At 42.2% G+C, this 144,179-nt stretch overlaps 3 protein-coding genes and 1 long non-coding RNA gene across 6 annotated transcripts; 2 read left to right on the forward strand and 2 right to left on the reverse strand.

Moving 5' to 3' along the window:
• Positions 1-23,356: 23,356 nt before the first annotated feature.
• On the forward strand, positions 23,357-60,670 carry LOC146498602 (interferon-induced very large GTPase 1-like). The gene is made up of 8 exons (XM_085141531.1): positions 23,357-25,878; positions 25,986-26,024; positions 44,623-44,654; positions 44,742-47,264; positions 51,116-51,182; positions 51,338-51,433; positions 52,615-52,845; positions 53,577-60,670. The coding sequence occupies exons 1-8, from the start codon at positions 25,788-25,790 to the stop codon at positions 53,813-53,815; spliced, it is 3,318 nt and encodes a 1,105-aa protein (XP_084997657.1). The 5' UTR covers positions 23,357-25,787; the 3' UTR covers positions 53,816-60,670.
• Positions 60,671-63,595: 2,925 nt separating this feature from the next.
• LOC146498603 (uncharacterized) lies at positions 63,596-67,754 on the reverse strand. 2 transcript variants are annotated; one of them, XR_014870926.1, is made up of 6 exons: positions 67,107-67,754; positions 65,886-65,959; positions 65,560-65,678; positions 65,340-65,467; positions 65,159-65,253; positions 63,596-64,547 (listed from the first exon to the last, which is right to left on the reverse strand). It is a non-coding gene; the product is annotated as an uncharacterized LOC146498603 (long non-coding RNA). The 2 variants fall into 2 exon arrangements; XR_014870925.1 differs by having other exon boundaries at positions 65,886-67,751.
• A 32,024-nt stretch (positions 67,755-99,778) lies between these two features.
• On the reverse strand, positions 99,779-108,640 carry LOC146498604 (syncytin-2-like). Of its 2 annotated transcripts, XM_085141583.1 has the most exons (2): positions 107,560-108,640; positions 99,779-100,538 (listed from the first exon to the last, which is right to left on the reverse strand). In XM_085141583.1, the coding sequence occupies exons 1-2, from the start codon at positions 108,226-108,228 to the stop codon at positions 100,452-100,454; spliced, it is 756 nt and encodes a 251-aa protein (XP_084997709.1). In that variant the 5' UTR covers positions 108,229-108,640; the 3' UTR covers positions 99,779-100,451. The 2 variants fall into 2 exon arrangements, with proteins under 2 accessions (XP_084997709.1, XP_084997710.1); XM_085141584.1 differs by lacking the exon at positions 99,779-100,538 and having other exon boundaries at positions 107,356-108,640.
• Positions 108,641-114,944: 6,304 nt separating this feature from the next.
• LOC146498605 (interferon-induced protein 44-like) lies at positions 114,945-127,085 on the forward strand. The gene is made up of 9 exons (XM_085142147.1): positions 114,945-115,043; positions 115,424-115,438; positions 119,803-119,823; positions 119,931-119,970; positions 120,509-120,710; positions 120,833-120,988; positions 121,283-121,451; positions 125,987-126,087; positions 126,228-127,085. The coding sequence occupies exons 1-9, from the start codon at positions 115,040-115,042 to the stop codon at positions 126,387-126,389; spliced, it is 870 nt and encodes a 289-aa protein (XP_084998273.1). The 5' UTR covers positions 114,945-115,039; the 3' UTR covers positions 126,390-127,085.
• Positions 127,086-144,179: the final 17,094 nt, after the last annotated feature.

Genomic DNA, 144,179 nt, shown 5'->3' on the forward strand with positions numbered 1-144,179 from the left:
TTTCTCATTAGTAGAAACACTCGATAGACAGAAAAATACAAAACCTAAAAGAAAATTACTCTGAGATGAAGAAAAGGGAATTGTTTCACGCACACCGTGGGTCAAGAAGTAGTCAAACGACCAAACATCTCTGCAAAGAAATCTTTATGTTCATCCTGAGAAGGAGGGTGGAGCTTGGAGGAGGGAACTTAAAATCGGGACCTGACAAGACTGCCTTTTCTCTGCTCAGTTCCTAATTCTAGGTAGACTGCGGTATCCTTCCAAAAAGACCTTTTTAAAGAAATCATTAAAAACGTAAAATTAGACATTTACGCCTATGAAGTATACAGTGGTCCAGAATTGAATTCAAAATCCTGATGAGCTGTGTGGCTGGCAATGGCTGGACCCAAGTGCAGGACTCGGAGACAAAACATTGACTTATATGGCAGCTTTATTTGCTGGTGCGGCAAAACTGGGAATACAAAAAGAAAACACAAACTAACTAGACTGAAGATGCATAGCGTGGCATGACTTAACCTGGAGATAGATGGCGAGGAATACACACACAACAAACGTGGAGGACACAACAACTGGCAGGGAAAACACAGGGCTTAAATACATACTGAGGTGATTAGGGAATGTGAAACAGGAGGAGAGCACAGCTGGGACTCATCAGACATGACAAGACAAGGGGAGGAAAAACTCAACACATTGACATAGTACACAGACTTTCAAAGTAAAACAGGAAACCGAACAGATGTGGACTAAACTAGGGGATACAGTTGACAGAGAAGAAGAGACACACTGGCAGAAATGACTGTATACTAACAGAAGTAACACAGAAACCACAACCTAAGAACTAGAACACAAGACACTCCAACGAACTAGGGAGCTAGGAATACTAGCGACAGAAATCAAAACCAAGAGAATCAAAGCACATCATGAAATCAAGGATAACTAATACAAATAGAAAAACACTGAGTCCACAGACTCAGGACCGTGACAATACCAGGTATTAAATAATCAGGCCCCATCTTATCTGAATGACCTTTTAGTGCCATATCACACCATTACAGCACTTCCCTCTCACATTGCAGGCCTACTTGTTGTTCCTACAGTATTTAGAAGTACAATGGGAGGGAGAACCTTCAGTTTTCAGGCCGCTTTTCTATGAAACCAGCTTCCAGTTTGAATTCGGGAGACAGACACTATCTCTACTTTTAAGATTAGGTTTCAAACTTTCATTTTTGCTAAAGTATATAATTAGGGCTGGATCAGGTGACCCTGAATCCTCCCTTAATTATGCTATAATAGGTGTTGGCTACTGGGGGATTCCCGTGACGCATTGAGTTTTTCCTTTTTCTTGTTTGGCTCTTGACGAAGGCAGTCGCAGGTTTCTCCTCTGACTCTCCCTTATCTTCCCTGCTTGGCTTCTCAATGTCCTTGTCTAGTCTTGTGTGCTTTTTCTACTTTTGCCCTGGAACACAACAGATTGAGAGACCAGTGACGGACATTTAGATCAACTGAGAAATTGACGTGCTGTTGTTCACACTAAAGGAAAACCACCATCATTTCATGCAGCTACCATATCGGCGCCAGCTGTGGTCTCAAGGCTGGAGCTGAACATAACAAGTTCTTTTCACCCTGATGTTTAGACTATTCCAAACGCCTTTGAACATTTATCTCCAAGGCTGAAGTCAGACGGCGGGTCTAAATTCCAGCGCTGGATTGATAGCGCTTGGCTGGTTTGCCGTGGCTACTTCAGCTCACCTCTCACCCCCTTTCCCTACCCCAGATGCTTGTCATGTGGTTTATGGTGTTGTGATGTGAATATGTGTGTGCTCTCTGTGCAGAGGAGGGTTTTTTTTGTTTTCTGTTCTCATGCTGACCTCCCATAAGGAGACCAGCATGACTAGAGGTCTCTTTTGTTCCCTCCTTCACTTGCCTATTGTATTGTACATTTCATTGTGTTTTTTTCCAATTACTACCTGTCTCCAACCTGTCTTCCCACGTCAAGTCTTTGCTATGTATGCATACCTAACTGTCACAGTTCTGGGTCGGTTCGACCCAGCAGTCTGAGTTTATTATGTTTTGGTTTATTTTTGAATGATCGTTTTGTTACTCTTGTGCTTTGTTTATTATTATTATTATTATTATTAGAAATCTATGTGTCTGTTTATTCATGTTTTAGGAATTGTCCTTTGGTTGTGTCTGTATAGCATAGTTCAAGTTCCATGTGTCATTTTCTGTCTCAGTGTCGAGTCTGCGTCCTTGTGTAGTGTTTTCTTGTTTCCTGTTTTATTGTGAAGTTCTGCGTCTCATGTGAGTGTGTTCAGTTTTACCTCCCTTGTCTCGTCTCATTAATTACTCCCAGCTGTGTCCACCACCTGTGTGTAATCTCCCTGTGTTTCTCTGTGTGTATTTAAGTCGCGTCTTCTGTCATTGTAGTTGCTGGTCCGTCTGTGTATCCACCATGTCCCATTCGTGTGTTCTCCCTGCTGTCACCATCTTGTACCGTTGTCTACCTTGCTTTATGTTTGAGTTCCGGTTCGTATCCAGTAGTTTAGTTGTTTCCAGTATAGTTTAGTGTGATCTGTTTTCCGTTTTTCCACTTGTGCATTGTGCTCAATAAACCACCTTCACTCCTACACGGCTGCCTGCGATTTGATCCTCCTTTATTTTTCTACACAGCTCACTCCACTCGCCGTGACAAGTGACTCAAAGAGTCCCTCAACACGTCATTTACCAACGCCTGAAACACGGCACGTGTAATCGTGAGGCCGAACAGCATAACTAAATACTCAGAATGGCCAAAGTGAGTATTGAACGCCATCTTCCATTCATCCCCCTGTCTGATTCAGACCAGACAGTAAGCATTCCTGATGTCCAGTTTTGAAAAATTCGTGACCGCTGTAACAGCTCGAAAGCAGAAGACTTAAAGACAAAAAATATTCATTTTCTATGGTAATCTTGTTTAACCCACGATAGTCTATGCATGGCCTCAGAGATTTATCCTTCTTCTCGACAAAAAGACAGTCAGTCACTAACCGGGTGGATTATCCCCAGCGCCAGGGAGACCGTGATATAGCACTCCATGGACTCCCGTTCTAATTTAGACAGGCTGTTTAAGTGACTAGTTAGAAGTGGAGCCCTCTGAAACAATTCGATTTCACAATCATAGGGCTGTTGAGGTGGGAGCGAACGGGCTGAGTCCTTACTGAATGCCTCGGCCAGGTCATGATAAACTGACGGCACAGAGGAGAGATCAAGGGCGCTGCCCGCCTCATTACGTGGTGAGGGAGACGCAGTGGGGGTAGCGGAGCACAAACAGTTTTCGTGGCACCAGTGGCTCCAGCCAACAACACTCCCATTGGGCCAGTCAATCGGAGGATTGTGTAAACTCAGCCATGGGAAACTGAGAACAACCTGGGTCCCTGGGGCATCAAATAGGAAGAAGCGAATTCTTTCCCCGTGATTTCATGACAAAAAAGCTGAATGGGTTGGGTGAATGATGGGGGTCAGTTTGGTGCTATTTAAAGTGGACACCTGAACTAGTATCACTAGTCGTGTCAAAGGCATCTTTAATTCTTTAACTGGTGAGCAATCTAAAAAGCTCTGTTCCGCACTGGTATCAATGAGGGCCAAACACTGATGTGTATGGGTGAGGAGAATCTTAGTCCGGCACTTAAATTCGAGTAGAGCAGTATCTTTAACAAAGCCTGCCAGTATCCACCATGCTTACTGACAGGTGCGCCCTTTTGGCCACGCCAGGCATGCATAAGCAAAACGTCCCTTTTTCCCACAAAAAAGACACTTACTGACTTGAGGCCGTCTCCTCCAATCCACAGGTGAGATACGAGCTCGTCTGAGCTGCATTGGCTCCTCCTCTTCCTCGGCCACTGCCTCTTCTCCAGGCCATGGCCTCTCCAAGCCTCCGTCGTCCGTAGAATTCCCAGATGTTGATGCACTGTCACCATACTGTTGCATATGGTCTTCCATTTTAATGCCCATAGAAATTAAAGCATCAAGTGAAGCGAGCAGCTCTTTAGCAGACAGTTTGTGTTTCGGCTTCTTATTAAGGCTATTCAGAAAAGTACCGTGGAGCGAATTCTCCTTCCACCCCGTTTCCTAAGTCAGAATCCAAAAATCAATAAAGTCTGCCACGGTTCTCATACCTTGCCAAAGATTAAACATCCTGTGTGCTGCTGCTGCATCCTTGCTCGAGCCATTATCAAACACACTCCAAAACTTACAAAGAAAGTCAATATAGGATATTTCGGGTCCACTGAGGACTGCTTAAGCCCATTTCAGAGTGTGTCCCATTAACAGGTTTACCATAAAAGTGATCTTCGAGCTGTTGTGGCGTAGGCCTGGTCCTGTTGGCAAAAAATCAGAGCACATTAAGTTAAGAAACCCTCCCGGTCTTATCCAACTCACCCAAGAACTTCTCCGGGATGGGATGATAGGCAATAACATCCAGCTCCTTCCGACTAAGGTTTAGGGTGGAATCTTTACGAACACCAAAAATGGATTGAATGTACCACTCAAAACATGAGAAAGGACTTCAAAGTAAAAAGTCCAGTATAACTGAAGTTTTGGGTAGGTAAAAACAAAAACAAAAACATATCACTTAAATCACAGGGAGAGGTATTGCATCTGTTGCACAGGCCAGCAATGCCAGGGTATATTTTAGATAGTCTAGATCTTGAGAAGTGAAGTCTGTATACAGTCTTAAACTGAATAAGGTAGAGTATTGCACATTAGGATGAGGTATAAATTTTCTCAATTACTTTTGTCCTTGTAATTCAATTCAATTCAATTCAATTTAATTCAATTCAATTTTGTTTATATAGCGCCAAATCACAACAAAAGTCGCCTCAAGGCGCTTCATAGATACAGAGAAAAACCCAACAATCATATGACCCCCTATGAGCAAGCACTTTGGCGACAGTGGGAAGGAAAAACTCCCTTTTAACAGGAAGAAACCTCCGGCAGAACCAGGCTCAGGGAGGGGCGGCCATCTGCTGCGACCGGTTGGGGTGAGAGAAGGAAGACAGGATGAAAGACATGCTGTGGAAGAGAGACAGAGATTAATAACAGATACGATTCAATACAGAGAGGTCTGTTAACACATAGTGAATGAGAAAGGTGACTGGAAAGGAAAAACTCAATGCATCATGGGAATCCCCCGGCAGCCTACATCTATTGCAGCATAACTAAGGGAGGATTCAGGGTCACCTGGTCCAGCCCTAACTATATGCCTTAGCAAAAAGGAAAGTTTTAAGCCTAATCTTAAAAGTAGAGTAGTAGTAGTAAAAGTAGTAATCTTCCCCAAACTTAAAATCCAGTTCCTGTTCTCAACTGGAAGCTATTTTTTTGGTTGAGTAATTGCCTGATATTGTAATTAAAGTATATATTTTGATATAAGGGCCTTACTGTGAGGCTTCAGCTCAAATAAGTCTTTCCACCAATTCTTGGGGTGCTGACTTGGAAACTTTGGCAAAATAGAAAATGCACAAAAAGTCCAAAAAAAAAAGTCATTGAAACATAAAATAACTATTCTTGCCCATATACAGAAGGAGTTGTCCACCAGGGATGGGGGAAGGGGTGGTTGTTACAGATTGGGGCCAGAGACTGAGACTGACGCCCAAATTGATACCATATTTTTATAGAGGCAATGACATCAGGATTATCTGTAAATTGTAACAGGGAAACAGGAATGGGTGAAAAAAAATAGTTCTGAAATTGAGGAAGAGAGGCATGATTCAGCCTCAAGGCAACACCAAGTAGCCTGAGGTTCACTGAGCCAATACGTAAACTTTTGTTGGCTGCCCTGTAATAAAACATCAAGTTGGGCAGAGCAAGACCACCACTGTGCCTATAAAATTGTTACCAAAACCAAATTTTCTCAAGACTGCAAAAACATACTCCCATTCCACTCAATCAAATGCTTTTTCAGCATCCAATGAGATTACCACCTCCGGAACAGTGCTATGATTTTTCGAGTATATTATGTAAAGAAGGGACCATGTATTAAAAAAAGGAATGTCTTTCTTTAATAGAAAGACAAACTTGGGTCATTAAGTTTGAGAAAGCCCTGGACATAACAGATGCACCATCTGTTTAGAGGAAGTGGCAGATTTGTCTAATGCTGTTAATAACGCAGTTTAAATCACCCCCAATGATCAGGTGAGCTTCCTATCGTGGTCACCAGCCACAGACACGAGTATCAAGTGGACATGTCTCAGTTTGCTCGTTATGGCACATTCGATATTAAAGATCACCTTCCAAACCTTGAACAAGGACTACAGAGGTTCGCTACACTTTGCTAGTCATGGCAGGAATGGTCATCACAGTTTGCTGCGTTACTTCTGGTCATGCACATAAGTCTACAGGAATGCTATTGTCTCTAAGTGTAAGTGGTGGTGTGGCAATTATGTTAACATTCACAGGTCTTAATGACATGGTTGACAGAATCAAACGCTTGTTCCAAATGTTTAGCATCACCCCAGCCTGCACTTATGAGTTACAGCCTATTGAGTGAAAATGCTGTTGAACAAATAGATGCTAATCAGGGGGCAATCATGGCTCAAGAGCTGGCAGTTTGTCTTGTAATCGGAAGGTTGCCAGTTCGAGCCCCGGCTCGGACAGTCTCGGTCGTTGTGCCCTTGGGCAAGACACTTCACCTGTTGCCTACTGGTGGTGGTCAGAGGGCCCGGTCGCGCCAGTGTTCGGCAGCCTCGCCTCTGTCAGTGCGCCCCAGGGCGGCTGTGGCTACAATGTAGCTGCCATCACCAGTGTGTGGATGTGTGTGTGGATGGGTGGATGAATGAACGTGTAAAGCGCTTTGGAGTACTTAGGGACTATGTAAAGCGCTATACAAATACAAGCCACTTACCATTTTCCATAATAAAACCAACAAATACAGACAACCCGCTACGAGTGTTCCCACACCAGCTTTAAATTAACCTGTACATGAGTTAAACTCACAAACATCTACCGAGCAGACATCTACTGATGGAAACTATAACAAGTAAAGTCACGCCATCCAGAGTTTATTATTCAAATGAGACAGCTGCTACTGAAAATAACCATTGTCCTTCCTATTATTATTCGGAAAAAGATACCTCTGCATCTTCTGTGAGAGAAACTCAGATAACATCAGATTCTGTTCCTCAGAATGATTCAAAGACTGTCTCCTGTTCAACTAAGAAAACAGAGGAACTCTCACATAAACTGCTGAAATGTAATAAACAGGAAAAGCAAAACATAAGTAGCAGATTGTATACATAAGTCATCAGATGGATCGACCAGCTGAAAGTTTACAGTGTCATCCAGATAACACTTTAATGAATGAGGCCATATCTCATTTCATATGAAACATTGAGTCAGCACCATCTTATGTTTGTACTGTTTGTCTAAAAGCTTCTTTTCCTAATCAGGTGAAAATCTGCAAAAGAACAAATTACTCAAAACACCAAACTGTAGCTCAAGAGTGTCTAACTAGTAAATTTATTCATATGTGTGATGAAGCATGTGATGATCACTGCAGCTTTCCTGTTAAGAGAAGAAAGGAGTATATCTGTCACACGTGTCAAAGTTCCCTCAAAAGTGGACGCATGCCAAAGCTTGCTGTTGTCAATGGTTTAGAACTGCAAGATATTCCAGCTGAATTGTGTGATCTGAACATTCCGGAGAGACATCTAATTGCCAAATGCATACCATTTGCTAAGATTATTTCACGTCCAAAGGACAGACAAAAATTCATATCTGGTAATGGTGTGTGTCTCCCATCTAATATCCAACAAACTGTTGAATGCTTACCTAGGCGGAGAAACTAATCACAGGTGATGAGGGTCAAAGGGAACTGTTTTGTGCGTTTATGAATTGGCTGTTTGGTCTCTCCAATGTAGAGATCTTAGCTTTCCTCACCTGTCTGTCTGTCCTGCACTCTCTCTTTTTTCTTTCTCTCTGATTGTGTAATAAAAGTATGAACACGTATTTATAAGTTACACTTTTGTTTGAACCCTGCAGACTGAGGGGCTCACTGCTGCATATCATCTGTGACGCCTTGCACCCCTAGATCCCTCTGGACCCCTGGAGGCTAAAAAGCATGCTGAGGACTACACCCTGCTGTCGCTGCCAGAGCAGAGTCAACGCTTTGCGCAGCTACAGCCTGTTTTCAACTCTGCCAGAGGTCTCCGAACCTGCTGGTTCTATTCTATGCCTGCCAGAGGTCCCTGTACTTACTGGTTCTCTGTCTGTCACTGCTGGAGGGCCCGAGGTGCCTGTTCAGCAGCCTGTCTCCCCTGGAGGGTCCAAGGGGTCCGTTCAGCCATCGCCTTCCATCTTCACTGGAGGGTCAGAGGAGCCACTCCAGCTTTCCGTGTTCGCTGAAGGGTGCAAGGAGCCGCTTCAGCCGACTCTTCTTGCTGGAGGGTCAGAGGAACCGCTTCAGCAGACTTTGATCTCCGCTGGAGGGTCCGAGGAACAGCTATCTGTCGTCTCCGCTGGAGGGCTTGAGGGGATATTGAGGCTGTTGTCGCCTCAATATCGGCGGCCACTTTCCAGGCCGCTGGCTGGACATCATCACTGTCGTGGGCGGCCTCCTGAACTGTGTCGTCGCGGCCGTCTGCACGGTCAGCCCCCAGAACTGCCTCCCCACCGCCCACCCGTGGTTGGTGTCACGTAAAGGAATGTTATTTTTTCTGTCACTATGTTATTATTCACATGCACAATCATTATTTCATCATTACTTCATTAGTCTATCACCTATCATTATCATTATTCGGTTATCATCCTTATTATCATGTATCAATTACCACATTCTAGATTCAGTGTAAGTCAAATAAGGACACTCAACTTTTGGTGGCCTGGTCCAACAATCTTACACAACAGAACACTCGTCTTACACAGTTGTTCTGTTCTATGACCATAAATGGGGAACATCTGGTTTCGAGTCCGGGAAGGGTTGTTGTTGTTCTGATATGATCATGTCCAGGAATTGTTCTGACGTCATAAAGACTATAAAGCTTTCTGTTTTGGAGATGAGCGAAGAGACCGGCCTCCCACGCGCTGTAATACGTGTGTTTAATAAATCACTTTTTGGACACTCCCTGGGACTCTGTCTGCGCTTACTTTTCCTTCCAAATCAAAAGAACCTCGACATTTTGGTGCCGAAACCCGGTTTGGGGGGAAAGAAGACGCGCTGCGGGGGAGCGGAGCTCCTGGGGAGTGCCAAAAGACGGGGGGTACCTGGGGGGGACCCACTGGGTGACAAAAACCGCGGTATAAAAGGTCAGTACCACCTGTTGAATAATTTTTATCCAAAGGTACTAAATGGGAAGTTAAAACTAAATTGAATGTTCACTCTGGGCCTTCTGCTGGGTTCTGTCCGTAGTGATTTTATTTAATTAGGATAATTAGTGGTAAAAGTTTGATAAAATTCTCTCAAAAGTTATTGTTGTTTATTTTAGGGGGTTTTCTGTGTTTTTTGTGAGGTTTTTTGTGGTGATAAAGCTAAGAGGCTTGGTTTGTGAGAGTGAGAGTTAAGTGAGAGTGTGGAGTTAGATGCCAAGCACTCTCTAAGATTAGGGAATTCGGACGCATTGGGTGGTAGAAACGCGGTTTCGGGCGTCAGGTAAATGAAAACTGAGGGGCTGAGAGTCCCCAGGGACGCTTTTAAACAGTGTATAAATTAACCTAGACCGGGGTGAGACTCCGTAGAGCGCAGTGTCCAGCGTGTAGCGGCGACAGGTGATCGCAGACGTGCGATTCATCACTGGTGGCGTCCAGGTAGCTCGGGTGGCCTCCCGCGGGACTTCGGACACCCGTTAAAGGCCAGGTAATCAAGGATTGCCTTTTACTGTGCTGTTTGGCTGAAGGGTGAGACCCGGCCGTGACTATTAACGTGGGTGACAGTGAGCTTTAAGTAAAGCTGAACGCGTGAGGTTGATCCCTTGACGCAGGACGTGGAGCGACCTGTTAACTTGCGGGGAGCGGTTTTAAATTAATTAGGGCTTAGGAATCTGACCGTGGCCGGTGAGGGCGTTCCCGACGCGGGTTACTGATCATCAAGGCTGGTTCTGTGGACCAAGGTGAAGCCTGGGCTTAGAGCTTTCAAATTAGTCAAAAACTTAGGAATACTGGCATCTATACGGGCCCGTGTATGTAAATAGTGTGTAAATACCGGTGTAGAAGCGCTCATATTGTTTAAAAGCTTGCATGTATAGGCTTGCTGTTGTGTGTGGTGGAAAAAAAGAGAAAAGCGTCTCTGCCTCTCTGTCTCAAGCAGCTGCAAAGGAGGGGGCTTGGTGAACCCTGCAGTGTGTGTGTGTGAGTGTGAGGAGAAAGAGACAAAGGGGGGCAGCGCATGTGCCCATCGAGGATTAAAGGAAAAAAAAAATGTTTTCCTCTATCTGTTTAATTAGGTGTACCGATACAGAAGTGATAAGGAACTGGTGAATAATTTGTCTTGGCATCTGGCGTCGTTTCTCATGTTGATACAGGCCTGTGTATATAAAATGTATATAAAATAAAGTGTAAATCTGCTGTGTAAATTGCTTCTATTGATTATAACTGCTGTGAAAGTGATTTGATACAGAAGCTGAGTGTATGAGGATTAAACAAATAGTGTATGTTTGTGGTGTGTAGAAATCAAACTGTGACGTCAATTGGGGGGTTTGGTTTTATATTTTTTAGAGGAAGAGAAACTGCGGTATCGAGTCTGTGGCGCAGTTTGAAAATTTGCGAGGTGCACAAGAATGGATGGCACCCGCTCTGTGTGCCGTCTAGGACGTTGTCCAGAATAAGCAGAGAAAGACGTGTCTCACAGAGAGTTTGAACGGTACTGCGACAAGCAGGAAGTGAGTGTGAGCCAGCCTTGAGGGGCGGGTTCACAGGCGGACTGAACGAGGAGTAAAATGTGTGTGTCTCTGTGAAAGAAAAAGGTGGGGGCTGAGTGACCAGCCTGTGCATGTGTGTGTGAATTCCTGGATGACAAAAGAAGGAGAAGTAGTTCAGTTGATTTTCTGTGAAATAATAAGAGTCAAGAAATCTTAGTGAGTAAATTAGTGTTAAGGTAAAGATAAATAAATTGACAGAATTAACAGTGACTTTAAAGGTGATCAAGTACTCAAGGATGAATGGAGAATTTGATGGCTGACTGTATGAGTGAGTAAACAGGTTAATGTGTGCGTGTGAAAATATAAAAAGAAAGAAAAGGGACTAAAATAAACAAAGAAAATAAAAGTGTGGAAGTGTGAGTGAGAAATTGTCTCCAACTGGGGAAGCAGTGATGCTAGAGGTCACCTTCTTCCCCTGCTGGACACAAAATGAAAACATAATTTGGAGTGTTGTGGACGAAAATAATTAATAAAAACATCAAGAAGATTTTTTGTGTTCGCGGTTAGGAACAACTAAAAATTCACATTTGGGGTTTGAAGTCAGTAGTCAAAACAAAATAAGTAGAGATGTGTTGTTTTAGGAAATTCACATGAAAACATCTGCAGTCACAATGAGTAATGAAAGTCTCTCAGTCTGTCGTTTACAGGTGGGGAACGGACCTGGATCAATTCTCCATGGGCGGCAGTCGGAAGAAAATTATAGGTTAAAATTATTAGAAATAAAAATGGAAACACCCAGCCAGAGTTTTTGGCTGAATTGTTTTGCAGTCTCCCATCCTCATCCTGAACAAGCAAACTCCAAGGAAGCTAATCTCTCCCTGAAGACACAGAGTGCACTTCCAGAAGCATGAGCATGAACATCAACAATGGACAGAAGTCCAAGAGACAATACCAGAGTTCTGAGCAGAGAGGTCCAGCAGCGCTGTGGGCAAACGGCATCAGAAAGAGAAGATCCACCATCTAGATTGGATGGGTGGAGATGCGTTTCCAGCAAGCTGCAACCTCACTGTGTGTGAAGGACCTTTGAGAAGACTGTCTGAGTTTGACATTTGCCATGTTTGGAGCAAGATGGCAATGAGAGAGACAGTGGGACAAGGAGATACAGGGGACAAAGCTGAAGAGAACTGACTGCTATTGGACTGAAAAGTGGGAGAAAAGAGCGGAGAGAAAAGGAGCACGTGATGACTGAGGCTGCTGCTTTAGTTTGGGGAATTAAATTGGGTTAAGGAATCCGGGGAGACAAACGACTGCCTGGAAGTGGAGGATTGACACAGTGTCCAGACCACGAAAAAAGGGGGAGGAAGATAAGCACTGAGGTATGCAAGAGTACTGTTAGAAAAATGAAGAGACAACACCACACCTTCACATGATATGCACTAGAGATAACACAAAATCATACATGAAGTGAAACACATTAAAAGAGGGCATTGGTAGAAGGGGTTAACAACACAGTGTGGTTGCCGATGGTAACCTGCAAACATTGGGGTTTAGCTGTGCCTGACTATGACAGAGTTTTTCATTTGGATGTTTCTGAAACAAACTAAGGAGTGAACGGAGTGTTTTTGTTTCAGAAAAAAGGGGGGAGGTACATAAAAGGATACATAGAAATGGAAAATGTATTAACCCGACTAACATACACACACGCGCGCACACACACACACACGCGATCAGCTCACTAGGATCAAACACAATTTTAAGAAGGTAATACTGTTACCAGCATCCTGTCTGGTTTATTGAGTGGGTTGAGAACTGATACATAGATTGAATTAGTATTATTTTGTGAACAGAATCCTGCACCCAGAGTTTAAATGAGTGAAACTAGCAGATTTTTGGTTTTGTTTTGTTTTGTTTTTGTGTCTGGAGTATGGGGAAAGTTTTACCATTGCACCAAGTTTAGAGTTGGTATTTTTTCACTTATAAGAGTGACAAGTCCTAAGACCGGGCTTCTGTATTTTTATTCACTTTTGTTTTTCAGTTTTATCTTTTACTTTTTCATTTTATTTTTATTTTTATTTTTATTTTGAACAGTGCACTGAGTTTGTTTGTGAATTTCTTTTCTTTAAGCAGATCTGCACGTTGGGAATTAAAAGCGCTACACGTCGTCCAGGAGATTGTTGCAAGTGAGTTTCTCCACATTAAAATGGGCTCTGGAGAAAGCCACTTATTTGGGACAATTAGAAAATGAGAGTCCCGGCCTAAAGAGGATTCAGCGAGGTAATCCGATCTAAAGTTCTTCTTTTTCTTTTTGAAATGACGTCATTTTGCTGAGCGTGGAGATCAAATGCGACGATGGTTTCCACTATCAGCAAAGAAAGAATGAATGGATGAATGAGTGGAAATAAAACAAACTGACTGACTGGTAAAAGCTGACAAAAGCTGATAAGACTTGACCACGACTCAAAGTTAACCTCCACCTAGACAGGACGAAAGGGTGGATGAATTTATGTGTGTTTCTTTTACAGGAGCAGAAAGATGACAGCAACATCCGAGGTTGCGGGAGCTGTGGCCTGCCGATTTAACTTTTAACTGCCACTTTCTGTGTTTGTAAATTTACCAGGGGTGTGTCATTCATGGGTTTGTGTTGTGTGTTGCTCACAGAGGTAACTGTGAGAAAGTGTATACACCTGCGCAGCGCTAACATTTGCATTTTTCTACAGCATTACAGTTCTTCATGTGGTTTGATCATGTGATTTACCACAGGACAATTGATTGACATTTGGTTTCCTACTACAGGATTTCTGGGCTTATGTGTGAAGAAACTGTGTTTATAGGTTATGACGCCTGATCACCGGGATGGTCAATGTGTGTTGCTAATGTTTGTTTTGCTTTTGTTAAGGGTGCATGTGGAGGAGTCGGTAGAAAACAGACAAGTGACATGAGGAAACAAATAAGAGATGTAGTGTTTATGGAATAGTTCAACATGGAGCTCACTAGCTGGCCACTTTTTGAGCTCCTAGTGATAAATGGGTGGAGTGACATTGCTTAAGGAAAGTCACTGAGTAAATTGTGGAGTAAATTGGGATGATTCATGATTGGAGACAAATTATGGTAATAATAGTGAGTTAATGATTGGAGAAAACCTGCACATGATACTTGTCTGTTGTGCTGAATACTTTATTGCTCTTATGATCTATAGTTGGTTGTAAATAAGAAGTTTGATTTAACAGATTTGTTTTGCAGGATACAGGCTCCAGGTTGAGCGGGGAGTTAAACAGGCTTAACATGTAACTGCTGACTAAGGTTTTTACACAAGGTTACAGGTTGGCAGGAGATTGTTTTAGAGAGAAGGTGCAACATTTTCGTACCTGTCTCATTGGGGAGTTGAAGCATGGAGGAAGCCATGTGCAAGAGGAGGTGAGTATCATAAAGTGTAAAGGTCACTCCTCGGGGACTGGCATGGTGGCCAGAGGAAATCAGGAAGCCGATCGAGCTGCGAAAGAGGCAGCCGGCTATAAAGCACTACGGCAGATTGTGCAAATAAGCGTGGAGGAAGAAGTAGGAGTCAACATGTTGGAGGAGGCCAGGAAGGCCCAAGAGGAGGCGGCCCCGGAAGAGAAGGGGGTCTGGAAGAATCGAGGAGCATGGGAAGAAGGAGGTCTCTGGCGGGGACCTGACGGACGACCGGTGTTGACCGCTAACCTAGCGGAACAGAAGATTGCAGAAGCACATGGGCTTGGCCATGTGGGTGTGGCCCAGATGGAGAGACATCTGTGCCATGGGTGGCATCCCTTTTTGAGGGATATGATTAAGGAAAAAGCTAGGACGTGCCTGATCTGTGGGAGGCACAATCCAAAGCCAGTGATTAAACCAGAGGCAGGTAGGTTCCCCGTTCCAGAAAGACCAGGGGAAGAGAGTGTCCCAGGGGAAAGTGGAAAGAATGAATCTAAACCTGAAAAATAAAATTGCTAAAATTTCTGCTCAGACGGGGCTAAATTGGGTTGCAGCCCTGCCAATTGCATTGATGATAATAAGATGTTGTGTTAATCAATCCACAGGTTTCACGCCATATGAGCTGTTGACAGGACGACAGTTTCCAGGTCCTTGGACAACAGTCCCGGCGGAAGAAAGTATAAAAAGTAATAGAAAACATGCTGAATGTTGGAAAGAATTAAAAGCTCTTGTGTCTAGTTTCACACAACAGGTTGGAGTAGGAGTGAATGCGGTGGATCGTGCCGTCCCTGACGCCAAAGCAGTGTGGCTGAAGGTCATTAAGCGAAAGTGGAGAGATCCAAGGTGGACGGGGCCATTTGAGGTGACTGCTCGTACTACCAGTGCGGTTCGGTTGAAGGGAAAGGGTGAGACCTGGTTCCATTGGTCTCAATGCGCAGTGGCGGACGAGAGCTTACTCGAGATAAGCTCCACCCAAAGTAACACGAGGGGGAACATAGAGGCAGAATAATCCTCTCCCCCTGTGCAGCGGTTCTCCCCAGCAGTCTACCTGGGGGGACGAAGAAAGAAGAGGAGCGTCACGCGCCGAGCATCAATTCATTCCAGGCTCATGATAGGCTAGGGCTCTAGTTTAAAGTAATTGATAGTTTAAAGGAGTCGTAATAGTTTTGTACGTTAATCGCATATTTTTATACTCATAAGTTTACACTCATAATTTTATACTCTTATTACGAAGTTTAAAGTAAGAGTAAAAGAGCCTGGGGACAGTGATCATGAAATTGTGGGAAAATTGGAAATTAATGGGAATGTTGGGGTTGATAAGTGTTGTAACGTGTTTGTTTGTTCATTGGCAGACAGGTGAATTGCCCAGACGCAGAGGTCTATCCGCTCCAAAGTCCAAACCGATCGAGTCGTCGAGAAAATTCAAGCGTGAGGTTGGCTCAGGTGGGAACGATGGGTGTCTCAAAGCCAGTGGGGGAGTCGAGTTTGGGTATGTTAATGGGTCCACGACAGCATTCACATTCGATTTGTGTGAGGTAGTTAGATGCCCAGGAGACGGTAGCAGCTGGAGAACATATGATGTGTGGATTTGTTATCACCCTATGGTGTGTTACCCTAAGTCTGTGTGGGGCCCATCACAGGAAGGAGACATTTACAGTTATATAACGGATCAGTGGTGTTCTTGGCAGGATGTGGTTGCTTGGACAGGAGTAGGATGGCAGCCAACAGTTCCACAGGCCCTTGAAGGGATAGCCATTCAGAAAGATTATTCTGTTACACATAACCCTGTCACTCTCTCCCTAGGACCGTGGACTAGACTTCTGGAGGCAAACTATGACGGAGGGGCGTTCTATTTAGTAATAGGGGTAGATAAACCAGGGACTGATCCAACGGGGATAATTCGGGTGAATTTATTCAATCCAAGATCTAAACCGGTAGGGAATGACACTGTAATGAATCTCACAGAGCAAATGGATCCCTTAGAGACAGTTACTTACCAGGACTCAGAAGAGAAATGGTTTGTTGCCACAGATTACACTAGATTAAAACCTCAAGAGTTAATAGAGCGTGCCACAGGTTTTGGTGATAGGAATCTTTGGTTAGATTGGGTGGCTCAAAATGCTAAAGAGCAGGCAGTGGTTGATTGTGTTGCTTGTGCTACAGCTAGGCCTCGTCTGTTCACTGAACCCGCTCCTCTGTATCCAGAGGATGAGTGGGGTTATGATTGTATGCTGAGATTAACTAGAGAGGCAGTGAACACAGGTAACTGCACCACTTTGTTAGGTTTATATCCGCCAATTGATAAACGTACACAGCCAGGTTCATTCACACCTAAAAAAGATAATTATACATGTTTTGAGTTCTCTACAGACAGTGTGAGATATACGTTAGGAAGAATTGATCCAAGCTGGTGTCAGAGGACAATCCCCGGTAGGACTACCAATAATGTAAGTGACCCAAGTACTATTATAGGCACCTGGGCAAGGGGTGGGCTATGTTATTATTGTGGGCAGTACACCCTTTTGGTGCAGGTTCCACTGGGGAGTGTGGGAACATGTGCTTTGGTGCGCCTAGGAGCACCTTTGATGCTGATAGGAAATAGAGTAGAGACAGTTCCACAGCTAGACACTGGTGTGTTGACAGCCAGACGTAGGAGAAGTGTTAGAGGTGTGCACAAATATGACCCAAGATGGGACTCACCAACCTGGATTGACTCAATAGGAGTTCCCAGGGGAGTTCCAGATGAGTATAAGTTAGTTAATCAGATAGCGGCCGGTTTTGAAAGTGTGTTTCTATGGATAACTCCAAATAAAAATGTTGATCGCATTAACTATGTTCATTATAATGTGTTGAGACTTTCTAATCTCACTAGGGACGCGGTAGAAGGCCTTGCGGAACAATTGGGACCGACGTCGTTAATGGGAATCCAAAATCGCATGGCCCTTGACATGTTGTTGGCTGAGAAGGGTGGTGTGTGTGCCATGTTTGGGGACATGTGCTGTACTTTTATACCAAACAATACGGCCCAAGACGGTACGGTTACTAGAGCGCTTGAGAGTCTGAAAATGTTATGTAAAACTATGCATGACCAATCAGGTGTGAACACTGGACTGGGAGACTGGTTTACGTCTGTCTTTGGGCAATGGAAGAGTGTTGTTATGTCTGCCATGTTTTCTTTTGTTGTTTTTCTTGCTATATTAATGATCGGATGTTGTCTCATCCCTCTGGTCCGGCGAGTTTTGGTAAAGATGCTGGAGAGAGCCCTGAGCTCTGGCTCGAAGGGTTGAGCGGCACGTGAGTCTATGATGCCCTTGAAGGAGATTGTAAGCTGGAAGGATGAGTGAGACAAATCCTGGTGTAAGTTGGTCTCGCAAGCGAGCCCAAGAGGAGGAGTTGTCACGTAAAGGAATGTTATTTTTTCTGTCACTATGTTATTATTCACATGCACAATCATTATTTCATCATTACTTCATTAGTCTATCACCTATCATTATCATTATTCGGTTATCATCCTTATTATCATGTATCAATTACCACATTCTAGATTCAGTGTAAGTCAAATAAGGACACTCAACTTTTGGTGGCCTGGTCCAACAATCTTACACAACAGAACACTCGTCTTACACAGTTGTTCTGTTCTATGACCATAAATGGGGAACATCTGGTTTCGAGTCCGGGAAGGGTTGTTGTTGTTCTGATATGATCATGTCCAGGAATTGTTCTGACGTCATAAAGACTATAAAGCTTTCTGTTTTGGAGATGAGCGAAGAGACCGGCCTCCCACGCGCTGTAATACGTGTGTTTAATAAATCACTTTTTGGACACTCCCTGGGACTCTGTCTGCGCTTACTTTTCCTTCCAAATCAAAAGAACCTCGACATTGGTCATCTGTTTTTGTTTTGGGCTGTCTGGAGCCGGTCCTTGGAGGATCGGTTCTGTCATGATGTCATGATGTTATAATATAACATGATTTTTTTCACCCAATAAAGGAATATTTAATATATCAGTCTACTCTTCATTTTATCAAAAACAGTTATCCTAGCTCATAAATTTTCTTTTGACACATGTATGTAAGCAATCGGACAGATTTAGTAATGCCAACATATTAAAAGAACAATATTTGCCTCTTATGTATAATACATCGCTGTAAAAGATGCTTGTGTTTGAGTGAAGATATAAAGTGATAGGAAATATAAATAAATGCAGTTTGAATCTTTCCTGAAGCTCAGTATTTGAAACAGAGTTCAAGCTCACTACTGTAATAAATAATAATTAATATAATAATAAATAATATATCTGCCATATTATATTTACATTACCAAAGTGAGATGGCACTAGTCTCATGTGCAACATTAACTAATTGTTATTTACTAGCTAATCTTAAAATTACAGTTGGATAGAGAAATGAACGCCAATCATGTTTTTACAGTCCCGTTGTCTCATCCTCAGATACTCGACAAATCAAAACATCTCATATAAAAACAAACCAACAAAAAACATTTTTTACCTTCATTTCTGTCAAACAATGCTGTATGAAATGTTTCTCCAGGTTAGTATCATGGTTGCTAGGCAACCTGAGCAGCGTGACGAAGGCTAGAATATCCCATTTCACAAGCATTGCACTTCCGGCCCTCTCTCACTCTCACGTACCCAGAGTACCTGGCCCACATAGACCGCGAAAGCCGCGTACTCCGAAGTGTGTGGCCCCTGAATTGGGACAGAGCTAATGTGTCTGCTCATGAGTCTGCCTGTAAAGTTCAGTCAGTGTACTTCCTTTCTTACTTTGGTAGTCTTTGGTCTATGTGCGTAATCTTCTATTTGCTCTCCCCCATCTCATCTGTGTAACCAGTGTCAGGCGTGTCTCCAAGCTTTTTTTCCCCTTGGTCCTGTTCACCTCTTGTATTTAGTGTCTGCCTCTTCTGTTTTCTCCCTCATACCTCTGTGTGTTCTGGTCACCTGGTCACATTTTGTACTCCTCAGTTTAGTTTAGGTTTTTCAGTGTCCAGCAAGAAAGCTGTTTGGCCCTGTGCTGAGCTCGGCGGACCACATTCACACAGTGGAGTTTCTGTGTCAGGAGTGGTTTGTCCTCACCACTGAAGAATACAAGGAGGAGCTAGCTCTCCATTTACAGTGCATGATTTCTGGAATTCACTGGTTATTCGTTACTCTACACCAGGGGTCGGAAACATTTCTACCTTTCTGATGATGTGTCTAAAGTTTCCTCAGAAAACAATGTGCTTTTCTCCAGAAGTTTGGTAATGAACTAATCATTTGATGGAGGTGTGTTGAAACAGGGTGCTATCTAAAACCTGCAGGACACTGGCCCTTGAGGCCTGGAGTTCGACACCCCTGCTCTATATTAACAGTTACACACTATATAGAACAACTTTATAAAATTATATTTGTTCACAAATGTTGGCAACTATCAGCAAATAGTTATCAGCTATTTTGAAACAAAAAAAGACACTTTTATCCATAACAGCAAATGAACTGTACAACAGAAAATGCAAATGCTATTTATGGCCTCCTCAAATTAATGATAAGAAAAATAAACTGGGCCAACATGGCATGTTGTTTGTTAATACAGGGATACACATGTTAATGTGATCTCTGGTCTCCCACTCAGAGACACAGGTCTACGTGTCCAGCATTCAGACGGCTACCTGAGGACTCTCTTCGTGTGAGAGAAAATCTGCTCACACAGAAATGTAGAGCCAAGTACTATCAATAATGCCTCTGCAATGTTCTGAAGACAGTTAAACTTGTCAGGTAGTGACATCCAGCAGGTGAAAATGCAGCTCCATGAACACACACAGCTGTGGATTCCAGCAGCGTTTGTAGTTCTGCAAACTTTGACCCCCACAGAGTCGAGCTTTTCAGTTCAATCAGCTGCATTTCAATTTCCTCTGTGTACAGCCAGTTAATGCGAGAGAAGTCCAGCTGCTCATTAAAGCTTTCTGGTTTGATTAGAAAAGAAAACATTGGGCCATACACCTGAAAGGCCCAAAAATGCATAGTGAATTCTGTCTCGAATCTACAGAGGTATCCATGTATTTCTGGGGTGCTGATGCTGCGCTGAGCGGACAGCTCCTGAAGCATATGAAGTGTCAGAATGTGGAAATTTCAACATTGCTTGAAAAAACTGCCAGCTAGCAACGTCCCTCTCACCGGTAGGCTAAGTGATTTTTAGCCAATTACAAGTTGAATCTGGTAGTTGGGGTAGTCAGCTAAGATACCATCATTAAGAAGCGGCACAACTAATGTGTCTATGCGAGCTAATTTGTGATGTGCACCAGTGGCCCAGCCATTTATTTTTTTTAATGCACCTTCTCAGATTAATTCACTGCGTGTCGTGCCCAGGGCTGGACTGGGACAAAAAAATCGGCCCGGGCATTTTCACTAGAGACCGGCCCCCCAGGTATTATAGGAAAAGCCATAAAGCCTTTGAATGAAAACAAACACTGTTGTGACAGTGCAGCCTGTTCTCACTCCCGAGGCATAGCATGCCAACGTTTTGTCACGTCCCGCGGCGTTCCTGAGGAACGCAAAAGGAGACCTTCGGCGTTCTTATGGTACGCGGCGGGTAATGGCTGAAATCCAGTGCAATGACGCTCCTGCGGTAATAGACATTCCAGCCCTGTATTCCAGCCCTAACGATAACCTTTTTCCTGATCTTAACCAGGACTTTAATGATGTTAAATAGCGTGTTTCTAAGCGATTTGAAGAAAAAGAGCAAACATGTGTAGATTGAGTCCATACGGTTCTCATATTTCCTCATTTTTCGGAGGTCGTCATTTAGGAACGTGGTGGGTAGCCGAAAACGTAATATGTTGACGATTTGTCACCTAGCGTAAAATGTTACGCTTTGGGAGTGAGAACATGTTGGACAGTGATGTACACTGTCTTGTTGGTATATGTATGATTTCTATACATTTTACATCAGGTGAAAACTTTGGATGTAAGATTCAGATAATTATTTATTAAAAACAAGACATTTTAAATGAGAATAAGAAAGAAAAGTATTTCTTTCTGCCCCCTTTCCCTGTTAATGCCTTACCTGGCAAAACTTTGCTAGACCCGCCCCTGCAGAGTTACCAGCTGTCAGCTACAAAGGATCCTGGTGTAATATGTATCTCAGAAACAGTTTATAACTTCAACTCATTCATGTCACCTAAAAGGTAAACCTGTTTCTCCATCACCTGTTCAGCTCTGATGATTCAGTAAGGACATCTCCTGGTTTCATCTTCATGTTTCCCTCTCACCACATATCCAAACCGATATCATGACCAGCAGCTTTACAGCTGTGGCTCCAGCAAACATCAGCTGATACTAGAAATTAATGTTAAATAAATTCTAAGAACAGCTGATCAAGCTTAAACGTGCTGCTGTTGTTTAGCACGACTTCCGCTGGTTTCCTCTTTCTGGTGCAAAGTGGGCGATGGTAAAAATGGTAAATGGCCTGTATTTATATAGCGCCTTACTAGTCCCTAAGTACCCCAAAGCGCTTTACATATCCAGTCATCCACCCATTCACACACTGGTGATGGCAGCTACATTGTAGCCACAGCCACCCTGGGACGCACTGACAGAGGCGAGGCTGCCGGACACTTGCGCCACCGGGCCCTCTGACCACCACCAGTAGGCAACGGGTGAAGTGTCTCGCCCAAGGACACAACGACCGAGACTGTCCGAGCCGGGGCTCGAACCAGCAACCTTCTGATTACAAGGCGAACTCCCATCTCTTGAGCCACGATCGCCCACAAACAAACAACTCTTGATAAACAAACAAGAGACAGGACTTGTGTCAGAAAAGCCGATCAGCTGATCATTGATCCGTTTCATGATTGAAGTAGCAACAAGAGACGGAGGGGAGTGAATGAGAGAAGAAAAAACAGCTGACAGCGTAAAGACGCAGAATAACTCCAGCTTTGTGTCTTTTTCCATTCTAGCTGATGTACGGGATAAACTGCGTTCCTTTTCACCTCAATACAAAACACGTAATATTTTCTCTGAATACACGACGATTCCGTTTTATACGGGACGGTTGGAAACTCTACTAACTAACCTTAGTAAAATAAAGTTCACAATCAGTAACATCATAGCACCCACCCAGCTGTATAGAATGGAAATATCGCCTCCGATGTCCGAGGAGGAATAAATGCAGCCTGGTTAAAATGGGAACAGGTTTAAAAGGCTAGAACATTAACAGCATTATATTAAAAAAAGTTTTATAATATGGTTAAAAAGGTAAAATGTTAAATACATTAAAAACAGTTCATTTACAAACAAAAAAAAATCAAATAAAAAACAAAGAACACAAACACAAAAATCAAGTAAGTACTGAGGACCAGATGGCCTCAGGAGGTTGGACCATCGTCCGCTACAGGAAAAGGCAGAAGCTGTCCTGTAACCAGCAGGGTGGGTTTCTTTCCTTCTGAAGGAAACCCATTTTTTTGATGATGATGATGAGGCTGGATGGATGGCGGTCCACTAGGGGATACGCCTGTGTCATCCTGGGCGGTCTAACATCCAGCAGCACCAGTGGGTCACCGGGGGGATGGACCATGCACATCCTCCTGCCTTCGAAAGAGGGGGGTGGAGTCACTCTTTATTCCCTAAGACCCTAAAATAATCAGGTCCAACATAAACCGTTCTGATTGCTGTTTAAGAAACAATCACTCCACTGTCAGCAGTAGAAGACTCAGTACTGGAAAAAACGCACAAATGATGCCAAAAACAAACTGATTCTGACTCACCCATAGTCCTCTGGTAGCAGTTAAAATGTTAAACAGTGCCCTATGACACACAGGAAGAGAGTGAGGAGATAACGGTAAGTCCACTCAGTCATACACACACACACACACACACACTCTTTCACACACTCTCGCTCACGCACACACTCGCACAAACAATTACACTCACAAACACTCTTACTCACACACACACTGAAAGTGAAAGTAAACAGTGCTGCTGAGAAGTACATGGTTTCCTGTAAATCATGTGGTAGACGTGTGTGGGGGTGGAGTCGTGTTACTTTATTTAAGGAGACACTTTGAGTGACTTTGAACAGAAGAAGATCAGCGGTCAGGAAACTGCAAAAGTAGAAGAGCATAGCTTCTGAAGGCTGCAGGTAAATCTTTCTGTCCTCACCATAAACTGCTGTGCTGGCTGTATAGGGACATGCATGCTTTCAGATCATTTCTATCTGCAGAGATCTGTTGATTTAAAGCTATTGTGTTACTGATTAGCTCTTTAGAGGGCCGTAAAACAGTTATCAGTCCTCACCAAAAGGTGTCGTGTCATGTTTTTTTTTTTTAAGAGAGAAGACAAAAAAACTGACAGTATCTTTTTTCTTCAATTTATTAAACAGTTAAAGAGAACAAGAGCGAGAGTGCTCTCTCATGCTCTGTTTGTGTCTAGGTTTTTTGTTACCGGTCTACTTTCAACACTCTATTCTATAAACACACATTTGTGCAGTAAAAGGCATAAATGTCTGATAAAATATCATGAAGTAATTGTGAAACATAAAATAATGAGGTATATATAGAAAAGATTAAAAAAAAATTCTAACAGGCTCTACAACACCCATCAGTATGACTGGTTTGTGGTTTTAATACTTCCTAAATCATATATCTATATTTTCTATCTTCTACCACTGATGAACTAGATGGGGAATTTGAGTGTACCTGCACAAACCTGTTCATTCTGTTTACCACTTTAAATTCTGCTTCTGATTTAGGAAACGCACACACAGACATTAATTGTTGACAGTCGCAGTTCAAAAGCTGTCTGCTCAATTTAACCAAACATCGTTGCATTATTTTGCACAAAATAGGCAAACAAGTCTCATGTTTAATCAGCTCAGATAGCTGTGCTGCTGATGCTTGTCTTCACCTCAGAATTTAAAATGAATAGACGGAAAGGGAAATGAGGTCACCAATTTTATTAATGAACCACCCTGAATTAATACATTTCCACCAGGCTGCTAAGCACTCCTTATTTCAGAAACAAGAACAGAATCTCATTCAAAAAATAAGCATCATTTTAGTAATTCAGAAATAAACATGGATCTCTCTATAGCCATCTCATTGTTTTGTTTTGAGTTTCATTGTATTTTGATACTACTGATATTTGTGTCCTAGTTTTATTTTCACATATCTAGCACAGTTCTGCGATACCTAGGTTGCTGTTTTTGTCCATTGTTTTGTTTATCCTTTTCTGTATTCTCCCCTGTTCTAAGTCTCCTTGCTTCATATCTCTGTTGTTCTTGTTGTCAAGTTCATGGCATGTTTGCGTCTCGTCATGTTTCCTGTTTATGTTGAAAGTCTTGTTTCCATGTCCTTTGTGCTTAATTTACACTTCCACTGTGGTATCATAATGTTCATACTAGTCAGCTTTTTCCTCAGGTGTCTCCACTTCCCCTTATCACCTCGTAAGTATTTAAGTCCTCTGTCTTCCTCTGTTCAGTTTCGTGTCGTCTGTGTTCCATCCCACTTTTCAAGTTAAATATTCTTCAGGATTCTGTGCAGTTCATGTTTCCTATTCGTGCTGTTTAATTCTTCTAGTTCTTTCATGCACCCACGCGAAGGCTCCGTGCTGGTCATGTTCATGTTGGTTTATTCATGCCATGTGGTTCATAGTTTTTCATGCACCTGCACAGAGTCCTGTTCACAGTAGTCATAGTAACTCCATTTAGCCATTTCTAGTGTTTTTCCAGTTTAGGTTTTACTTTAACCATAGCCTCTGTTCCTGTTATGTTTTGCCTTCACACCTGTTATCAGCCCAAATAAAGGATCTCCTTTAGTTAAAACTCAGTCCTGTCTCCTCGCCTCTCTCTGCTCCTGGGTCCTCAACATCCCCGCGTCCTAAAGGACACAGGCCTTTATGACGCGGGGACTCACCCCGTCAGGTCCAGCAGATTTGCCTGAGGTGAGTCTTCTCATTTGTCCTGAACCTGGTCACGAGTGAAAGTGACAAGTGGGGAGGGGTTTCAGGACTTTTACAGGAGGCATGTGGTGAAAGAGGGAGAGAGAGTGGTGTGGCTGTGGATTGCAGGCTGACTACGGGTAAGTCCGCTATGGCTTCCTCTGACCAGCTCTTAATAAATCTAGTGGTCACAGGCTCCCTTTTCACAATAGGCACATAGCTGGGGGTGAGGTGAGGTTATGGTCTGACCTACCCAGTGGGGGGAGGTAGGAGAGACTGTATGCGTCCTTGACATTAGCACATGGTAAGTACTCTCCAATCATGTGACTACTTACTGGGCCATCCCCTGTTCGTAAATTTGCAAAGGGTAATAAACTGTTCAGTAAATGTTGTTGCCTCTCAGATGGGAGCAGGAACAGGTACAGGCACTTGTCAGGCACCCACCGCTCCCACCGTGAGTACGGGTGTGGAGGCAGGCTGCGTCCTGGCTGGGTCACCCTTGGGATTGGTACAGGTGGTGGAGGAGTCCAAACGTCAGCCAGTGTTTTCTTTACTTCCATGTGAACCCTTTGTAAAGATGAGGAGCAGATGGAGATGGAGCTGTATAGCGCCACAATGGCAGAAGGTGGAGGACAGCCTGAAATCAAACCTCAGATCCCACCTTTGGAATCTTACAAAGGTAATTTAAAGTAACATATCAATGATCCACGAATGAAATGTTGTTATTAACAAAACATTGATTATTTACCAGACATTGATCCTTTGTTTTCTTTTTCTTTCTTCAAGAAGTTGCAGTAAATGAGAACAAGGAAAACTCCAACCAAGGTAAGATAGTCTTACCTGATTAGCTGTAAAATATATTTACATAATTATGTGGAAACAATCTGATATATAGTTGTACATATTGTGTCTGCTGGATAATCTGAATTGTTGTTGTTGTTTTTTTAATTTGAGTACTGATGCAAAGGTTTGGACACATTGGTTGATCAACTTTATTACTATTTTTACTGACTTTTAAAAAAAACATCAAATAAAATCTACACTGTACACTGGTACAGCACATGCGAGTGGAATTCTTGTGTGCAAGCTTCACAAGCAATAGAGGTGTGCAAAATACAATAAGATAATAACAAGCAAAATATAAGAATGGGTAAATCTGAGAATTATAAGAATAAATATATGTATAAATATAAAAGTGTGTGCATTACTGAATATGTATACTGTGTGTGTGTGTGTGTACATGTACATGTACATGTACATAAAATAAAAATAAAATATACAAACGTCAGCAGTTGGAAATGTGCAAAACAAGTGGTATTTATATACAGTGTGGAGTGCATAATGTTGAAGTTCCGGTAAGTGAAGGTGAGGTGTCTATGAAGTGTTCAGCAGTCTGATGGCCTGGTGGAAAAAGCTTCTCTCAGTCTGTTGGTTCAGGACAGGATACTACAGAACCTCCTTCCTGATGGAAGTAGTCTGAACAGTTTATGGCTGGGGTGACTGGAGTCCTTGATGATCCTTACCACTTTCCTCAGGCACCACTTTCTGTAGATGTCCTGGAGGGAGGGAAGCTCACCTCCAATTATCCTTTTAGCACACCACACCACTTTCTGGAGAGCTTTGCGGTTGTAAACGGTGTTGTTGCCATACCAGTTGGCGATGCATCCAGTGAGGATATGCTCAACGGCACAGTGGTAGAAGGTCCTGAGGATGCGGGTGCTAATGCCAGATTTTTTCAGTCTCCTGAGAAAGAAGAGGCACTGCTGCGCTTTGTTCACTGTTTTGTTTATGTGTACTGACTATGTGAGATCCTCCGCCAGTGGTACACCAAGGAAGTGGAAGCTGCTCACTCTCTCCACAGCAGCGCCATTGATGGTGATGGGGGTGTGTACTTCTCTGCACCTCTGGAAGTCCACTATCAACTCCTTTGTCTTTGCGACGTTGAGGGTAAGATGGTTGTCGTTGGGTCAGGGCACTGACCTCCTCCTGTAAGCCATCTCATCACCTTTGGTGATAAGACCCACCACTGTAGTGTCATCTGCAAACTTCACAAAGATGTTGGAGTTGCTAGTGGCCGTGCAGTTGTAGGTGTAGAGTGAGTACAGGAGAGGGCTCAGTACACACCCCTGTGGAGCACCAGTGTTCAATGTGATGGGCGATGAGGTGATGCTGCCCAGTCTGAGCACTTGGCGTCTGTCAGACAGGAAGTGAAAGATGCAGCTGCAGAGGGAGCTGCTCAGTCCTAGATCCTGCAGTTTCCTGTCCAACTTCGAGGGAACGATGGTATCGAATGCTCTACAAACAGCATTCTCACATACGTGTCTCTCTTCTCCAGGTGCAAGAGGTCAGTATGTAGTGTCAGGGCTATGGCATCATTAGTGGACCTGTTGTGGCGGTATGCAAATTGTAGAGGGTCCAGTGAGTCTGGTAGTGCAGAGCAGATGAAGTCCCCGACCAACTGCTCGAAGCATTTGCTCACGATGGGGGCCAGGGCTACCGGTCGTCAGTCGTTTAGTGATGAGATGGTGGAGGATTTGGGTACAGGGACGATGGTGGCCATTTTGAAGCAGGGTGGGACTGCAGACAGAGAGAGGGAAAGGTAGAAGACGTGTGTAAAAACTTCAGCCAGCTGTGCTGCGCATGACTTGACGACGCGGCCGGGGATCCAGTCTGGATGGGTAGCTTGCGTGTGTTCACCTTCCTGAAGCACTTCCGCTCATCCTCCTCAGACACAGTGTGCACACTGACGTCATCCATGGTGCGCACACTGTTCGGTCCCGAGCAGTAGCTTTGGGTGCGTTCACTTTCTTGAAGCACTTTCACACATCCTCCTCAGACACATTGTGCAGACTGATGACATTGGCACACTGTCCGGTCTCGTCGTGTTCACTGTGTCGGATCTAGCATAGAATACAATTAGATCCTGGCACAGAGAGGCCGTTGTCTGCAGTGTGCTGGTTTTTCCTCTAAAGTCTGCGATTGTGTTTAGTCCCTGCCACATACTCCGAGGATTGTCCAATTGATCTTCCACCCTGTCTCTGTACTCATGTCTGGCTGGTTTGATCATCTTCCGGAGTTGGTAATGTGCATGTTTGTAGTCCGATGTGTTCGTGGAGGCAAAAGGAGTATTTCCTGCTGCCAGTGCCATGCGAACATCACTGTGATCCACGGTTTTTGATCTGGGTAGACTTGGGTAGACTGTTTGGGAAGGGACGGCATCTTCCACGCATTTTCTGATAAATCCGCAGACTGAGTCTGTGTACTCATTGATGTCATCAGCAGCCATGTGAAACATTTCCCAGTCCACATGATCAAATTAGTCCCGCAACATGGACTCTGATTGGTCCCTCTAACGGTGCACCACCCTCAGGGATGGAGCCTCCTGTTTTAGCTTTTCAATTCAATTCAATTCAATTCAATTTTATTTATATAGCGCCAAATCACAACAAATGTCGCCTCAAGGCGCTTCATAGATACAGAGAAAAGCCCAACAATCATATGACCCCCTATGAGCAAGCACTTTGGCGACAGTGGGAAGGAAAAACTCCCTTTTAACAGGAAGAAACCTCCGGCAGAACCAGGCTCAGGGAGGGGCGGCCATCTGCTGCGACCGGTTGGGGTGAGAGAAGGAAGACAGGATAAAAGACATGCTGTGGAAGAGAGACAGAGGTTAATAACAGATATGATTCAATACAGAGAGGTCTATTAACACATAGTGAGTGAGAAAGGTGACTGGAAAGGAAAAACTCAATGCATCATGGGTATCCCCCGGCAGCCCACATCTATTGCAGCATAACTAAGGGAGGATTCAGGGTCACCTGGTCCAGCCCTAACTATATGCTTTAGCAAAAAGGAAAGTTTTAAGCCTAATCTTAAAAGTAGCGATAGTGTCTGTCTCCCGAATCCAAACTGGAAGCTGGTTCCACAGAAGAGGGGCCTGAAAACTGAAGGCTCTCCCTCCCATTCTACTTTTAAATACTCTAGGAACAACAAGTAGGCCTGCAGAGCGGGAGCGAAGTGCTCTAATAGGGTAATATGGTACTACAAGGTCATTAAGATAAGATGGGGCCTGATTATTTAAGACCTTGTATGTGAGGAGCAGGATTTTGAATTCAATTCTGGATTTAACAGGAAGCCAATGAAGGGAAGCCAAAACAGGAGAAATCTGCTCTCTCTTTCTAGTCCCTGTCAGTACTCTTGCTGCAGCATTTTGGATTAACTGAAGGCTTTTCAGTGAGTTTTTTGGACATCTTGATAATAATGAGTTGCAGTAGTCCAGCCTGGAAGTAATAAATGCATGAACTAGTTTTTCAGCGTCACTCTGAGACAGGATATTTCTAATTTTAGAGATGTTGCGCAAATGGAAGAATGCAGTCTTACATATTTGTTTAATATGTGCGTTGAAGGACATATCCTGGTCAAAAATGACTCCAAGGTTCCTCACAGTGTTACTGGAGGCCAAGGTAATGCCATCCAGAGTAAGAATCTGGTTAGATACCATATTTCTAAGCTTTTCAGCGCCGAGTACAATGACCTCAGTTTTATCTGAGTTAAGAAGCAGACAGTTAGTGGCCATCCAAGTCTTTATGTCTTTAAGACATTCCTGCAGTTTAACTAATTGGTGTGTGTTATCTGGCTTCATGGACAGATAGAGCTGGGTGTCATCTGCATAGCAGTGAAAATGTATGCTATGTCTTCTAATGATGCTGCCTAGGGGAAGCATGTATAATGTAAACAGAATTGGTCCTAGCACTGAACCCTGTGGAACTCCATAATTAACCTCAGTGTGTGAAGAGGACTCTCCATTTACATGCATAAATTGGAGTCTATTAGATAGATATGATACAAACCACTGCAGTGCAATACCTGTAATACCTACAGCATGTTCTAATCGCTCTAATAGAATATTATGGTCAACAGTATCGAATGCTGCACTAAGGTCAAGAAGGACAAGCACAGAGATGAGTCCACTGTCAGAGGCCATAAGAAGATCATTTGTAACCTTCACTAAAGCTGTTTCTGTGCTGTGATGAGCTCTGAAACCTGACTGAAACTCTTCAAATAAACCATTCCTCTGCAGATGATCTGTTAGCTGTTTGACAACTACTCTTTCAAGGATTTTTGATATGAAAGGAAGGTTGGAGATTGGCCTATAATTAGCTAAGACTGCTGGGTCTAGAGATGGCTTTTTGAGTAAAGGTTTAACTGCAGCCACCTTGAAGGCCTGTGGTACATAGCCGATTATTAGAGATAGGTTGATCATATATAAGATCGAAGAATTAATCAATGGCAGGACCTCTTTGAGCAGTTTTGTAGGAATGGGGTCTAAAAGACACGTTGATGGTTTGGAGGAAGTAATTATTGAAGTTAACTCAGAAAGATCGATTGGAGAAAAAGAGTCTAACTTAACATCAATGGTACTAAGAGTAGCTGTAGATAATATTACATCTGTGGGATGATTATTGGTAATTTTTTCTCTAATGATAAAAATTTTATTTGTGAAGAAGTTCATGAAGTCATCACTATTTAACGTTAAATGGATGGTTGGCTCAAAAGAGCTCTGACTTTTTGTCAGCCTGGCTACAGTGCTGAAGAGAAACCTGTGGTTGTTCTTATTTTCTTCAATCAGTGATGAGTAGTAAGCTGTTCTGGCTTTGCGGAGGGCTTTCTTATAAAGCAACAAACTGTTTCTCCAGGCTAAATGATGATCCTCTAAATTTGTGACACGCCATTTCCTCTCCAGATTACGAGTCATCTGCTTTAGGGTACGTGTTTGAGAATTATACCACGGGGTCAGGTACTTCTGATTAGAGACCTTAGTTTTCACTGGAGCTACAGTATCCAGAGTCGTACGTAGTGAGGAGGTGAAATTATTAACAAGATAATCGACCTCTGTTGGGGTAGCGTTCAGATAGCTGCTCTGCTCTATGTTGGTACAGGGCATTGACGATGATAACAGTGGCTGGATTATATTCTTAAACTTAGTTACAGCGCTTTCAGAAAGACATCTACTTTGATAAAGTCCACTCTCCACTGCTGCGTAATCAATTATTGTAAATGTAAATGTTATCAAGAAATGATCAGACAGGAGAGGGTTTTCAGGAAACACTGTTAAATGTTCAGTTTCTATGCCATATGTTAAAACAAGATCTAGAGTGTGATTAAAGTGGTGGGTGGGTTCTTTTACATTTTGAGAGAAACCAATTGAGTCTAACAACAGATTAAATGCCATGTTGAGGCTGTCATTTTTAGCATCTACATGGATGTTAAAATCACCCACAATAATTATTTTATCTGAGCTCAGAACTAAATTAGATATAAAGTCTGAGAAATCAGACAGAAACTCTGTGTAAGGCCCAGGTGGACGATAGATGATAACAAGTATGACTGGTTTCTGAGTTTCACAGCTGGGGTGGACAATGTTAAGCATCAGGCTTTCAAATGAATTAAAAGTCTGTCTGGGTCTTTCATTAATTAATAGACTGGTGTGAAAAATTGCTGCCACACCGCCAATTATCTATGAAGCCCACATCGTTTCTGGGACACCACTCAGACAGCCAGCAATTTAAGGAGAACATGCGGCTAAACATGTCACTCCTGGTCTGATTGGGGAGGGGACCAGAGAAAACTACAGAGTCCGACATTGTTTTGGCAAAGTTGCACACCGATTCAATATTGATTTTAGTGACCTCCGATTGGCGTAACCGGGTGTCGTTACTGCCGACGTGAATTATGATTTTACTGAATTTACGTTTACCCTTAGCCAGCAGTTTTAAATTTCCTTCAATGTCGCCTGCTCTGGCCCCTGGAAGACAATTGACTATTGTTGCCGGTGTCTCTAGCTTCACATGTCTGAGAACAGAATCACCAATTACCAGAGTTTGACCCCCAGCGGGTGTGTCACCGAGTGGGGAAAAACGGTTAGACAAATGAACGGGTTGGTGATGTACCTGGGGCTTCTGTTTAGGACTACGCTTCCTCCTCACCGTTACCCAGCCGTCTTTCCCCAGCTGCTTGGGATCTGCCGGGGAACAGCTAGCGGGGCCTACGCTATCTTCGGCTGCACCAGCTACAGGGGCCTGGCTAGCTAAGGGTGAGAGAAGGGTGCAAAGCCGAGTCTCCAGTTCAGTAATCCTGGCCTCCAGAGCTGCAAATATGCTACATTTGTTACAGATATCATTACTGCTAAAGGAGGCCGAGGAGTAACTAAACATCTGACACAATGAGCAAGAAAGTGCAGAAGGGACAGGTGAAGTAGCCATGGTGCTAACGGGTCGGCTACGAGCTAAGCTAGCGAAACAGTACAGAGACAGTGAGTGAATACTATAAATTAGGTAGTGAGTACACAGAAAGTGTGCTTCGGATGAAGCACGTGAAGATTATACTGTGAAAAAAGAATGTATTTAAAAGTTGTTAATTAAACTGCTAAGCAAATAAGCTACTCAGAAACACCACTGTGTTTGAGCAGGAACAGGAAGCGATACTATACCACAGAGCGAGCGAACACCAAGTGACAGCGCCACGACCGTGTAGGCGGACAGAAGCAGATGATCTGATTGGCCGAATGGGGCACGGGAGAGGGCTTTGTACATATCCTGGAAGGAGGTGTAACAGTGATCAAGTAGCTGGTCTCCACGAGTCTTGAAATTAATGTGTTGGTGGAGTTTTGGTGAAACTTTCTTCAGGTTTCCTTTGTTAAAAGTCTCTGGTCGTGATAAACGCCGCCTCTGGGTGCGCAGTTTCCTCACTGCTAATCATGCTGTACAGTTCCCTGAAGTCTCAGTCAGTGTCGGCTTGTGGGGAAATGTAAATAGCCATAATGATCACTGCTTTAAGTTCCCTTAGTAGCCAGAATGGCCAGCACTTAATCATCAGGTACTCCAGGGCCGGTGAGCAGAAGGATTTGACCGGGTGCACATTCGTATAATCAAACCAGCTGTTGTTGATTGTGAGACACACACCACCGCCTCTGCTTTTCCCAGTTAGCTCATGTGACCTGTCCGCACGGTGCACGGAGAACACTGGCGGAGTCTGGTACCTTGTCCGATGGTATGGCCAGGTTTCTGTGAGGCAGATCATGCAGCAGTCCCACATCTCTCGCTGGAATGAGATCCGTGCCTGAAGCTCGCACAGCTTGTTCTCCAGAGACTGCACATTAGCCAGTAATAAACTGGGGAGCGATGGTCTCTTAGTGTGCTGTCTCATTTGAACCAGAATGCTGGATCTTCTCCCTCTGGGTCGGCGTTTGCAGCCTCCATGTCCAGTAAGGTTTGGCGGTCGTACACAAGGAGACATGCTACTCGTGATAAAATAGAGAAAAAGTAAAATTAAAACACAAAAAAAGCTGTTGCTTGGGGGAGCTCGCGATGAGGCTGCCATACCCTTTGCCATACTCTGCGCCATCTTGGGGCCCATTATAAACAATCCCCTTTCACTCAACTGCAGAGAGTGTCAAGTGAAGGCTGTGTGCAGGCAGGAGTGGTAGTAAGGAGGACCAAAAGTGCAGAGACTCAGAGGCAAAATGTAAACTCAAAAACCAGCTTTAATGCTGAACACAAAAGTAACAAAACTGAAAATTACAAAATAAACTCACGGAGGCAGACAGAATACACAGTATGAGATGAGTGTAGATCGCGACAGGGACAGAGGAAAACACAGCACTTAAATACACAGAGAGAGCAGTCACAGAATGAGAGACGGAAGAGAAACCCAGCTGGGGTAAATCAGGGCTAATGAAACAAAGTAAAACCAGACACATTAACATAAGACCTTCAAAGTAAGACAGGAAACACAGACTGAACTTACAGACAGACACAGGCTGTGTCCCAAGCCACCGACCGCACGATTCGTAGTACGCATTTTGAGACCTATTACGTCACAGCGACGCGACGTTGGCTATCCCAATCCAAAGTGTACTCCAAATGCGCTCTCCAAATGCGCCGTCGATTTTCCCAAATTTGAAGTGTGGTCCGGTGTACACTTCTCGGTCCCAAATATCCAACAATACTTAGCACGGCAGTGGGTGTGGATAATTTTGCCGAAAAAAAGCGGCGGATGGCTGGAGCGGAGCGGCCGAAGAGCAAACTTTCAAAAGTAAGTACTGAATATTATGTCACTTATTTATGTGTGAATGTTTAATAATGAAGAACATTAAAACATTACTGTTGGCCACATGTCAGCAAAGTTATGTGACATTAGTGATGTTTGTACTAGCCTTCACTTCAAAATAGACGCCGTTCAATAGTTGACCTTAATCTTACAGAGAATGTGATGATTTTGTGGATAATTAAAGTCAGTCATATATCCACAAACACAACAAGCTGAAAGTCAGTGATGCTGCTCGGTTTGCAGTCCTGAATATCACGGCACAAGCAGGATTCACTGCACTGTTAATGTTAGCTATGTTATATTGCTGCCTCTGTTCGGTGGTGTCGAGCCAAACGGACTTTAACGTGTGTTTGAACGAGCTGACGGTTCACTCGTTAAGCTGAAAAAAAAGATGATTTAATCTTCCTGGGGCTTTGTTTGTTTTCTGCTCTGCAATAACTGTATCTAATTCCTTATCAGTAATCTGTGAGATCAGTAATTTGTTTTGGGTATCCTATGGAGTGCAGGTCGAGCGGATCAAGGAAATTTTTAATTGTCTCAAGGTCTGCAGCAGCCGGTTGTGAGTACAGTCTCGTGTAGTATTTTTTTAAACACATTTTCTATCTCATTGGGCATATAATGTAGTTTGTTACTGTCTAAGTTTCTTACTTTGTTAATAATCATTGATGCCTGCTTTTTACGCAGTCTTCTTGCAAGTATTTTTTTTGCTTTGGGCCCTGATTCGTAATATGTTTTATGCATAAATCTAGCCTTTTTTTCTACTTCTTCTTTTAATAATTCATCAATTTGGTTTCTAATATCTGATATTTCTTCTAGAATTAGTGAATTTTTAGATTGTTTGTGCTCCTTCTCAAGACGTTTTAGTTTTTCTGTTAAATTTTTATATAAAGCCAGTCACCTAACCCTAACCCTTTTTTTGTGCTGCTGTTAGAGCTATTAGTTTTCCCCGTAAAACTGTCTTTAGTGCATTCCAAAGTATGATTGGGCTCACATCTCCAGTATCATTGTCTTCTATATACGTTTTAATGTCCTCTTTGATTTTCTTAACATATTTGTCCCTATTTAGAATTAAGTCTCCGTGCTGCATATATAGACTAATCAAACTGTGATCCGAAACATCGGCCACACCAATTTTGCATTCTGTAACATTATGAATTTCTTCAATACTAGTTAGAAAATAATCAATTCTCGAATATTTAGTGTGCGGGGCAGAGTAATGAGTATAGTCCCTAGTTTGAGGGTTGCGTGTTCTCCATACATCTATCAATCCCACCTCCTGTAATATTGTGTTCATAAAATTTGTCAGGCGATTTTTACATGTTGGAACACTGGTTGTATCGATGTTCCGATTTAACACAGCATTGTAGTCCCCTTCACATACCACCAGACCTTCAGATTCTTGTGTCACTAGAATGCATAAATCTTTGAAATCACTGTTCTTACTTCCTGATGGGGCATAGATATTAACCAGGGTGACTAGTTTATTTTCCAATTTCCCTTTAATTAATAGGTCTCTACCTTCCTTATCAGACACCTCTCTGTGACATTCAAATTGGACAGAATTTGCTATTAAAGTAGCTACTCCTCTTTTCTGACTTTGTCTATAGGAATTATAATAAGTGTTTTTATAACCAAATCTTTTCCATTTTTCATGTTCCTGTGGAGGGAGGTGGGTCTCCTGCAAGAATATTACCGATATTTGTGAAGGACTGCTAGGAAAGTTTAACATAACTAACTGTCTGTCCTGAATCAGTCTTATTAGGTAATGTTAAAATAATGTTATCATTCCAGTGTTTTCAGTGTGGGAGAAAGTACTCAGGGCCTTCAAGTTACACACCATGAAAGGCAGCAACAAGTTTAATATTCAGAAACCTAAAGTATGTATCAGCAGCAGAATGGAGCTAAAAATAAATGTTTGTTTCAGTTCTATGAAGCTTTGAGTATTTTGGATTAGTAGCACTGCTGTGTTTGTTGCATCATATTGCTGTAATTGTTTATATGCTTTATATATTCTGAGCTAAGTTGATCTATAGTGTTACATCATATTCTATAAGGATGTTATGTGTTTGTATACTTTCTGCCCAGTTTGACCAATTTAGCAGAAGTCAGCCTGTTTAAGGCTCTGATATCTATTCTGTATGACTTAAAGCACCGGGAACGAGTCCGACTTATTGCCGGCAATGCGAACCAAGCTCTTGCAACGGTTGTATAGGGATCGAATGGCCCGTAGCAATGGGCCAGACACCCCATACTCCCGCAACACCTCCCACAGGACACCCCGAGGGACACGGTCGAATGCCTTCTCCAAGTCCACAATACACATGTAGACTGGTTGGGCAAACTTCCATGCACCCTCAAGTATCCTCGAGAGGATGAAGAGCTGGTCCAGTGTTCCACGACCAGGACGAAAACCGCATTGTTCCTCCTGTATCCGAGGTTCGACTAGCTCTCCTTTCCAGCACCCTGGCATAGACTTTCCCGGCGAGGCTGAGGAGTGTGATCCCCCTGTAGTTGGAACACACCCTCCGGTCCCCCTTCTTAAAGATGGGGACCACCACCCCGGTCTCCCAGTCCACGGGTACTGCCCCTGATCTCCACGCAACATTGCAGAGGCGTGTCAACCAGGACAGCCCTACAACGTCCAGAGCCTTCAGGAACTCGGGGCAGACCTCATCAACACCAGGGGCTCTGCCACCAAGGAGTTGTTTAACTGCCTCAGTGACCTCGCCCCCGGAAATTGGCGGGTCATTCCCCTCATCCCCAGACTCTGCTTCCTCCTCGGAAGATGTGTCAGTGGGATTAAGGAGGTCCTCGAAGTATTCCTTCCACCGCCTGATAATTTTCTCAGTCGACGTCAGCAGCGGTCCGCCAGCACTATACACAGTGCAGGTAGAGCACCGCTTTCCCCTCCTGAGACGCCTGACGGTTTGCCAGAACCTCTTTGAGGCAGTCCGAAAGTCTTTTTCCATGGCCTCTCCGAACTCCTCCCACACCCAAGTTTTTGCTTCAGCCACTGCCCGAGCCGCATTCCGCTTGGCCTGTCGATACCTGTCGGCTGCCTCCGGAGTCCCACAGGCTAACCAAGCCCGATAGGACTCCTTCTTCAGCCTGGTTGCTCCCTTCACCTCTGGTGTCCACCATTTGGTTCGGGGATTACCACCACGGCAGGCACCAACCACCTTGCGGCCACAGCTCAATGCAGCAGCTTCGGCAATGGAGGCGCTGAACATGGTCCATTCGGACTCAATGTCCCCTGCCTCCTTCGGAATGCTGTTGAAGCTCTGCCGGAGGTGTGCGTTGAAGATCTCGCGGACTGGGGCCTCTGCTAGTCGTTTCCAGCACACCCTCACTACCAAGTGCACCAAGTCTATCCAGCGTCCTCCCCCGCCACCTGATCCAACTCACCACCAGGTGGTGATCAGTTGACAGCTCAGTCCCTCTCTTTACCCGAATGTCCAGAACATATGGTCGCAGGTCTAGTGATACGATTACAAAATCGATCATCGACCTACGGCCTAGAGCGTCCTGGTGCCACGTGCACTTATGGACACTCTTATGTTCGAACAAGGTGTTTGTTATGGCCAAACTGTGATTAGCACAGAAGTCCAATAACAAAGCACCGCTCGGGTTCAGATCAGGGAGGCCGTTCCTCCCAGTCACGCCCCTCCAGGTCTCGCTGTCGTTACCCACGTGAGCATTGAAGTCTCCCAGCAGGACAACAGAGTCTCCAGGTGGAGCTTTACTTTTCACTTTAACTAATAATAACTTAATGAATTTCTTTGCTAATGAAATTTTAACCATTGGAGAAAAAATGATATAAAATCATACCACAAATGTAACATTATCTACAGCTACTTTCAGTACCATTGATATTACTTTAGTCTTTTTCTGCAATTGATCTTTTTCCGAGTCAATTTCAGTAATTACTTCGTCCAAACAAAACTTGTCTTTTAGACTCCATTCCTACCAAATTCCTCAAAGATGTCCTGCCATTAATTAATGCTTCAATCTCAAATATGATCAGCCTATCTACCATAACTGGCTAAGGGGGGCGGTTGCGGGGCCAGCAGCTTAAGCAGAGAAGCCCAGACTTCCCTCTCCATAGCCATCTCCTCTACCTTGGCTGGGGGAACACCAAGGCGTTCCCAGGCCAGCTGAGAGATATAATCTCTCCAGCATGTCCTGGGTCTGCCGGTCTGCTGGATGAGTGGTTCCGGTGGGACATGCCCGGAACCACTCATCCAGCATGCACCCAGCACGCATCCTTGTCAAATGCCCGAACCACCTCCACCTGCTCATTTTAATGTGGAGGAGCAGTGGCTCTACTCTGACCCACCTCTCAAATGGCTAAACTTCTCACCCTATCTCTAAGGGAGAGGCCAGCCACCCTTTTGGAGGAAGCTCATTTCCGCCCCTGGAATTCGAGATCTTGTTCTTTCGGTCACTACCCACAGCTCATGCACATAGGTGAGGGTAGGGATGTAGATGGAATGGTAAATTGAGAGCTTCGCTTTTACCCTCAGTCCTCTCTTCCCCACAACGGACTGGAACGGAACTCCGGCTCCTTTCTACCATCATTCGTGAGCAAGACTCCGAGATACTTCCATCCATTCGCTTCCGCTTATCCTTTGCAGGGCGCTGGAGCCTATCCCAGCTGTCATAGGGCGAGAGGCAGGGTACACCCTGGACAGGTCGCCAGTCTGTTGCAGGGCTAACACACAGTGACAGACAACCATTCGCACTCACATCCATTCGCACATTCACACCTAGTGACAGTTTGGATTATCCAATTAACCTATCCCCACAAGCTGCATGTCTTTGGATGGTGGGAGGAAGCCGGAGTACCCGGAGGGAACCCACGCAAACACGGGGAGAACATGCAAACTCCACACAGAAAGACCCCAGCCTGATGTTGGAATTGAACTCAGGACCTTCTTGCTGTGCGGCAACAGTGCTAACCACCGTGCCACCGTGCTGCCTCCCCTACGAGATACTTAAACCCCTCAATTTGGGCAGGAATTTGCCGCCTTGCACACAATGCTCCCATCCCCTACAGAGAACAGGCTCAACATGTAAAAGTAGCAATGTCCTTTATGTTCCACATTCTGTCAGATTTTTCCATGGGCTCACAAGCAGCAGAAAAAATAAGCACTTCTTTAGGTTTCGAATGATCCTTCCTAATCACTGGTTCAGTTTTGAAGTTGCACTGTAATAAGATTCAAAGATTCAAAGTGTTTATTTTCATGTGTACAGAATAAATAGCATTTCTCTGTGCAATTAAATTCTTCCTTTGCTGTCCATACACAAATGACAAGTTAGGTAGGGTTAAAGGAACAAGATAAATAAGGGTAAAAATAAGACATGATATTAAAATAAATAAGGGTAAAATGAGTATAAAAAATAGTTATGAATGAATGAATGAATGAATGAAAGCCTTTATTTGTCACACACAGGTTGCCCTGCTGCGAAATGGGGACCCCCCCCCCCCCCCCCCCCCCCCCCGACCTTACACACAAGACACAAACATTACATGGGGTTACAAGTCGGAGATTGGTAGCGTTACAGAAAAACACCGAAATGTCCACACAACGGGAAGGTACAAGAGGGAAAAAAGAGACCTCCACTCATGCTGTGCTTCCATGGTAGGACAGCACGAGAACAGGAAACAAAAAAAACTCCTCTGCACAAAAAAGCACATGAATGTCACAACATTAATAAGACATAACAAGCCACAGGGTTGGGTTGGGGATGAGGAGTAATCCCAGGCAACACAGCAGCAATCCTTCCACAGCGCCGTCTCTTTTACAGCGCGGGCCCAGACCCGCCTCGTGTTCCCAGGGGACAACAAGCATCGAAGGCGTTGGAAAAGGGGGAGGGAGATGAGTGAGTGCCTATCAGTGTAAGTGTGTGTGTGTGCGTGTCCATAGTTCAGCTGAGACAGTGTCCTTCACCCTATCAGGCTAAGTAAACAGTCCTCCAGCCAATCCAGGTGTCCTTGCATGGGATGGGGAGAATAGTCATATCACAGTCGTTATCAGGGAGTGTTTGTCTGGCTTCAGCCTTGGGCCTATACAGCTGGCGCCGTGGTGGTGTCTGCATTTTGATCCCGAATTTGTTGATTTTCTTTCCAAACGAGCAGCTCACGAGAATTTTCAAGCTGATCTTAACACTCTGATGCTGGTCTCTCGATCTCCCGTTGGAGAGCCGCGAGCCTCCCCATGATGGTATCAAACTTCTGATCCGTGGTGTTGTCATTCTTTTGATTCTGAGACCTCACAACTGCAGTGATCCGTTCTGTGATGTGATCTAACTTTCGCTCAAGGGTCTCATTTTGAGCAGGGCCCTCTCTGATGTATCCCACCATACGCTCAATGGAGTTGTTTTGAGCCTTCACAGCAGCTGTAAGCATCTCCAAGGTGTTAACCATGCTGCGTTCATTGTGAGAGGTCGCGCCTCGTCCCGTCGCTTCGATTCCAGCGGGCAGCCTTGGGGGGGTTTGAACAGCCGGTTCCGCTCTCTTATTTCTCTGATAAGTCAGGGCCATGCCAGCTCCGATTAGCAAGAACCCCGTTATCATGGTTCCAAATAGGTAAATATCTTCAGCGTCCTCGATCGACAGTCCCGCCAGGCACACGAGCCTCCATTTCTGCCACCCGTCCATCGTGTAACCGGCAGGGAAAGTCCCTCCGGGGCACTCGGGCTCTCCCGAGCCCAGACTTCTCGTTGAGAAGGAGGGTGTCAATAGCATTCAGAGACCAGTTGATCAAATCCATAATTCTCTTTTAGGTTTTAGAGAACGACAGTGAGAGACTGTTCCAGGGAAAGTAATGAACATGAGACAGACAAGGACACAGAGGCTAAGCAGGGAAGATAAGGGTAAGGAGGAGAGGAGAAAAGTGCGACCGCCTTCGCTGAGAGCCAAGAGAGTCCTTAACCGACGGACGTGCCGGAGTGTCAAAATCACATGACCAATTTAAGACGACACAACTACAAGATGCAGTGACCCAGAGTCTCCCTTTCAACTTGGGTCGAAAGTGCGGACTACAAACTATATACCAGTTTTTATATTGTTTCGATATGCCACATAAAACCAGATTTATGATAAAAGATACACGTGATGTTTTTTCTGAACAAAACAGTGGTGTTTACAGCGGGAAGAACGGTAAGAATGGTAAAAATGGCGTTTTCTACAGACAGTGCTAGCAAACACACTCCGCTTGCCAGTGAAAAAAGAAAAAGAAATAAACAACCCTTCCTTATTGTTTTTAAAATTTACCATATCAGCCGTTCAAAAAAATGCTATGAAAACATGTGGCACTTGGTTGTTCAGAGCGAAAGGGAAGTTTCCGATACCCGCAATGGAAAGCCGGCGAGCAAATGAAAGAGAGAGAGTGCGTTTTCATATGTGAGACATTAGTGACGTTTAGCGTGTTTGGAGGCTATAGTTAGTGTGTTGTGTAATTATTGTATTGTATTGTGTGTCAGTTATACTAGTGAATGTCACATTTGCTCCAAAAAAGCCATCAAAGGCAGATTGCGGTGTAAACACTGTCCCCACATGGAAAACTGGACTGATACACCTCCTGCTGTCAGACCTGCAGGGTTTTGGCCTGTGGTGTTCTCCTCTGTCTTATAATGAACACAAACTATTTTTTTGGAATGGCACAAATAATTTGTGTGCCTTCTTATTTGATGCAGAACACCTGATTGTTCTGTAAATAGATTTAAATGGTTATACAAAAAATGCCTGAGGCCTTGGCTGCATTTTTAGGTAAATAGTACCATATAACTTTGTTTGCAAAACTTGTGCATAATTTTTTAGAAATGTACAATTTCTGTTTGCATTTCTAGTTATGTAAATGATTCTTTAAACATGTTTGTGGGTTTTACAGCAAAAAATAAAAAAATTTTTTACTCAGATTTTGAATTTTTTGTCTGAATTTAGAACTGTGTTAATATAGTATGCCAAAATGAAAAGAAAAATGACTCAAATATCAGATATTTGAGGTTGTGCTGAAAACAATGATACCAAACAAGGCAAGATAAACAGTTTTTAAAGGTGAAATATAGAGGTAAAATCAAAAGTAGTCAAAAACAGCCAATTATACCCTGGACCCCAGAGGGTTAAAGATAAATAAATGAGTATAAAATATGTAAATGAAGACAAGGGAGGTATGCAGTTGTCAATGTAAAAGGATGTACAAAGGAGCTTAATGTGCAAAAGAACTTATGCATATTGCATTTGAGGTAGGTCAGCTGGTCAGGAGTCTGATAGCAGCTGGGAAGAAGGAATTGTTGAGCCTGGATGTTCTGGATTTCACACTTCTAAACCTTCATCCCGAGGGCAGAAGTGTGAGCCTTCTTGACCAGCTGTGTGGTGTTCAGTGTCCAGGTGAGGTCCTCACTGATGTGAACGCCCAGGTACCTAAAGCTGCTCACCCTCTCCACTTCACTCTCCCGGATAAACAGTGGCTGGTGAGGCCTCCTCTTCTTTTTCCTCATGTCCACTATCATCTCCTTTTTTTTTATTTGTGTTGAGGGTGAGGTTGTTGTCCTCACACCATGACACCAGACCGGCCACCTCTCTCCTTTAAGCTGTTTTGTCCCCTCCAGTGATGTGACCAATCACTGCAGTGTCATCCGCGAACTTCCGTATGATGTTGTCTTTGTTGGAGGTGACACAGTTGTGAGTGTACAAAGTTTAGAGGATGGGGCTGAGGGCGCAAGCCTTTGGAACTCCAGTGTTTGTGGTAATGCTGGCTGAGGTCCTGTTGCCGATCCTGACAGATTGAGGCCTGCGAGTCAAAAAGTTCTGTAGGGTGGGGTGCGGGCCGAATGACAGTTTGTGGATGAGTTTGTGAGGGATGACTGTGTTGAAGGCAGAGCTATAATCAAAGAGAACCCTAATGTAGGATTCATAATTTTCCAGGTGGGAGAGTGAATAGTGAAGTGCAGCAGCGATGGCGTCTGACACGGACCTGTTGGGCCGGTAGGCATACTGCAGGAGTCCAAAGTGTCTAGAATATTGCTCTTAATGTAGGCCAGCACCACTCTCTTAAAACACTTTGCAATGACTGGAGTGAGTGCAACTGTTCTGTAGTCATTAAGGCAGGTTGCTGGGCTTTTCTTGTGGGGAGGGATGATAGTTGTGGTTTTCAAGCATGTGGGAACAATGCTCTGACTAAGGGAAAGGTTAAAGATGGAGGTGAAAACATCAGCCAGCTCGTTAGTGCATGCTCTAAGGGCCTGTCCAGGGATGTTGTCTGGTCCTGCTGCCTTGGGGGGTTGATCTCCCTCAGGACCTTGTGCACTTGGTCTATTGAGACCGCTGGCGGGTCAGGTAATCTGGGGGTACTGGAAGGTGTTGGAGGTCTGGAGGTTCTGGGAGGTGCGGGGGGTCTCAAAGCGGGTGTAAAACTGGTTGAGATTATCCGGCAGACTGCCTGCGGAGCTGATGGTGTTGGTGGTGGCCCTATATTCTGTGATGTACTGCAGGCCTGGCAACAAACGCCTGGGGTCAGCAGAAGAATAGAAGCCATCCAGCTTCTCTCTGAACTGCCTCTTAGCCGCTATAATGGCTTTCCTCAGTCCGTACGTCGCAGTTTTGTACTCCGTCTCATTGCCTGATCTGAATGCAAGCGAGTGAGTAAGCAGCATGTGTCGTACCTGACTGTTGATCCAGGGCTTCTGGTCGGGGGACTTTCTGATTTGTCTGGTGAGCACAATGTTTCCAATGCAGGTGCTGATGTACCCAGTCACAGATTCAGCATAGTCCTTTATTTTGACAGAACAGTTCTCCTTAGTGGCTGCAGTTTGAAACACATCCCAATCTGTTTGAGCAAAACAGTCCTGCAGGATGCTCTCAGTCTCTGGGGTCCAGAGTTTAACAGGTCTGGTGAGAGGGTTTGATTGTTTCAATTTCTGTCTGTAAGCCAGGTACATGAACAGAAAGATGTGGTGAGAATGTCCAAAGTGGGGGCGTTGTGCAGCCCTATATGAACCGTGTATGTTGCTATAAACATCATCCAGGGTGTTCTTGTCGTGGGTAGGAATGGTCACATGTTTGTGATATTTGGAGAGTACAGTCCGGAAGTTGCACTTATTGAAGTCACCAGCGACAATAAAGGCAGCGTCAAAACTACTTTTCTCTAATGCACTGATAACTTCGTGGACTTTGCCGAGCGCTGCTGCGGAGTCAGCTCGCGGCAGGATGTAAACAATGGCCAAAGATAGACTGAGTTATTAATTTCACCTGTTGTTGTTCCTGTTCCGCCAGTCACATTATCTGTCTTTCTGCTTCACTTTTATCTTGCAGGTCCCTCAGATGATGACATGAGTGGAAAGAGGGTAGGGAAGTCCACAAGCTCTTAAAGGCTATTTCTATGTTATCACTTGTTAAAACACTGTGTATTTATTTGTTTTTTTTTCCTGCAGTCAGTGGAGTTTCTAGATGAAATCACCAATAAGGGACCATGTCAAAGGCAACCTGAGGCTCTGTTTGCTAGACTTCACCTTCAGGATAAACTTCAACAGAAGCTATCACCAAAAGATTTTCTTCACCTTTGTCCATCTGTGACACAGCACCATGTCGCATCTGAGAAAAATCTGGCTTACATGTTTATCCACAGGCTGATGATGTTGGACTACAGAGCCAGATATATTTCTGTGAGACCAGACAGTCCTGACGGGACAAACCCAAAGTCTAGTCCAGTGACTGACATCAGTGACTGGGACACTTTTTTGAGCACCATTGTAGACACTCATCAAAAAGAACAGACACGTGTGCATCCAATGGATGTTCAGATGGCAGTATTTCACTGTTCAGACAGCTTCCTTAAACAGATGATTGTTACAAAGCTCTCTCAGTGTCAGTATGCCTTACCTTTGCTTGTTCCTGACCCAGTCACAAAGGAGATTGAGTGTCCTCTATGGACTTTCAGACAAATAACAAAAACCTGGATGGTGAGTCAGATCAAAGATGGCGCATGCATCATCACCATGAAGAGTAGTCCAGTCTGCAAAGCCCAGACACCGTTGGTGTCATTTTTCCGCCTGGGTTCTCTGTCAGTGTCTAAATCTCAGCTGATTAATGCTTTGATCAACGACAGTCACAACACTTTCTTCCACAGAAACTGCCCAGGAAGCACAAGGTCTCGCCATCTGATGGATGGTGTGGCAGAGATTGCCTGGTACTGCCCTGCTGGAAAACCCACTGATGCCTTCAGTGACTGCATTGCATTTTGTAATCTTCATGGTGATTCTCTGCAGGTTAAAAAACAGTGTGGCATATTGATTGAAAAGTCCTCAATCAACATTTTTCTTGTTGAATCTTTCCAAAAAGATGAAGAAAGCAGATCACTTATTTTAGAACTCTTAGAGTCTCATAAGCCTCTTATTTGTATCATTGAAGATTACAGCTGTGATATTGTAAGAGCAAAAAAGATGAAATACAAAATGGGTCTGAAAGGTAGAACTCAGCCAGATGTATCCGAACAACTGAAAAAAATTATTAGAGAAGTTTTATCTTCTGCAGATGGACCCAGCTCGCAACCATTGTTCCAACTTGAATCTATGGATTCAGTCTCTGGAATTACAGTAGATGAACATGGGGCAGCCTGTAAGAGAGGCAGATCTTTTGCTTTGGAAATAATGGAGCTGATTACAAAGGAGAACACTGATATCTCAAAGATCAATCATCTCAGAGGAGACTCTGAAAAGGAGAAAAGTGAAAATCAGCAGAAAACAATGGAAAAAAGTCAGAAACATTGTGATGCTTCTTGCAGTAAACTGATGGAGCTGTTCATTCAAACCCATTCACCCACAGAAAGAGAGTATTTCCTGAAATGGACTAAGATCTTGTTGGATGACCACTCCACAGAGAATTTTTCTTCTGTTCTTCATAGTCTAGATGAAAATTATTTGGAGGTATTACCTATAGGGAATAAACATGACAAATCAGATCTTTCATTCAAGAACCAAATTGAGATGGAAGACATATCCAAAAAACAGCATTCTGAATCCTTCAGGTTGGAGCACATGTTCAGAGAAATGGGACATATCTGTGACTGTTGTGAATACCCTGACTTGACTGCAGAGCTGATGATATCAGGACACCCAGTGAAGCTTAAAGATGGAGATGCAGGTCACCTGCCTTTAAAAGGGATTTCCAGTCTCTTAGAGAATGTCATCCAGAAACTGGGGGACAAGAGAGTTTTTGTGTTGTCTGTTTTTGGACTAGAAAGCCCAGGGAGGGGTGGAAGACCATCCATGCTGAACACCATGTTGGGACTGCAGTCTGCAGTTGGTGCTGCTGGCAGATGCACAAAGGGTGCCTTCATGCAGCTGCTCAAAGTCTCAGAGGTGATGAAGAAAGACTTTGGGCCTGACTATGTTCTAGTGGTTCACACTGAAGGACTGCAGGCTCTTGAATTAGAAGATAGCACAACTCCCCACCACGGCAATAAACTGGCAACATTTCTTGTTGGTCTGGGAAACATGATGTTGATTAACATAATTGGAGATGATCTATTGATGATACAAATCATTCTTCTTGTTCAGGCTTTGATGAGGATGAAGAAAGTTCAACTTTCTCCCAAATGTCTGTTTGTTCACCAAAATGTTACAGATGTACCAGCAGAGAACAACATGAATGAAATAAAACTCCTACAGAAAAAACTGGACCAAATAACCAAACTCGTCAAAGCGGAGGTTTTTGATGCAGAGTGCTTCACTGATGTCCCTCAATTTGATAAACAGATAGACGTGAAATATTGTCAGCACCTGTGGGAGGGCACCCCGCCCATGGCTCCTCCAAATCCAGGTTACAGTGAGAGCCTCCAAGAAGTGAAGAACACCATCTGTAAAGCTTCTCAGTCTGCTCATATCACTCTGTCACAGCTTATAATTAAAATCAAGGATGTGTGGAATGCCCTTCTGAATGAATCTGACAAGGCAGAGGTAAGTTATTCTTTCTATAGAAAGCAGCAAAAACTAATAAGAAATGTGGTCAAGTATTGATTAGTAACTAAAACTACAAAAGGTGTGACTAACTACGAAATGTTTATCTTGCCAAGTTGTGCTTTGCTAATGGATAATTATTGATTGCTGGCCTATATTACTGCTTGCTTTGGTGATCCATTTGTAATGTTCTCAACTTTTTCACAATTGGAATTAAAAAGGAATCGAAATGCTGCTCTTACTGGTTTATTTTCCAAACACAGGTCATCTAAACCATTTTTGGGGGATACACCCATAAATATACACCCTATATAAAATTCTTATTGTGAAACCAGCTTCCAGCTGGTTTCACAATAAGCATAAAATTAAAGCATATAGTAAGGGCTGGATCTGGTGACCCTGAGTCCTACCTTAGTTATGCTGAAATAGGTCTAGGCTGCTGGGGGATTCCCATGATCCACTGAGTGTTTATTCTTCACTCACTATGTGTTTACATGATATCCTGATGACACCCAGTTTGTGCTCCAGCGGATGATGAGAGTCAAAACTTAATGTGGTGGTTTATGTGTATGAGTTGGTTTACGGTACATATCCGCTTTTAAATGTCCCTCATTACTGATGGAAATCTCACAGTCTAATAAGCCTAACCTTTCAAAGCCACTTTTCATACCCTCCTAGGTGAATTTGAATAGTTGATCCACCGAGTTACTGTGGTCAGTGAATTCTAATAGGTACTGAGATTTGATTTTCACCCAGGTGTCATCCACATACCTGAACCAACGACTTGGTGGTGTTCCAGGGTAGGATAGCAAAGCCCTCTTTTCCACTTCTTCCATGTACAAATTGGCCACAATGGGTAAAACTGGGGAACGCATGGCACACCCATGTTTCTCCCTGTAGTACTGACCCTTGTATGGGAAAGAAGAAGAATTAAGACAGTTCCAAAAGCAAACTAACTTGTTCTGTGCTGAGAGTGGTCCTGTTACTGAGGATGGGGTCATCCTGTAATTTCGTACAAACTACCTCCAACGCTTTAGTGACTGGAACACAAGTGAAGAGAGATTTAACATCGATATCATCAATCTAGTGTGCTGAGTTACAGTGTGCAGCATTGTGCTAAACTTCCTTGGACATTGGCTGCTTTGTTTCTCATCTTATGTCCAGTACTTGTACCTAACCATTTTCAGAAAAGGTAAAAAAAATCCAGCAAAGACATTCAGCTCATCTATCTACCGTTCACTTAACACAAAGAAAATTATCATCAGAGTTTGAGCCGTCATGCAATAACATCTTGAATCATCTGATTGGCAGCATCTTCATGTTTTAGCATGACAATGATCCAAAAATACGCTGCCAGCACAGTAAAGGCATGCCTTGACAGAAACACACAGTGGAACACAATCAGTCATAGAGAACCAGGATCAGCAACAGAAGCCATCAAGGAGCCATCTGAGGGATGGGGGGTTTGGGGGTGAAAGGAGGAAGACAGGACAAAGAAATGCTGTGGGAAAGAGCCAGAGATTAATAACAAATAATAATTAAATGAAGAGACTTGTATAAACACATTATGAGTAAAGAAGAAATACTCAATGCATCATGGGAATCTGTCAGCAGCTTACTCCTATTGCAGCATAACCAAAGGAGGATTCAGGGTCACCTGATCCAGCCCTAACAGGGTATCACTCACATGGTTAAAGTCTGGTGAGCTGCATGTCACCAAAGTTGACCTTGTGTTTAAATGGTATGCTGTGTGAATTAAAAATTAAAATACGCAGTGTCAAGTTTTACCGTGAAAACTGTGCTAAGTTTTGAATACATATACATCTGTTTTTCTTTTTAACATATTTGTCTGCTTAATAACATAAATAATGATTAATAGTTCTGTGTAGGACGTAAAATCCCAATTCCTTGAATCTGGGGAAAGTAAAAACATTTGTAAATCTCTTTAACCCCTATCTTATTCACAACAGAAAACAAAAAATTTTCAATCAGAGAAAAATAATAACCTTAAGTACTATATGAGTGCATTTCAAAGTTGATGGTAGTGTGTATGCAATATGTCACCAGCAGGAAAACTATTTAATGATGCTTTAACCCTTTAAGACCGGTCAGAGTGGGCACACTCCATTTTTCGTAAGTATATTTTAATCCCTGTAGAACTGCAACCACATGAGCCAGCAGAACATTTTTTTTCTGCATATGAAACCAGAGGAGCTGTACTTACCATCAGCTTGTTCTAAGTAACGGTTTCCTTCCACATATATAGCTTTGCAAAAATTGCATAAAAGGAATTGAAGTAACAAAAACACAATATTCCAGAGAAAAAAAAGCTTTGACGATCCGATCAGCTGTTCATAGCAGTTCTTATGTTGGAAAAGATGTCAACACGAACTATTGCATGTCCACCATTACCTGCCTGAAACCGGAAGTGATGTCATTTTAGCAGAAAATTGAGTTTTTGGTTTGATTTTTAACTTCAAGACCTTAGAAGCCTATACTGGTGTTTTAAAAGTCATGTTTGAATTTATGCTTTTCTTTATAGTTTCTGGGATGCTTAGAACTCAAATTACACTGTTGGAAATAGCTTATTTTGATGCACATGCTGGTTTTTTTTGCAAATTTGCATTATAATACATATTTTTGTTTTTCCTGCAGTATATAAACATTGGTATATTTTAAAAATTAAACTATGAAGACACTCAAAATAAATTTCCTGTGGTTGAAAACTATTTTGGGCAACTTCTTTGTATTTACAGTTTTGAGGGATAAATCTTTTAAATTTCTCTAACTAGAAATATATGTAAAAATCAAAAATGATATTCAAGTTTTTTGTAGCTTATTGCACATTTTTGCAATTCATGTAGTTACCATGGACTTAATGCATACATATTATCAAAATTTGGGCTATAACGGTTGTATTGATGTATAGCAACTTGAAATGCTCCCAAAAATGGCATTACAGTATGTAAATATATATAGATAAGCTCTGGCGGACTTGGTTCTGCTGTAGGTCTTAAAGGTTTAATTAATGTCCTTTTAGTTTGCCTTATACAATCCCTTCTGATGTTAGGTTAGTTTTAATTTTGTAACACATAAAGTAAGCCAGACCAGTGCAGGCCAGCTTGAGTTACCTATCAGAGCTCAGCAGGTTATGTCCAATAATGTTGTTAAAACCTGCAGTCAGCTGAGACTGAAGAAGTCACTTGGATGAGTGATAAAACCTTTCTCCCACTGACAATGCTATGTCCAAATGAGCAGAATCAACCTTTTGGGATTTTCTTACCTGGATGACTGAGCATGCATCAAGTCATTGTTAAAAACCATTACCATATTTTCATTAGCAAAGTCAGAAACATTTTAAACCATATTCAATAAAGTGCACACAGCAGGTCCTACAGAAGGAGAAAAAAGGAAAAAAAAATTGAAAAAAATGTACTTTTGAAAATATTGAAAATTGAAGGGATTTCAGTACATGTAAATACAAATTTTATATTGAAAGTTTACTGGTATTATCTATATAACAGTTTCCTTATATCTTCGAACAAATTAGTTTATGTCCAGCTGCCCTAAATAACATTCAAATCCTTTATCACAAACTTTGATCTTAATGTAACAACTTTTACATCCAAAGTTTTGTTATCAGAAATGTTTGAAACTAAAACTGACCTACAGTTCGGACTCCTGAGTAAGAAGGAGCAGCAAAGTTTAGCATCATGACTCTCAAACACAATCAAACTTTACCCATAAAATGATGGAATGAAAACACTCCACTAAACTATCAGCACTGTTACAAGTTGCTTCTGTTTGTTTCTGAATTCATGTTCACATTTTCATGTTTTTTTTAAATGCAGATGCCAGAAGAAGTGATTGAAGTCCTCAAAAACTTAAGGCCTATGGTAACACGAGATTGTTTTCAGTGTATGTACAGCTACACTTATTCGAGGAGTTCAAAAACAAACATTTTTTGTTCTATTTATGCTTATTTTTGTATTTTTATTTTTTTACAAATACTTTTATTATGTGTATGTCATTTATTATGTGAAATTTTGTGACTGTGCGTGTTTTCTTTGTAGATGCTGAAGATTCGTTGAAGAAGAAGTCAGTTAACCGGAATGAAGTAACAAAGCTGTGCAGTAATTTTGTGGAACAACTACAACAAGCATACAAAGGTGAGTTTGAAGCTAACATTAACATGTTAGTACAAATATAAAGAAAGTATTATTGTTACTATTAAACTATCAAATTACTATTAAAGTTTTACTTTTGAAATGTTGAGCACATGCACATGATAGCACCGTGTTTCACTTACATTGTGAGAAGATTTCCTGTTAAACTGCTTCTGTGAGAAAAACTTCAACAGATCAGAGGCGTCATCATTTGTAGCATAAAAATTGATCTTATGTTAAAAAATTTAAATAAAAATACGAGATGCAGTCACGATTTAATGAAAAGAAAGTTATCTAATTTGGCTTATTTGCAAAAGTATCTAATAAACCTCTCTGATAGCCAATGAACAGCCTAACCCTAAGCCTTCAGTTAGTAGTAGCTAGTAGGTAGAGTGTTCGCCCTATGACTGGAAGGTTGGGGTCAAAACCACTGAACGGCTGCCCTGGGGTACCCTTGAGCAAGGTACCATATCTACACACTGCTCCCCAGCCACTGGCTTAGTAGCTGCCCCCTGCTTCACTGACTGAATGAGTTAAATGCATAAGAGTACAAAGTTTCCCACGTGAGGGACTTTAAGGGTTTAAAAATAACAATAAAATAAAAAGGGCAAGTTAACAAACTCTGAGCCAAAGATGGAAGGGGAAGACGGCACTATTATTTGCACATGTGAGGGTAACAAGGTAAAGTAGACACAGCGTCATAGTTAGCACTGCTGTCTCATAGCAAAAAGGTTCCACTCCACCATCTGGCTGGGGCCTTTGTGTGTGGAGTTTGCATGGCCCCCCATTCTCAAACCTGATAAATCTTGGCCAAACAGAAGGAATGATGATGCAAATGATAATAATCAAGGACACAAGTGGGAAATTAAAATGAAACTCAAAGCAGAGGAAATATTACTCAATTGCGGTGAAAAACAACAATTAAACCAGCAAATGGAGACACAGGAATTAGATTAATATAGGGGTATTGGACAGAGAAGGAGGAAGCCGGAAACACATAGAGAAGGTGCTCTTAAACATTGACAAAGAAAATATACAAATACAAATGTTGAAAAAAGAGCAAAGTATCTGATGCAGAATATTTTATTTTAAAAGCCTCAAAGTCCCTGCAATGTCCAGGGTCAGAGGTCAGGTTAAACATTGATGAATTATCAGAAATCATCAACTTCTATTTATTTTTTTAGGAAAAAATCAGAAATCATCCTCATCACGTTCATGGTTTCGACCCACAGTCCGGGTCTACACTGTTTGTACTGGTCGGACCTTTGGCGTTGATGCATCCATACTGGAAGTGAACCACACATCAATGGACGTTCAGAAAACTAGCTTGGAGGAATGTGACATCATCATGGTCTTCTGTCCAATCACGTCTCGTATTGTGTCAGATGTGGCAGCAGCACTGACAAGAGAGGAAGGTAATAATGTGATTTTAGATTAGGTTAGATTAGATTAGATTAGATGAAACTAATCATCTAAACTATTAATCCCTTGGCTGGGTTTCTCTGGGAAATTAAGTTTCCAGTAGCACAGCACCGACAGAAGTTGCAGAATGTGTGCAGAAATATAGCATATATACATATACACATATAAATACAGGGACATATATAAATACAGAGTATGTAAAATGGATAAATAGGAATAGAAATATCACAGAATTGCAAATTTTAACTCTTGTGAGTCTATTGCACTACTGAATATAAAAAAAGAAATAAAGAAAAAAATATATTGCACAGTGAAAAGGACACTACAGCTTAGTTGTTCCGACCGTCTTTTGTCCCTTTGTTTCCTCTCCCTCTAACCTCCAGCGAGGAGTTAAACAGTATGATGGCATAGTTTCTTGTGGGAACCATGTTCATAGTGGACAGTGAAAGATTTACTTCTGTCTGCCAAATTGACTTCTGCTGCTACAGATGTTCTTCTTTTTGTTCCTTAGTCTTTGAGGGTGCATGTCTTCGTCAGTCTGGAAGCCCGCCTCCTTTTTAGGATATTGTTATTGCTGCTTAATGAAGTTCTGATCATAAAATTAGGCTGTAAAATGAACTCAACATGTAATACATGTCTGTGTTAAGTGGAATTATGTTTTCAACTCCAAGTTCTAAGAAATAAAACCACAAACCTTACTTTTTAAATCTTTTTTGTCCTTTAGTGTCATCGAGTAATAAGCCCGTCATTCTGGTGGTGATGCATCACACCCGAGATGTCAAGTACTCAACTGGAAAAAGAAACAGGGCTGAACTGGGTCCAAATGTCAAACTGCAGGTTGATGTTCTCTTCCATGACACTCAGCAGGGATTACTGGACTGTGACAAAAACAAACAGTCTGTTGAAGAAATACGCAAGGAGCTATATGAACACAGTAAATATGGATGGTTGAAATTGTCCTAATTTTGTAGTTTTGAATGATTTGGAGAACATCCAACACCAAGAAAAAAAGCATAAACATATAAAATCAAATTATCAGCATTTATTAATCACAAAGAAAGACAGATTGATTAAAAACTGCTTACGTACTGTGTGTTATAAATCATGCTGGTTAAAGATGTTCATAAACGTAAATGTTTATCATGGAGGGTCATCCTATAAACATGTGATGGTCAGTCTGCTTGTTTAACTGATTAAAAATAATAATGTTATAGATTTGTTAGACTCTTAGCTTCATTGTGTTTTAATATGTTTTTAAAGACAGAGTTTTCAAAGTTTATTTTTATTTTTACTACTTTTTTTTCTTGCTGTTTACTGGCGGTTGATAAAAGGGGAAGTGTTGCATTACTGTCATAAGATTGTGTGGAGTGGACCAGACTGATGGTGGTGGTTGTATATGCAGGGCCTCTGCACTCAGTGAAGCAGTTCTTTTTAGTATTTTTTAAAATTGTTTACTAGTTTGTGATTATGACATAAGATGGCAGAAAGTAGTAAACATCTCTTTGGCGCTTATTAGCTATGTTTTCGATTATCATGACTTCATGACAGTGATCGTGAGACGACCTAGATCTCCGTAGACTAGTGTTCCAGCATGAAAGTGACGGAGGTGGTGCAGAGACAGAAAACAGAGGCATGGCTTTAGAGGTGGCGTATGCACTAGGCAAGCATGTGACCCACATAGGCTTCCAATACCAAGGTTCTTTGTGGCAAACGTACCATCACTTCCTGACAAAATGGTGGTTAACACATACCATTTCATTCTGAAATGCAGTAAATTTTGAACCACCTGTATTTTTCAACTAGCATTTTTCAAAGTTTACCTTAAAAATTCCACAGAGATTTATCTGTTTATAGTTCAGATATTTGCTTGTAACTGCATTTTTTTGCGTGCAGAATTGTTAAGTTTGTTGCAGAGCATGGCTCGAGGTTTTGGAGAAATTTTTGTCTCTCGCTTTGGAAACTCTGCTATTGTTATTTATCTTCAAGTGCAGAACTCTGTCTGGAGTTCTGCACTTGAAGATAAATAACAATTAAAAGCTAAAGCACCAGTGAGATAGAGTGTTGACCCTTTATATATGTGTACTTTTATGGAGGTAACATTATTTTACTGGTATGTGGGCTGTTTATCGAATAACATGAAAGGTCAATGTAAGGCTCCAGTTAACTGAAATGATGTCATAAGCAAATTAGTAATAATGTAATATAACGTGAGTTAAGATTGTCTGTATATTTTTTCACTCGAAATTAACAGTTCACCTTTTAAAAACTGTTTATCTTGCCTTGTTTGGTATCGTTGTTTTCAGCACAACCTCAAATATCTGAAATTTGAGTTATTTTTTTCATTTTGGCATACTATATTAGCACAATTGATCTAAATTCAGACAAAAAATTCAAAATCCGAGTAGAAAAAATTTATATTTTTTACTGTAAAACCCACAAACATGTTTAAAGAATCATGTACATTTCTAAAAATTATGCACAAGTTTACACTGCAATCTGCTTGATGGCTTTTTTGGAGCAACTGTGACATTCAGCAGTATAACTGGCACACAATACAAAACAATGACTACAGTACACACTAACTATAGCCTCCAAACATGCTAAACGTCACTAATGTCTCACATATGAAAACTCGTTCTTTCGCTCACCCACTTTCTCTCGTAGGTGTCACTCCTAAAACTGCCCCTCTTCCTAAACAACCAAGTGCCACATGTTGCCGTTTTTTCTTTTTCTTTTTTCACTCGCAAGTGGAGAGTGCTTGTTAGCGCTGTCCTTAGAAAACGCAGTTTTTACAGTTTCTTCCTGCTGTAAACACCACTGTTTTGTTCAGAAAAAAACATTGCGTGTATTTAAGATTTTCATGATTCCAATTCCATTTTCGATTCTGTTTAATGATTCGAATCTTTATCAATGCTCTTATCGATTCTTTTTAACAAAGGAGAACACTAAGGTCGATTAGCTTAGAACTTTGTTTTATATCTTCTCTTTGAACAAGATAGAAATTTAGGAGTAACATAGCCTTACAAACCCAACAGTGAGATCTTAAGAGATCCAGCCTACGGCTCTTCAATGGGGGGTCACAGGGTCCCCAGGAAAAAACATTTTAAATGTAAAATAATAAAATAAATATTCTTCTGTAGCAATAACAAAGTATAACATAAATTATTCTGTAGCAATTACACAAGAATATCCAGTAATGTCCCTGCCTACAATTAAACACATTCACTTACTGAAAATCATCTGCTGTGGCAAATGGGTGCAAGCCTTTGAAATTCGTCTATCCTGGCCTGAAAGGAGACGCTACGGTAGACTGCAGCGAGAACTGCCAGCATCTGAGCCAGACTCTGTCTCATCATGGTCACCTAAACGCACAGTAATTGCAGGTTTTGTAATAAGGCAGATCGCGCTAACGTAATATGCACTGTTGTTGATTATTTACCTGCCGCATTAACAGGAGAAGACATGCAAACGTTACCGCTGCTGCTTGGTTGAGATTCACGAGTCCAGAATGGAATTAAAAACACGACATTCATTTAAGGTCATCGCGTGTTTCGTGAGCAAATGCTTTTGCATATTTGTAGTGTTTCCTCCCTTAAATGAAATATCTACTTTGCAAGTATTGCAAGTTGCCCTGTTGTCATCCATTCTCGTAAAGTATAACCAAACTTTTGAGCGTTTGAGCCGCTTAGGCGCCATGCTTCCTGCCAGGTAAATGAAGCTCCGCAATGTGGTGACGTCATTCGGCGCGACTGGAATCGATAAGGGAATCGTTTGCAAAAATGGCAAACAATTCCAAGGAATTGAAACAGTGGGAACCGGGTTTCAACAAGAACCTGGTTTCGATACCCATCCCTACTTTCGACCCAAGTTGAAATGGAGACTCTGGTTCGCTGCATCTTGTTGCTGTGTCGTCTTAAATTGGTCATGTGATTTTGATGTGCCGGTGCGTCCGTCAACCTCAGTGGGTTAAACAAGCTAATGTATTGCAGGGATAGGAGCAATGTTCCCTCTAATTTTTCATGTGTCTGAGCGAACACACAAACTCCCTGAGCGATCGCTTAGACCACTGTGAGCAACAGCAGATGTGTGCTCTGTGGTCACGCCAGCATCAAATCCATCCAAGTTACATGGTTTAGTAAAATAATCAAATTAGCATTTACATTTATGTTAGATTACTTTTAATTAACTGCTTTAGCCCACTTACAATGAAAATTTAAAAAAAAATCCTGTTTATGACCTGTGTAGTATGTTAACACTATTGAAAGTAAAAATAAATTGAACTCCAATTTTGAAAACACAAAATAAAGCTCTGACTTGTATTATGAGTCTGTGGTCTGGGAGAGAGTCCTGTAACTCTGTCTGCAAAATACAGTATATAATGACCAATGTTGGGCAATTAATTATAAAGTTACTTTATAGTTTTGCAAACAAAGTTTTTTGCAGCTGTTTACCTAAAAATGCACCCAAGGCGTTTTTTTAAACAAACATTTCAAACTATTTACAGAACAATCAGGTGTTCTGCATCAAATCTGATGCCACACAAATTATTTGTGCCACTCCAAAAAATAATTTCTGTCCACTATGAGATGAAGGAGAACAACAGCCTGATACCTCCTGGCCTGACAACAGGAGATGTATCTCTCCTGTAACACCTGTAACATTCAACAGTTGCCTCATTGTTCTGACACACACAACCAGTGCTGGACTGGGACAAAAAATCGGGCATTTTGACTAGAGACCGGCCCACCAAAAATGTGACGTCATTCAGGGGTAAAACCGCAAAGGATTCTGGGAACTTGTGGCAAGCGGTACTAGCGCATGCAAGCTTTCAATTGAACTCAGTTACACAGCGATAAAAAGAAACACAAAAAATGGCAAGAAGCTGTTGTATTATTAACTGCAATAGCCGGTGTTGTGCCAAAAAGTGATTGTCTGCCAAAAACTGATTTCCGGTATTTGCCAAAAACTGATTGCTCGTATTTAAATTGCTATAATGACTTTTATATAACCTTTATTTATGCCGTTAAAAAAATCGAATTAACATTAAAAATGTATTTTGTAAGAAGTAGTTGGACAGCAGAAATGGCTCAAATATTACAATAGTTCTGTAAAAATATTTAAAGTCGGGATAAAGGACCGGATTGGTTATAATGTAAGTACAATAACACAGAGTTGTAAAGATACTTGAAAAAACAGATAATTTTTTAATTCCATATATAGCCCCTTCGTAAACACTGTTCACCGAAGTCTATTTACCAACATACGTAAAGATATTACACATAAAAAATACACGCAAACATTGGAAATCAGTTTTTGGCAGGCAATCACTTTTTGGCACAACACCTGTTGCATGACAGCCACGGGAAAAGAGATCGGTTGTTATCGGATTACATCGTGGAAGAGAAATTGTTTAAGCCATGTTTCCGAAGTAACAAAGAGCCGACGGATGGCCTGGATATACCAAATATAACGTCCCAGAACACTCCAGCTCACATGTTAGTCTGCTCCCACAAAGGTAAGTGTTTTGTAGTAGTTAATACGTCATTTTTCTTAACATAATTGGTGATATAGGTTACAAGCAAGTCTGGCGCTGAACAGAAATTGTTGCGCTATGCTCCTTTGTTTATTGTGCATAAATAGTGAATTGTCCTGACACAATATTGCGTTTCGCTTCTGTTATTACCATGGTACATTGACAAAAACATATACTTTTATTCATAGGATAAAACAGTTGTTTTGTATCACTAATTGCCCAGTACAATTACAGCATACAATATTATTGTCACTGCTACATTTCTGTGATGAACCAGAAATTATTTCCACTACTAATTAATTACCGTTGAGCTCAAAGGTCCTATTAATAACCGGTTAACGAATGTCTATTTATGAAGACGATTTGTGAGACTGGTAAACTTATGATACGTACGATGGTCTTTCGTTCTACACGGTGCATTTCAAGGTCCTGTACCCATCCGTCGGTAAACTGTACCTGGGCTTGTTGCAGTGACCTGAAGTTACTAAACTTCATGAGTGTATGCACTCACTCCAAGAACCGTATAATTATAAATATGAGCGTGGTGAAAGTTGGGCAGCACGCTAATGTATTTTGTCCCTCTGTGTGCTCGTAAGGGTCTAACCCTTTCACTTGTTTGATTTTTTTCCTTGTATCTTTTTTTTGCCTTTTCGTCGAGTCTGTCTTTGTACTTACCGGCATTGTTCTCCTTCGTTTTGTACATTCCTTTTTTGGGGGGGAAAGAAAAACCAAGAAGGTATTGGAACCGGAGAATGAACGTTTTGCGGTGCTGCAAATGCTTGCATTTGACGCAAGCATTGGATTGTTTTGCCACGAGTTCCCGGCATGCAATGCGCAAAAGTCATGTGGTCTGTCAATCGCTATAGGAAAAACCATAAAGCCTTTGCATGAAAATAACTGCTTTGATGTACACTGCCTTGTTGGTATATATGTATCAATCTAATAAACTTAAACCTACACCATTCTCCCTATTCTGGATTTTAAACAGTACATAGCGGAAACAAAAAGACTGCTTGGTAGAGTTAACCTCCTGAACTATCTACAACACATGGTAGAAACCTGAAATTAACCCTTTAAGACCTACCATAGAACTAAGCCCGCCAGAGCTTATATTATATTTTTACATGATGTAGTGCCATTTTGGGAGCATTTCAAGTTGATATACATCAATACAACCATTATAGCCCAAATTTTAATAATATGTCTGCATTAAGTGCATAGTGATTACATAAATTGCAAAAAAATGCAATAAACTACAAAAAAATTGAAAATCGTTTTTGTTTTTTTAACATATATTTCTAGTTAGAGAAATTTAAGAGGCTTATCCCTCAAAACTGTAAATACAAAAAAGTTGCACAAACTAGTTTCCCACCACAGGAAATTTATTTTGAGTGTCTTCATAGTTTTATTTTTGAAATACACCAATTTTCATATACTGCAGGAAAAACGAAAATAGATATTATAGTGCAAATTTGCAAAAAAGCAGCATATGCATCAAAATAAACTATTTCCAGCAGTGCAATATGAGTCCTAAGCATCCCAGAAACGACACAGAAAGTCATAAAATCAAACATAACTTTTAAAAACACCAGTAAAGGCTCATGAGGCCCTGATGGTAAAAAACTACATTTCCGCAAAATGACGTCACTTCCGGTTTCGGGCAGGTCATGGCGGACATGCGATAGTTCACGCTGATGGACGTAGGAAGTGTTATGAACAGCTGATCGGATCGGCAAAGCGTGTTTCTGGAATATTATGTTTTTGTTGCTGCAAGCGCTTTTTATGCAGTTTTTGCAAAGCTATATGTGGAAGGAAACTGTGACCTAGGACAAGCTGATGGCATAAGATGTAAGTACAACTCCTCCAGTTTCATATGCAAAAAAAATGATTGCGCTAGCTTACGTGGTTGCAGTGCTACCGGAATTTAAAAATAGTTATGCAAAATGGAGCGTGTCCGCTACGACCGGCTTTAAAGGGTTAAGACCAAGAACACTAGAGGTGAGACATGATCATTAATTAATATTAAAATTAATAAATGACAGATTTAGGGATATTTTCATAAACTATTTATTTACCAAAACAATACAAAACAGCATGGTAGCACAATATATTTTTTAACACAGCAACCTTTAAATGTGAAAAGAGACAGAGAAAGAAAGGTGAGAAAGAAGAATAAGAATAACACTTAATTGAGTTTTTGATGGCATTTTACACACAGTACTAATACAGTATCTAGAAAATATGGGAAAATACTGGCATCATATGCAGTACTTACTTCTGAAGAATTTATATGGGACCCTGAAAAACAGGACACAAGTGAAAGGCCTCCACCACTTGCTGATGTTGCTAAATCTGTGGAAGCTATGCCATAGCTACCACCAAACAATTCAGTTATTTTTTACACATTTGGCAGCGTCTGCCTGAAGGGCTTGTTTCTTTTTGGCCCTAATTTGTTCTGCACCTCCTTTCCTTTTTTTGTTCTCCATTTTCTTTAGTTCGTCTATAAGATTGCTAAACAAGGGGGCGGGTGCATCCGACCTCCTCGGCTGTAATTGGTCCAGCCCAGAGTCGATCGTGACCAATTGGCCAATCCAACACCTTTCATTATTTATACCCTTCCCAAAAAAAAAAAAAAAAAAAAAATCGATCGGCCCATAAAAACAAAATATCGCCAGCGGCCTACCGGGCAAATGCCCGGTATGCCCGATGGCCAGTCCAGCTATGCACACAACAAAACTACTGACTACACCACACACTAACTACACAAGATGCGCTAAATGTCTCAAATCTCTCACATCTCAAAACACCGCCGTCACTCCTAAAACTTCACCCTCCCTACACAAATAAATGCCATGTTGCCATATCATTTTTTGATTGGTCGACATGGTACATTTTTCGACCAATAGGAAAGGGTGGGGGTTTTTGTGTTTTGTTTTTTGCTCACAGGTGGAGCAAAAACTTATAAAACGCAGTTTTTACTGTTTCTTCGTGCAGTAAATATAAACAACGATAGTATTCAGGAAGAAAACCAAACATTGCATATTTTTTTATCATAACCGTGGTTTTACGTGGCCTATCAACACAATTTAAAAACTGGTATAAAGTCCACACTTTTTCCGTCAATTGTTCCGTCTGTCCTGCTCACATCTCCAATGGTTGTACACGTTGTCATTAACGTGGCTTCAGTCCACATCAGCCACGCCGCTTTGCTAGCTGAAACACCGGTGTCGGCACATGAGGATACTGTCATAGCCTCCTGTCAACAAGGTTGATTAGCTGCATATATACGAATGTGAATCGCGTGATTGGCTGGACTATGGGTTAAGGTGGCATCGTTCTAATCCCATTCGGGAGCAGCCAGTCACTTACTAACTAACACTGCAAAACAGAATTAGTAAAGTTTTAATTTTAATTTCAATTCAGGTTAGATTTTTTTTTGTGCGCAACACAAATTTTCTGTGCGCAGAGACCTTGCCAGCAGTGCGCAATTGTCCACACGCGCAGTTTAGAGGGAACATTGGATAGGAGTGGCCTGTTGAAACATTTCTTCTGCCAGTGTGACAGAGGGTAACATTACCAGGACATTAGTTATGGGATTTCTGGCTCTTTCGGCTCGGCTCGCTAAAAAGAGCCGGCTCTTTCGGCTCCCAACCGGCTCTTTGGGTTGTTTTGTTGCTTTAATTAATTTATTATTATTTACAACAATATAGAATTATGCACACACGGAATTACTGATGTAAAAAAGTAATTTTATTGATATAATATTTATATATAATTATATATGGTCTCCCCTAGAGACAAAGCATGTACAATCTCCAAAACACATTTCTAGCGTTAACTGAACTTCCAAAACAGAGCTACCTAGATCACTTAAATTACACAATTGAAAGCATATGTGTATTGTTTGTGTATTTATACACAAGCACTCATATTTATTCAAATAATTTAAAAAAATGTTCATTTACCTGTTACTACCACACACCAAATCCGGTCGTTGGTACTTGCTGGCTTGTGTAGCCACTAGGTAACAAAACCTCAACACTGCACCCTAGCATCCTGGAGCACTTCTGTTGTGTTTTGTACATGTCTTGGAGTTTTTACGTGTTTTGGAGTTTTTACGTGTTTTGGAGTTTTTACGTGTTTTGGAGTTTGTACATCCTTCTGAGTTTTTACGTGCTTCGGAGTTTTTACGTGTTTTGGAGTTTTTACGTGTTTTGGAGTTTGTATGTGCTTTGGAGTTTGTACGTGCTATGGAGTTTTTACGTGTTTTGGAGTTTTTATGTGTTTTGGAGTTTGTAGTTCTTTGTCTCTAGGGGCCACCGTAAATATACTTTTATTTATTCACTCCACATAAAATGTAATAAATAAATCATATAATACAAAAACCAACTATTTACAATTGAAATTTTAACTATTTAAATGTTCAGCTTTTTCTTTTTAAACAAATTTAAAGTGAAACAACACAAAGCACTGCAAACCACAACACAATTAAAAATAAATTGAAATATGAGAAAAAAAAAGAAGATGCACATTCTCTGTCATATGTGCCTGCATGAATATGCTTTCTGAATCCTTTATTATTGTGCCGATTCGCGATGTTGAGAACCGAAACAAAATACCAGAGGCCCAGAAGGATGCAATCAAACAGATGAGTTTATTGAACACACGCGTGGGAAGATGTACACTGCAAAACATCAGCTGTAGATCTCCGCCCAATTAGACACTTCCGGTTGCTTTTGATTCATCAGGGTTAACGCCCCCTCATGCGTCAAGCAGATACAACACATGCATAAGTTTCAAAACCACAAATGTTCTGTTGACAACTTTTGACACATTTGAAAAGAACATTTTCTCCGTCTCCACGCCAGGTGCTTCCTGTAGATCTTCTTACTCTCACTTATCTCTGGAACATCAGACGCACGTCCTACAACAAACTATCACTTACACTGCAAAAACCCACCTCCTTAATACTAGATAAATACACTTATTTTTGGTGAAGTTTTGCTTAAAACAAGTGAAATTATCTGCCAGTGGGGTAAGTGTTTTTTTCTTATTAAGATTTCTTGAAATAAGAACAATATCCAGATTTAAATAAAGCTAAAAATAAGTATTTTACACTTATTCCAGGCAACAAATCAGAACATTGAAACTTAAAATAAGCTTTAACCACTTATTCTAGGGAACAATTAGATAGTTAAATCTTAAAATAAGCCTTACACACTTATTCCAAGCAACCAATCATGGCAATTGAAACCTAAAATAAGATTTAACCACTTGTTCTAAGCAAAATGTTGAAGAAATTAAATCTGAAAATAGGCATAAAACACTTATTCTAAGGAACAAATCAAGGCAAATAATCTAAAAACTAGTACATTAAATCATTTTAAAGATCTTAAAATAAGTTAAAAAATAATAGATTGTAGTCTAAATCTTCTTAAATTCAGTGAAATAATCTGCCAGTGCAGTAAGATAATTACACTTGATAAGAATTCTCAAAATAAGAAAGATAAAGCCAAATTAAAGCAGGCAAAGTATACTGTGTACATGACCTTTATTGGAAACAAACTCTCCAAACAGTAACAAATATTTCAGTGAATCATAGTACACAAAAATTTAAAGACACATTGTAAGTGTAACATTGTTATTTTGTGTTCCTTTTAGAAGTGCTAAACCAGTTAGCTACTCAACATATAAAATGTAATAAAAAGAGCATTTGCAATTTTAAACACAATTTGCAGAACAGATGTGTTTAAAGAAAAAAGTACTTTGTATTACATTAATAAGAATAAAAAAAAAGAATTCAAGTGTAAATTGCAACTTCAACGCTATCAGGCCCAAACCTTCCAACACAGACCTAAGTTACATCTTGCTCAAACAGCTCTACGTTTCAATAAACATTCCTACAGCCTGCCATGACTTTTTTGTATGAGCCTGTGGTGTCTTGCTCATGGATTTTGTCCTTTAACACTTCAGTCTAAATGACAGACAGAAGCGTTGCCACACATTTAGGATAGGTGAGATGCAGGGTGTAGTAGTATGCCATAAGATACAGCAAACCTTCTCCAAGGTCATCTGTGGTCAAATGTGGTGATGAGAGTGGTTCCAACTGCAATAAGACAGCGGGACCCTTCAAAGAGCAGAACGGGGCTGACGCTGGATCTTCTGTTGGCAAAAGAAAAACAAAGACAAAAATTGTACAATGTACGGAGAAACTCCAAAGCTATCAGGGTAGTTCAAGTATGTATTAGACTTAGACTTCACTTTATTGATCCCTTTGGGGTGCACCCTTCGGGTGATACATGAATGATGACAACCATAGATCAGATGTGCTACAGACCATATTAATGTTATTTTTCTTTAGATTGACAAATACTGTATAGAAAAAAAATAAAAATTATATATATATATATATATATATATATATATATATATATTTATTCATGCCATTGAAAAATGTAATAAATTCTGCCTCATCACCGTTAGGATTATGTCTTTACACACTTTAGGAAATGACAAAGATACGGCACCTGTGATAGTTAAATATGTAATTATTTCCATTTTGTTTTTAATTTCTTTATGATTTTCTTTATTATTTTTGTTGAAATTTTTTTTATCTCAGTGTTTGTGCCATTTCAGATTTCTGCACACCTTTTCCAAATATAAACTACATTGTTGGAGGACTTGGCATGGATAAAAAGGCCATATGCCAAATAAACTGTTAAAGTGAAGGCTTTATGGGCATTATTTGATAACAAATATGAAGAAACACAGACCTGAAGGACATCAATCAGTGCTTCACTGGCATGTCCCATCTTCTTGGGTGGTGCAACTTGTGATGGGAAGAAAGTTGGTAGTGTCCTGAACAGGGCTATGAACAGAACAGGAAAGAAAGAACTAAATCAAATTTCAGTTCAATATTCAATATTATTGCCATAATTGTAATCTTTCACTTACAACTGTTGTCACCAGAACTGCTCCTTGGTGGCAAAAGCATGTTTGATCCACCACTTGAATCTGCATCATAATCTTCTCCCTGGTCACATGGTGAGATGTCCATGAGACGCCTTTTCTTTAGTCTCATCCTAAATAAGAAGACGAAAATAGTTATATTACAGGAGTCCTAAACAAAATGTGTCGTGCTAAGTGTTTTTAAATCAAAAGCGGCAAAACTTGCCTCTTTGTGAACTTGAGCCCACAACTGTTTCCTCCTCATAAAATTTTCAGGCCCTGGAAGCAGGTCCCTTAAATCGTCCCTACTGAGGGTGTGGAGCAAGACCTCATCTATGTCTGCAGCTGTAAATAAAAGTCAGTAACTTTCAGAAATGTAAAAGTTGTACAACAATTCCAAATTGTCATTTTGTCAAATACATTTAAATGTAATTTAAATATTTTATTGATCTGACAACATAAAACTGATTCTATGTACGATCACTGTCAGTGTGTGCAACACAAAATTCATTTAGACATTAATTTGCATAAATATGCATATGCTTGGCCTACCATTTAGAACCGAAAGGCTGCAATCATCCAAACCCTCCATGATTTACTGGTGTAGCTTTTGTCAGAACTTTTCCCTGAGGAAAGAAAAACATATGTTTGGGTCAAAAAGAAAAACTGAGTCAAGACACCACCTGCCATGGATCCAAAGTCTATGCAATCAGACACATGGATAAGGTGCAAAAGACAGACCAAGTAGAGCCTGTGTTAATTCAATGGTTAAGTCTTATAAAATTGCTTACTTAAAATTTATGACAAGGCTATTCCAAACTAGTTTTCAAACTAAAACTAATAGTGCCCAACTGCTTGTCAAATCATTCAACAAATGACCACAGCTCAGATTAGGCCACTTCATCCATAAGAAAAAATGTTACCTCGGTTCAGCAAGGTTAAAGTGACCTGATTGATATTAATAGTTTACAACATAAATAATTGGAAGCAAGTTCACATCTTCTCCAACTTACAAGTTTATATGATTAATCATAATCTGTCGGAAATGAGGCTTAAAGTAAATCTATAGGTAAAGATGTCTTTCATAAATGTGCATTATTTTTATTCCCTTGTGTTATCTTTAATTTCATTACCCAAACTGGACTTGCAAAAAATAGTAAAATAATAAAATTTGAATAAACTCATGTTGGTTAAATGTAATTTTGGTCATAAAACAGTTAACTCTTGATGACTTAAGTAAATCCTCATTTAAGTTAAATATAGATCTGTCCAACACCCCTTTTTCATAACAAAAAACAGCATTGTAAAGTTATGAGCCCGATTGCGAGATTTGTCTCAAACCAGTATCGGTCCTCCCAAGTTGCACACACAAACACACCAAGCACAGTGCAGACAGAGAGCACGCGGCTTAAGAAGGAAAAAAAAACACCGCAGCTTTTTATTTTCCGTGGGTGGGAAACACAAAACGGACTTTTGCAAAGGCGGATATCAACTGTAGTTCTTTTGTCATATAGCTATGTTAAGTATATTGAACACGAAGCTAAATTTACCTAACTAGCACCATTAATAATTTTAAACTATCACTGCATGCTAACAATTCAGCATACTGAATGAACTAAGCTAGCTAGCTGGCTGGCAGTTTTGGCTAACTACCCATTGGTAGTGAACTGATAATACTGCCTCGGTAAAACTTAATATTTGACCACGACTGATGTTACTACAGTAAGTCAAAGCTAAAAGAACCCGAAATGTTTGTAAGCAAAAGTTAATTACCTCAACAGAATCCAGTCCGAACCTGCTCCCTCGTGTCCTCCGATTCAAACAGTGAGATAATGGACAGAGCCACTTGAGGGCAGCCAGGGGGAGGTAGTGTTACACATTTTCGTCTGTGTAAAGCTTGTAAAACGTGAACATAACATGCATAATGAACCTGCATTCGAAAAACTAATTTTAACAAATAACCCATCAATTACTATGACTGTTGTAGTCGTCTTTACAATTACATTACTACACAAGTTAAATGCAGACTTGGTATAAACCACCCCTTCAAACTTGGTATTGACCTCTACTACTCTGCCCGCCAAGAACTTCTTTCAGGTCTTTTCCCCAAACAAGATGGCGTGTTGGAGGTGTGGGATTTGTTTTGTTTTTGTTGCCTTAACAGTAAAGTCTCTTTTGAGCCATATTAATACAATTCATAGCAGTAGTCCAGACTTTTGTGTGATATGTGGGATGGTTGTACGGAGGAATACAGGAACCTAATCTAGTGCTAATACATTATTTAACTTTTTAATATGAACTAGACTATGGAACACCAAAGTGTTAAAACGTGTCATTTAATTTTTATTTTACATTGTGTATTTTTATAATATTTTATTAAATATTTATTTCACTACGATTCTTTTTTGTAATAATAGAAACATTTTGAGACACTTTAATTTTAAGCACCTGTTTAGGCAGCAGGCAATGAGCGTTCAGGTCCCACCCCGATTGCCTGAATAAGAAATTCAGTTGTTAAATGACCTCAAATAAATACACCATTATGAAAAACCCCATTATGAAACAAAAACAGACTTTGGGAAAAAGAGATTTTGGAATATAAATTCATCGAATTTAATAAAATGTCTCAAAAAATGTTCTATAATTCATAAAAAAAAATTTAATGCTACTTTAGCTTCAAGTGACAACAGATTAAAACAATCCCCTGGACAAATGCTTATATTGATCAAGATTTTGCCATTCTTTTATCAAATTTATTTTGGATTTAATTGAAATTGTTAAAATACTTTTTGCCCCAGTTGTGTCTTTACAAACTGTGTCCAAACTAAAAAAAATGATAGAAGATTACATGCTGCATCTTCCCTCTCAGATTATTGCCCTGGGACCTGTAATTTGTCATACGTGTATGAAATAGAGTCTAAACGCAGTTTTTTTAAAAAAAACAATGGTCAGCCAAATTAAACTTTAAGAATGTGTGCAAGTCTCTTGTAAACCACAATCAGCTGCTGGAGTGTTGTCAAAGTGAAGCAGGAACTGAGCATCCGATATTTGTAAATGAGAAAGGACTAGGTCCTGTATCAGAGGTTGCTAATATGGAGTTTTTGGTGATTGAAGATGCTATACATTATGCCGTTAGAGTAAAGTGGCTTATTTTACATGGTAACAAATACATCTGTGACACGTCTCAGGTCTAAATATACCTTCCAATGATTGACTTTCTTATTTCAAGGAAAAAGGTGAATGTTTCTTATTTTAAGATAATTTTTTGTTTTACACTCTATCTAAAAGCTATTTTTGCTTGAAATAAAGGTGAAATGGTTCATTTTTAGATTTACAGACTAAATAAGAAAAAAAAGGAATATATACTTAAAACAAGTCTAATCATCTAACACATGAGACTGGAAACTAGTTTGTAATGTTCAAAACAAGATGGACAAGATAATCTGGCTAAATTTAAGACAATAAATCTTGTTAAGCTACAAGAAATTTGCAGTGTATGCAGGCACAAAATGCAGTTACAAGCAAAATATGTCTGAACTCTTATCTAGACATGCGTCGACCTACGTGTGTGTGTGTGTGTGTGTCTCGACCTCAAATGCACTCTGTCTCACCTCGCCAACTAAATTCATGATCTCTTACCAGACAGAAGCCACTCTCATATGTGTAATAACCTAACTGAAACCATATATGTAATATATTGAATAAATGCTTTAATCAAATGCCACTACTCGAAGCTTAATAAAAAGGATATAAATAAATAAAAGATAATAATGAATAACATGGCATATGTGTTTTGTAAGCGTGTAGGCAATCCTTCCATAGCTCTAAGTCACTTACACAATCGATCGTCTGGACATAGCGCTGGACGAAGCTTATGACCTTCAATTAACTGACTGAGCTTCAACTCTTTAATAAGCACAAACTGCAACCCGCCAGGGAAAGGGGGCCCAGGCCCATCCGGACCGGGGCCCAAAACAGCAGCGCCGGCCGGCACCACAGAGCCCGGAACAGCCCACCTGACCCCACCACAGAGAAAACTGCACCCACCCCATCATCCACTCATCTTCCAGACTACACAAGACAATAGACACCCAGGCTGAGATCTTCCTCCACCTCTCCTGTATCTCCCCCTCCTGTAGAGTGAGTTCCTGAAGAGAGGAGAGCTCCTGCAAGGTGTAACAACCTTCCCCACCAGTTGAAGAGCCCCCCAGGTGGCTCAATGCAATGGCGGCACCCTGCACCAGGGCCGGGCCCCCATACACCCACCTGCCCACAACCCCAGCAACATACCAACCAGGACCCAAGCCCCCGAGGCCCGGCCAGGGCCCCAGCCCAGAGCCCCCAGAACCTCACGCCCGTCTCAGACCCACCCAGGGGCAGCCAGGCTACCAGGTCAGTAACCCACGTCCATCAGCACAGATCCTCCCCTAGCCCCGCTACACGCAACCACGAGGAAACCGTCACCCAAGAGCCAACAGAGCCCTTAATAGGCCATGACCGCTACCCCGGGTTGGGCCCCCCAAGGAAGATGCTCCTGGGGAACCCCCCGACGCCCTAAGCCTGCCCCTACCCCCACACCAATCACAACAGCGAAGGTGGGACCAAACTATGACTACCCCCACCCTCACTAGGTGATGGAGCTAATCAAAGGAGCCCAGAGCAATTGATCTGATGTGGTGGCAGAGGCTGAATCGAGACTAATGTAATCTAATAGATAATTTCTATATTGGTTAGAATTAAGATTATTTTTATTTTTCCAGTTCATGAGGACTGTTTTCTTGGCTATGCATAGGACAGTGAAAACCATATGGGCTATATTCTTTTCTGTAGTGACATTATCTAAGCTGACCAACAAACACACTAAAGGGGAAGTTGGAATGTTACATTTCAGACACTTTGATAAGTCTTCACATATCTCGCGCCAAAACTTCTGAACTGGTGGACAGAACCAAAGAGCGTAGATATAATTGTCCGGTGTATTGGTTTGACAGTGTGAGCAGTTGTTGGTAGACGTATAACCCATCTTGAACATCCGATGACCTGTATAGTGTACTCTATGTAGTATTTTGTATTGAATTAATTGAAGACTGGGATTTCTAATTAGATGAAAGGTTTTTAAGCAAATCTGAGACCAGAAGTTTTGGTCTAAGTGAACTGATAAATCCGCTTCCCATTTTGCAATAGGAAGTGATATTGATTCATCTGTTTTAGAAAGCATCCTGTATATTTTGGAAAGTAATTTGGGGGTTTTAAGAGTAAGAAATTGTACCACACTTGGTGGTGTTTGTAGTTCAACTTGACCCAGTTTAAATTTCTTTTTTACTATGGATTTAATTTGTTGATATTCTAAAAATCTTTTCTTGTTGATTCCATATTGTGTAACTAGCCTGTCAAATGAAATAAATTCTCTTCCTTCTAGTATATGTTCTAAATATTTGATTCCTTTACCACTCCAATCTGGAAAGTTTATCATATTATTGTTTTGTAATAAGTCAGGGTTGTTCCAGATAGGTGTACATTTGCATGGGATTAATGAAGACTTCATGCTGTTGGATGTTTGAGCTGATAAATGGTAGATCTGAAATCTCTAGATTATTGCAAAGTGCTTGTTCTACATCTAGCCAAGGTTCATCTAAGAGGGTAGGTTTTAGCCATCCTGAGATAAACTGAAGCCTGTTGGCTAAGAAGTAGTGCTGAAATAAAATAAATAAATATTATAAATAAATAATTTATTTTTGGTAAGATCATCATTTTTATAGCGGCAACCCTTCCCATGAGTGATATGGGTAAACATTTCCATCTAGCCAGATCACCTTCCACCTTCTTTAAAAGTGTGATATGGTTTAATTTAGTTAGATCTGCAAGCTTGGGAGAAATATTAATACCTAAATATTCTATATTTCCCCATTGCAGTGGTGTAGAAGAGGAATTATGGAATGAGCAATTAATCGGAAGGACTGTAGATTTTGACCAGTTAAGTTGAGTAATCTGATATTCTTGCAAAAGAGTTTATCAATTCAATCACCCCAGAGATATTGGTTTGTGAATTTTGGAGAAAGAGTAACACATCATCCGCATAAAGACTGATTTTATGTTCCACGTTCTTGCATTTTATGCCCTTAATTACTGAATTCTGTCTAATTGCTGCTGCTAGTGGTTCAATAAAAATTGCAAACAGTGAAGGGGAGAGTGGGCATCCCTGTCTGGTGCCCCTCAGGAGACAGAAGCTGGAGGATGTCTGGTCATTTGTTCTGACACAAGCTGTTGGGGAATTATATAATATTTTTAACCAGTTAATGAACGAGGATCCAAAACCAAATTTGTGTAAAGTTGCAAATAGAAATTTCCAGTTAACTCTGTCAAATGCTTTTTCTGCATCTAAAGAAAATATTGTAGTTTCAAGGTTTTTACTGTATGAGTAGTCAATCAAATTAAGTAATCTACGTGTATTTGTTGATGAGCGCCTACCTTTTATGAAACCAGTTTGGTCAGGATAAATTAAGAGGGGGGTTATTTTCTCCAGTCTCTTTGAGAGAGCTTTGCAGATTATTTTAAGGTCTACATTTATAAGGGATATTGGATGATAGCTTGAGGGATATACAGGGTCTTTGCCTGGTTTTAGCAGGAGATTAATGTTTGCAGAGTTCATATTTCATGGAAGTCTGCCCTTTTCTTTGATTTCTAACAACGTTATGTAAAAAACTGGTGCCAGAATCGTCCAGAATTCTTTGTAGATTTCTGCAGGAAAGCCGTCTGGACCTGGAGCCTTATTATTGGGCATACTTATCAGGGCTTCCTGGAGTTCATCTGATGTCAGTGGCGAATCCAGTGCCATTGCTTGAGTGTCTAATAATTTTGGAAGAGTTATGTTGTCCAAAAACTGATCAATTTCCTTTTTAGATGGGTTTATTTGTGGTGAATAAAACGTTTTATAGAAATCCCTGAAAATGGGGTTTATTTGTCACTTCTAGTGATTTGATGTTTTTTTCTAATTCCTGAATATTTTTGTTTTCTTCTTTCTTTTTATGTGATGAGAAAGAAATTATTTTACCTCTCATTACAGCTTTCCCTGCTTCCCATAGAACAGAAGCTGATGTTCCGGAGGGTCATTATAGTCTAAATATGAAGTCCACTCTTTTTTAAAATATTTAATAAAGTCTTCATCTTTAAGCAGTGATGTATTAAACCTCCAGTTTTTACTTGGCGTAGTATTATTCTTGTGCATTAGTGTTAAAGATACAGGAGCATGATCGCTAACAGCTATAGGGTGAATCTCAGTGTCTGAAATGTCACTCAGCAGTGAGCTGCTGACCAAAAAATAATCCAGACGAGAGTAAGAGTGATGGACATGTGAGAAAAAAGAATATTCCTTACTGATGGGGTGAAGGGAGCGCCAATGCATCGCAAAGACCAAAGTCCCTCATATAGTGTTTGATTATATTAGTGTTTGATTATATCCATTTCTTCATTTAGTCCAAGGTTGAGGTCGCCTCCAAGAACAAGTGTGCCATCTAAGTGTTCAGAGAGTGCACTGAAAAAAAACGTGAAACAGTGAGGGATCATCAACATTTGGACCATATACACTTACAATACATAGCTTTTTATCAAGTATAGATAGTTTAATGATTAAGAATCTGCCCTCTGGATCTATAACTGTATCGAGTACTGTGAAATTAATATTTTTATGTATTAAAATTGCTACTCCCCTTTGTCTAGAATTATAACAAGCTGAGAACACATTAGGAAACTCAGGTGTTTTAAGTTCATTCAAACCTCTAAGAGGTCTGTGGGTCTCTTGTAAAAGGACAACATCTGCCTGTAGTTTTTTGAGTTGGTTAAATATTTTTAACCTCTTTTCTCTGGAGCCAGCTCCATTTAAGCGCCTTGAAGCGACATTTGTTGTGATTTGGCGCTATATTAATAAAATTGAATTGAATTGAATTGAATTTATATTCCATGTAACAAACCTTAGTGCACCCATAGATGTCTGTGTATAACTAGGGGTGTACTCTGTGTGTGTCGCTTAGACAGGAGAGAGTGTGGAAACATCACTTGTTTGTAAATAAAGAGAAAGAGAGAAAAAAAATGTGTGGCGAGATGCTCCCTGAGTCTGACTATGTATGTGCATATTTACTAATATGAGTACGCTTGGCTTAAGTGTGTGTATCCTATATGACTGTGTGCGCTGTCTGACTGATGTAAATGTGCTGCCGTTGAGCGCATGACTGTGCGTGATCGTGCGGTGCGTATGTGTCGAAATAAAGGATGTTGTTTTTGGATGAGTGTGGAAGCAGGTGACCGAAGCAGTGAAAGAAATAAAGAAAGAAACCAAGGACAAGGTAGAGCAGCATAAAAACAAGAGGGGGAAAAGAGAGAAAAAAACAAAGATTAAAAAAACCCACAAACCGGAAACATTCCAATTAAACCACTGACAGAGAGTGACGGTGTTAATTCTACTATCATATCACACTTAAGATGCGATTTGATACCGGTAAGTTAAACAGATGTTAATGAAAGTTAGTGTGAGTGGATAGATGTAGCGGATTCTTATCTGGTGTGAAGTTGATACAGCCACGGAGTGGTGTCGGGGTCGCGGTAAAGCTGTCCGTCCACGTACAGCCGGTCCACAGCGATGACATCGCAGGAACCTTCTGGATGAAGCCACGTCGGATTGGGAAGAGGACCCTGCGTCGCTCCAGGATCTCTTTGGGGAACTGGCCGTTCACGCTGAGGTCCGTTCCTTTTAATTCCCTGCCGCGGCTTTTCACATGTTCCTTTTGTTTGAAGTGGCCGAATTTGGCCAAAATAGGACGTGGTCTCCCGGTCTCAGCCCGCATGGGGCCGAGGCGATGTACCCTATCGAAGTCGATGTTCTTCACCGTGTCCTCCGGCAGCTCAGGTGGGTTTTGATGAAGCTTTTTACTGTAGTCTCCGCGTCCTCTCCAGCGGCTTCTGGAATACCAGAAAATACCAGATTATCACGCATGCTACGAGCTTGTAGATCAATAACTGTTTCTTTTATTTTTTTATTTTCTCTATTTAGCTGAGTAACATTGTCTGTGAGACATTTCACCGACTCCCTTAGCGTGGCATTTTCAGCAGCGAGCGTTTCCACCTGCTGCTGGCTGAACTCCAGGGATTCTCGCAAGGATTTAAATACCCGGTGAAGAATCTCCACCAAGGACAGCCTTGCATCGAAACTGGACAATCGTTGGTCGATTGACTCTAGGATGTCTGCAATATCTTTGCCGGCTGGAAATGCTGTGCCGGGGGAATCTGCCTGGCAAAGTCTTTTCGACGACGGAGTCTCAGATTTGGCCGGGGAAGCTGCACTCTGGGCCTTCTTCAGCACGAGATCCTGGAAGCACTGATCAATGTAATCTTGGAGAGCCTCTAAACTCTCCCCGTTGTTCTCCAGGGTGTTGGAGATGATTTAGACAAATGTTGTTAGTTATAAGACAATTGATAAGTGTATTTGGTAATACTGAAGCTTAAAGGAATTTGTTCAAATCTAAACTACCATTCGCTTTAATTTTCCGCCAAAATCTCCGGCGTCTGATGTCAGTTACAACATGAGTCGCTTACCTTGTCCGTCACTTCCATCACTTACCTCCTCTGGCCTAGACCCGGTTTTTAGAGTACGCTTGGGGAGTGTGATTTTTTGTACAGTGTCTCTCTATGTCTGTCTCCACGTTGGGTGAGTGTGGAGTAAGTGCATATGAGATAGTGATGGGATTTCCGGCTCTTTTTAGAGATCCGGCTCTTTCGGCTCGGCTCACTAAAAAGAGCCGGCTCTTTCGGCTCCGAACCGGCTCTTCAGGTTGTTTTGTTGCTTTAATTATTTAATCATTAACAATAATATAAAATTATGCAGAAAAGGAATTAATAATGTAAAAAAAGTGGTTTTATTTATATATGTTTATATATGGCCCCTAGAGACAAAGCATGTACAAACTCTAAAGCATATACAAACTCCAAAAAGCACATACAAACTCCAAAACACATTTCTAGCGTTAACTGAACTTCCAAAACAGAGCTACCCAGATCACTTAAATTACACAATTGAAAGCATGTGTGTATTGTGTGTGTATTTATAGACAAGCACTCATATTTATTCAAATAATTTAAAAAAAAAATTAATTTATCTGTTACTACCACACACCAAATCCGGTTGTTGATACTTCCTGGCTTGTGTAGCCACTAGGTAACAAAAGCTCAACACTGCGCCCTAGCATCCTGGAGCACTTCTGTTGTCTTTTGTACATGATTCTGAGTTTGTACGTGCTTCTGAGTTTTTACGTGTTTTGTAGTTTGTACCTGCTTCTGAGTTTTTATGTGTTTTGGAGTTTGTACGTGCTTCTGAGTTTTTACGTGTTTTGGAGTTTGTACGTGCTTAGGAGTTTGTACGTGTTTTGGAGTTTGTACGTGCTTAGGAGTTTTTACGTGTTTTGTAGTTTGTACCTGCTTCTGAGTTTTTATGTGTTTTGGAGTTTGTACGTGCTTCTGAGTTTTTACGTGTTTTGGAGTTTGTACGTGTTTTGGAGTTTGTACATGCTTCTGAGTTTGTACGTGCTTTTTCTCTAAGGGCCACCATAAATATACTTTATTTATTCACTCCACGTAAAATGTAATAATAAAATCATATAATACAAAGAACAACTATTCACATTTCAAATTTTAACTATTTAAATTTTCAGCTTTTTCCTTTTAAATAAATTTAATGTGAAACAACACAAAACACTGCAAACCACAACACAATTAAATATAAATTAAAATATTAAAACAAAAAGAAGATGCACATTCTCTGTCATATGGGCCTGCAAGATTTCTGAATCCTTTATCATCTGCAATTGAAAATAGTGGATGATTACTATACCTTTCTAATGTGACGTTGTTGTCCCTCGCTCTCTTTCTCTCTGGCTCTGTTCCTGTGCTACTGCCAGTGTAACTAACGCCCCTCTGCCCAGCGCAAAGTTCAGGCCGAGCATGCGGAGTTTAGCGGAAAAAAGGGCGAGAGAGAGGGTGAGAGAAAGAAAAAAAAAAACCTCACGGCTCCCAATAAGGAGCCGGCTCGCGTCGTTCACTTCAAAGAGCCGGCTCTAAGAGCCATTTCGTTCGCGAACGACCCATCACTAATATGAGAGCATGAGGGTGGGAATGGATGTTTGTATCTGTGTGTGCCTGTATGTCTGTGTCTATATGTCAGGTTGGGTATCAGATGTCACCTCTCTGGGGACATCTCAGGCCCTCCAAGGTATGGAGGACTATCTCCCCCCACCACTTCCCCTGCCAGTGGCAGACGCCCTCAGACATCGGTGTGTTGGTGGTTCTTGGTGTCCGGGGATGGGCGCCCAGGTACACACCGGCTCACTCCTTGGCGGCTGCTTATCGGGACCTGGAGCCTGGGGCTCGCAAGGGCCACTTCAGGGGTGGGGTGCCCTCTCGGCCTGGGGCTCGGTCACTCTGGCACAGCTGGCTGCCGGCAGAGCTCACGGGCACGTCACTGCAACCCCCCCTGGCTTCTGCTCCCTGAGTGACCCCTCATCTGGGGCTCTCCTCAGCTCTTTCTGGGATAGTGGCACGGCTGCCCCTCTGTTGGTCTTCCTTGGTCTCTTGTGTTCTGGGGGCCTCTGGATGTCTGGAGTCTTGATCTCCTCCATACCTGCTTCATGCCCTGGAGGACGGGGCTGTGGCCCCCCACACCCTCTAGCAGATCATTACATGAAGGAACCTTTTAAAAACAAGCGCGTCCATGCTCACAGGTGTACACACGGGTGCTCACACACACAAACTACACCATTTTTGGCTCCTACCTCAAAACACACTGTGTGCTGTCGATCTTACGTGCTGCACAATAATGTTTAATGTTTAGTATTTACTGTTATATTCACATATATCATCGTGATGTTGTTTATTGTATTACTCTCGTTTTCTTCAGCTTGTTTTCTTTTTTCTTTCTCAACAGGTGATCCAGGTGATTGATATATGTATTTTTTTGTCTGCTTATTTAGTTGGTTTTAGTTTTTTGCCCTTTATCCCCGTCCCTCTTCTCCGCAGTTTTTTCCCCCTCTTCCTTTCTCCCTTTTCTTTTCCTCATTCAAGTCTGTCCCGTATCTAGCAAGTGAAAATAAAAAATAAATAAAAGAAACAATAAAAGGTGAATCAAATAGACCATCACGGCAAGGCTGGGATGGTCAATTTGGTAAAGTAAATCCGTTGGGCATCTTTCTTCGCCTTTAGACAATAATTCTGATGGCAAAAGAACCAAACGGGACAGGCAAAAAAATAAAATAAAATAAGTACAAGGTGTGTATAAAATGATTACAGTTGCACCTGAAATGAAAGATTATTATGCGATCATGATAACACATGTAATACAGACTTTAATGTAATGTCAGCAGCTTCAATAAATGCTTTAATGAAATGCTTGTTATGTGGTTTAATGCAATGATCATGACTTAATGCAAAGTTAATTAATGCAATGATAATACTGATAATAAGTATAAGTAGCAGTAAAATATTTCATTATCTCATATCATCCACAACTCAAAATAGTTGTGGATGATAACTATACCTTTCTAATGTGACGCTGTTGTCCCTGGCTCTCTTTCTCTCTCTCCCTCCCGCTCTGTTCCTGTGCTACTGCAAATGTAACTGCCGCCCCTCCCCCCTCTGCCCAGCGCAAAGCACAAGGCTCGCGTGCAGAGTGAAGCAAAAAAAAGTGCGAGAGAGAGGGTGAGAGTAAGAAAAAATTAATCACCCCACAGCTCCCAATAAGGAGCCGGCTCGCATCATTCACTTCAAAGATCCGGCTCTAAGAACCATTTTGTTCGTGAACAACACATCACTACAGGACATAGCCACAGCCACTATAAATATGCTGACAGGATGATGTAGCTTCTTGTAAGAGTTATCTAACTGTTGTGCATCCTGTCTGTAAGCTCAGAAAATAAATTTTAAAAAATGACTACCTTCAGCTTCAAGCAAATGTAAGCTTAACGCTATAGCATGAAGCTAATGCAATGGTGAGGTTGTTAAATTTGAAAATATGCACTTAATACATCCTACATGAATAATTTATAATTTTGAACTAAAAATAAATAAGTCTCACACTTTTCACTTGTTTTAGAAAGATGTTCAGTCTTTTTAAACCAGTCATATCAAAATAATAGAAAATAGTCATGTTTTCTGTTGAAACTCCACCCCCAGGGTGTTACGTGAGGGAGTATTGACTGTGGCTTTCCGACATTTTTTCTCTTCGCTTGGGGAGGCTTAAGTTTGGCGCAGAGTTTTACTTTGTTGAGGTAAATTAAACTTAAAACTAAAGTTTTGAGGGGAAACAAAGAGAACATCCATTAGATGAGGTAGTTTTTCTTATATACTGCAGGACAACATTATGTGTGGGAAAACAGACTCTAAAGCAGACAGCACTCGGAGACACAGGGACTGAGAGGGACAAAGCTTTATTTACAGGGAGTGCAACAGATGCATACAGCGAACAATGTCAAGTCAAAGTCAAAGTAAACTTTATTGTTATTTGTCTATAAACAGTTTACTATATAGAGAGACGAGACGACGAGGCTGCAGTTCCATACAGTGCAAAAGAACAACAATAAATATAGGAAGAGTAAGAATAAGAAGAATAAATGTATATACACTTTGAGACTGAGGTAAGGGGAGTAAATATACACTTTGAGGTAAAAGGATTAATAACAGTCTGAAATTTGCAATTTACATTTGAGATTTAAAGTGACTTTGAAGTGGTTTAAAATGACAAACGTAGCAGCTTTACAATTACAGTGTGAAATAAAGTGACCAACATGAGCAGCATTCCTGAGAGAAGGATTGTCCATAGAGCAGCAGTGGTATGTAGAGTCAGTTAGTGGTTTGTGTGGGTGTGTGTTGTGGGGGGGGAGTCGGGGAGCTGGTTGATGGGTCTGTCTAACACAACCCCTCGCTGGAACAAGACAATTCAACTACAACAGCAAAAAGCAAGACACAAGTCACCAGAGCTCTTTGTGTTACTTGTGCACGAGGGAGAGAACTATGACAAGTGCCGCTCCTTCGCTTGACCCGAGTCGCTCTTGTCTGCTCCCTCGCAACACTGCTCCTTATTGAGGTTACCGAAATATGCATAAGTTCATTAACATATGACGTCTTACATAGGCGTACACATAAACAAAGTGTACCAGTCTGTGCATAGTGTAGGTATGTGTGTGTGTGTGTGGGTCAAGATGTGATCCTGTGAACGACTTCCCTAAACCTGCTGGCCTGGAAGTCCAGCAGTTCATCTAAATAAAAGGCACTTATAGTATACAGATATACGTGTGTTTACCATACCATACATCAGCAAGAGAAGATACGACCTCTCTCATGACCCTAGGAGGTGTGTAATCTATGCCAGAATACTCTGAAGAGGAGTGAATGCACTCCCCTCTTCACTCTACACAGACTTGTTACAGACCCCCAAGGATGAGACATTCTTTCAATCTACAAATGATTATATACGTCTAAGCATATATACATATATATTTCTAAGCATAAATGACAATCCAACAATATAAACCTAACACTGGTAGTGAGTTCAGGAGTCTGATGGCTTGTGGGAAAAAGCTGTCTCGCAGTCTGCTATAAGAATGCGAGAAATGGTCAGACATGTTGAGATCAGGCGGACACCCTCCCGCGCTCATCTCCCCTCCGGATGGTTTATGCTCAGAAGTGTTGTATGGAATAAAATGATTGTTGATTGAGCATTTATATACCGAGTGCTGTCCTTCCTTCAGCCCAAAGATGAAAGAATTGTGAGAATTTAACACGGATCAGGCCCCATTGCTGTGATAGTGTCTGCCGGATGGGAAGAGGGAAAAGAGTCCATGTGTGGGGTGTGAGGGGTCATGCACAATGCAGGAGGCCTTACTGATTCAGCATTTTTGAAAGATGTCCTGTAGCAGAGGGAGAGATGTTCCAATGATCTTGGAGTTCACTGACTTTGCAGTTTCCAAACTGCATGGGGATGCAGCTGGTCAGAACACGCTCTATGGTGCCCCTGTAGAACATGGTAAGGGTGGGAGGAGGGAGGCTGGCCCGCTTCAGGCGTCTCAGGAAGTGGAGGCACTGCTGGGCCTTTTTGGTGATGGAGGTGGTATTGGTGGTCCAGGTGAGGTCGTCTGAGATGTGAACTCCCAAGAACTTGGTGCTGCTAACATTTCTCCCCCACCTCGGCCAGTCCGACGACCTCTCCCTCCTGCTCTCCCCAGCCTGCACCCCCTCAGACACAGTGCCAGGCCCATCACAAAAACTATTGCAACCTGGTCTGAAAATGCTCTCTCCAAACTACAGGACTTTTTCACATACACAGACTGGGACATATTTGAACACCAGAACCTAGAAACCTTCACAGCATCAGTACTGGACTATATCAACTTCTGTATTGCAAATGTGCCTGTGGACAAAAGCATTCTGGTTTTCCCAAACCAAAAACCCTGCACTCCTCAAAGCCTGCGATGCTGCCTTCATGTCAGGTGAATGAGCTCTGTACAGGGCTGTTCGAGCTGACCTGAAAAGGGGAATGAAAAAAGCCAAGACAGCCCATAAAAGAAACATAGAGTCCCACCTGTCTAGCAACAACACATGGGAGGTGTGGCAGGAATACAAGACATCATCAACCACAGAGGCTGTGAAAACAGAAAACCTGAGTGTGCAGCTGGCAGAGGAAATAAACAGCTCCTTCGCCTGCTGTGAAATACCACAACAGCAGCACTCATCTGCTTCAGCCCTGCTCCCATCTTCATCCTCACCTGGTTCCTGCACCGCTCCAGTCACTGTAATGGAACATGATGTCAGATGTGTGTTCCTAGCAGTGAACCCCAGGAAGGCGTCCGGTCCAGACGGAGTACCTGGCAAGGTGCTAAGAGCATGTGCCCACCTGCTCACCCTAATCTTCACCAGAATATTCAACCTCTCACTGGATCAGGCAGCCATCCCATCCTGTCTAAAATCAGCCACAGCCATCCCAGTGCCGAAGAAGTCTCCCATCACCAGCCTGAATGATTACCGCCCTGTGGCCGTGATCATAAAATGATCTCTTTGAGAGACTAGTCCTTCAGCACATCAAGGATTCCCTCTCCCCAAGATTCGGCCCCCACCAGTTTGCATACTGCTCAAACAGATCGACAGAAGACACCATTGCCATAGCCCTCCACTCTGTGCTGAGTCACCTAGAACAGCGGCAAAGCTATGTCCGAAAATCCTTTGTGGACTACAGCTCAGCCTTCAATACAATCATCCCGTATATCCTCATCACCAAACTGGTCATTCTTGGCCTCCCCCCTCGCACATGTGCCTGGATAAAGGACTTTCTCACAGACCCGAGACTGTAAGACTCGGCCCTCATCTCTCCTACACTCGCACACTGAGCACCGGCTCCCCACAGGGCTGTGTGCTGAGCCCCCTCCTGTATTCTCTCTACACCCACGACTGCAGTTTGACCCACAACAAGGCAGCCTACAGAGGGGAAGTCCTGAAGTTGGCAGCATGGTGTTCAGAAAAAAACAACTTTTTTCTGAAAACCAAAGAGGTCATTGTCAACTTCAGGAGGCACAGCACTGACTTAGCCCCCCTATACATCAACGGGGAGTGTGTGGAGAGGGTCCACACCTTCCGGTTCCTTGGTGTCCTCATCTCTGCTGACATCTCCTGGACAGACAACATCTCAGCGGTCATCAAGAAGGCCAAACAGCAGCTGCTACAAGCTGAACTCCAACCTGCTGTTGACCTTCTACCGCTCGTCCATTGAGAACCTGCTAACATACTGCATCACGGTATCGTGAGCATTTATTCCTCCCGCTGCCTTAGCAGAACATCAAACACCATCAAGGACAGCTCCCACCCTGGTTTCAACATGTTCAGCCTGCTTCCCTCAGGGAAGTGCTACAGGTGCTGTAGTTTTATCTGGTCCCCTCCACAATCAGACCAGGAGAGATGGCATCCATCCCAATTTGGAAGGAGCAGCTCTCATTTTTAGAAATCTGGCCACATTTATTAACCCCCCCCCCCCAAAAAAAAAAAAAAAAAAATGTGACCAGCCAGAGTTGGGACCAGGAGGCAGAGATGTCCGTTTCATGGTGGTGTGACAACACCTCGCAGCGGCTACTCCGGACCAAACGTTGCCGTTTTTGCATTTATTTCTATCGCTTTTTCATTGTGATCTCTGAGCCACGTGTACACCACAACCAGAATAATCTGTGTTCGTGTTTACCAATGGCAAACACTTCGAAATTACAAGCATCACACTACAACTGACCTGGAACTGCTGGATGCGCTGAGCGTCCTCGAGTTGCTACAGAGACCAAGCCTTCAGTCTTTGGCATTGCTTAATGGTCGCCAAAAGTGATGTATGAGGAAGCAGAAGTGCGGCAAAAGTGGTGGGGTTCGTGCTAGGTTAAGAGCAAATCCAAGCCAACCGGCTCTTCCATCCATCTTGCTCTCAAACGTCTGCTCAAAATGGACAATAAAATGGACTACATCCGACTCCAGCTGACCACACAGCAGGAATTTAGAGACTGCTGCATCCTTGTTTTCACAGAAACATGGCTCAGCAACAGAGTCCCAGACACCGCCATTCAGCTACAGTTGCTCACTGCATTTCGTGCCGAAATAAATGCAGCTCTGTGCAGTAAGGCTCACGGTGGTGCCTTGTGTGTCTACATCAGCTTGGAATTCAATTAAATTCAATGTTATTTATACAGCGCCAAATCACAACAACAGTCGCCTCAAGGTGCTTTATATTGTAAGGTAGACCCTACAATAATACATACAGAGAAAAAAAACCCAACAATCACATGACCCCCTATGAGCAAGCCCTTTGGCGACAGTGGGAAGGAAAAACTCCCTTTTAACAGGAAGAAACCTCCAACAGAACCAGGCTCAGGGAGGGGCGGGGCCATCTGCTGCGACTGGCTGGGGTGAAAGAAGGAAGACAGGATAAAAGAAATGCTGTGGAAGAGAGACAGAGGTTAATAACAAGTATAATTCAATACAAACCTTCTTCTCTTGGCCCTTGACGGAGGCAGTCACACTTTCTCCTTATCCCTCTCCCTCTCCTTTATCTTTCCTGCTTGGCTTGTCATGTCTTTTGTAGTCTTGCGTATTCTCTAACCCTAAGAGAGTCTCCCAGACTAGTTCTCTAAAGACCTAAAGAAGAATTATGGATTTGATCAACTGGTCCCTTAATGAAATTGACAAACTCCTGGGCTTGGCTGTGGCCACAGGAGAGTGCACCACACTGTCAAGTTTATTTCCACCAATTGACAAGCGTACGCAAACAGGATCATTTATACCTAAACAAAATAATTACACATGTTTTACATTTTCAACGGACAGCGTAAAATACACTCTGGGAGAAATTCGAGGTTCGATCCCCCTGCTCTCTCTGTCCTGGTCGTTGTGTCCTTGGGAAAGACACTTTACCCTACCGCCTGGTGTTGGCCAGAGGGGCCAATGGCGCGATATGGCAGCTTCGCTTCTGTCAGTCTGCCCCAGGGCAGCTGTGGCTACAACTACAGTGTGTCTACAAGTGTGTGAATGTGAGAGTGAATGAATAGTGGAATTGTAAAGCGCTTTGGGTGCCTAGAAAAGCAGTATATAAATGCAATCCATTATTACACACACACACTGACTAAGCATGAAGTGACAAACACATGTGCATTCATTGATTCAGTGAGAAACACACACACCTAAATCGAAATGCTGATTCACTGAGAAGTGAACCACACAAAATATGCATGCACAAACTTGTGCAATGAAGAGTGATGCACACACAAACATGCTGATGCAATGAAGAATGCTTTGCTTAAGCTGATACGCAAAATGCTGCATCCACACACACAGACTCTTTTTCAAGAACCCATTGATTACTTATAACGCATTTTATGTTTTTCACAGGGCACATATGCACTTTTCACAAACAAGGTTTAAAATTCTCTGCTTATGAAAACAATGTCTGTGTGTGGTGAGAGGGTGGAATTTTTGCCTCAAGATGTTTATCGCTGCTCAAGGCCTGGACTGAATTGTTTATGGTGCTTCACACAGCCCTGATGAGGAGCAGTGGTAAGGAGAGTTAAATGATCAACTAACTGTGTGTCATCTTGTTGTTGATGGAGACTGGAATAGGCTGCGTGTGAGACTCCACTATCAGCAATAACTGGTATGGATGCGGTAAGAAAGGGCTGTATGCTTTGTTTGTTTTGTTTGTGTGACACAGGACCCACACACACACGGGTTATGCTTAGTCTCTTTTATTGGGGAAATAATCTGTGGTTTTTAGCACCCGCCTCAGACGCAGCCACTCCATCTCTCTGCCAGCATCATCTGTCAATTAAATTTTATAGAGGAAAATAGCCAAAACCAAACAATATTTATGATGAAAAGGGGAATGGTAGATTTGTCGCATTCAAAATAGAGTTATGTAATAACAAACACTGGTCAATGTGATTATGTTCTCCCTTAAAATAGAAAATCATTAAAAGTGGAATACAACCGACAGGGGCATGTGCTAGGATGTGGTACTGCAAAGAAGAAGAGCAAAGCAATGAAAGGAAACCTATTGTGTTTAACTTTGTTAAATTGAAATTAAAATGTACCAGTATACTCAGAGGATCAACATGAGATCAAAATATATGCAAATTTGGTAGGAAGCACATGACTGATAGCTGTTCTGCCCTGAGCTTTTGTTTCCTATAGCACCCACTTGACCACACCACCAGTTTTTTGCTGCCAATGGAGGGTAATTGCAAATATTTGAGGGAGGAATATCACCGAAAGTGGGAAAGGTAAGCCTCGATGGGGGTGATAATACCATAAATTACATTTATGGTCAAATTCCTAAAATTTGACACCAAGCATAAAATTCTCCAAAGTTTTGAGACAGAGAAGACTTCTACATAAAAATAATTTAGCCAACCCCATATGGATTGAGGGTTCGAATCTATAATATCTTGAAATAACACCCAATATAATGTTGACCAAGTTGAATATGTTCATTCCAATGTGCAGAGATTGGCTGATCTGATCAGAGAATGCAATAAACAGGAATGTCAGAACAGTCAGCGTTAAAGTCACCTTTCACAGTCCAGACTAAGATGGTGTTGGACATCCTCAGGGTGGAAAAAGGGTTGGTGTGACCAAGGTGTGGTTCGGCTTGTTGTAAGTATATTTCACAGTGATACAGCTCTGGATGGGCCAGTTACCAAGGCATGGAAGGATGGCAGACATTATTAAATTAGAAGTAATTTTCTGCAATTGAAGATCCTCTGGGTGAATGGTTGACTGAAGCATGCAGAAAAACAAAAGCTATTACAATGGAGTTGTAAATATGAAGTTCATATTAATACACAGGTTTTGTTTTTAGACAGTTCTGCGGATGCAGGCTCTGGGCGGAGCCAGGAATTCAACAAATTTAAGATGATAACTAAATTGACTTCTTTTCCTTACACTGGAGCAACGATGCTGAAGAGAATTTCTGATGTTTTCTGAGAAATGATGTCACTAACCTTTTGTTTCAATTTCTAGTTTTGGTGAATTGACACATGGGAGTTTGTCAAAAAGGGGGGGATTTGAGTTTTAACATGAAACAATGTCATTTTTATGACTTTATTTGTGTGTTTAATAATTTGGGTATGGTAAAACTTAAGATTATAATGGCCAAGAAGTTCCCAGAACTCCACACTTTTTTAGAGGACCAGTGCTTAAACTTTAATAATCAAAATAAACTGAATCGTGTTTAGGAGATAAAATGCCTTTGTTCGTTTAGTGTGTCCACCTGAGGATTCAGGCGGAAGGTCTGGGAGACACATGAAAAGCATGCTTTTTGTTAACATGTTAGAATGTGTGAAAGGAGGGAAAATGTTAGGAGTGAAAATGTTTGATTTCTTTTACTAAAATAAGTGGTTATAGTTATCTTCATACACATATTGAGTGCCAAGTCATTGTGAGCACATTAGCAGTCTTTTGAGGTCATAAGCTTCGTTCGCTGTGACTGTCTGGGCTGATATATAATTTAGGAATTGACTTAGAGTGCAGAGGGGTAATTGCAAACATGCTTACACACATAGATAATAATTTGAATAATTCTCTAGGTCAGAAAGTCCCTACCATGATATTCTAAACCAACTCTGAATCACTAGAAGAACAATGGATAATAACATTAGGTTATCAAGGCTAGGCAGAGAGGTGTTTTCCCTTTCTGTATTTTACACAGGAAGGAGCAGACACCAGACGAGGTCATGGAGATACCAGGATCCTTCACAGCAGACACAGAGACTGCCCAAACAGCAATTGGGATCAAGGGCTGTTTGGGGTCCTGCTTGTCACGAGAGGATGGCTCCCAGAACCGCAACAATAACCCCGAAGTTAAGTTAAGTTAAGTACCAGACTAAGGAGGTCCGAAACGCTCTGGCCAAGAAAGGAGGACTCGGCTGAGACCCCAAAAAACATAGATCCCAGCCAGCCAGGGGAGAATAAATCCCCTGATACCCTGATCAAACCTCAGGGGTAGTCGACCCCTGAGGTTTGAAGAAAGAAGAGGAGAAGAGCGCAGAGAATCGCCCGTCCCAGAAGACTGGTTGTTTAACTGTAAACAAGGTCAAAAGCCCCTCAGACAGAGGTTCTAGTCTGAGCACAAAGGTAGAAGCAGGAAACAACCAGAATGGGGATCGGGGGAAGCTGAAAAGTAATGGGAGATCTGAGAATTAGCTTTAGCAGTAGTCTGTGATTTTTATGTTATGACAATTGCCCAAACACAGCAGTCATCCCATATGTGGCCCACCCATTAAAGGGGGCCAAGAGAGGGAAAAGAAGGATAATAATTAAAAGAACTGAAACCTAGTGGGTAAAAAGGGTGTATGTGTAATGTTTGGAGAGATGTGCGTTTGGAGAGATGTGCTGCACTTTCATTCTCAAGAATACGGTTCCAGATGGTTCTGTAACTACAGCCCGGGGAAAACTCAGAACATCTAAAAATAATAAATGCATGAATATTTGGATTTGATAATCCATTGGAGGAGTGGATGACATTTGTCCTTGGGCAATGGAAGAGGTGCATTAGGTCCATTAGGGTTTCCTTATTCGTGTTTACAGCTATTTGGGTAATTTGTGGTCTATATGAGGATTATTGGTAAACGGGGCTGTTGCTTCATGACTTTACTAGTGACTGTTGGAATTAACTAATTTGCAGTGCCTCAATAATGCTATGCTTTTTTATTAATAAGTGTTATAAAGTTATATAGTATAGTATTAAGTGGACACAGCCCTGAAAAATAAAGGCATCAGACCATGTGTCCTTGGCGAGTAGAAAGCTGTAGACTCTCGCTCACGCATGCCTGGGAAAAAGTAGATAAAAGGGGACCATCTTCTAGTGGAAAGTTACTGAGACACTGTTGTTTAGACTAGAATGAGAGAGCTTCTGTAATAAAACTGTTAGGGGCACAACACCATTTTGAGATCCGCGGTAATGTGTCATGCAGGACGCATCTTTCTTGTAGTAGTAATGTGAAAGAGAAATAAAATGTGAAATAGTCTACTTAGCAGTGTTTTGTCTTCCATTGGATGGCTCTGAGGAATCAAAAGAACTTGGTGAAGTTGTCATGGTCCTGGGTCGGTGACCCAGTGTTTTGAGTTTTGTATCATTATTGAATTTTGATTTTGTCCTAGTTTATCTTTTCTAATCTTTTGGTTCCTATGTTCTATGGTCTGCTGTATTCCCTAGTCAAGTGTGCGTCTGTTATGTTTCCCGCTTTACTTTGGAAGTCTGTGTCTAATGTCAGTATATTTAGTTTCACTTCCCTTGTCCCGTCTTTAGGTTCATGTGTGTCAGCTGTGCTCCCATGTGTGGCCACTTCCCTTGATCATCCCTTATGTGTATTTAGTCTCTGTATTTCATGCAGTCTGTGCAATGTCGTCTGTTCTACTTCCCCCATGTTATGCCAGGTTTCAGGAGTCTGTGCTGGTCATGTCCATGTCCAGTTCTTAGTTTTCCCAGTTCAGCTTCTAGTTTAGTTTTGCCTCTGTGCTTTCTGTTGTTTGCCACATTAATCAGCCCAAATAAAGGCTCGCTTTTCATTTCAAGTTCAGTACTGCCTCCTCGCCTGTGTCTGCACCTGAGTCCTCCACACCCTCTCCATACGGTCAGCCACTGCGACCGTGACAATACGACGCGGCCATGTCAGACTCAACGGACATTCCAGAGGAGGTAGGGGAGGGGCGCCTGTCTGGCGAGGATGTGGGCAGAGGAAGAAGACCCGATCCCAACAGTTAACACCGCCGCACTCACAGCCGCTCCTAGAAAGAAGCGGCGTCTGCGGCGTCGTCGCTCCATGCAGCCGCCACAGCCTCTCCAGAACGAGGCAATACAGACCATGTGTGTCAACTGGGAGGCTCAGTTCCCATCAGAGATTGGTGTAACGGCTGTAGGTGAGTGCTCAGACATTGAGTTTATTTATCCACTTCGTGACTACAAAGAAACTGTGCGCGAGTCAGCTATAGCCAGCTCTGGTGAATTTATAGATGTTCCGGAAACTAGTCCTGGACATATAAATCATGTTTACATAGACAATCTTGTCGTTAATGTAGCTCATGTGGCTGAGTCGGCTGCTTGTGAATCTGAAACCTTGTCACAGGCTGAGACTGAAGAGACAGTATGTTGCCTACCTGTGACAGAAGAAACAAACTGTATTCAGAGGCCAGGGAGTTTTGAAACCAGTACTGCTTTAACCATTGACACACTCTCTGGGGATTCTGAGACTATTGTTAAGGATAATTCTGAGTCTGGGAAGTCCTGTTCTAACAGGTTTGAGCCTGCCGTCATTCCTGCGTCCTCTGAGGGAGAGTCTATCTGTCCGGCCCACAAGCTGGCTGGAGACCGACAGGTGTGTTCTGCTGTATATGTGAACAAAGACACTGCAACTGGTTCTGGGGCCTATTGTCACGATCCTGGGTCTTATGACCCAGCATTTTGAGTTTTAGTTCATTTTGATGTTTATAGTTTATGTTTAAGCTCATTAGATTTATATGTTCATTTGCTTATTATATTCCCCTTGTGTTTTCAACCCTTGTGTTAAGTCTCCTTTATCCTTCATGTGTTTCATGTCTGTTTCTTATGTTGTCAAGTTCATGTAGTCATGTCAGTGTTTCATTGCTTCCTATTTTATTTTGAAAGAGGTCCTGTGTTTCAGTGGTCTGTTTTGCTCTTTCCCTGTGGGCGTCGTTATGTTCATGTTGTGTCTACTTTGCCTTTCTGTCCCATGTTTCAGCTCCCTATGTTCTGTCTCAGTTGCTGTTAAGTTTACATGTTTTGAGTTCAGTCAGTGTGTTTCCTGTTTTACTTTGAAGGTCCACGTCTCATGTGAGTGTTTCTAGTTTTGCTTCCCTTGTCTTGTCCAGCCTGATTACTCCCAGCTGTCCTCTCCCTCTGTGTCTCATTCCCTTGTTATCCCTCTGTGTATTTAAGCCCTGTGTTTCTCTTTGTCAGTGTCAAGGAAATACTGAGTATAAGACTGCCAGTTTACAGTTATGTTTTTCTCAGTCTGAGAATAAAGACTTTGAATTTATGTTTGTTAAAGACGATGAGAATATAAATTTGAGCTATGACAGACTGGACTCCGAGGGAGGCTCTCACGCATTATATGAATGTACTATTAACTCTGTCACCACCCCATGCACCTCGTCACAGTCGGTTTTCCCGGGGGCCAGTGAAGAAGCTGCCTTCACCATGCCTCTGACTACTAATGTTGAAGGTGTTAATCTTGTGCCCGTGCTTTGTATTGACAATAAAGCTAAAATTTCTGATGTTGAGCATGCTATTTTTGGGGAAGACACACTGCCATCACAGAACTGTGAATCTGACACTACTAAACCAGCCATAGACTCTTCAGTCCTGAGAATCAAACCAAGGGATGCACTATTAAACCCTGTTATTATAAATAAGCAGGCTGAGGGGGACATTAGTGAAACAGAATGTGAGGATGATTCTGCACACCTAGGACATGCGTCTTTAACTAAGACGTCTGTTACAGCACCTGGGGCCTCACTGAAGACTGTGTCTCAGCCCCTGCTGTCCATTAACTACAAATCATGTGGGAAAGCTTCTGATCTGACCAGTGGTGAGACCGTATTACTTTTGGCTAGCACCCCCTTTCTGAGTCTGCTTTCCTTGTTCCCAAGTCAAATAATGAATGTTCTGTTTTTATAACTAGGCCAGCGAAAGTAGAAATGTCTGATGTTGATCATGAAAATGTATGTTATGTTCCTGCACTGATTGGTCCCCATGTTTCTCAATCTGCTGATGGTTTAACCAGAGTTAGTTATACTAATTTGTTTCTTCATGGCGAAACGTCAATATTCGCCATGCTGCTGGGGTCACACCCTTTCGTGAAAATTCACACTTTTCACTGTAACCCAAGACCAACTCCTTAGGGCTTTCCTGGAGAAATTTGAGGCTGCAGATGTCACCCATCACTATACAGTACCCCAATGTGTAAAACATGACATTTCCTGTTCCCACTAGGTGGCGCTCTCCCTGATGTCAATTGTGGCAGTTGAAATTTGTTCAGGGCTGGAGCCATATCATATGTGTGCTCTTTGGTCCAGATCGGACAATGTATGACAGAATGAGAGGCAATAAGATGTTCATGGCAAGTCATCGAAATTCGCCATGGCGCCACGGCCTCACCATAATGTGAAAACTCAAAAGCTTGGCAATTTAACATGGCCCAGGTGTGTAGTTGACACTGACCAAATATGAAGCTTGTATGATCAAATCCCAAGGAGGAGTTCGCGAAAGTACAAGGCATGGAAATGGTAAAATAAGAGCCAAAATGTGACCTTCAATCCAAAATGGCGGACTTCCTGTTGGGTTTAGGACATTGCCATTATAGACTTTTTTGTTTGACTCTGAACGTTAGATATGTGTTCTGACGTTCAAACATGTAGGTCATACCTACACCGGGGGCTCGCGTTTTTCATTTTTCTAGGTGGCGCTACTGAGCCAATTTTCCCTGGCCATGTCTGAGGACATTAAAATACGTAAATTTTCACCAGATCTGACGCAGGTGCAAACTTTCATGAGTGTTTGAGCGTGTTTAGGCCCTCAAAAGGCCAATTCATTTGCCGAAATAATAATAATAATAATAATTAAAGCTGCAAGCAGCGTTATGAGGGCCCTCGCACCCCCCGCGCGTCGAGTCACGCCCAACACCTAAAACCAGCACGTCCGATCTGATGTCACATTGATGGAATTCATGCATTTAACAACCAGCTAACATTTCATCTCATTCAATTATGATTATAGTCGTCCCACTAGGTGGCGCCATAACCATTATTGACAAAGTGCATAACAAACATTTCCGAGGTCGAGTCTCATCATGCCTGCGACCTTTGGGAGAGATTGGACATTGTGTTTTTGAGTGACAGCAGATTACTGCTTTTTGGCGAGTGATTGACATTCAAGTGCCGCCATGACCACCCCGTTTCCCTGAACGTAAAAAGCTTCGCAATTTAACATCACAAAGGTCTTTAGATTCCACACACTGGAGATCGTGGCAATCTGATGAAATTCCTTGGAGGAGTTCGTCAAAGTACGGTGCCTGAAAGGAGGGGGAAATGTTGCCAAAATTACACATTGATTTTAAAATCGCTGACTTTCTGTTGGATTTGGGATATTGCTCCAAGAGACTTTTTTGTACATCTTGATATCTTCCATAAGCTTACCAGGTTTCAGACTCATAGATGAAACATAGAGCAGGGGCTGTTGTTTTGAAATATTGTAGGGGGCGCTGTGGAGCCATTTCGCGCTATTCAATTAAAATGATCACATAACAACAAAGCCTTCATCACATTGGAGGTGTTCACCAAATTTCAAGACTTTTTAAACTTTCCAAGCCCCTCAAAAGCAACTTCCTCTTTCATGGTGAACCGCGTTGCCACCAGGGTGCGCCGTTCAATTTAAAGTCACAATTTTCTCACTGAAGCATCATGACGGACTGACGTGGATATTCACTGCTTTTGAGGTGTCCACGATGAAGCTGTGAAAATCAGTACAACAAAGTGTAAGACATGACATTTCCTGTTCCCACTAGGTGGCGCTCTGGGTATTCCTGACAATGGGCACATCAATCTGTTCAGGGCGGGTCTAACATCATGCCTGTAAAGTCTGGTACTGACCAGATTGGATTTCATTGAGTTACACTAATTTGTTTCTTCATGGCGAGATATCAATGTTCGCCATGCTGCTGGGGTCACACCCTTTCGCGAAAACTCACAGTTTTCACTATAATCCAAGACCAACTCCTTAAGGCTTTCCTGGAGAAATTTGAGGCTGCAGATGTCACCCATCACAATACTGTACCCCAAAGTGTAAAACATGACATTTCCTGTTCCCACTAGGTGGCGCTGTCCTTGATGTCAAATATGGCAGTTGAAATAGGTTCAGGGTGGAGTCTTATCATATGTGTGCTCTTTGGTCCAGATCGGACAATGTATGACAGAATGAGAGGCAATAAGATTTTCATGGCGAGTCATCGAAATTCGCCGTGGTGCCACGGCCTCACTGTATTGTGAAAACTCAAAAGCTCCGCAATTTAACATGGCCCAGGTGTGTAGTTGACACTGACCAAAGATGAAGCTTATACGACCAAATCCCAAGGAGGAGTTCGAAAAAGTTCGAGGCATGGAAATGGCAAAATTAGAGCCAAAATGTCACCTTCACCTCCAAATGGCGGACTTCCTGTTGGGTTTGCGTCAATGAGCCCACAGACTTTTTTGTTCGTCTTGGCATGGTACACATGTGTGCCAAATTTCATACATGTAGCTCAAACTATGTGGGCGTAGGGCTGCATTTAACAAGGCATAGGTGGCGCTCTTGAGCCATTTCCCAGTGCTCATATGTAAAACCATTAAAATACAAAATTTTTCACCAGACCTGGCATGTGTGCAAAATTTCATGAGTTTTTGACCATGTTTAGGCCCTCAAAAAGGCCCTTGTTTTGCCTGAATAATAATAATAATAATTAAAGCTGCAAGCAGCGATATGAGGGCCCTCGCACCCTGGCACGTCGAGCCACGCCCAACACCTACAACCAGCACGTCCGATCTGATATCACATTGATGCAATTCATGCATTTAACCACCAGCTAACATTTCATCTCATTCAATCATCGTTATAGTCGTCCCACTAGGTGGCGCCCTAGCATTACTGACAAATGGCATAACAAACATTTCTGAGCTCGAGTCTCATCACACCTGCAACCTTTGGGAGAGATTGGACATCGTGTTTTTGAGTGATTGCAGATTACTGCTTTTTGACGAGTGATTGAAACTCCACGTGCCGCCATGACCACCCCATTTCCATGAACATAAAAAGCTTCGCAATTTAACATCACAAAGGTCTTTAGATTCCACACACTGGAGAATGGTTAAATATGATGAAATCCCTTGGAGGAGTTCGTCAAAGTATGAGGCCTGAAAGGAGGGGAAAATGTCGCCAAAATTACACATTAATTGTAAAATGGCTGACTTCCTGTTGGATTTGGGATATTGCTGGGTCCTGTGTTAGCCTTCTCCCCCCCTTGTTTAAAAAAAAAAGAAAACACACACACACACACACACACACACACACATATATATATATATATATATATATATATATATATATATATATATATATACAACTCATATATTCAACTCGTATTCAATTCATAACCCACTAAGTTGACAGGACAACAGAAATGCATATTTTAAATATTACCACAAAATAGAACTTTCTGGAAAATACATTGTGTGGCAGTGTTTTTAATTAGCGACATGTTAATCTAGAAGTTAATGAATGTGCAAAGCATAGGGCCTTAGAAGAAGTATTTAGCTTGTACGTGCATATGTGCCTTCACGGTCAGAACAGGATGTACTCAGGATGTGCCATATATGATCACAGGCCTCATAGAGAGAACAACAGGAAACAGCTTGGGTTAAAGGCAGTTGAGCTAGTTTTCTAAGTGTTGTAGAGAATTAGCAAAAAAGGATTTGCATCTAAATGTCACTAACTGTAACTGATGCATGTTATGTTATCTGCTTACGCATGAGGGGGCATGAACTCTGACATTTAAAACTGTATATGGAAGTGCTTCCTCTTTGAGATCTACGCGGAGGCTGGTATTGTGTACTTCTCCCATATATATATGCTTAATAAATACTTCTTGTTGACTGGAACTGCTCTGAGTATTGGTTGTTTGTCCTCAGTCCATCATCAAAGAACCGAGACACATCTTACAATTTGACTATCTTAAACACCAAATTTGTTGTCTCATCACTGGTTGGTCATACCAGTCGTCTTCTTTTCTTTTTTCCTTTTTCTTTTAGTTTGAGTTTATTTGTCAGTAGTGGATAAACTCAGCCTTTGACAACAAGCCTTTGACAACAAGTCAAACAAGTCAGTGTGTGTTAAGTTTCCCTGCTTTAATATTGCTGAAAAAGTATTTGGTGTGTTCATGAGTGTAAGCTGATTTTCATTGCGCGTGTGCATGTGTAGACAGGTTTATGTGTGTTCAGGGCACTGCCGATCTAGCAAAGCCTCTCTCTGGATTAACTCCCATCTTTTCTCCAAAAGGCATTTCCTTAAAAGGTGCTTTCTCCCACAATTCTCTGCCTGTGTGTGTGTTTTGTTTCAACTTTTTTTGTGATGCTCAGGACACTTTCTCGACTTTCTTGATGTACTTAAGAGTACATCAAAACTGTACTTCATTTCCCCTTTAATTCTCTGCTGTCTGTTCCACAGCTGCTGATTCTTGTTGGGTTATGTTAATCTATCATTTTGCTCCTGCCGCTGTGCTCGTGGTGGACGGTTGATCCAGGTCCGTAGTTACCTGTATTAACGCACTAAGAGATTTATTTAATATCATTTGCATCCCTGGTTATTTGACACATCATTCTCTGATTCTTTAAACACATTTCGCCTTGTTGCTAATTTAAATATCCCCGTGCCTTCTTTTCCCAATTACTCCTGTTCTACTTTAGTTTTTATGCATAATTAAAATGAGTTAGATAGACATTGTGAAGAGCAGATGAGGAAGGAGTTGTATTCTAAAATGGAGAACAAACACAACCACCACAACGTCCTCACAGGAGAGCAGGATCTGCAGTGGGAGGCTGCTCTCACTGGACTGCAGGACTCAGAGGTTCAGGAGGATCTTTATCCCCACTGGCATGAGGCTACAGTCAAGATGGCGCCTGTGTGTAAGGCTTGCCGTCAGCTGTTACCTGTTTTATCTTTGCTAGCTTTGTTAACATCTGTTTTCTTCAACAGTGTCTCTACTCTTCTGGTTTATGACTTCCAATCGCTACTAAATATCCGAGCCACTGCGGAAGAGCAATCCCGACTGGCCCCAGGATGTGTGGATTTTCGCATTCCACACGTGTTAGAGACTGTACCACTGCGATTCACCCTGCAATCCCTCCAGGAAGAAATGCCACAGGAGGCGAGGGAAATAACGGTGTATTGGTAAAATGAAAAACCTTCATGGCTGCATCCCCGATGGCTAATCCTCTTGCACCTCTGAACAAACTTGCCCCGGACAACAAGCTGTTCATCTCCTGGTGATCCCTGGAATCGGTTCACCGATGGATTGTACCTGTGGCCCCGCATCTCAGTGTCCAGTGCTGTGTTCGCTGGTGTACTGACCACCAAAATAGAATAAGAGTTTTATCCAAGACTTCTCTGAATTCTTGGCAGGGATTATGCCAAGGTATGACAATGTTTTAATTGTAGGGGATTTTGATAAATGTGCTGCTTAAACACACCGCTGACTAATGACCTTGTAAATCTTATAGACTCTTTTAATCTTTTTCAGTCAGTTAAAGGCCCAACACACGAACATGGACATACCTTGGATCTTGTTCTGTCTAGTGGCTTGGCTTTCTGTGACACTGAAATCTGCAACTTTAATTTCTCTGACGACATGCCTGCAATAGGCTGCAATTAAGTTCCCTCTTTCATGTTAGCCTGTCAGACCTGATGTGTCCAAATACCAACCTCGCATGATTACCACAGATGCAGTTGATCGTTTTGTCTGTTCTTATAAAAACTCTAATAATGCCTTAATTTCTAATAGGTCCTCTCACTTGACCACTGACAACCTCCTTTCTCTGTTTAATTATCAGTGTTGTAGTTTAATGGAAATACTTGATTCCATTGCCCTTCTCACAATCAGGTGTTTAAAACCTAAAACCCATCCTTGATTGAAAAATGGTACCAGAAACCTCAGAAAGGTGTGTAGAAAAGCTGAGCCACAATGGAAAAAGGAAAGACTTCAGTTGTCCCTTGATGCACTTAGATAATCTTTGTTAAATTATCAGAAGGCTGTAAGAGCAGCAAAAACAAAGTATTTCTCTAATATTGGATCTAATTGGATCTAATAGTTATTAATTCAGTTCTTAATCCGCCTCCTGCTGCTGCTTCTATGTCTTTGTCTAGTCTCGTCTAACTCTAACCCTCAAAGAGTTTCTCAGTCTTGTTTTCTAAAACCTAAAGAATTATGGATTTGATCAACTGGTCCCGTAATGAAATTGACACCTTCCTGGGCTTGGGAGAGCCTGATTGTCCTGAGGAGATGTTTGCTGCCAGATACTTGTTGGTCGGTTGCATCGTGTGTCTCGCGACACTGTCGATGGAGGGCACTGAAGACATCTACCAATTTGGAACCATGATAACAGAGTTCTTGCTGATTGGAGCTGGCTCGGACCTGGCTTATCGAAGAACAAGAAGCGGCTACAGCTGTTCAAAATCCCATAATGCTGGCCGACACGATAGATGATTGGCAGGGCTGTGAGTACTCAGACTGTGTTTTGAACACAATATGGATAAGATCTTGGAGAAGCTCCTGGCTCTGCATTATGGATAAGATCTTGTAGAAGAAAAACGGGAATCGAGAGGCCTGGTGACCACTGTAAAATTTGTTCGCACTAACCAACACACCTACCATCTTCATCTCATGTGGCCCCCCTGGAACCAGTTGGATGGTAAATGGCCTGTATTTGTATAGCCCAAAGGACCTAAGGACCAAGAAGCGCTTTACACAACCTGTCATCCACCCATTCACGCACACATACACATACTGGTGATGGCAGCTACATTGTAGCCACAGCCACCCTGGGGCGCACTGACAGAGGCGAGGCTGCCGGACACTGGCGCCACCGGGCCCTCTGACCACCACCAGTAGGCAATGGGTGAAGTGTCGTGCCCAAGAACACAACGACCGAGAATGTCCAAACCGGGGCTCAAACCGGCAACCTTCCGATTACAAGGCGAACTCCCAGCTCTTGAGCCACAGTCGCCCCCAAGGCGAGCATGAATTACTACAGAAGTGCAAAGAATGGGCACCAATATTTGTTGGCATAAATGCAGGATATACCACATGTTTCCTACACAGAAGCTTTTTGGCACCAACATTTTGTATCACAAGTCATTGCTAATAAAATGTTAAAACCCACAACTTTAAATGTGATTTCAGATTAAAAAAATTGGAGACAAAGTAATTATTTAAATAAGAAAAAACAGAAGACCTCATCATGTTTTAGTTACCCTAAAATACATGTAAATATTGACATGTTACAGTGGCCCACCATTTTTGTAATTAAAATGGAAATGTCTTTAAATCCTACATTAAAAAGTCCTTCCATTGTACTTGTTGCTAGGGATATTTATGTATTTTGCAATATGTCCCATTTTGGCAACAATGATATTTCATTCCATCTTGGAGAAGAAGTGCGGGAATTGAGAGAATTGGTGAACAGTGATGGACATTAGACCAACTGTAATAATTGGATGCAGTTGTTCGCACTAAACCCAAACATTCACCATCTTCACTCATGCGGCTATCCCACTGCCACCAGGTGAAGGCATGCCAAGGTCAAAGCTGAGTGGAACAACAAAATTCTCCATGATAACAGGACTGTTGTCAGAACTCTTTGTACCTCCTTCAAGGCCACCTGGGTCCACTGGAGACCGTTGACCTTTGCTTAACTGGGTGTGGTGACACTTTCTCTCAGCTGAACATGGGATACACACACACGCACATGCACGAAACATGTACACTGATACTGATACGCCCTCACTATCAACCTCCCTCCCCTGAATCCAACTCCTCCTATGCTTACCTCCCATCCCGATTTGTCCCGATGTGGACAGCAGATCAGCTGAAGGTGGAATCAAAGATCCCAGTGGTCCCAGATCCAGCTGTACACACTGGAATATTCTCCTATGTTGCTTGTCTGTGTTTTATTGTGTTATGGTGAGTTGATATCTGTGCATTCCTGGATTACCCTTTTGTGTTACACTTTTCGATTTTTTTTTTCCCTTGCTGCCTGACCTGTTTCCCCAATGTGATGTTTGTGTATTGTATGTACGGTCGGCAAGGTCTGTCATCTCAGCTGTGGGCAACTGCAACTGACAAATTAAGGCTATCTTATCTCATCTTATCAAAAGTAGTCAGCAATGTGAAACCCACAAGATGTACTCTGGATATTGTTCCATCTCATTTATTGAAAGATGTTTTTGATACTGTGAGTATGAGGTGTTTTTTTTTTTTTTCTATAGTCAATAAAAGTCTTCAGTTTGGGCGTGTACCTTCTGACTTTAAACATGCTGTGGTGGAACCTATTCTGTAAAAGCAAGACCTCAATCCATCAGTGTTATCCAACTACAGGCCAATTTCTAAAGTGCCCTTTCTTTCTAAAGTCCTTGAGAAAGTTGTCCTTCTTCAGCTCCAGACCTTTCTACATACAAATGGCATTAGTGAAGTACTTCAGTCTGGTCTTAAAGCGCACCACAGCACTGAAACTGCTCTATTAAAAGTTTTTAATGAACTTTTGACTTTTACTGACTTGGAGATTCTGTCATTTTTATACTATTAGACCTCAGTGCTGTCTTTCATACCATAGATCATAGGATTCTTATCTGCCAGCTTGAACACTGTGTCAGAATCAAAGGGACTTCATTGGAGTGGTTCAAATTAGGGATGCACCGATACCGGTATAGGGTATCGGCCTCGATACCACATTTTCTAAAGTACTCGTATTCGTTAAAAGTTCCCCGATACCGAGGACCGATACCACGGTCTGAGACCTGTCTATGTTTGAGTGGCATGTAAGGGGTTAATCACAGGCGCTGAGTGCCTGCCCCCAGGCCCCGGGTACCCGCCCCCAGGCCCCGGCTGCATCTCAGAGCTGGGAGAAGGCGAGGCGAGACAAGTCAGCCGTGTGGAACTATTTCAAAGTAAACGAAGACGCGAAAACAAAGGCGGATTGCAAATTGTGCTCAGAGAAATTGTCCAGAGGAGGCTCAAAAGGTAGCGCATTTAACACAAGTAATTTAATCAAGCACCAAAAAGACGACAACGAGTACAAAGAGTTTTGTTGGGTCTAAGTCAGACCCCGCTGATCCCAGAACTTATTCCCATGAAAGAAAGACAAGGCAACAGCGATCGATCTTTTTACTTGCAAGGGGGGCCTTGTCCGTACCTTAGCACATCACAAAATGACCTCTCCGACTGCCCCCTCTTGCTCCCTTTTATTGACAACGTTCACACAATAAACAATAGTTTACAACACGTACCTTCCCCCCGTAACCCCCCTTGGTTACAAAAGACAAGGCACTGTGTGTGTGTTATGTGAGAATGTGTGTGTGTGTGTGTGTGGGCATGCTGCTGATCAAAGGGTCATATAACATAAAAGCACAGGAACATCCTTGGTCATAAAGAGGGCAATCTCCCCTCACCCTAGATAACACAATGAAGCCATACAAAGGGGAGGAAGTTTACCACATCAAACAGACCTTCACAGAGGGTGTTCCTGTGATCAGAAACACTACTGCCCCCCTCCCAGAATCTTAAGGATCTGGGGAGGGGAGGACAGAAAGGATTCTTTAAACCTATGTACAAATGGCAAACATAAAAATGACAATATTTAATAATTCACCCTGACATTTTCCTCCTGTTTGTCATTTTTATGCTCCAAATTATTCCTATGTTATATATTCTCAGCCATGCACCTCTTGCTTAACATTTTCAGCGCAGGCGTCATTTACACACAGGCTTCTGTCATGTCAGTAATTTCAGTCATGTCATATTGTTGCAAAAGTACATAATTAACAAATGTATTGGAAATCATCTTAGTGTTAACCATTCCTCGCCATCAGTCCCCTGACCGTGGTCAGGAGACGCGAGGGGAGATGCTTCCTCCAGGGCCGAAGTTTGTCCTCCTTCGGGGTTAACTCCCTTCACTTTTGTGGAGTAGTGAGGCAGACAGAAATCAGCCGAGGCACCGGAGAGTACTGAAGAGATGAGGCTTTAATAACAGTACTGCACACTTCGAAAACACCCTGCATAGGCTGTAGCCCGTTAGAACGCTGCTCCCGGTCGCCCTCTCTACCCATGACACACTCACTCTCTCTTTTTCCTCTTTCGCTCCCCGCGTTTCCTTCACGCGCATGCTCACACACACATCACATACACTCCTTACTGCACCCAGTCACACACAAGACAGCAATTCCCGCAACACTACCCCCACTCTGGATGGCAATTAAACAATAATTCCACTCCAGCATTGTAATGCATAAAACTGGTACACAATCCCCTTTACCACTTGGAGCCCACAGGAGATAAAAGTGTTAGCCATTACCGCATATAAGGTGAGGTTTAGTATCAACTAATGCACTTCAGTGACAAAGACATTGACTTAAGTAAGGTGTACATACATGTGCAAAATAAAGCATTTCAAGTGTTGTTAAGTAGAAAAGAAATTACACAATTGTAACTATTACATGGCGACCGGGAATAACTAACTTATTCTAGCATCTAGGAAGGCACAAATACAAATGGATAAGTGCATGTAGATAACCCCGATAACTCACTTTTTTTCAAATGTAAACACTGGAACAATGAAAAATATAGCTCTCTCTTACACCATTGTAGCTAACAGTGTAGAAGGCTGAAACGATTTAAACTTGAACTGAATCTTCAGTCCTACTTGGAACTGTCCATGGTAAGTAAACCATGCTAAGTGATCCACACTCCATACCGGTGTGGAGCTCTGCGCCGATGAGTTGGTCGCTGAAACTGCTGGCCCAGGTGGTCTGGCTCACCCACCACACCCCCACCATTCTCATGGTCTACATGGGAAGGGGATGATGGGATAACCACAACCGGAGCGGGATCAGCTGCAACTGAGACAGATGGCTGAGAGGAGCTGGGGCCATTGCCAGTTGCAGTAGAGAACAGACTGTGCAGACCCAGATCACGGTCTGCTGGGTCATCCTCTAAAGCTGGTGGTGGGACCTCTGTAGGTGACCACTGATGAGCTTGATCAAGGACCCAGGTATTGTCCAGGGGCTCGTGGCAGCGATAATGCTTTAGCTGGTCATGGTGGACAACTTTCACTTTAGACCTTGGGTTCTTCTGGATCCGATAAACTAGGTCATCCAATTGCCCCAGGACAAAGAATGGTCCTTCATACGATGGGAGGAACTTTCTGACCTTGTTCTTGATGTGACGTGTTCCTTTGATGAGATACCACACAGGATCTCCAGTCTTATACTGTGTGTGGCAACAGTTCTTGTCATATTGCCTTTTTGCGCGCTTGACTGACTCACCCAGGGCTTCCCTGGCGATGAGGTGGGCCAGCTCCAGCCGCTCACGCATTTGCTGCACATACTCTGGAGCTGATGGTTGGTTGTCTGGATCAGGAGGTAGACCTGCGACAAGGTCCACTGGCTCACTCAGTTCTCGGCCAAACATCATGAAGTTTGGGGTGAAACCTGTAGCACTGTGTTTGGTCGCCCTGTAGGCCATAACAGCGTATGTGATCATCAGGTCCCAGTCCCAATGGCAACGCTCTGCTGTGGAGGCCAGGATCTTCTGGAGAGTGGCATTGAAACGTTCAACCTGGCCATCTGACTGGGGTCGGAATGGCGTTGTATGAGTCTTGTCTATGCCAAACAAACTGCACACCCCCTGGAACACATCAGATTCAAAATTGCGCCCCTGGTCACTGTGCAGTGCTTGAGGTATCCCGTAGCGGCACACCCACTCAGATGCAACGACCTCGGCAACGGTTGCAGCCCGTTCATCTGGGATAGGAAAGGCTTCAGTCCACTTTGTAAAGTAGTCTTGTATCACAAGCACATATCGGTTTCTGCGCTCCGTCTCATTCAGTGGTCCCATAATATCCAGCGCAACGCGCTCCATTGGGGCTCCTACCCGGACAGTTCCCATCGGAGCTTGCGGTGTCTTCTGGGGTCGGGCCCTGGATGCACAGCTGGTACAAGTACGGCACCAAAGAGCGACGTCTTCCCTCATGTGATACCAATAGAATCGGGTTCGTAGTCTGGCCACAGTCCTCTCGACACCAAAATGTCCACCCACTGGCCCTTCGTGCATCTGGCCCATCACTTCTGGTTGTAGCTTGCGTGGCAGTACGATTTGTGGATAGAACTGGGTCTCGTCAAGGCAGTAGAAGCGACGGACCAGAACTCCATCTCTGAAGTAGAGCCGTTTCCATTGAGCCCAGTATGTCTTAGTGGCTGGGCTGCATGGTGAAGCAATAGTCCATGGGGGGCGCTCACTGCTGGCCTCCATCCAGGCGCGTATGGGTGCAATGTCTGCATCAGCGTCCTGGGCTTGGCTCAGCTCCCCCATGGTCCAGCCGTGAAACAGAGAAGCAGTATCAAGGGTTTTAGCCACATATACTTTCTCAGTCAGCTTTACAGTGTGTGTATTAGTGGAAATGTTCTGGTGTGATATGTCTGTTCTAGTGTGAATTGTCTGTTCTGAGATGTCTGTGTTGGTAGGAGCGTTTTGACATAAAATGTCTGACTTTGTAAGAGCAGTTTGGTCTAAAGTCTTTGTTTCTGGTGTAGTGGTGTTATGACTTACCCCCACTAGACACACCGTTGTAGTAGCCGGTTGTCCCTCCACCCTCACCGGACTCAGCAACAGGGAGCTGGTGTCAGAGTCCAACTCGCATTGGACTGCCTGATGACTGGTCCCCCCGAGATGCTTGGGAGGGTCCTGCACTCTGCATGGACAGGACTGGCGACAGGGTCTTCTGGAGAGGCTATCAGCATTGGTGTGCACTCGACCTGGACGGTGGATGATCTCAAAGTCGTACTCGGCAAGCTTCTCGAGCCATCGAGCTAACTGTCCCTCTGGCTCTTTCATTTTTGTTAGCCACCGCAGGCTGCTGTGGTCTGTGCGCACTTTGAAAGGCCGTCCAAGGAGGTACTGGCGAAAATGGGACGTGAAATCCACGACGGCTAGTAGTTCACGTCGTGTGGTGCAGTAGTTTTCTTCAGTTCTTGATAGCTTACGACTGCCATATGCCAGCACACGCTCCACGCCCTGTTGCATCTGTGACAGCACCGCGCCGATGCCAGTGTCACTGGCATCAGTGTCTAGTGTCATTTCTCCATGGTCAAGTGGATAGCCGAGAACAGGGGCAGAGGTGAGTCGACACTTCAGCTTGTCGAAAGCTGCTTGGTGCTCAGCATGCCACTGAAAATGTGCGTTCTTCTTGGTCAGGTTGTGTAGGGGTTCGGCTATAGAGGCAAAATCTTTCACGAACCGGCGATAATATGAGGCCAGGCCGATGAAGCGTCTGACCTCCTGGATGGATGTAGGTGTGGGCCACATCTGAACTTTTTGAACTTTGCTGGGGTCGGTAGCCACACCATGCTCGGATACCACATGGCCAAGATAAGCAACTTCGCGGCGAAAGAGGCAGCATTTGGCAGGTTTCAGTTTCAAGTTAGCTTTGAAGTCTATAGAATACCTGGCCAAGCCATTGCAGCATCCCCGACACGTCCTTAGCCAGCACGATGATGTCGTCCAAGTAGACCAGGCAGGTCTCCCACTGCATGCCAGCCAGAACGCGGTCCATCAGCCGCTGGAACGTTGCCGGGGCATTGCATAGTCCAAATGGCATGACGTTCCACTCAAAGAGGCCTGTCCTAGTGCAGAAAGCGGCGGCCCTGCGTGCTCTAGGCGTCAGCTCAACCTGCCAGTAGCCTGAGGCGAGGTCTAATGTGCTGAACCATCTGGCAGTTGAGAGTGTGTCCAGCGTGTCCTGGATGCGGGGCAGCGGGTAGGCGTCTGTTATGGTGCGGTCGTTGAGAGCCCTGTAGTCAATGCAGAGGCGGTATGTCCCATCTTTCTTACGCACCATAACGATAGGCGAGGCCCAGCTGCTGCAGCTGCGTTGGGCGAGACCGCTCTGTAGGCTGTCGTAGATCTGCTGATCAGCATTTTGCTGCTTTTCCCCTGCCATTCTTCGTGGATTTTGTTTGACTGGGGCACCAGGACGGGTTATGATGTCATGCTGCACAAGGCTGGTTCGGCCCAGGACAGCAGGCCCTGTAGAAAACACATGTCCATAAGTGCAAAGCAAGCGTTTAAGTTGGAGCTGTTCATAGTCATTGAGGTCTGTGGAGCTCTGGGCATAGAGCTCCTGCAGGTGCTGAGGAACCACAGGAGGGCTGGTCAGAGAGTCTGCAGCTGGGGAGACCATGGAGGGTTCCACGGCCTCAGATGGCTGGAGGAGCCCGGCAATGGATCCCGCCTTAATTGTTACTGCTTTATTGCCGAGGTTAAAAAGGCGAAGTGGGACAGCTTTAGAAGGCTGTGCGTTGACTAGGACTCTGGCGATAAGTACTTTGTGCCTCTCAACAAAACCTTTGGTGGGACTAAGCATCATGTCACCTCGAGCTGCTGCACCAGGATGCACATTGCCTTTCACCATATATTCTTGCCCCGGTTCCACCACCACAGTTCTAGCTATTCTCACTGCGTGTGACTTTGTACTGGCTTCGGTTTGGTAGTAGAGCACCTCTTCACCGAACAGGATGATGCGGCGTTTGCCGAAATCAAGACGTGCTTCAGCTTGAGTGAGGAAGGGATGCCCAAGCAGCACCTCATTTCCTTCTATATCTGCCACCAGGAAATCAACATTCACCTGTCGATTGTTGATATTGACAGGTATCTGGGCTTCACCTAGCACCGGCACGTCCCCAGGTCCCACACCAAGTAAGGTCTCAACAACTGAGGGCTGTAGTGGTGGCCTCACATCTGGGTGGATGGAGTTGTAGTAGGGCAGTGGCAGCACGCTCCTCCGGGCCCCACTGTCCAAAACAGCACTTACCTCCACTTCGTAGAGGCGCATGGGGATACTCATTTCTTGGCTTTGGCACTTAAGGTGGAGCACGGTGGGTTTTGGGCTGTCCCAAGGGCTACTGTTCAATGTTAAGGCCTTGGTGGTTTTGTGAGGAGAAGGGCACTGTTTTTGGACATGGCCCCAACCTTGACAGTTATGACAGCGAATCCCACTCCTTTTAAAGTTTCTGTGATTGTTCGGTGTTGTTGAGGGTGTGTGTGGGACAAAACAATTCGGCGTGGGGCTAGCTGCAGGTGCATGCTCAGCAACATTCTCATCTTTGTCTTTTTCTCTGACGACGGCAGCTCGGGGCCGGCGTTCAGCTGCGTTACGGGCTCCTTGCTGCATGGCACTGGTTACATAAGACGCAGCCCTTTTAGTGGTTTCGTGTCGGTGGGCTATTTCGTATGCACAGGCAAGTGTGGCTGGGTGCCTCTCTAGCAACTTCTGTACTATTTCTGCATCACCCAGCCCATTGGTGAAAACTTCAACAGCTATGGAGTCTTGTTCAATCTCTGCTCTATCACCATATGCAACAGCCACTTTCCCATAAATGTCATCTCTGAAAACATGCAGGGCCTCCCCAGGTTTACGCACTCGCTGCCTCAGTTCTACAGCAACAGCAGCTGCATGGTCAGAAGAAGGGCCATATGCAGTTTCCAGTTCGTCCACCAGGCGGCGGTAATCCCATTTGGATGAGCGGGGAATTTCTGTGGATAATAGCCCCTGCTGCTCCAACTAGGCAGAATTTAAGCTGAGTTGTCATTGTTTTTTCTGACCAATAGTTGGCTTCAGCGCAGCTCTCAAACCTGTGCAGAAATTCCTTCCACGATGTGGTGCCGTCATATTGGCCCGGACGTAGGGTGGGGACTCTCTCTCTAGGGTCACCGTCCTCTTCACTGTCAGATGGGGGCTGACGGGGCACACAGCGGGTCTTGCCTGGTTTCGAGCGGGGTTTATGTTGTGCAGTGGTTTGCCCATAGCTTATGGCTTCATTAAGGCTACTGAAAGGCATACATTGCATGGGTGTATTTAACATTGCGTTAAATTGAGCCGGTGTGCTGTGTACAAAACTGTCCATGTGAGCGGAGGAAAATGGGTTTGAGTCTGGATAGTGGATTTTCGTTTGGGGAGTAGGAGCTGGATAATAGTTCATGCTGCTGCCTGTGTTTCTCTCACGGCCGTAGCTGCGGCATTCAGCGTCAACGAAGGGATTCGTGCGGGAAAACTGCGGCCGGGCAGGACCACTGGGCGGCGCGAATACGCCCTCTCCATTAGCGTGTGTGTTAGCACAACTTTCGGCACACAGGAATGGGTTCATATGTTCACATTCAGCCACAGCTCTGTCTCTGTTAGCTTCCCTAATGCTCGCGGCACCCTCGGAGACACTGGTCAGCGATATGAACGGGTTGGAGTAATTGGTCTCGAGTCCGTAGTTTTCACGAGAATGGCGAGCAGTGGCCATCGCGAGTTAGCTTAGCTACGGGCTAATGCACTTGTAATTACGGTCACTCGGCTTTATCGTTAGCCGCTTTAGCCTGTCGGTTTTTCTCAGTGCTCACCACTCCTTTAACAACGTGAGAGGGTCCCATCTGGGTCGCCAGTGTTAACCTTTCCTCGCCATCAGTCCCCTGACCGTGGTCGGGAGACGCGAGGGGAGATGCTTCCTCCAGGGCCGAAGTTTGTCCTCCTTCGGGGTTAACTCCCTCCACTTTCGTGGAGTAGTGAGGCAGACAGAAATCAGCCGAGGCACCGGAGAGTACTGAAGAGATGAGGCTTTAATAACAGTACTGCACACTTCGAAAACACCCTGCATAGGCTGTAGCCCGTTAGAACGCTGCTCCCGGTCGCCCTCTCTACCCATGACACACTCACTCTCTCTTTTCCCTCTTTCGCTCCCCGCGTTTCCTTCACGCGCATGCTCACACACACATCACATACACTCCTTACTGCACCCAGTCACACACAAGACAGCAATTCCCGCAACATTAGTCAGCATTGATCTTATACAAGGTAAAATGCATCCTATACATAAGCAAATCAGTATCAACAACACAAAAACAGGAGTTAATATTTTCAAAAGAAGATGCCACCAAGGACCAGACATTAACCACGCTATCCAGCCTTGTGGCTCATCTACTCCTGGTGTACGATTCATCATGTATTTCTGCAATGTGGTTAAATTCTGCAGTGCTTCATAAATGTCTCCTCCACTTGTATATCCATCGGGTATGAACGTACAACACGTTTCTCCTATCAATTTGCATACTCCTCCTTGCGATGCAGTTATTAAATCCAAAGTCAGTCTGTTTTGCAAAACCATTGTCCTTATAGCCTTTTGCTCCTCTGCTAAGGCTGTTCCAAGGGTCTGGGTCCAATTTATGTGCCTCAGTAGTGCATATCTGTTGATTTCTACGTGAGTTCCAACTTTCCCGACCCCGATCCATGGAAACAATCCTTGTAAGAACTTGGCTCCGGGTCCCCAGATTCGAAACTCCCAAGGGACCTCACTTAAATCCGTGAGCCCTGTGCTTGCACTCTGTACGTCTCTCTTTGTCTTCGATCCTGGATGTGTTGCTAAAGCAAGCAAACAAACTGTCTCGCTCTCCGTGATGCTATATGGCCACAGTCCAGAAGAATGTGTAGACAGTGGCATGTGTGCACAAGCATAACAATTAGTCTTTGTCAGGGTTCCTGGGTCATCGGCCCAGCGCTTTCAGTTTTGTTCATGTTCGGTTTATTTTGCCACTGCCTGTTTCACTTCCTGTTTGTTCCCCGTGTCAGCTCGTTTCGTGCCATTAGCCAGATTATGTTCAGCTGTGTACTCACCGGTCTCTCATTATCATCCTCATCAGTCTGTGTATTTAAGTCTTCTGTTTCTACTCGTTCTTTGTCGTGTCATTGATGTTGATGTTATGTCGTCGTTTCCGCCAGCCAGCCAGCCAGCCACTCAGTCCGTTCGTCCTTCCTTCATTCATTCATTCAGTCAGTCGTCCAGCCAGCCAGCCAGCCATTTCCTACCTCTGTTCTGTTTGCTCACGCCATCACAATAAACCCCAGTCTTCACCTACCTGTGAGTCCTGCGTTTGGGTTCCTTCTTCCTCGCCTCCACACCACGCCTGACAGTCTTGTTGTTTATGTGAGCGGTTGTGTTCATAAACTGCCACCAGTAGTTAGTTGAAAACCCATGCGGGTACTGGGTGTGATTTGCTCTGTCCCAATGCGCTGCTGTCATCCCACTCAGGGTCCACAGGCTCAAGAAGGTGAACAGCACAGTCCCAGCCATCCTAAGTTGGGTTCAGGATCCGTTGGTTTCTTCACCAGGATTGAGACGAGAGGTCCTAGAGATATACTCCCCCCTTTGTACCGCTGGCCTTTTCACCATCACCCAGTGTCGGCTAGGAAGTGTGTCACCTTCTTGCAGTGCGCTTGATGTATCCAAGTGTTTCTCTCAGCAATCTTCACTGCTGTAGGCGTCGTCAGCAGCACCTGATAAGGACCATTCCACCGTGGATTAGACCAGCACTTCCTCTTTATGGCCTTTATCAGCACCCAATCTCCAGACTTCAGGCTCTGTTCCTGTGGAGAGACAGAATCATCTGGCAGATCATTTGTTCTCATAACTTCTTTACTTTTTAACATTTTAAGCATCCAATCTGCTAATGTGTTCTCCTCTTCTGCTTTTCTGTCATCACTACAGAAAACTGGAACTCTAAATGGTCTGCCATATATAATCTCAAAGGGTGTCAGACCATTCTCTGTTGGAGTAATCCTCATGTACATTTTAACTAATTCTATACAATCTAACCATGTTCTGCCTGTCTCTTCCATTGACTTCCTAAGTCTTAGCTTTACTGTTCCATTAGTTCTCTCTACCAGCCCTGCACTTTGTGGGTGATATGAACAATGATGTTTTAGTGTTATCCCTAGATGTTGTGCCATTAATTCAATTACTTCATTTACAAAGTGTGGACCATTATCACTATAAATGGTCTCTGGAATCCCATGTTCCGGGATGATATTCTTACATATTGCTTTGGCAACTGAAATGGCATCTGCTTTCCTAGTTGGGACGATTTCTACCCACTTTGAAAAAGGGCACACTATCACTAAACAGTACTTGTAGTTATTACAGTTGGACAGCTCTATAAAGTCCATGTGAATAACTTGAAATGGGTGACTGGGTCTCGGGAATTTCCCTCTCTTAGGTCTGAGAATTGTGCTTGCAACATATCATACATGACCTGCAAAAGTTTTTTGAAAAAGTATTAAATCCTAGAGTATAAAAATGTTGCTCTACTGCTGCCATCATTCCCCCTGTGGAGACATGGCAAAGCCCATGGCTCAAAATAGCAGCAGTCTTATACAAATTCTTAGGCAGTATTGGTTTATCACACTACATCCTGCCATTTGTTTACCATCAGTGTATACAGTTTTTACAGTAATTCTTTGAGGACCCAGTTTCATCACTTTGTCAGTGTAGGCATTATCAGGTCCTGGTGTCATTTTGAACCTAAGTGTGATGTGCATCTCATCTGGTTCCTGTCTATCATAGTCCTCAGCTAATCTCTCCTCGGCTGTGGTCAACATTTTACAGTTTATCTGATCTGGTCTAGAGGTTGACAGGTCAAGCGTCCAGTAGTAATGTACATCGCCACTGCCCTGGTGAACCATTGTTTCTGCAGTTTCTCCTTTTCCTGCAGTTATCATTCCAACAGCCGTGGGAATGATTGAGATTCCAAGTTTTACCATCATATCTCTACCCAAAAGGTTCACAGGACATGTCGGACACATTACTACTGAACCCTGAGCTGCCTCTCCCGTAGATGGATCTCTAATCCATACTGGCTTAGAGATTCTGTGTTGATTTAACTGGCCATTAGCAGATTTTACATAAATTATGCTGTTTGATGGGTTTATTCCTGACACTTGGTCCCTCAGGACGGTTTTATCTGCTCCTGAGTCACATAAAAACTGTATAGTTTTTCCCTGCACTGTTAATGTGCGAAAGGGTTTTACTTCTTTCCCTGATAAATTCAACAAAACTTCAGTCAAATCTATAGTTTGGGGCACTGGTTGTTGTTTTTGGCAGTCTGATGGGGTGTTTAAACATGCATGTGTATTAGCAGTGACAGCAGATACTAGTCATTTATTATGTGAGGGGTTATGTGAATCTGGTCGTCTATACTCCTCATGTAGGTCCTCAGGGCACTCTTTAGCATAATGACCTATTCTTCCACACCTGTAACACTCATCCCTGTTCCTTTGTCCTCTCCGGGGTGGCCAATTACTTCTGCCCCCCCCCCCCCCCCGACTCCTCCTCTAACTCCTCTGCAGCCTCTGCCACGTCTAGTCTGTCCCTGAAGAAATATCTGAGATTCTTCATCAGCATAAAATGTGGCAACATTTGGTGTATTTTGCAATTTTTTCTTTTTTCTTTTGATCACATCCTGTGCATGCTTTGCCCAGTTCATACACTCCATCTGTGGAGTGATTTACATTTTGCTTTCTAATAAAATCTGCAATGGATGGATAAAACCCACTCATCAAGGCATGTTTCAGCTGCTGTTGATAGGGGCCTGCTGGGTCTGCATTCTCTTCAAGTCCACTATGCTTCTTAAACACTTCCTCTAATCTACCTCTATACTCATGAACATCCTCGCCTTCCTTCTGTGTGCATTGTGAGATTTTGGTGTAGTCTGCAGTTGTTCTAAAAGTATTTCTGAGACGATCATACACTCCATTAATTTGGACAACGAGACCTGCATCTCCGTAGGGCAGGGTGTTATCACCTGCCCCTTTACCTGTGTACTGTCCTGTGACACGGGTCCAATTATAGGTGAGACATTTCCTAAAAGTAATCTCAGTTTCCTGTCCATTTAAACGGTATGAAGAACAAAGCTGTCTGTGTCGAGCTATGAACTCATCAACATTAGTCAATGGGTCTCCAAGGCTCTTGCAAGCATCAGCACAGTCAGACTCAGTCCATGGCCGGTAAACATGAATAGTGCGGTTGCCATCCCCGTCCACTCCATAATGTGGGTTAGCAACCTCTACCATAGGGTAAGTGCTCACCTCATGGAATGGATCAGGAGAAAAACTTTCTTCATCTTCACACTCTGGGACAGAAACACCATATGTTTTTTTATGTTGTGTCAGGGATGGATATGTGGTTGTAACGTTTGTGTTCACTAACTTTACTTTCTGTTTCCTGCCCTGCCTAGTCTGTCTTGGACTCAATGCTGCTCCTAATGCCTCTCCATACTCAGCCTTTAATTTCTCCTCCACCTCTGCCTCTGCTCTCTCACACTCTTCTCTGACTCTTTTTTCTGCTAACATTCTTGCTCTTTCTAATGCTTTTCTACGGTGTTGTTCTAAAGTAGTTGCAGTGGATTGAGCTGTGGTTTCATCCTCGGGTTTCACAACTACTGCTTGCAATATTGCTCTTTTAACATTCTGTGCTTCTCTTCTCTTTTGAGCCTGCTCCAGCCACAACTTAGCAACTGCTAACTGTAATTCCTTCCTCTGCTTCACTTTCCCTGTTTTACCTGCAACACTTACAGCTATTCTTTCTACAAGCATTTTACACTTAACTTCCACTAATGTCCCTTCAAATCCATATTTTTCACATCAACAACCTACATACTGCGTGCTGCCCGGTAAAAATTTCTCCATAAATTTTACATCCCCTTCTAAGGCAGACTTACACATTTTATTCCCCATTATGACAATTCTTTCAAGTTTGCGGCAGGTAACACCTTACCTCAAAACCCAGGCTATGTGTACACAACAGGTCACAAAATTACGTTAACACCGCTTAGGTTTCCTTTTGTGTTGCTGCGTTCACTTTTACTGGCACTCACACACGCATACGTTCATTCACACACTTTTTAAGGCGTATAATCTTAAACGCTGTATACCGCGGCAAGCTCTTTCCTCCTTATATATTGGTGGAGAAACCATATACTCAACCCACTTATCTGCGGAGTCCCTTTTATTTTATAGAGCTCTATCCTCCTTTCGGCGGAAAAACCGACCTTACCGTCCTTAAATAAATCAAAAAGATTAAAACAAAAACAAAAACACTGGCGGAGAAACCAGGCAGCTTGCGTCTACATGCACAGCTCTCATGGACCTGCGTCCGAAACACACAGTCCAACGCACTCCCGTGCCGGCGTGAAACCGCGCAGCTACGGAGCCGTTTATTTCTTTAATAGCCTGCGACCTTCCCGCACGGCTGGCGCACTCACGTACCTGCGAGAATTCGCACCGGCACGTAGCCGATCAATATTGTTTTAGGTTTGCGTGAAACCGCACAACCAGTGCTCCCCTGGACTCGCGTGAAACCCGCGCAGTCTAGACGCTATCTCGCCGGCCTGGTCGCGAATTTTAACACTCCAGGGCTTTATCAGGCTTCCTATGGCCTGGCTGTCGACAGTCTGCGGCGTGTCCTCGCTCTCCTCAGTCTGCGGCAAAAATCTTGGGCTCCGGCTCCGAAGGACCAAAAAATGTTGGGTCTAAGTCAGACCCCGCTGATCCCAGAACTTATTCCCATGAAAGAAAGACAAGGCAACAGCGATCGATCTTTTTACTTGCAAGGGGGGCCTTGTCCGTACCTTAGCACATCACAAAATGACCTCTCCGACTGCCCCCTCTTGCTCCCTTTTATTGGCAACGTTCACACAATAAACAATAGTTTACAACACGTACCTTCCCCCCGTAACCCCCCTTGGTTACAAAAGACAAGGCACTGTGTGTGTGTTATGTGAGAATGTGTGTGTGTGTGTGTGTGGGCATGCTGCTGATCAAAGGGTCATATAACATAAAAGCACAGGAACATCCTTGGTCATAAAGAGGGCAATCTCCCCTCACCCTAGATAACACAATGAAGCCATACAAAGGGGAGGAAGTTTACCACATCAAACAGACCTTCACAGAGGGTGTTCCTGTGATCAGAAACACTACTGCCCCCCTCCCAGAATTTTAAGGATCTGGGGAGGGGAGGACAGAAAGGATTCTTTAAACCTATGTACAAATGGCAAACATAAAAATGACAATATTTAATAATTCACCCTGACAAGTTTACCCACGCTTATTTACCCACGCTTATTAGCACAGAGGAGCATAGCTGATGCTATAGCAGTGGGACGGAAAATAGTTGGGCATTTTAAACACTCCGCCTTAGCCTACTCCCGCCTCGAGGACATTCAGGGACAGCTCAACCAGCCAATAAAGAGACTGCAGCAGGACGTACAGACGCGCTGGAACAGCACGTATTACATGCTCCAGTTCCTCATTGAGCAAAAGCGAGTGCTCGGCGTGTCCGAGCACGAACTCCCTGACTATCTCACCGCTCACCAATGGGCTCTTATGGAGACGACTGTTGCCATCCTCGCCCCCTTTGAGGAACCAACTAAAAAAGTGAGCAGCTACGACGCACTAGCCTCTGATGTCATCCCAGCTGTGACTGTGCTAGTGAGACTTCTAAACAGAGAAACAGACGAACAAATTTAAAATTAAATTTTGTTTTTTATAATTATTTATTCTGTAATATGTTGCATACAACATGCTTTTCATTTTAAATAAATGTTCTTAATTCCAAAATAGTCCCTTGTTTGTTTGTTTTTTGTTAAATTATAGGACTAAAGCTGTTACCTGTAAATTTAAATCATGTTTTTATTAAGTACTCGGTATCGGTATCGGCGAGTACTGAAATGCAAGTACTCGTACTCGTACTCGTTTCCAAAAAAGTGGTATCGGTGCATCCCTAGTTCAAATCTTACCTGTCCAACCAAACTTTTTCTGTTATACTGGGGCTTAGTGCCCTCATACCTCTCTGATCTTTTAAACTGTTACACTCCTGCAACATCACTGAGGTCTCCTGTATAAAGTTAACGGATCGGTTCAGGGTTATCCTTGGTGTGAAGACAGATAGCTGTGTTCACATTGATGTCCAGCATTATAACTTAAACTGCTGAAGCAAATGAAATCTTTTTAAATGACAGATATTTCTCCTGTACTTCCTCCTGAAGAAATTTGAACATGACAATTCTGAGGTGAACACAAGCATCAGCAGCACAGCTGTGTCTGAAGTCAAGATGGGGCACATTTGCTTATTTTATACAAAATAATGTGATGATGTTTGGTTATCTTGAGGAGATAGCTCTTCAACTGTCACCATGTTAACATGTGTGTTTTCTAAATCAGCAGCACATGTTAAAGCAATTCATATACAGTCAGTAAAGCAGTTTAGAGAGAAGACAGAAATATTTACCCGGATCCGTCTACCACGTGATTTACAGTAAATCCTGTACTTCTCAGCAGCACTGTTTACTTTCACTTTCAGAGAGAGAGAGAGTGTGTGTGTGTGAGAGAGAGAGCGATTGCGTGGACTTACACTTATCTCCTCACTCTCTTGCTATCCTTCATAGGACACTGTTTAAAGTTTTGACTACTACTACAAGATTATGGGTGAGTCAGAATCAGTTTGTTTTTGCCATCATTTGTGCATTTTCTTTCCAGTACTAAGTCTTCTGCTGCTGACAGTGGTATCTCTAAGACCATCAGCAGTGGTAGTTAAAATCTGTACTTCCTGTATTTAATTATCTGCAGTTTATCACAGACATTTCAGCTTGATCAAGTAAAACTAATGTCATGGTACATTTATGGGCATGTTTGATGTAATTTGAGTGATTGTTTCTTTATAAACAGCAGTCAGGACAGTTCATGCTGGACCTGATTATTGTAGGGTCTTTACCGTGCTATGTAAAGCACATTGAGCCAGCTATCGTGCTGTATAAATAAAACTGAATTGAATTTAATCATTTGATCATCTGGCATTTTCTCTACAGGGGCTACTTCTTCTGGTAAGTGGCACAAAGAGACATTTTCTCAGTCTTAATGTTATACATAGAGTTTCACTTTTATTTTACAAACTGACTCAAACAAATAGAATTCACATTATAATACATTTTTATTTGTCTTTAATTAGGCTGGTTTAAAGAAATGAAATCAGCTTTTTTGTACCACTGATGCTGAAAAGTGCAAATCTGTACATTTTGAACCTCTGAGTTCGACTTTATATCATGCATAGGGCTGTATGAAGTATGAAGGACTCTGAGATAAAGGAATAAACTAGAGGAGGCGGCTTCACTTGCTTTAACAAGATGCTCAGAAACTCAAAAATGCAAAAAAAAAAAACAGGCCAGTAGAAACAAGGAGGTAGGAGTTACTGTAGCTCCTGTGAAAACGAAGGTCTCAAATCAGAAGTACCTGACCCCGTGGTATAATTCTCAAACACGTAGCCTAAAGCAGATGACTCGTAAGCTGGACAGGAAATGGTGTGTCACAAATTTAGAGGGTCATCATTTAGCCTGGAGAAATAGTTTGTTGCTTTATAAGAAAGCCCTCCGTAAAGCCAGAACAGCTTACTACTCATCACTGATTGAAGAAAATAAGAACAACCCAGGTTTCTCTTCAGCTCTGTAGCCAGGCTGACAAAAAGTCAGAGCTCTATTGAGCCAACCATCCCTTTAACGTTAACTAGTAATGACTTCATGAACTTCTTCACAAATAAAATTTTTATCATTAGAGAAAAAATTACCAATAATCATCCCACAGATGTAATATTATCTACAGCTACTCTTAGTACCATTGATGTTAAGTTAGACTCTTTTTCTCCAATCGATCTTTCTGAGTTAACTTCAATAATTACTTCCTCCTAACCATCAACGTGTCTTTTAGACCCCATTCCTACAAAACTGCCTTCAACGCACATATTAAACAAATATGTAAGACTGCTTTCTTCCATTTGCGCAACATCTCTAAAGTTAGAAATATCCTGTCTCTTATTGACGCTGAAAAACCAGTTCATGCATTTATTACTTCCAGGCTGGACTACTGTAATTCATTATTATTAGGATGTTGTAAAAAAGCCTTCAGTTAATCCAAAATGCTGCAGCAAGAGTACTGACAGGGTCTAGAAAGAGAGAGCATATTTCTCCTGTTTTGGCTTCCTGTTAAATCCAGAATTGAATTCAAAATCCTGCTCCTCACATACAAGGTCTTAAATAATCAGGCCCCATCTTATCTTAATGACCTTGTAGTACCATATCACCCTATTAGAGCACTTCGCTCTCGCTCTGCAGGCCTACTTGTTGTTCCTAGAGTATTTAAAAGTAGAATGGGAGGCAGAGCCTTCAGTTTTCAGGCCCCTCTTTTGTGGAACCAGCTTCCAGTTTGGATTCAGGAGACAGACACTATCTCTACTTTCAATATTAGGCTTAAAACTTTCCTTTTTGCTAAAGCATATAGTTAGGGCTGGACCAGGTGACCCTGATTCCTCCCTGCCGGGGATCCCATGATGCATTGAGTTTTTCCTTTCCAGTCACCTTTCTCACTCACTATGTATTAACAGACCTCTCTGCATTGAATCATACCTGTTATTAACCTCTGTCTCTCTTCCACAGCATGTCTTTTATCCTGTCTTCCTTCTCTCACCCCAACCGGTTGCAGCAGATGGCCGCCCCTCCCTGAGCCTGGTTCTGCTGGAGGTTTCTTCCTGTTAAAAGGGAGTTTTTCCTTCCCACTGTCGCCAAAGTGCTTGCTCATAGGGGGTCATATGATTGTTGGGTTTTTCCTCTGTATCTACTGTACAATATGAAGCTTTTTCTGTCCAATATAAAGAAATATGATGATAAAGCAGAAGCACCTTAAGGCAACTTTTGTTGTGATTTGGTGCTATATAAATAAAATTGAATTGAAATTGAATTGAGTTAACCAGTTTTAAGGTTCTTCTTATGAGAAAAGACCAATGAGCTCACAGTATCAATTTTCTTCAATTTATCGAAGGTTCAAGTTAATAACGGTGCTGTGTCCCTTTCCTTCAGTAAGCCAACTACATGTCATGTTATGCTTTTTGGCAGGCGGGATTCGACCCAACAGCAGGACTCACAGGAAACTAGGAGTGAACTTAGGACCGCAGCTTTATTGCTGTAGCACAGACATAAAATAAGAGTCCATGGCTCTTATGTTTGGATTGTCAAACAAGAAACTATGAACATAAAAACTAGGAATCTAAACTGGGATAGAGAACTAGGGAAAATACAAAGAGCACTGAGGAAACACAAAGGATGGAGAGGGTATGACGCGACAATGACAGACAGAAACACAGGGCATAAATACACTGAGGGAAAAACAAGGGAATGAGACACAAAAGTAGAGCACAGCTAGAAGTAATTAGACATAACAAGACAAGAGGAAGCAAAACTAGACACATGACAGAAACACAGACTTGACACTGAACAAAGGGAACACGGAGCACAGAGACAGGAGTGACATGAGACACGACTGACTGGGGAACAAAATAATAAACATGAAGACCAAACAAACCCTACACTAAACACGAGGACACAGGAACAAAACCTAAGTACAAGAATTTACAGAGCAAAGAAGAACTAGCATGCTCGAAATACAAAACAGAAACCAAAACACTAGTGATCGTAAACTGGCATGAAATCACTGATTAATAACAATAATAACTCAGTCAAAACACTGAGTCACAGACCCAGGACCATGACACTATACATGAACAGTGTTGGACAAGTTACTTTGAAAAATTATTAGTTATAGTTACTAGTTACTTCTTCAAAAAGACTAACTGAGTTAGTAACTGGGTTACAATATTTAAAAAGTAACTACTTTCTGGGAAAAGTAACTATTGCATTAATTTAAAAAACCTTTAACCCTCTGGGTTCCAGGGTATAATTGGTTGTTCTTGACTACTTCTGGTTTTACCTCTACGTTTGGCCTTTAAATCGATTTACCTTGCCCTGTTTGGTTTCATTATTTTCAGCACAACCTCACATGTCTCAGTTTACTGTTGTTTTCTAATTTTGACATTCTGTATTAACACAATTGATCTAAAATTAGACAAAAAAACCACAAATGTGTTTAACAAATCATTTTCATAACCTGAAATTCAAATATAAATTGTATATTTTAAAAACCTATGCACAACTTTTACAAACAACAAAGTTATATGCAGTAATTTACCCTAAAATGCAGGCGAGGCAGAGGGTTTTGTAACCATTTCAAACTATTTAGAGAACAATCAGGTGTTCTGCATCAAATAAGATGCCAAACAAATTATCTGTGCCACTGAAAAGCTATTTCTGTCCATTATAAGACAGAGAAGCAGGCCTGACAACAGGTGTATCATTCCTCATTCCTTGCCTCATTGTTCTGACAAACACAACAAAACTAACGACTACACTACACACTAACTACACAAGACAACACACTAACTACACACTAACACTAACTACTGTCAGACCTGACAGCTGTGTGAAGGACTAAAAAGCTCTCCAGAGAGTGATCCGTACAGCAGAACGCTGCTGCAGGATTGCTCTCCCCCCGCTTCAGGACACCTACACCAGGAGATGCCGGACTAGAGCAGATACTGAAGGACCCGTCCCATCCTGGCAACAAACTGTTTCAACTTCTGCAATCCACTAGAAGGTTCCTCATCATCCGGGCAAGGACAGAGAGACTCAAGAGGAGCTTCTATCCCCAAGCCATCCGGGCCCTAAACACACACACCCGCCCTCTCACATCATCTATAATTGACTCTTCCAGACACTTAAACCCAGGCACAATGTACATTTCAAATTCTTTAATTTTAAATATGTTTATATTGTCTATTCTGTAAAATAGTCAGATGTCTATTTTTATTAATGTACAGAATTCACCTGCTTGCTGCTACTACTGCACATTCACCCAATGTATGTACTATATATATAATGTTCTTCCTCTACCCAACCCCCCCCCCCCCCCCTTCCCACCCCCCATTTTGTCGAGGAGCATGTCAGGTTACATTTCACTGTGTGTTATACTTGTATAACTATGCATGTGACAAATAAAGAACCTTGAACCTTGAACTACACTCCTAACACACTAAGCCTCACACATCTCTATTGTCAAAACTCTCTCTCTCTTTTGCTCTCTCTCCACCTCCTAAAACTTCCCCCTCTTCCTAAGCAACCAAATATCACATGTTGCCATATCATTTTTTGATATGTTGCCATGGTGCATTTTTCCACCAATTGGAAATGGGGGGTTGTTTTGTTTGTGCTTGCAAGCAGAGAGTACTTTCGACAGCTGGGATAAGTTTCATTAACATGCACAGTTTGTATGCATGAATGTTGACTTAATATTTTTCTCTCTTCTAAAGTTGAGACTCCACCCTCTCTCGGTGAGTCCGATGATTTCTGAACATTATTCAGATAAAATATCCTCATTATTCTCACTCAACAATGATATGAATGAATTTGTCTCTTTTTTCTTTCGGCTTCCCTTTAGCTGGATGCATGGATAAACCATGGAGAACAGTTTCTTGGGGGTGAGTTTCTTTTCACACACAATTGAATACATCATTAATGCAGAATGAGCAGTTGGAACCAGCTGAGGACTAGTTAATAATATCACTTACTCCTCTCATCCTCTTTCAATGCAGCACAGATAAAAGTGTTCCAGCATAAACTGTCAGGAGTTTCAGCACAGCAGTGCAGAGCATGTTTTATTAGGCAGCCATTAAAACTTGAAGCCTTAATGTTTTATTTCTAGAGAACATGATGCTACTTTAGACGTCCCAGCGCATGAGCAGGCTGACACAGTTCATTGCAGTTCAAACAGGTTTTATTTTTCTTTGCTTTGCAGCTTCCCACTATAACTTTTTGTAACACGCCAACATTGCTTCCCTTATTCTGTCTCCCGAATAAGTGAAACACAGACACCTCTATCCCAGTTAGCTACTGTGTGAAATAGGAGAGACACACTTAGACGATGGCTGGCAGCTGTGCTCCACCCCTCCCCTGTATCTGAGCTACGAACCACACCACAGCCGACTTACATCATGTTATTTTTTTTATTTTGAACAGAAATAACCAGGAAGCACTTCAGTATGTGCAGGAATACAAGCCTGAAGAAAACAGAGTCAAACACCTCCGAGTTCTTCTGTACGGGCCCGTTGGATCTGGAAAGTCCAGTTTCATCAGCTCTGTCAGCAGTGTCGTGCGAGGCAGAATTGCGATTCCTGCTGCAGCCAGTGCAATAACTTCTGACAGAAGTTTCACTACAAGGGTAAGAAAACTTCAAAGCTTCAGCTCACTGCTTTTTCAAACTGTTCCTTTACGTTTGTGGCAGAGGGAGAAACAATAGACCTAACTGTCGATAAACTAACACCTAATCTGTTTCTCTTTTAGTATCAAACTCATAAAATAAAAGAAGGAAGAGGAAACTCAGCTACAGTTTACCCTGTGGTCTTCAATGATGTCATGGGTCTGGAGGGGACTGACTCTGGTGTTCATCCTGATGACATCAAACTGGCCATGATGGGTCACGTGAAGGAGGGTCACCTGGTACATCAGCCTTTTCATTATTTCATTCAATGACATTCAATGAGAGCTGTGATCTATGTACATTAAGAGTTTTCAGTAGACTAGTGATAGTACTTACCTTCAGTAACAGACTGGAAGCAGTCCTGTGACACAGTTAAACTCTAACAGCTACATGGATTCACTGCTTTAAACATCAAAGTAATAATATTAGTAGTAATAAGATTAATAAACAGCTTCTATCTGCAGCTTCAAACTTCCATGAGACAGACCAACTCCTGGCTATTTTTTTAATGTTTTTTTTTACTGGTTTTCTAGTTCAACCCAGTGGCTCCACTGTCAGAAAACCATCCTGAATACAACCCCACCCCCTCGGCAGAAGATAAAGTTCATGTTCTGGTCTGTGTGCTTTCTGCCAACGCATCAGAAATTAAGGACCCAGTTCTGGAGAAGATGTACAGAGTCAGACAGATGGCCGGTGACCTTGGTAAGAGATCATCAGCATGTTCTCACAGAGCAGCAGCTTTCCTCTGTCCACTCACAAATCTGGACAGGACCAAGAGTTATAGCAAGTTTAAGAAAAGATTTCTTGGTCAATTGTGGAAAAAGATGTGAAATATTAAGTCAAATATTTGGCCAAAGTTCAGGACAAACATCGCATGTTCTGAGTTTAGTGAAGACTGTTGTAAATCAGGGGCTTAAAAATAAGCTGAAGTTAGGTGAATAATATATACATTCAAGATTAAAGATTCTTTATTTGTCACATGCATGTTTATAAGATAAGATAAGATAAGATAAGATAAGATAAGACTTTATTGATCTCACGACGGGGAAATTTTTACGTTACCTCAGCTCAGGTACAGATATCAGCAGGAAATACAAAAATACAAATAAGTACAACCAATGAAAAAAGCAAGATAATACACTATGTACAACGGTAGCATACACAGTATGTGATTATGGATATGGCTGTGGAAATATGCAAGACATAAACTATATAGCTTAACCACTACTATTCCTATATATAGACATGTACACACACACATGTACACACTAAATATATGTGTACATACATGTATACCTACACATGTCCATACACATAGAAGGTCCATTATGCATGAAGTGGTGACCGTGGATGTTCACAGTGTCCAGTGACTTATGACATCGTGATTGAGGAGTTATAGAGTCTAACTGCTGTTGGGATGAATGATCTGCGAAAGCGCTGCTTCCTGCAGCGAGGGTGTTTCAGTCTCTGACTGAAGGAGCTGCTCAGCCCACTCACAGACTCGTGCAGTGGGTGATGTGGGTTGTTCATGATGGATGTCAGCTTTACTAACATCCACCTCCACAGACTCCAGAGGACATCCCAGTACGGAGCAAGACGTCCGAACAAGTTTCTTAATCCTGCTTCTGTCCTTGCATCCACTCCCCCAGCAGGCCATTGCATAGAAAAGGGAAGATGCTACCACAGTGTCATAGAATGTCCTTAATAGAGTCCTGCAGACTCCGAAGGACTTCAGTCTCCTCAGCAGGTGGAGTCGACTCTGGTCCTTCTCATACAGGATGTCTGTATTTGTAGTCCGGTCCAGTTTATTGTTGAGGTGAACAACCAGGTACTTATAAGAGTCCACTATCTCAATGTCTTTCCCTTGGATTTTCACTGGTGTTGTAGGGGGTGACTTCCTCCTGAAGTCTATGATCATCTCCTTTGTCTTGCCGGCGCTGATTTAGAGTACGTTGGTCTCACACCAGCCAACGAAGTCAGTGATGACCCCCCTGTATTCCTGATCATTCCCGTCTGATACGCATCCAATGATGGCTGTATCATGTGAGAATAGATGGCAATCGTCCAACTTATAACAGAATCCTGAAGTGTAAAAGCTGAACAGGAAAGGTGAGAGAACTGTGCCCTGTGGTGCCCCCGTGCTGCAGATTACCACCTCGGACACACAGTCATGGAGCCTCACATACTGTGGTCTGTTGGTAAGGTAGTCGATGGTCCATGCAGTCAGCTGTTTGCCTACTCCGGCTCCCTCCAGCGTCCCTTTCAATAGTGTAGGTTGTGTTGCAAAAGCAGTTTCACCCCGGTTCGTATATTCGTCAGGACTCCAGAAAGAACACCGGGACTCAGTAGTCAATTAACAGCACTTTTATTAATACACACTTATTGATTACACCTTCTAGAAGGGAGATGTACAGGACCCCGGACCTTCTCAGCAGATCTCAACTCCTTTGTCTGTTACATGCAGTTTTGTATAAATGACCCCCCTCCTCAACCCTCTACAAGGTGCCATAAAACTAAGTGCTATGTCTACATACTTTTACTTGTGTGAATGCCTACATGTGCGCGTTCCCGTGTGTCTATGTGAGTGCCCGTGAGTGAGTGTGCGTGTGGATGTGTGTGCGTGACAGTTAAAACACTGTGGGTGTAGGTGACTCCCTAGAGGTCATAAAAAAACCATCTCCCTTCCAGACCACAGTTATCCAGTTACAAATGTAGAGTCCTTTCACAGTTCAACTGGGGGAGGGGTCTCCTACAATCTACTCCTAAGTTCATGACACAGTCAGGCCTTTATTACATTGAGGGCAGTGTCAGTGTCTCTACAATAATTCTACATTCTATGTTAACACATTTCTAAACTCTAAAATAAGCTAAACATTCCTACAGTTGGATGGTGTTGAAAGCACTGGAGAAGTCAAAAAACATGATCCTCACAGTGCTCCCCGCCTGCTCTAGGTGATCGGTGTAACAGGTAGATGACAGTGTCATCCAACCCAATTCCAGAACGGTAGGCGAACTGCAGAGGGTCCATCGCTGAGCCCACCAGTGGCAGAAGGTGGTGCAGGATGAGCCTTTCCAAGGTCTTCATCAGATGAGAAGTCAAGGCCACAGGCCTGAAGTGATATATTCAGTGATTATAGAGATATAACACACAGTCAAATGTGACCTGATACACTCCTCGACTGTGCAAAAAAGAGAGAGACAGAACTTTTTGTACAGTGAATGAGTATATACATAGAGGACATTATGTGCAGCAAGTGGGTGAGTTATGTATGTTATATAAATAAAGATAAAATACACTGAACAAAAATATAAATGCAACACTTTAGTTTTTGCTGCCATTTTCCATGAGCTGAACTTAAAGATTTGGAAAATTTTCTACATAAATCAAGGACCCATTACTATCAAATAGGGATGCACCGATACCGGTATCGGGTATCGTCCTCGATACCACATTTTCTAAAGTACTCGTACTCGTTAAAAGTCCCCCGATACCGAGGACCGATACCACGGTCTGAGACCTGTCTATGTTTGAGCGGCATGTAAGGGGTTAATCACAGGCGCTGAGAATTTTTTTTTTTTTTATAATTATTTGTTCTGTAATATGTTGCATACAACATGCTTTTCATTTTAAATAAATGTTCTTAATTCCAAAATAGTCCCTTGTTTGTTTGTTTTTTGTTAAATTATAGGACTAAAGCTGTTACCTGTAAATTTAAATCATGTTTTTATTAAGTACTCCGTATCGGTATCGGCGAGTACTGAAATGCAAGTACTCGTACTCGTACTCGTACTCGTTTCCAAAAAAGTGGTATCGGTGCATCCCTACTATGAAATATTGTTCACAAATCTGTGTGGCCTTTATTTATATACTGAATGCTATTGACACCCTTTTCTCAAGAAGTCTGGGCTCGGAAGAGCCCGAGTGCCCCTTTCCCTGCCGGATACACGATGGACGGGTGGAAGAAATGGAGGATCGTGTGCCTGGCGGGACTGTCAATCAAGGACGGTGAAGACATCGACCTATTCAGAAACATGATAACAGGGTTCTTGCTGATCGGAGCTGGCCAACCTGGCCAGGGCCAACCTGGCTTATCGGAGAATTAAGAAAGCGGAACTGGCTGTTCAAACCCCCACAAGGCTGCCCGCTGGGGTTGAAACGATGGGACAAGGCGCGACTTCTCACAATGGGCTCACTGAGTCCAGCATGGATAAGATCTTGGAAAAGCCTACGGCTGCCATGAATACTCAGAATAAGCCCTTTGAGCGTAAATTGGATTGCATCATGGATAAGTTCACTCAGAATAACACCTCTGAGTGAAAGTTGGATCACATCTTGGAGCAGCTCACTGCGGTCGTGAGATCTCAGAATCTGCTCTTTGAGCACAAGAATGACAACACCACGGAGCGCAAGTTTGATAACATCATGGAGAAGCTCGCGGCTCCCTAATGGGAGACCAGTGTCGGAGTGCTAAAGAACAGCTTTGAAATTCTCATCATTTGTTCGCATAAAAAGAAAAACCGCCATCATAATGTGGCTATCCCTTCGGCGTCAGCTGTGGGCTCAAGGCTGGAGCTGAACAAAAACTCCCTGATAACGACTGTGTTTAGACTGTTCTTCCCATTCCATGCAAAGCCACCTGGGTTGGCTGGAAGACTGTTTACTTAGCCTGGCAGGGCGAAGGACACTGTCTCAGCTGAACTCTGGACACACACACACTGATACACACTCACTCATCCCTCCTCCTTCTCCAAACGCCTTCGGTGCTTGTCCCCTCCTGGAGAACACGGCAGGTCTGGGCCCAGCGCTGGAAAAATAGCTGCAGGGCAGGATGGCTGCTGTGTTTGCTTCGGACAACTCCTCACCCCCTATCCACCCCTGTTGCTTGTCACGTGCTTCATAATGTTGTGATGTGGACATTTATGTGCTCTTTGTGCAGAGGAGTTTTTTTGTTTTCTGTTCTCATGCTTCTTAGACATTTTTTTAAGTATGTGAAGTACTACTAGAGGTTTGTGGTATGGGGTAAATAGCCCACCAAGTTTGAGACTTTATAATGCTATTCAAAAACACTCATGCAAAACCAACAATTTCAAAGAAATGACACACATCTCAAACATGCTAATCATTTCTTTTTAACCATGTTTGAAGTGTCAAACAGGCAGGTATGAAGAAATAAACAGCAGAAAGGAAACCTGGACATAAAGATTTTCAATTGTTGACATAATGTTTCCACCTGCAGGGATTCCTCATGTGATGATAGTTACAAAAATTGATGAGGCCTGTCCTGAAGCTGAAAAGGACCTGAAGAACGTGTATAATAGCAAATACCTGAAGAAGAAGGTGAGCATCTCTAACTGTACAGAAATATGATGATAAAGCAGAAGCACCTTAAGGCAACTGTTGTTGTGATTAGTGGTATATAAATTAAATTGAATTGAATTGAAACCCTGAACATGATGCGGTGTTTATTTAATTCTCAGATGGAAGAGTACAGCTCAGAGGTGGGAATCCCAGTGAACTGCATCTTTCCCGTGAAGAACTACCACTGTGAAATCAACCTGAAGCCCGATGTTCACACATTGATTCTGAGTGCGCTCAAACACATTATTGACTTTGGAGATGATTTTATTGAGAAAGCGTAAATGTCTGATTTTGGAACCAAGGGTGCATCCAGGTGGAGGTGAAAGATTAGAAAAATCAAAAGTCATGTGAGATTATTATGCTGTCATATGTTACATTATATCTGTAATCAAAATGATTGAATCATGATAATGCTGTAGGCCACATTATACTTGTTATTATAGATTGTGTAATCATTATGTAGTTTTAGTTTGCATTATACCTTTGAGTTAGAAGAATGTGAAAATCATTAGATTTATTAGATTGCTTTGTATTATCCTATACTGCTGATTTACTATGAATGAGTTACACTGTTTTATGATTTCATACTGCTGAGTTATGAAGAGAAGATTGTGTGCAGGGAGTCGGGGCCTTGCTTTTCTGTTAGTAGAGAGAACAGAGCACACTGCACGGGAGCTTCACCCCCACCTTTGTTGGAAGCAGAAAGACAGGGACCCAAGGTCATAACTCAGGCTCACTGAGAGTTAGAAAGTATGTCGATGTGGACACCAGAGGCTATAAGAGTTTGAGTAATGCTCCACCATTTTGAGATTTGCTGTGACCCTCTTCATGCATGTCTCCCCATCCGGATGGTATATGCTCAAAAGTGTTTGTATGGAATAATAAGAATTGTATGGAATAAAACAATTGTTGATTGAGCATTTATACACCGAGTGTTGTTCTTCCTTCAGCCCAAAGATCAAAGAATTGGGAGATTTAACAGTCATCATAAATAACAAAGCACTGTTTGAAAGATTGACAAAAGTTAAGGTAAAGGACAGAAGATTAATGTATAAATATCCACTGAAAAGTCTGAGCAGGTAATAATGACAATAACAAAATCTACTACTAGTGTCTGATATATATTCATCTTAAGGATCTGTAATGAGTGTGTTTGTACATCTTGTTCTTTGTTCCACCACATCCAAAACCTCTGTATCAGGAATCATAAAGAAGCGTGGAGATTACTTCCAGCTTAAACTATATATTTTACTCCCTTCTTCACTCTGTCTAAAAATATAATATATGGAAAAAGAGATCACGTGGGCCTGTCTGAAAACAGACCTTCCCTCAGATAAAACAGAAAAAGTAAAAACATCATTCACCTACAATATGAGTTCAACAATCCATTATAAAGTCCGCCACAACAATCTAATACACAGTTCTGAATTAGAGCAAAATATGAGATTGAGGTGGAGAGATATGTCTGACATTTGTGATTGGGGACATGACTTATTATTATAAATGGTCTTTGAATAAAGTTGTACTTAACATTTGACCCATTCACTATTTTCATGAATGCTGGTACTATTAAAACATGTCCTTTAACAGCTCGTGCCAGTGATTTATATTTTCACAGCTTTTTCAGCATATGGGACAATTAAAACATAATAAACTGTATGTAAACACTTTCAGTTGAGTGTAGCATTGCTTGTCTGTGCTTACAGTGTTTGATAATTTTCTTGCTTTACTGGAGTAGCACAGTGGTACAGTGGTTAGCACTACCACCTCACACAAAGAGTTTTCCTCGTTTGAAGCCTAGCTGGGTTCATCCTATGTGGAATTTGCATGTTTTCCCAGTTCTTCAATTCAATTTCATTTATACAATGCCAAATCCCAACAACAGTTGCCTCAAGGCACTTTATACTATAAGGCAAAGACCCTACAATAATACAGAGTATCAGTTGGAGCCAAAGTTGGAACCTAAGGAGAAGTCTCAAAAACACTGATGTTATGAATATGCTATAATTATAAGTATGTACTACACAGAAATATGAAATATGAACTATGCAAGTTATAAACAGTTGTAAACATTTATAGAATATGCTATGTGCACCTTAGCATATGTTACTTCCAATGGTGAAACTCCTGTATAGTGCTTCGTTTCCGGTGTGATATTTGCACCTTGTTTACGGTCAGGTTTTCCAAACAAAGTCAACCAAATGGATGAATCAAGCGGCGATTTACAAAATGTCTTGAGCATTTACCGAATATATCTGTAGATGATGTTCATCGACTTGTCGATACTTCTCCCCCTGGCCTCAGAGCAAAATAGAGAAAGGATTCAAATTTTATATTTCTCAGTATTTGTATATAGTGTTCCCTCGTTTATTGTGGGTGTTATGTTCTAAAAATATCCAGCAATAGGTGAAATCCGCAAAGTAGCCAACCTTATTTTTTTTACAATTATTTTATAAGGCTGCAAAACCCCTCACTACACACTTTATACACTTTTCTCAGACAGGCATCGACATTTTCCCATTTTTCTCTCTCGTTTAAACACTCTCAAAGATCAAACCTTCGTAAAGAAAAAAAAAAGTCCAGTATTATAGAATGAAATTGAAGATCAAAACCAGTTTTCAGTCCCAAACATTTATTTGAAAAATAAACATACAGTATATTTGTTTTTTTCTATAAATAATAATGGCGGATTTTAGAACTAATGAATTTAACTTTAAGCTTAATTGCTTAATTTAAGCTTAATGCACATTATAATCCAGTGTGCCCTAGGGTCCCAGAAGTCCAACGTTTTTTTGTGCGATGGTTGTCTTCCTCTGCCTTTTGGGTGCTGCCGCAGGTGCCTATGACGGTGCAAAACGTTTCGTCGACATTGTTTTTTGTTGGGGACAAAACTCACAAATTTACAGTACAGCACTTCAGAGTCACACTGCTAGCAATTGATGTAGCGATTCTGTACTGTACAGGAGAGATGGCACGGAGGAGATTGACAATGGTCTACAGCTGATCAGGACGCAGAACACACTGCGCTTAAAAAAAAAGCATGCAAAATTGCACTAAAAACATCCGCGAAACAGCGAGGCTGAGAAGGGTGAACCGCGTTATAGCGAGGGACCACTGTAATTGTGAAGATAAGTCACAACGTACCCTTCATAAATACTAATATATAGAGACATATACAGACGTTTTCGTATTTTGGACATGATTTTGGAGTCCACCTTTGCAATAGCGATTGACCGCAAAATAAAGCTACCGGAAATGTATAACCCTACATCTGGTCTTAAAACAGGAAGTTAGCATTTTCTCATGCACAGGGTCTGTTATAATTATCGTATTGTACAGAATGATTGTCTATACAGCTTTTACAGTAGTGCAGTTTAGATAAGTGAGATAAGTGGCTAATTTCTACAGTGGTTATATAAAGTGCTAGTGTTTGTAACTGATAGTTCAGTCCATGTTATTATTGTGTGTATGAGGGTACAGTTGTCCATTTGTTTGTTTTTGTCCATTGTGTGTGTGTTCAGTTATAGGTGGTTGTGGGTGTGTGTATGTTCAGTCCGTGAGTTTAATGTGGGTCAGATGTCAGGAGGCAGAGTTCAGGAGTCTGACAGCTGTGGGGAAGAAGCTGTTCTGGTACCTGGTGGCCTTAGTCCGATGGCTCCTCTAGCGCCTCCCAGAGGACAGGAGGGTGAAGAGTGCATGTGCTGGGTGACTGGGGTCTTTGATGATTTTCCCAGCCCTTTTCAGACACCGCTTCCTGTAGATATCATTTATGGCAGGAAATGGTGCTCCGGCGATGCGCCAGGCAGTTTCATGACTCTCTGTTTTCACACAGTTTTCACGGCTTCCAGTCTGAGGCAGAGCAGTTCCCGTACCAGATTGTTATACAGTTGGTCAGAATGCTCTCGATGGTGCAGCAGTAGAAGTTCACCAGGATGTCTGAGGACAGGTGGTTCTTCCTCAGAGTCCTCAGGAAGAAGAGGCGAAGGTGAGCCTTCTTGACCAGCTTGGAGCAGTTGGTCGTCCAGATGAAATCCTCAGCGATGTGGACACCCAGGAACTTGAAGCTGCTCACACGCTCCACAGCCGTCCCTTCAATATAGATGGGTGGATGTGGGTCAGCATTCCTCCTTTAGTCCACGATGAGCTTCTTGGTCTTCTCGGTGTTGAGCACCAGGTTGTTGGTGTCGCACCACTCAGCCAGACGATCCACCTCCTGCCTGTAGGCGGGCTCATTGCTGTCATTGATGAGGCCATTGATGAGACAGGGAACATGGAACACAAAGACAAGCAATGAGGAACATGGAGCCTGGAACACAGAGAAATACGACGGGTGATACACAAGGGATTACAAGCAGTGACAAACATGAACAGAATGTCCCGAACTAGATCTATAGAATCAGTAGTAAGATAATATTAAAATAATCAAGGTTAGGCAGGGAGGTGTTTTCGTCTCTGTCTTTGTGATTCCAGGAAAAGGGAGCAGATAACAGGGTGGCTGTACCTCAGGAGGTAGAGCAGGTATCCTACTGATCAGCAGGTTGGTGGATTGATCCCTGGCTCCTCTAGGTTACTGTCAAGTATCCTTGGGCAAGATACTGAGAAGTACAGCATTTACTGTAAATCACGTGGTAGACGGCTCTGGGTAAATATTTCGTGTTACATTACATGTCCTTATATCTTGACACGAGACACAGCTGTACTGCTGATGCTTGTGTTCACCTCAGAATTGACATGTTCAAATTTCTTCAGGAGGAAGTACAGGAGAAATATCTGTCATTTAAAAAGATTTAATTTGCTTCAGCAGTTGGAATTATAAGTTACAATGCTGGACCTCAATGTGAACACATCGATGGGTTCCGGAAGAAGAAAGTGAATGAATTGAGTCGTACATAGCACTTTTCTACTCTCCCGGAGTACTCAAAGTGCTCTGTACAACATGAGGGCAAATTGGGGTTAGCAGCACTGCTTACTTTTACTTTCAGAGAGAGAGAGAGAGAGAGGGGGAGAGAGAGGGAGAGTGTGAGTGAGTGAGAGAGTGAGAGAGACAGAGAGGGAGAGAGAGACAGAGAGTGATTGTGTGGACTTACAGTTATTCAAAGCACTTAGCTTAGAAAAAGTGCTTGTGTGAATGGGTGTGATTGGGTAAATGAATTAGTTGTATATGTCATGGTCCCCGTGCTTGCCCAGCCGGCCTCACAAGGCTACACTTGTGTTTTTGCTTTCTCTCTCTCTCTCTCTCTATCCCCTACCTCTCTGCCTGGGCGGAGCTCACTGCTGGCTCCCACCCTTGGCTCACACACCTGTTGGCGATCAGCTGATTTCCCGACTACTATTTGAGGCTGGGCCACAGATCTTCTCATCGCTGGATGAATGTGCTACTAACGTTAGTCTCTCTTCCCAGCTCCCGTGGTCTTGTACCTTTACGCCCTACCTTCGTGACTTGTGAGTGATTTTTCCCTTTCTTGTTCCAGTTTACCTTCCCGGACCTGTGACCTCCCAGCTGTACGAACGTGTGTGAGTTGGATGTGAGGACGTGAGCGAGCGTGAGAGAGAGAACCTTCCCCTAATCCCTTGGAACCCTGGATTTTCCCCCGTCACTGTATATATTATCGCACTGGTGTGTAAATAAACGGTGCTCGTCAACCTGTTCTGCACTTGACTCCCTGCTTTCAGATTGTGACAGTATAAGCACTTTGAGTTCTCATACAGAGTAGAAAAGTGCTATATAAAAACCAGTCCATTTACCATTTACATGAGCTTTGTGTGATTTGATAAGTGTCTGATGCTGAGACCATGGGACGGGACATGATTGTTTGACTTCATTTCTGTGCTGAACAGTCATTTTAAGATTAGTTAGTAAATAACAATTAGCTAATGTTGTTCATGAGACTAAAGTCATCTTATTTTGGTAATTTAAATATAATATGGCCAATATCATATATATTGTCAGATTATTATGATATATTACAGCAGTGAGCTGGAACTCTGTGTCAAAGATTCAAGTTGCAGTTATTTGTATTTCCTTCCCTAAATCTTCACTCAAAGACAAGTATCTTTGACAGTATATATATATAGATGTATTATATATAAGAGACAAATATTGTCCATTTAATATCCATTTATCCTTTTTCAGGGTCGCGGGGGGGTGGGGGGGGCGCTGGAGCCTATCCCAGCTGTCATAGGGCGAAAGGCGCGGTACACCCTGGGCAGGTCGCCAGTCAGTCGCAGGGCTAACACACAGAGACAGACAACCATTCGTGCTCGTCGTTACTCTGGTGTTAGTCTGTCATCAGTCAGCCATCTACAGCTGGTCCAAAACACTGCAGCACGGTTACTAACTGGCACACGCAAGCAAGAAAACATATCCCCCATACTGGCATCATTACACTGGCTGCCAGTTAGTTTTAGAATTAATTTTAAGATTTTATTATTTGTTTTTAAGGCACTGCACAGGTTAACACCTTCATACATTTCTGATCTTTTAAATTGGTACACTCCTGCAAGATCACTGAGGTCTGCGGGAGTGTAAAATGCTCCTGGCTGTCCCGAGGTCCAGATTAAAGCAAAGAGGAGATTGGGCCTTTGCTGTAACTGCTCCTAAACTGTGGAACAAACTGCCCTTCACATCAGGACCTCCCCAACATTGGACACTTTTAAAACCCGTCTGAAAACCCATTTTTTCCTTGGCTTTTAAATCGGAATGAATTTGTGTTACTTTTATGTTATTTCTTACTCAAATCTTCTAATTTTATGATTCTTTTTCTTATCATGTCTCCCTATGTTTTTATTTCTTTTAATTATCTTAATTGCACAGCACATTGGTCAATGGTTGTTGTTTTAAATGTGCTATACAAATAAATTTGACTTTGACTTTTGACTTGGATAACTGCAAGCTGTTGCATGCCAAATACAAGCCAGCACTGGTGAGGCTGCGGGAAAGTCCCAGCTGCCTACGAAGAAAGCCTCTGATCTTCCTTTAAAGGGATTTCACAGTAGTTATTGGAACTGTATGCTCCTGAGATTGAGAACCGGAACTTGTCTGTCACCTTCCCCTTCTTCAGTGCCATAGATCTTTGAGGGTCATTGAGGATGGAGGCAGCTCTGCTCTAGACTCTACAACGGTAAATGCTCTGCAGAGAGGGCAGCGGAGCCCTGATAATCTTCTCTGCAGTTTTTGTGACTATCTGCAGGCGTTTGCAGTCCATAGCAGTAGTCTTCAGTGATCTTCCTCAGGACATTGTGTACTTCGTCTATTTAGACCGCTGCTGGGGGAGAGGGTCGGGTGATCTGGGGGTTCTGGAAGGTCGGGGGGGGGGTCCCATACAGTCCATAAGTTGCGCTTACTGAAGTCACCAGCAACAATAGAAGCAGTGTCTAAATGAGTTGTCTCTAAGGTGCTGATGAAGTCGTGGAGTTGAGAACATGGCTGAGAACTTCTGTGGCAGATAATAGTGGCGGCATTTTAGCATTAAAAAGTCCACAGTTTTTACTGCTACCACGGGACTATGGGTGAGTCAGAATCAGTTTGTTTTTGGCATCATTTTTTCCAGTACTGAGTGTTCTGCTGCTGACAGTGGCATCTCTAAGACAGTCAGTAGTGGTCGTTAAACTCTACTTCCTGTAATTAATTACCTGAGGTTTATCACAGACATTTCAGTTTGATCAAGTGAAACTAATGTCATGGTAGATTTAAGGACGCATTTGATGTAATTGGAGTGATTGTTTCTTTATAAACAGCAGTCAGGATGGTTCATGTTGGACCTGATTGTCATTTAGCATGTTGAAACTACAACAAAAGGCACCACAATTAAGAATGGTTGACATTTCAAATACTCATCAGTCTAATCTAAGAATCCTGAGCAACAGAGGAACAGAGGTGAACACACACTATATATACACTAAGAGGGACAGGAGGAAATGGGATAAAGGAAATGGGATACACTTTCGGGAGGAAACCTACACTGTTAGCCTTTACAGTAATTTCCATAGCTTAGTACTGCAAAATCAACAGTAATAAAACTCTAAAGGATGTTAGCAGTGTAGTACTGTAATTTGCATGTAATTGTGGGAAAATTCCATGAGATTAGATTATTTTTACGGTAACTCACCGTACTCATGGAAACAGCTGTAAAATACAGCAAATGTAACAATTGGCGATGTTACTGAGATTATACTATTACACCATCCGGATTTCTGTTGTTTTCTACTGTAGATCTGAGAGTAATTACTTAAATCCTCATTCAGAGCGTATTACTATAAAATGCAATTCACTGCGAAAGTAGTATAACATATAAACTACAATATACAGCATAATTTTCAACTTAAGGAGTAATTTGCAGCCACACTAAAATTTAATTCCTTGAACTGAATGGAACCTCATATATTAATAAATGTATTTGTTTATTCAAACAATGTGAAACATTATTAATACTATTAATTAATAGTATACTTGTAAGGTTAGTATTGTGATAGAGTCGAGTATATTTTAATTATACTCTTGTAGACATTATGACATTATGCTAGTACAACTATGGTGAACAAAAAGTACATCTAAAAGTTAATTTCAAGAATACTGTTATGTACTAAAACGGGGGCCAATATAGTCCCAAGAAGCATTATTAGTATACGTACTAGGTAAGGTATACTTGGGAAATATAATTGAAGTATACTTATTTGTTGAATGGCCAGCAACAAAAACTAATAGAGTAATGTTTAAAAATGACTTCATTTAGCAGGGTGTTCCTTTTTTCTCTTCTTATTCTTTCTTATACTGGACCTTCATTTGTTTTGTATAAGGTGGTACTTTTTAAGACACCTCTGCCTACAGTAAACTAACCTAATAATATGCTCTGGTCGTCATTTTGCACAAGTTAAGGTGTCACATCCATGAAACCTACACCACTAACCAGCATCAGTCCTACAACTTCACTCTCAAAATTAATAAATTCTGGGACAAGCAGAAACTGTATTTTTAGCGGTGCATTATGTTGCAGGCCTGCTATTAAATGCACTCTCCTATAGAAATAATATAGAAATAATTCCTTTTATAGCACCACTTCGTCTTGGTTCAGAAGAGATGTCCTGGATATACGTGATAATGTAACACGGGTGTTTATGTTTGTTCATGTTTAGCGCGTTGGGTTGTGTTTTTAAAGCGATTGTTACATTTTTAAAGCTTTTTAATGCGACAGGTGCGATAGCCGACACCACACCTTCACCTGACGTACAACGTGACGTATGACGCACACGTCGGGTATTCACTTTCAAAACAACAATGGGGATAGAAAATATTGCTCGAGTGGTTAATGCTCCTTTCACTGGTTGCCAACCACCATTAAATAACAACAAGAAGAAAATATTGATCTGCTTCTCTTAGTTTTGCACGTTTAAGCCGCAAGTCAGACTCAAACAAAGCTGCAAAGCAGGAGAACAACATGGCCATCAACTATTCTGTGCCACAGATCCAGTTCTCTGCCGCACAGAGTGATGATGAGACCGTTAACATGTGCAACTTAGAAGTAGTCAGAGGTAACTGGATGTTCAATTGGGTTAAATGCAAGGTTGATTGGATTATATCTGAAGATCGTATGCTATTCGTGATAACTCTGCTAGACTCCAAATTGCTCATCCATGCGGGAGTATCTCAAAATTAAATGAAACCACTTAACACTTTTTCCCTAAAACGGACTGACATGGGACACATTAAAGTTGGATCGGAACCAGCTAATCAGTCTGAAGGTAAGTGTTTTTTTCACCTATTCGAGAGAAGTCCGAAATGCGTTCTTATTACTGTTTGTTTTGACTTTTAAGCTACCCTACCAGGATATTTTCATTCAAATGCTAAGACAAAATGTCAATATCTATGAATGTGGAGACTCAAAAGACTAGTTAGGTAATAGTTGCCGATGGATTTATGAGACTTGATAGAAACTTGGACGTTTGCAACAGGTGAATCGGTGAGCTACCGAGGTTGCGCCCAAATGCTTAAAGCTGTTAGCTGGTCAGTGTTTTCAGGTGTGCTTGTACTACCTGTACGGTGTGGAGTGCTGACTAAGTCATGTTAAACCCATTAAAGCGTCGAGCTCAAATATCTTTTCATTTTTGTGCACTGCTCTCTTGTCGGCACACATTTTCTGTTTATTGAAGCCTTTTGTGAATCATTTTGATCATGTAAAAACTGGGAATTGGTCCCTATTGACAATACTCTTATTTTTTGCATTGCATATGTCATTTAGGAAAGGTAATTGGTCACTGAACTTTTTGCAACTGTGTGTATTTCTAAATTTTGTGGCTTCAGTGCACACAAATTTATATTGTTCAGTTTGGATGTTAAAAGCCTGCCAAGCACCCCAAGGCTGATTATGCTTGGTAAGAAGTCATTTATAAAATAGAGCTGATTAGACCATATTACAATTTCTGTTTGGCACAGGAGCTTTCCGTGGACACAGGTATCCAGTCTCTGATTAACCCTCATGTCACAACTTTCCTCCAGTGGCTTACTGAATTTGAGTGGAGAACTTCAAATTAGGCAACTGTTTTTGCCATTTTTAGCGAATTTCTTGTATAATTTAAGTGAACAATGTGTTGTTACCTGTCTCTCCACAGATAATCCATGGCCCATGCTTTCTGGACATTTACACAAGACGAACAACAATGAAGACAAGCTCTCTCGCCATCTTGCAAGACGCTGTCTCTGTCCAATAGGTTTTTTTGAGTGCAACAGTTTTGATTTTTTTCCCCTTCTTTTACCCGTTTGTTAAAAATTATTTCAGCTACTTACACTTTAATTGTCACATGCATTGGCTCACCCTACAAATCAATGAACTCAGTCCACAAAGCAAGATCAGCGTTCAGTGCAGGTCAGTCAAGTTCCTTCCTGTTTGGACCCTGTTTTGTGCATTGATTTGGTGGTGTGAGACAGTATTTTGGACAAAGTGTATATAGAGGCAGACGTGTGGGGCTTGATATTATATTCATTACAATTCAGTTTATATGTATGGTGCCAACAAAATGAATGCCAAGGCACTTCACACTGTAGGTTTAAGACCCTACAAAATATAACAAAGAAAACCCAACACTTGAGCATATGTTATCTGCCATGATATGGATATGACATAATATCGTTATTGTTTGTACAACCATCTGAGAAAATAATGGATTACATGGTTTAGTAAAAACAAATGCTTCCTCAATGAAAATATGTTTTCAGTTCTTTTCAGTTTTTGATTTTGGAAATGTGTATTTCTGCAGAGGAAAATCAGAACTGAAATAAAGTGGTGTAAAGCACATGAATTATATTTTGTGTGTGTGTGTGTGTGTGTGTGTCTATCTATCTATCTATCCATCCAATTTTTTGGAACCTTCCAGTCTCTTACAGTATGTTACTGTTAACTGAAATTACGGTCAATTACGACCTGTTAAACAGTAAATGACCGCCTGTTGGGACACGGTGTCCTCTAGCAGAGATGAATATTTTTGGTACTGATTATGCGTGATAACGGTAAGTTACTGGTTATTGCAGTTTATTACCTTGCAGCGGGCTTACAGCGACATACCGTGAATAAACAGTAGTATACCAATTTCTTAATCACAGTATGTTGTTACTTTGTTGACGTAATTTACGACATAACAACATAACGGTATCTCACTGGCATCACTGTCGCCAGTGAGATACCGTAAGAAAGGCTACGGTGCGTTACCATAATTTGTCCAAGAGTATTATACCACACCAGCAAAAAACGGTATCATCCTGCAGAACGGTAAGCTACCGTAACACGGCGTCACGGTATGACGCTGGCAACAGTGACGCCAGTATGTTACCGTAAAGTGGCGATGAAAAGTCTAACAGTGTAGTCTTGCTAGGGGAGACTTTGGATCCCACTTTGGATAGTCATATTTATTACTTCCAGGCTGGACTACTGCAATTCATTATTATCAAGATGTCCAAAAAACTCACTGAAAAGCCTTCAGCTAATCCAAAATGCTGCAGCAAGAGTACTGACGGACTAGAAAGAGAGCGCATATTTCTCCTGTTTTGGCTTCCCTTCATTGGCTTCCTGTTAAATCCAGAATTGAATTCAAAATCCTGCTCCTCACATACAAGGTCTTAAATAATCAGGCCCCATCTTATCTTAATGACCTTGTAGTACCATATCACCCTATTAGAGCACTTCGCTCCCGCTCTGCAGGCCTACTTGTTGTTCCTAGAGTATTTAAAAGTAGAATGGGAGGGAGAGCCTTCAGTTTTCAGGCCCCTCTTCTGTGGAACCAGCTTCCAGTTTGGATTCGGGAGACAGACACTATCTCTACTTTTAAGATTAGGCTTCAAACTTTCCTTTTTGCAAAGCATATAGTTAGGGCTGGACCAGGTGACCCTGAATCCTCCCTTAGTTATGCTGCAATAGATGTAGAATGCCGGGGGATTCCCATGATGCATTGAGTTTTTCCTTTCCAGTCACCTTTCTCGCTCACTAAGTATTAACAGACCTCTCTGCATTGAATCATATTTGTTATTAACCTCTGTCTCTCTTCCACAGCATGTCTTTTATCCTGTCTTCCTTCTCTCACCCCAACCGGTCGCAGCAGGTGGCCGCCCCTCCCTGAGCCTGGTTCTGCCGGAGGTTTCTTCCTGTTAAAAGGGAGTTTTTCCTTCCCACTGTCACCAAAGTGCTTGCTCATAGGGGGTCATATGATTGTTGGGTTTTTCTCTGTATCTATGAAGCGCCTTGAGGTGACTTTTGTTGTGATTTGGCGCTATATAAATAAAATTGAATTGAATTGAATTGAATTGAATTGAATTGAATTTTGAGGGGTTTAATAAATTTGACCATATTTCTTGAAATGAGAGCTACTCCATCCAGAGTTGGGACCAGGAAGTTGCAGAGTTGCAGTGATTAAAGTGGTGGGTGGGTTCTTTTACATTTTGAGAGAAGCCAATTGAGTCTAATAACAGATTAAGCCGTACGCTCTCTGTCTGCACTGTGCTTGGTGTGTTTGTGTGTGCAACTTGGGAGCACCCATACTGGTTTGAGACAAATCTCACAATCGGGCTCGTAACTTTACAATGCTGTTTTCGAATTCACTTATGGATAACTTAAGCCTGCAGCTCCAGCACCAGTCAAACTGTAGGCTTACATCCAGTGTTCTCTGCTGCTTAATTTTTCTGGTTATGGAAAAAGACAGGGGTGTAGGACAGATCTATATTTACTTTAAATGAGGATTTACTTAAGTCATCAAGAGTTAACTGTCTTATGACCAAAATTACATTTGTGTTAGTGTTGCGAATGTCGTGGCGTAATCTTCACATCTGGTCAGGTTGTCAACATAGAACATGTTTACAAAAGTGCTCAGATGTTTTCAGAGATGTCACTAGCTCTGCTAACAGTCAGCTGGCAAATTGTACGAGCTCACAGCCCCGGTGTTCCAGCTTAACTGTTTGTTTTTTTGTTTTTGTTTTAGTTTTGTTTTAGGTTTTTTTTTGGGGGGGGGGGGTGTTTACATATTCCACTCTTCGTGTTCCACATGTTGCATTCGCAGATTCTCATTTGCACCGAACGATCGTCTCTTTCCGCCTGGTCTTCTGTCTCTGTGCTTCTGTAACATAAAGAACGAGCTGACATTTTTCTAATGACACCAGCGATCAGCTCAACAGGCCCTCAGTTTACCTGCATGCATCCTCCTCCTCACCTGTCAGCTGTTTAACACCTGCTGCTAATTCAAGAAACACGCCCACGTTATCTGGTGATAGTCACAGTTTAACTGGGCAGCCAGTGCACAATATCACGCAATGTCGGCGCATTTTTCTGCACAAGATAAGTAAATATAGTTTTTTTCCCCGAGCGCAGGGCTGCTGCTTGTTTCGCAACAGAGCACTTTATAGGCGAACCCACTTCATCAGCGGCTGATGTCCAATCACCGGCACACAGCTTTGAAACCTCACCTGAGTTTTAGCTTTCAGTGGTTAAACGCTCGACTTAATCCACTCAGGTTTTGTCTGTCGGGTCACGTTTACTTCGCTGTTTTATTTACAACTGAGCAAATCGGTTTGGCTGGGGTTAAAGTTACGTTTCATAACTGCATACTTTTACTGAAGTTTAATGGTTCACTGTGTTAGACTAAACCATTTGCTTTTCTTTATCTGGTGTGTTTTGGATTTAATAGTGAATTTTGAGATTAAACTGACTTTTAAAATGTTTTTATACAAAGTGGAAAGAGAAGGTGCATTTCCACTGAGAGGAGCAGAGTTTGCAACAGCGTGTTCATCATGAAGACTGCAACCTGGACAGAAATATTACATCATCTGTTTTTTAATAGTTATTCAACTGTATTCTAAGCACCAGCTGTCTGTTAGAATTTTTAGAGTTTACTTAACTAAAAATAAATGAGGTTAACATATAATTTGTGTGATATTTTTCCTTTCTTTTTTTGTTGCTTTTTTTGCTTTTTCAGTCATGTTATATTTGTTACAAACTATGAAAAACATCGTGCAGACTTCTGGATGTTAGAAGAAAACTAATACTGCTCATTAATGAGACTAAAGGCAGGAAGGTGTTCTTTAAAACTATGCATTGCAGGAACTGAGTGGAAGGAGTTTGTTTGTAATGAAACTGTGTGTGACGTGTGTGACGTCTGAAGTACAGAAATAACACCATATAAGACACGTGTTGAGCGTCAAATGTTAGAGATCCTGCAACTGGCATTTGGGCTGTGCAGACGTCACTCTCTTCCGGAAGATGATTGAATAAAAAGAAATATAAAATGTTTTGACCACTATGAGTCGGGTTTTCTCTGTTCTATCATGGGGACAAAAGAATCGGGGTTAATAGGAGTTAATGTGTGGAACACTTGTACAGATGACATTAGGCAAAGTACATCATTACAAAAATTCACATGATTGTTTAAAAATAAAAAATTGCATGAATATAGGAAATCTTCCTCTCAGTGACTAAGTTGTCTCATTGTGATCTATTGCAGCCTTGACCTCATTTTGATAGATCACCCAAGCTTAAAACGTTCATTCAGGTATTTGTGACATAGATATAAAATAACCTCAAAGATTAAGTGGGTGTTAATCACAGGGTGATTACTTTTTAAAAAAAATATAGTTATTGTTTTGGTTCATGTTTTATGTGTGTATGTTTATGTGTTGTTCATGAGTGTAAGATATATATATTAGGGGTGCAACGATACTCGTATCGATATCGAACCGTTCGATACAGTGCTTTCGGTTCGGTACGCATATGTATCGAACGATACAACATTTTTAATTTATTTTATCAACTTTCCTTCTGACGATGCTGTCTGTGTTGAGCGCTCAGTGGATCTGCGCTCGACAGTGCAGCCTAGGCGGCGTAGTCGAACACAGATTCACTGAGCGCAGGGCAAGCTAGCGAGACAGAAGCTAGGCTAGTTGCAACATGGCAAATTGAACCTCCCCCACCCTCATTCAGATCTGGCGTTTGGAACTATTTTGGTTTTCATGTGATGTATGACCCTGAAGGTAAGCGAGTCATGGACAAAAGTAAAACAGTATGTTGGATGTGCCAGCAATGCTCAATTGGTGGGAACTAGTGTGTTAGCGCAGTTAGCTCGTTAATGTGTTGACGTCTTCCAGCCCCACTCATGAGGTGATCCGCGGTAGCTCGTTAATGGAGATTTGCCGTGTTGTGACGTTAATGTCATTTCAGATTAACGCTGACAGCACTAGTGGGAACACAACCAATATGACTGCACATTTACTCGGACATCATCCTAGTGCAAAGACAAGTGGAAGCAGACAAAAACAAGCAGGCATGCTACAAACGTTACCCGAGTCATTTAGACAGCCGTTAGCACATGATTCTCCTTATGGGGACCTGATATGTTTAATATGCTGCTGAGAATATAGCCCAGAAGAAGCGTATAGTATAGCTTTTATTTTGGAAAGAGACATTTCTCCATAATAAACTCTCTTTTCCAAAGATGAGTGATTCCTCAATCAGATACAGGGCTCGCAAAATCGCTAGCCCGACGTCCTGGGGCTTTTTTCCAGTCGGGCTACCAAAATCTATCTCTGCCCTGCCCGTCGGCCTATCGTAGGAAGGAAAAATATATGTCAATGCTTTTGCATTCTTTCGGAAATGTATCTGGGTAATTATGTCATTGGCATCGGCCACTGTCAATATGTGACATACTGAAATCGCGTTTGAATTTGCGCTTGTTTTTTGCTTTCACTTTGCAATCGCGTGAACTGTGTATAGAGAGCGACAGTACTGATTGGTGAGTGATGATAATTTGCGCACCAATTCCTCTGACATCGTCTTATCAATCGTTAGCTTACTATGCAAACATGACAAGTGAAATCTCCTGCAGCTTAAACATGTGAGAGGTTGATCGCGCAGAGAATCGCTGAGCGTTATGTTAGTGCGTGTGTAAAAGCAGCAGGATATATATTTTAGTTCTGCTGAGCCAAATAAGACAGGTCAGGGTGAAGAAGTGACAGCCAAAGAAAAGCTTACCACAAAACGGAAACGTTATGACAAATCAGACTATAAGGCAAAAAGAAAGAGCAGCTTTATGGTTTCATGGACAAAAGAATTTTTGTGGCTGCAATATGACGAGCTAAATAACCAGGGCTGCACATAAGTGGTCCGCAGGTGCGCATTCGCTGTCAAAATAAAAACCCGCACAAGATAAGAAGTTGCAACGCGTGTTTGCGTACTTAAGATTTTCTGGAGGAGGACAGACAGAGCTCTTAAAGATGTCGAAGAAGCTCCTTTAAGCAATTACTGTGATGTTCCTCCACCTCCAAAGAAATGTCAGAAGGAGTCCGAACCACAAAAGAAGCGCGTATTCTCGGAAAAGTGGTTGCAGGAGGTGAGCTGGCTTCAAACAAATGATGAACGCACAGAGATGTGGTGCAGAATGTGCCGTGAAAATTTAATAAATGACAAATTAATAAAAAGGCATGAACATTTTTTTTGTATCGAAAAAATATCGAACCGTGACACCAAAGTATCGAACCGAACCGAACCGTGAATTTTGTGTATCGTTGCACCCCTAATATATATATATATATATATATATATATATATATATACACAGTGGCTTGCAAAAGTATTCGACCCCCTTGAACTTTTGCACATTTTGTCACATTACAGCCACAAGCATGAATCAATTTTATTGGAATTCCACATGAAAGGCCAATACAAAGTGGTGCACACATGAGAAGTGGAAGGAAAATCATACATGATTCCAAACATTTTTTACAAATAAATAACTGAAAAGTGGGGTGTTTGTAATTATTCAGCCCCCTGAGTCAATACTTTGTAGAAGCACCTTTTGCTGCAATTCCAGCTGCCAGTCTTTTAGGGTATGTCTCTACCAGCTTTGCACATCTAGAGACTGAAATTCTTGCCCATTCTTCTTTGCAAAACAGCTCCAGCTCAGTCAGAGTAGATAGATTAGATAGATCTTGCCACAGGTTCTCGAACGGATTTAGATCTGGACTTTGACTGGGCCATTCTAACACATGGATATGTTTTGTTTTAAATCATTCCATTGTAACTTGTAATTATATAAGACAATCTAAAGAATTGTAGATCATCTGTATGTCACATTATGGCAAATTCCTTTTAAAAAAAATAACTTGTGATGGCAATAGGCTTTTTAACAAAATCAATTTGTAAACATTTGGAAGCTAATAAAAAAGAATAGGACTTATTCTTAGAAGATGATGTTTATAGGCCACGTTTAACACAGGCCACATTAGCTTTAAGAATTTGTAAACAGGATCTTATTAACTTTCAATAACCTTTTTCTCAACCATAAAGTGACATTCTTTATACATTTTAATGGACCTCTGACCCTAAAATCTAATTTACACATTTTCTTCTCACCAGCTGTACTATTCATTAATCCAGATTGTTGTATAGTGAGGTGCCCAATTTTAGAGATATTGACTGTAGAAGCCTACCTTTCTCTTGATTCCAATGGAACTCAATGCTTAGTATCAAATTCTTTATGTAGCTTGATGTGATTTTTCAATTCAGCTACATTCATATATTTTTTGACTGTTGAGAAGGAAATGTTAT

This window comes from Neolamprologus multifasciatus, chromosome 18 (genome assembly GCF_963576455.1).
Source record: "Neolamprologus multifasciatus chromosome 18, fNeoMul1.2, whole genome shotgun sequence".
Taxonomy (NCBI): Eukaryota; Metazoa; Chordata; class Actinopteri; order Cichliformes; family Cichlidae; genus Neolamprologus; species Neolamprologus multifasciatus.

Coding starts and splice junctions, on each gene's coding strand:
- LOC146498604 (XM_085141583.1), bottom strand. CDS start 108,228: ATGCCACTGTCTACACATTCTTCTGGACTGTGGCCATATAGCATCACG. Junction 100,539..107,559: donor TAAGATCAATGCTGACTAAT/GTTGCGGGAATT, acceptor GTTAACACTAAG/ATGATTTCCAATACATTTGT.
- LOC146498602 (XM_085141531.1), top strand. CDS start 25,788: ATGGAGATGGAGCTGTATAGCGCCACAATGGCAGAAGGTGGAGGACAG. Junction 25,879..25,985: donor ACCTTTGGAATCTTACAAAG/GTAATTTAAAGT, acceptor TCTTTCTTCAAG/AAGTTGCAGTAAATGAGAAC. Junction 44,655..44,741: donor ATGACATGAGTGGAAAGAGG/GTAGGGAAGTCC, acceptor TTTTTCCTGCAG/TCAGTGGAGTTTCTAGATGA.
- LOC146498605 (XM_085142147.1), top strand. Junction 119,971..120,508: donor TGGAGAACAGTTTCTTGGGG/GTGAGTTTCTTT, acceptor TATTTTGAACAG/AAATAACCAGGAAGCACTTC. Junction 120,989..121,282: donor ACGTGAAGGAGGGTCACCTG/GTACATCAGCCT, acceptor CTGGTTTTCTAG/TTCAACCCAGTGGCTCCACT.